Below are 141161 nucleotides of genomic sequence, written 5' to 3' on the forward strand. Positions count from 1 at the left end.
TCCTCCCCGCAGAGCTGTATGATCAGTGCCTCCACCTCCTCCCCGCAGAGCTGTATGATCAGAGCCACCACCTTCTCCTCGCAGAGCTGTATGATCAGTGCCATCACCTCCTCCCCGCAGAGCTGTATGATCAGTGCCACCGCCTCCTCCCCGCAGAGCTGTATGATCAGCGCCTCCACCTCCTCCCCGCAGAGCTGTATGATCAGAGCCACCACCTCCTCCCCGCAGAGCTGTATGATCAGTGCCTCCACCTCCTCCCCGCAGAGCTGTATGATCAGTGCCACCACCTCCTCCCCGCAGAGCTGTATGATCAGTGCCACCACCTCCTCCCCGCAGAGCTGTATGATCAGAGCCACCACCTTCTCCCCCGCAGAGCTGTATGATCAGAGCCACCACCCTCTCCCCCGCAGTGCTGTATGATCAGTGCCACCACCTCCTCCCCGCAGAGGTGTATGATCAGTGCCATCACCTCCTCCCCGCAGAGCTGTATGATCAGTGCCACCACCTCCTCCCCGCAGAGCTGTATGATCAGAGCCACCACCTTCTCCCCGCAGAGCTGTATGATCAGTGCCACCACCTTCTCCCCGCAGAGCTGTATGATCAGAGCCACCACCTCCTCCCCGCAGAGCTGTATGATCAGAGCCACCACCTTCTCCCCCGCAGAGCTGTATGATCAGAGCCACCACCCTCTCCCCCGCAGTGCTGTATGATCAGTGCCACCACCTTCTCCCCGCAGAGCTGTATGATCAGTGCCTCCACCTCCTCCCCGCAGAGCTGTATGATCAGAGCCACCGCCTCCTCCCCGCAGAGCTGTATGATCAGTGCCACCACCTTCTCCCCTGCAGTGCTGTATGATCAGTGCCACCACCTTCTCCCCGCAGAGCTGTATGATCAGTGCCACCACCTCCTCCCTGCAGAGCTGTATGATCAGTGCCACCACCTCCTCCCCGCAGAGCTGTATGATCAGTGCCACCACCTTCTCCCCGCAGAGCTGTATGATCAGAGCCTCCACCTCCTCCCCGCAGAGCTGTATGATCAGTGCCTCCACCTCCTCCCCGCAGAGCTGTATGACCAGTGCCTCCACCTCCTCCCAGCAGACCTGTATGATCAGTGCCTCCACCTCCTCCCCGCAGAGCTGTATGATCAGAGCCACCACCTCCTCCCTGCAGAGCTGTATGATCAGTGCCACCACCTCCTCCCCTCAGAGATGTATGATCAGTGCCACCACCTCCTCCCCGCAGAGCTGTATGATCAGTGCCACTACCTTCTCCCCGCAGAACTGTATGATCAGTGCCACCGCCTCCTCCCCGCAGAGCTGTATGATCAGTGCCACCACCTCCTCCCCTCAGAGATGTATGATCAGTGCCACCACCTCCTCCCCTCAGAGATGTATGATCAGTGCCACCACCTCCTCCCCGCAGAACTGTATGATCAGTGCCACCACCTCCTCCCCGCAGAGCTGTATGATCAGTGCCACCACCTCCTCCCAGCAGAGCTGTATGATCAGAGCCACCGCCTCCTCCCCGCAGAGCTGTATGATCAGTGCCACCACCTCCTCCCCGCAGAGCTGTATGATCAGTGCCACCACCTCCTCCCCGCAGAGCTGTATGATCAGAGCCACCACCTCCTCCCCGCAGAGCTGTATGATCAGTGCCACCACCTACTCCCCGCAGAGCTGTATGATCAGTGCCTCCACCTCCTCCCCGCAGAGCTGTATGATCAGTGCCTCCACCTCCTCCCCGCAGAGCTGTATGATCAGTGCCTCCACCTCCTCCCCGCAGACCTGTATGATCAGTGCCTCCACCTCCTCCCCGCAGAGCTGTATGATCAGAGCCACCGCCTCCTCCCCGCAGAGCTGTATGATCAGTGCCTCCACCTCCTCCCCGCAGAGCTGTATGATCAGTGCCTCCACCTCCTCCCCGCAGAGCTGTATGATCAGCGCCTCCACCTCCTCCCCGCAGAGCTGTATGATCAGAGCCACCACCTCCTCCCCGCAGAGCTGTATGATCAGTGCCTCCACCTCCTCCCCGCAGAGCTGTATGATCAGTGCCACCACCTTCTCCCCGCAGAGCTGTATGATCAGAGCCACCACCTCCTCCCCGCAAAGCTGTATGATCAGTGCCTCCACCTCCTCCCCGCAGAGCTGTATGATCAGAGCCACCACCTCCTCCCCGCAGAGCTGTATGATCAGTGCCTCCACCTCCTCCCCGCAGAGCTGTATGATCAGTGCCTCCACCTCCTCCCCGCAGAGCTGTATGATCAGTGCCAGCTCCTCCTCCCCGCAGAGCTGTATGATCAGTGCCACCACCTCCTCCCCGCAGAGCTGTATGATCAGTGCCACCACCTTCTCTCCGCAGAGCTGTATGATCAGTGCCACCACCTCCTCCCCGCAGAGCTGTATGATCAGTGCCTCCATCTCCTCCCCGCAGAGCTGTATGATCAGTGCCACCACCTTCTCCCCGCAGAGCTGTATGATCAGTGCCACCACCTCCTCCCCGCAGAGCTGTATGATCAGTGCCTCCACCTCCTCCCCGCAGAGCTGTATGATCAGTGCCTCCACCTCCTCCCCGCAGAGCTGTATGATCAGAGCCACCACCTCCTCCTCGCAGAGCTGTATGATCAGTGCCATCACCTCCTCCCCGCAAAGCTGTATGATCAGAGCCACTACCTCCTCCCCGCAGAGCTGTATGATCAGTGCCATCACCTCCTCCCCGCAGAGCTGTATGATCAGTGCCTCCACCTCCTCCCCGCAGAGCTGTATGATCAGAGCCACCACCTTCTCCCCGCAGAGCTGTATGATCAGTGCCACCACCTTCTCCCCGCAGAGCTGTATGATCAGAGCCACCACCTCCTCCCCGCAGAGCTGTATGATCAGAGCCACCACCTTCTCCCCGCAGAGCTGTATGATCAGAGCCACCACCTCCTCCCCGCAGAGCTGTATGATCAGAGCCACCACCTTCTCCCCCGCAGAGCTGTATGATCAGAGCCACCACCCTCTCCCCCGCAGTGCTGTATGATCAGTGCCACCACCTCCTCCCCGCAGAGCTGTATGATCAGTGCCATCACCTCCTCCCCGCAGAGCTGTATGATCAGTGCCACCACCTCCTCCCCGCAGAGCTGTATGATCAGAGCCACCACCTTCTCCCCGCAGAGCTGTATGATCAGTGCCACCACCTTCTCCCCGCAGAGCTGTATGATCAGAGCCACCACCTCCTCCCCGCAGAGCTGTATGATCAGAGCCACCACCTTCTCCCCCGCAGAGCTGTATGATCAGAGCCACCACCCTCTCCCCCGCAGTGCTGTATGATCAGTGCCACCACCTCCTCCCCGCAGAGCTGTATGATCAGAGCCACCACCTCCTCCCCGCAGAGCTGTATGATCAGTGCCACCACCTTCTCCTCCGCAGTGCTGTATGATCAGTGCCACCACCTCCCCGCAGAGCTGTATGATCAGTGCCACCACCTCCCCGCAGAGCTGTATGATCAGTGCCACCACCTCCTCCCCGCAGAGCTGTATGATCAGTGCCTCCACCTCCTCCCCGCAGAGCTTTATGATCAGAGCCACCGCCTCCTCCCCGCAGAGCTGTATGATCAGTGCCACCACCTTCTCCCCTGCAGAGCTGTATGATCAGAGCCACCACCCTCTCCCCCGCAGTGCTGTATGATCAGTGCCACCACCTCCTCCCCGCAGAGCTGTATGATCAGTGCCACCACCTCCTCCCTGCAGAGCTGTATGATCAGTGCCACCACCTCCTCCCCGCAGAGCTGTATGATCAGTGCCACCACCTCCTCCCTGCAGAGCTGTATGATCAGTGCCACCACCTCCTCCCTGCAGAGCTGTATGATCAGAGCCACCACCTCCTCCCTGCAGAGCTGTATGATCAGTGCCACCACCTCCTCCCTGCAGAGCTGTATGATCAGTGCCACCACCTCCTCCCTGCAGAGCTGTATGATCAGTGCCACCACCTCCTCCCCGCAGAGCTGTATGATCAGTGCCTCCACCTCCTCCCCGCAGAGCTTTATGATCAGAGCCACCGCCTCCTCCCCGCAGAGCTGTATGATCAGTGCCACCACCTTCTCCCCTGCAGAGCTGTATGATCAGAGCCACCACCCTCTCCCCCGCAGTGCTGTATGATCAGTGCCACCACCTCCTCCCCGCAGAGCTGTATGATCAGAGCCACCACCTCCTCCCCGCAGAGCTGTATGATCAGTGCCACCACCTTCTCCCCCGCAGTGCTGTATGATCAGTGCCACCACCTTCTCCCCTGCAGAGCTGTATGATCAGTGCCACCACCTCCTCCCCGCAGAGCTGTATGATCAGTGCCTCCACCTCCTCCCCGCAGAGCTGTATGATCAGAGCCACCACCTCCTCCTCGCAGAGCTGTATGATCAGTGCCATCACCTCCTCCCCGCAGAGCTGTATGATCAGTGCCACCGCCTCCTCCCCGCAGAGCTGTATGATCAGCGCCTCCACCTCCTCCCCGCAGAGCTGTATGATCAGAGCCACCACCTCCTCCCCGCAGAGCTGTATGATCAGTGCCTCCACCTCCTCCCCGCAGAGCTGTATGATCAGTGCCACCACCTCCTCCCCGCAGAGCTGTATGATCAGTGCCACCACCTCCTCCCCGCAGAGCTGTATGATCAGAGCCACCACCTTCTCCCCCGCAGAGCTGTATGATCAGAGCCACCACCCTCTCCCCCGCAGTGCTGTATGATCAGTGCCACCACCTCCTCCCCGCAGAGGTGTATGATCAGTGCCATCACCTCCTCCCCGCAGAGCTGTATGATCAGTGCCACCACCTCCTCCCCGCAGAGCTGTATGATCAGAGCCACCACCTTCTCCCCGCAGAGCTGTATGATCAGTGCCACCACCTTCTCCCCGCAGAGCTGTATGATCAGAGCCACCACCTCCTCCCCGCAGAGCTGTATGATCAGAGCCACCACCTTCTCCCCCGCAGAGCTGTATGATCAGAGCCACCACCCTCTCCCCCGCAGTGCTGTATGATCAGTGCCACCACCTTCTCCCCGCAGAGCTGTATGATCAGTGCCTCCACCTCCTCCCCGCAGAGCTGTATGATCAGAGCCACCGCCTCCTCCCCGCAGAGCTGTATGATCAGTGCCACCACCTTCTCCCCTGCAGTGCTGTATGATCAGTGCCACCACCTTCTCCCCGCAGAGCTGTATGATCAGTGCCACCACCTCCTCCCTGCAGAGCTGTATGATCAGTGCCACCACCTCCTCCCCGCAGAGCTGTATGATCAGTGCCACCACCTTCTCCCCGCAGAGCTGTATGATCAGAGCCTCCACCTCCTCCCCGCAGAGCTGTATGATCAGTGCCTCCACCTCCTCCCCGCAGAGCTGTATGACCAGTGCCTCCACCTCCTCCCAGCAGACCTGTATGATCAGTGCCTCCACCTCCTCCCCGCAGAGCTGTATGATCAGAGCCACCACCTCCTCCCTGCAGAGCTGTATGATCAGTGCCACCACCTCCTCCCCTCAGAGATGTATGATCAGTGCCACCACCTCCTCCCCGCAGAGCTGTATGATCAGTGCCACTACCTTCTCCCCGCAGAACTGTATGATCAGTGCCACCGCCTCCTCCCCGCAGAGCTGTATGATCAGTGCCACCACCTCCTCCCCTCAGAGATGTATGATCAGTGCCACCACCTCCTCCCCTCAGAGATGTATGATCAGTGCCACCACCTCCTCCCCGCAGAACTGTATGATCAGTGCCACCACCTCCTCCCCGCAGAGCTGTATGATCAGTGCCACCACCTCCTCCCAGCAGAGCTGTATGATCAGAGCCACCGCCTCCTCCCCGCAGAGCTGTATGATCAGTGCCACCACCTCCTCCCCGCAGAGCTGTATGATCAGTGCCACCACCTCCTCCCCGCAGAGCTGTATGATCAGAGCCACCACCTCCTCCCCGCAGAGCTGTATGATCAGTGCCACCACCTACTCCCCGCAGAGCTGTATGATCAGTGCCTCCACCTCCTCCCCGCAGAGCTGTATGATCAGTGCCTCCACCTCCTCCCCGCAGAGCTGTATGATCAGTGCCTCCACCTCCTCCCCGCAGACCTGTATGATCAGTGCCTCCACCTCCTCCCCGCAGAGCTGTATGATCAGAGCCACCGCCTCCTCCCCGCAGAGCTGTATGATCAGTGCCTCCACCTCCTCCCCGCAGAGCTGTATGATCAGTGCCTCCACCTCCTCCCCGCAGAGCTGTATGATCAGCGCCTCCACCTCCTCCCCGCAGAGCTGTATGATCAGAGCCACCACCTCCTCCCCGCAGAGCTGTATGATCAGTGCCTCCACCTCCTCCCCGCAGAGCTGTATGATCAGTGCCACCACCTTCTCCCCGCAGAGCTGTATGATCAGAGCCACCACCTCCTCCCCGCAAAGCTGTATGATCAGTGCCTCCACCTCCTCCCCGCAGAGCTGTATGATCAGAGCCACCACCTCCTCCCCGCAGAGCTGTATGATCAGTGCCTCCACCTCCTCCCCGCAGAGCTGTATGATCAGTGCCTCCACCTCCTCCCCGCAGAGCTGTATGATCAGTGCCAGCTCCTCCTCCCCGCAGAGCTGTATGATCAGTGCCACCACCTCCTCCCCGCAGAGCTGTATGATCAGTGCCACCACCTTCTCTCCGCAGAGCTGTATGATCAGTGCCACCACCTCCTCCCCGCAGAGCTGTATGATCAGTGCCTCCATCTCCTCCCCGCAGAGCTGTATGATCAGTGCCACCACCTTCTCCCCGCAGAGCTGTATGATCAGTGCCACCACCTCCTCCCCGCAGAGCTGTATGATCAGTGCCTCCACCTCCTCCCCGCAGAGCTGTATGATCAGTGCCTCCACCTCCTCCCCGCAGAGCTGTATGATCAGAGCCACCACCTCCTCCTCGCAGAGCTGTATGATCAGTGCCATCACCTCCTCCCCGCAAAGCTGTATGATCAGAGCCACTACCTCCTCCCCGCAGAGCTGTATGATCAGTGCCATCACCTCCTCCCCGCAGAGCTGTATGATCAGTGCCACCACCTCCTCCCCGCAGAGCTGTATGATCAGAGCCACCACCTTCTCCCCGCAGAGCTGTATGATCAGTGCCACCACCTTCTCCCCGCAGAGCTGTATGATCAGAGCCACCACCTCCTCCCCGCAGAGCTGTATGATCAGAGCCACCACCTTCTCCCCGCAGAGCTGTATGATCAGAGCCACCACCTCCTCCCCGCAGAGCTGTATGATCAGAGCCACCACCTTCTCCCCCGCAGAGCTGTATGATCAGAGCCACCACCCTCTCCCCCGCAGTGCTGTATGATCAGTGCCACCACCTCCTCCCCGCAGAGCTGTATGATCAGTGCCATCACCTCCTCCCCGCAGAGCTGTATGATCAGTGCCACCACCTCCTCCCCGCAGAGCTGTATGATCAGAGCCACCACCTTCTCCCCGCAGAGCTGTATGATCAGTGCCACCACCTTCTCCCCGCAGAGCTGTATGATCAGAGCCACCACCTCCTCCCCGCAGAGCTGTATGATCAGAGCCACCACCTTCTCCCCCGCAGAGCTGTATGATCAGAGCCACCACCCTCTCCCCCGCAGTGCTGTATGATCAGTGCCACCACCTCCTCCCCGCAGAGCTGTATGATCAGAGTCACCACCTCCTCCCCGCAGAGCTGTATGATCAGTGCCACCACCTTCTCCTCCGCAGTGCTGTATGATCAGTGCCACCACCTCCCCGCAGAGCTGTATGATCAGTGCCACCACCTCCCCGCAGAGCTGTATGATCAGTGCCACCACCTCCTCCCCGCAGAGCTGTATGATCAGTGCCTCCACCTCCTCCCCGCAGAGCTTTATGATCAGAGCCACCGCCTCCTCCCCGCAGAGCTGTATGATCAGTGCCACCACCTTCTCCCCTGCAGAGCTGTATGATCAGAGCCACCACCCTCTCCCCCGCAGTGCTGTATGATCAGTGCCACCACCTCCTCCCCGCAGAGCTGTATGATCAGTGCCACCACCTCCTCCCTGCAGAGCTGTATGATCAGTGCCACCACCTCCTCCCCGCAGAGCTGTATGATCAGTGCCACCACCTCCTCCCTGCAGAGCTGTATGATCAGTGCCACCACCTCCTCCCTGCAGAGCTGTATGATCAGAGCCACCACCTCCTCCCTGCAGAGCTGTATGATCAGTGCCACCACCTCCTCCCTGCAGAGCTGTATGATCAGTGCCACCACCTCCTCCCTGCAGAGCTGTATGATCAGTGCCACCACCTCCTCCCTGCAGAGCTGTATGATCAGTGCCACCACCTCCTCCCCACGGAGCTGTATGATTAGTTCTCGGACTTCTAATGTTTTTAATATAACTGATGCTGGGCGCAGTCTCAGGATGGGGGGGGGGGGGGGGGGGGGGGGGTTGGTGTGATCTGATGATATTGCGGGAGCTGCACTGTACAGCGCTATACACGGGGACATTTGAACGCAGATACATCAGCTGCTCCAGCAGCGGCAAATGAGTGATCTGAGGACAGACGCATCACGGAAGAGGCGGGGACTTCAGGGGGCGGGGTTACTGGGCGGGAATAATAACAATGACTGGTCAAACAAATCAACCCTTATTGGCCACTTTATTTAATGAAAGAGCCAGTGGAGCGCAGGGGGCGTGTTTCCCAGAGACCAATGAGGACGCGCCCCGGAGCATAAATACCCTGCTCCCGCCGCTCCTCTTATCACATCTGTGCCCGACACGTCCATACGGAGCCATGGCAAGAACAAAGCAGACCGCTCGTAAATCCACCGGAGGGAAAGCTCCCCGCAAGCAGCTGGCCACTAAAGCCGCCAGGAAGAGCGCTCCCGCCACTGGTGGAGTGAAGAAGCCGCATCGTTACCGGCCGGGAACAGTCGCTCTCCGTGAGATCCGCCGCTATCAGAAATCCACCGAGCTGCTGATCCGTAAGCTTCCCTTCCAGCGCCTGGTGAGGGAGATCGCCCAGGACTTCAAGACCGATCTGCGTTTCCAGAGTTCGGCCGTCATGGCCCTGCAGGAGGCCAGCGAGGCTTATCTGGTGGGGTTGTTCGAGGACACCAACCTGTGCGCCATCCACGCCAAGAGGGTCACCATCATGCCCAAAGACATCCAGCTGGCCCGCCGGATCCGTGGGGAGAGAGCTTAGATCTGCCCCGGCTGCGACCACAACACAAAGGCTCTTTTCAGAGCCACCAAAGTCTCTCCCAAATGAGCCGAGTCCTGAGCAGTCCCTTTTCTGCGCGTATTCTCCGTGTACGAAGCGCAGGCACGGTCGATCAGTTAATAGACGGAGGCTGCTGCTTCCGATATTGCAGGTGATCAGCGATATTGGTTATCGCTCTGCACATTCTCTAATCTCGCCCAGTCCAAAAGTGTCCGACATCTGTAACAAAACCGACGTGTTATAAGGACCGCGTAAAGTGTGTACAGTGCACAACCGGGTTTGCGGTGGTGGATGTGCGGTTCCTATACAGTGCAGACGTAAATGGGGTGGATCTGCAGGAACGCGGTCACTATTGAGTTAATGGAGTAAAAGTAATCGGTGATTGGTCGGTTCCTGAGAACGGTTCTTTATGCTGATGTTTTGTGGTTATTTACCGATCCGCTGGTGGATTTGAAATCCCCGCTCAGTTGCTGCTCGCGCTCCTGAGGATCATAACCGATCACAATCTGCTGTCGCACGCGCTGGGTCCTAGTGCCGCCTCCTCAGTCTTGCGGCTTTAGGTTGTTCTCTTTTATTCGGATCGGAGATCTCTGCGCTTAGTTTCTGCTAATAACCTCATTTGTCCCTCAGATCGGTGATGACGCCTTTATGTGATCTATTCTGCCTGACACTGGTCTGAGCAGATCCCTCCCCCGTGTGCTGCGATGGTCGCATTTGTGGTGGGTGGGTCGTTAAGCAATTCTCGTATATTTGACTTTTCCCATCTTCTCCAGGGCTGGAGCCGCAGGGTGACTGGTTACATGCAGCTCCCTGCTCTGAGGGACCGGTAATGGCCGCCAGTCCGGCACCACGTGTAATGATGAGTGACTGCCGGGGATCACGAGTTTTCTGTAGGTTATTGTCCCTAGAATATATTTTTTATTCTACTAGCTAACATTTGGCAGAAGCTGGAAACTAGCAACATAAATAACAATGAAAAAAAATCTAAATAACCAACAGATCTAGCAGCGGCGCCGAGATGAGAAGAATAGAGAAGCGGGGAAATAAGAGCACAATAAGCGGGAAATTCAAAATTAGCAACTGTTCTGTGCTCAACCAATCAGAGACTAAAGGGAGGGGCTAACTGCAAATTCAGTACCAGAAATCTCGCCCCGGAAACGCGTCATCTGTACAGTTCTCGCTCCGGTCCGCTCACTCTCTATATAAAGGAAGGACTCTGCGCCGATCAGTCATCGTGTTTTGCTGACTACGTGGAAGATGTCTGGTCGCGGCAAAGGAGGAAAAGGTCTCGGGAAGGGCGGCGCCAAGCGGCACAGGAAGGTGCTCCGTGATAACATCCAGGGCATCACTAAGCCTGCCATCCGCCGTCTAGCTCGCAGAGGAGGCGTCAAGCGCATCTCCGGCCTCATCTATGAGGAGACTCGCGGTGTCCTGAAAGTCTTCCTGGAGAACGTGATCCGTGACGCCGTCACCTACACCGAGCACGCCAAGAGGAAGACCGTCACCGCCATGGACGTGGTGTACGCGCTCAAGCGCCAGGGCCGCACTCTCTACGGCTTCGGAGGTTAATTGTGTTCTCTTCTGTCTTCACAACCCAAAGGCTCTTTTCAGAGCCACCCACATCTTCTAAGTGAGAGGCTGCACCTGACTGCTCGGATCTAACTTCTGCTCTCCCCTGGTGATGTCGCTGTAATGCTGGTAGAACACTCATCGATGCCGACTTTACTTTCCGTATACTACGGGGTCGGAAACCTTGAATTGTGGCGGATGGTAATTCTGACACTACTCCGCCGTCCCACTAACGTCCTCTGATGCTGTGTGGGCGGATGGTTCTGTTGCTCTTATCAGAGCCGCCACATTGATAAGAACAAGCTATGATCCCCGCTGTGTGATGCGGCGTCTGCTGTAATATGCGCCTGGAAGATCATCGGATGGAATATCCACAGCTATATACATTTATATTTCAGCACTGGGCACTTAGTGCACTATACCGCAAACCGCAGTATCACAGTATGCAGCACTATATGGGGGTACAAAGAACTTCAGAAAGATACATTACTATATAGAGGTGATTATTTCTACATGGAAGGTTTCCAGCTGTATGTGGGGATTTCTGCATTACAGGGGGCATAGAGCGGTATACAGATGTGCACTGCACTGTTATATGGAGGTATACAGAATTACACGGGGTTCCCAGCACCATCTGGAGATATGACTGCGCTATATGGAGTGTAACATGTCGGCGCTGCACTGTAACTGCATAATGTGGCACAATCATTTGTCAGTAAGTTGCAGTATATGGGGGTACTCTGCACTATACAGATGAATAACAGCACTATATTGGAGTATACTGCAGCACATGAAGGGTAAACAGAGCTACATGAACACATAGAGCACTATATGAGGGTGCACTGCGGTATATGGCGCTTCACAGCACTATTTAGATGTATTCAGCATTATACGTGTTTTACAGCGCTATATGGAGGGTGCTGAAAAGCGAAATATCAGTTGGAGAACCACCAATCAGCTGCAGTGGGCGGAGTCTCTGACGTTCCCGTTGGTCACATGACATCATCACCCAATAGCACGGCGGTCTGACAGCAGCGCTCATCTGCATGGCCGGGCTATAAATTCCTCCGCTCTTGGAGGAGCAGGATCATTATTCTGCTCACTTGTGCTGAGACCGGTGTTATCATGCCTGAACCTGCCAAGTCTGCGCCTGCGCCCAAGAAGGGCTCCAAGAAAGCCGTGACCAAGACTCAGAAGAAGGACGGCAAGAAGCGGAGGAAGAGCAGGAAGGAGAGCTACGCCATCTACGTGTACAAGGTGCTGAAGCAGGTCCACCCCGACACCGGCATCTCCTCCAAGGCCATGGGCATCATGAACTCCTTCGTCAACGACATCTTCGAGCGCATCGCAGGGGAAGCCTCCCGCCTGGCTCACTACAACAAGCGCTCCACCATCACCTCCCGGGAGATCCAGACCGCCGTGCGCCTGCTGCTGCCCGGAGAGCTGGCCAAGCACGCCGTGTCCGAGGGCACCAAGGCCGTCACCAAGTACACCAGCGCCAAGTGATCGGCTCCGTGCTCCGCTCCTCACCCCAAAGGCTCTTCTAAGAGCCACCCACACCCTCCCTATAAGAGCCACCCACACCCTCACTATAAGAGCCACCTGCACCCTCACTATAAGAGCCACCCGCACCCTCACTATAAGAGCCACCCGCACCCTCACTATAAGAGCCACCCGCACCCTCACTATAAGAGCCACCCGCACCCTCACTATAAGAGCCACCCGCACCCTCACTACAAGAGCCACCCGCACCCTCACTACAAGAGCCACCCACACCCTCACTATAAGAGCCACCCACACCCTCACTACAAGAGCCACCCTCCCCGAGGTGTCTGCTCGCTCCGCCCGGGGCTCTGCGTCTGGTGACGAGGGAGATGGTGAGAAAACCTCGGGAATAATCTGAGCATTTCTCAGTGAGTTGCTGTGTATTCAGGGACTTATCTTTAACCCCTTGCTGCACAGATATCTGCATTCTGGGGGAACATTTATGATTCCCTGTTCTCCACATGCTGTGATGTTCCCGTGTGTCTGACCTGGAGACGATCAGATCGTCCCTTTCCCGTCACAATCCGTATTGTGCAGACGATATACTGGTCAGGGACGTATCCTACAAGAGACGGTTCAGGGAAGACCAATTCTGCCCTTCCCAGCAGATCCCACCATGTCTCCCCATTATCGATCAGTCCTACGGCTGCAGGCAGGAGGTCTGTGATGGGAAATGTAGGATCATGTGTAGAAGATTGCGGAGTGTCCCTGCTCAGAACATTACCCTGTGGTGTCAGGATCTCACAGGTCAGGCAGTTACATTATCGGCCGTCACATCCTCCTCACAGGATTCCTGCTCAGTTACTGATCGTCCTTCTGTTCTATCACTTTTCCTCCCCCGCTTCATCCAGCTCTCGGGCAATATATCCACTGTAGAAGCTCCGAGAATGAAGAGGGGAACAACGAATCGTAGGAGAAATATCCCAATATAATCGCAGGATAAGATCCTCTAGCACCAGATGTAATGATGTATAAGGAATGTCATAGATCTCGGAGGAGACTGTTCAGGGTGACAAACGGAGAAGCTAAAAACAAGAGTCAGACCCAAACATCAATCATCCTCAGCAAAAATGAAAATAGTGGGTCCATCAATGATCGGGTGCCACCATTTGCCCGGAAAGCAAAGGGTTAATATAACATGAGATAAAATCACTGCAGTGCAGAGAGCTCCGATCACAAATCTGACTGTAAGATGCCAAGTACTGGTGACTCCCATCACAGCACAAATGTCACTAATGCCGGGAATATAAGGACTGAGCTCCTGCAGCTGCAGAAGAGCCAAGAAAAAAGAGCAAGTGGGATCAGTCCTGGGGTTAATGGAATGTTCTCTGTGAAAACCGAAGATCCTGAGGACGGGGCCGGTGTCAGATCCCCTGTGCGGCAGCCTGTAATATCAGCAGTGGTCACAGCCTGGGCAGTGTCCGTTATATCCTCCTGACATATACTGGGGCGGTGTCACCTCCCATTACTATTTTTGATCTCCCGTCATTCATCTTGGAACTGGTTCCGCTGACGTCGGTGGATGCGGTTTCTTCATATTGATCTATAAAATATAACACGGATTTACAGGGAAATGGGCTGTACAGTAATATTCTCCTGATCAGATCCGTGTGGGGTGAATAGGGCAGCGAATATTCACAGGGAATGTGGCTGTATGAGGCAGCTGGATAGATGGACGCCCTGTGTACCGGGTACGGAGACTCCTGTGTGATGACCACGTCCTGGACTAATGTTTCGGATGGATGGCGCCTATGAAGGTTATTATAACCTCCCCAGAGTAATAATGGCGACCGATCCCCGCCCGTGTTTGGGGGCAGACAGCTGGGAGGACAGGACCCGGTATTATCAGCGATCGCCGCTCCAGCAGAGGGGCCGGTAATAATCCGACGGACGAAGAACAGAGATTGAGCGGGAAATTCAAAACCAGCAACGGATCTGTAATCAGCCAATGAGCGAGAGACATCCGCAGGCGCCGACCAATCCCAGATACAGGAATATCCGCCTCCATTTAACTCCTTAGTGTCCGTGTGTGCTGACCCCCCCACTACACACTCGCTTTATTATTACAGAAGCGGCGACTTCCCCCACCCTAGACCCGGCAGCGTCACATCAGGCTCCGGGCAGAACATAGGAGACTTGTCTCAGTCAGGCTGTGATAGGATCAGCGCGGACACCACAGGGAATCTGCACAGGGTAATAAGCGGGTGAGTGAGGAGCCGCCTCCTGTGCAGATGGAGCGGAGGAGAAGCACTGACAGGGATTAACCCCTCACCCGCCAGACTGTCTTTGCAATTTATGGCTGATAGTAGACACAAATTCAACAGGTGCAAACTACAAATCAACAGAATATTTCTGCATTTCCTTCTGCTCCAAGAAAAATATCTGTTTTCACCCCTTATCTAGTCTGTTCAAAACAAACGTTTTCTATTGGTTGAGAAACTAATTTGAGCAAGGAGCAGTAATAAGCTCCGCCCTCGGCCGCTCATTGGCGGGTCCTCATGACTCTTCCCGATTGGCAGCTTCAGATCCATCCAATGACAGGAGAGGAGGCGGAGCAACAGGACTATATAAGGCCACACAGCACAGTCTCTTCGCCACAAGATTTTAGTCATCTGACGGTATCGCTATCATGTCTGGACGCGGCAAACAAGGAGGAAAGGTCCGAGCTAAGGCCAAGACCCGCTCATCCCGGGCAGGACTGCAGTTCCCAGTCGGTCGTGTGCACAGGCTTCTCCGCAAGGGCAACTACGCTGAGAGAGTCGGCGCCGGCGCTCCGGTCTATCTGGCCGCTGTGCTGGAGTATCTCACCGCTGAGATCCTGGAATTGGCCGGCAATGCTGCCCGGGACAACAAGAAGACCCGCATCATCCCCCGTCACCTGCAGCTGGCGGTGCGCAATGACGAGGAGCTGAACAGGCTGCTGGGTGGGGTGACCATTGCCCAGGGGGGCGTCCTGCCCAACATCCAGGCCGTGCTGCTGCCCAAGAAGACCGAGAGCAGCAAGGCGAGCAAGAGCAAGTGAGCGCTGCCGCCAATCTCTACAAAACCAAAGGCTCTTCTAAGAGCCACCCACACCGTCACCACAAGAGCCGGCGCCGCCTATCTCGGGGGTCCTCGCATGAGGCTGATGGTACATACACCATTGCCGCCATTGTTGGTGCACATATCCACAGAATAATAGGAGATGAATCCCACATGAAGTCTCAGACCCCTCAGGTGGGAGTGTCGTCTGCCAAGCTCGCAGGAAATGTCCCCTCCTTAGTGTCTGATACTCCGCGGTGAGGTCTACATGTAGTTAGCAGGTCCCGGAGTATCGGGACCGGGCGGGTGATTCTCCTCCACATCAGTGACGGCGCCTTCTCTCGGAGGACGATCCCGTGTGCGGCGGCTCTGGAGGACAGGACTCCGCGCTGTTCCGGGTGTGACCGGATTGTGATCTCAGCTATCGGCAGTGACCGGTAATAATCCTCCAGAGATTATGAGCGGAAAACTCAATGGATCATGTGATAAGACAATGAGCGGGCAACCTTGGTGACGCTCAGCCTTTATTGATGTACATAGACGTCTCTCCTTTCCCGTTTAACTCCTTACTTGCCATTTTTGCAGCTGATACCAGAGTATCCACAGATGCGGCACCTTCACCTCAGGCCCCAGAAACGATGTGTCCCCTATACAGCACACAATGTATACACTTTACCCTGTCCTTATAAAACGTCAGTCATGTAATTGATGTCGCACTTTTGGACTTGGTGAGAATAAAGGATGCGCGGAGCGGTAACTGGAATATCGCTGATCACCTACAATATCGGACACAGCAGCCGGCTATTACCTTTCCTGAACGCGCTCCGTATATGGAGAATACGCGCAGAAGAGAGACCGTTCAGGACTCGGCTCATTTGTGGGAGGATTTGGTGGCTCTGAAAAGAGCCTTTGTGTTGTGGTCGCAGCCGGGGCAGATCTAAGCTCTCTCCCCACGGATCCGGCGGGCCAGCTGGATGTCTTTGGGCATGATGGTGACCCTCTTGGCGTGGATGGCGCACAGGTTGGTGTCCTCGAACAACCCCACCAGATAAGCCTCGCTGGCCTCCTGCAGGGCCATGACGGCCGAACTCTGGAAACGCAGATCGGTCTTGAAGTCCTGGGCGATCTCCCTCACCAGGCGCTGGAAGGGAAGCTTACGGATCAGCAGCTCGGTGGATTTCTGATAGCGGCGGATCTCACGGAGAGCGACTGTTCCTGGCCGGTAACGATGCGGCTTCTTCACTCCACCAGTGGCGGGAGCGCTCTTCCTGGCGGCCTTTGTGGCCAGCTGCTTGCGGGGAGCTTTCCCTCCGGTGGATTTACGAGCGGTCTGCTTAGTTCTGGCCATGGCTCCGTATAGAAGAGAACAGAAGTGATGAGAGGAGCGAAGAGCGCGGGATATTTATGCTCCTCTGCTCCTAGTCACGCTCCATGTGGACACGCCCCCTGCATGCCATTGGCTAGTTCATAAAATAACATGAGCCCGCCAAAACCGTGTGATGTCCGCGACCAATCACTATTCAGATGTTCAACTTCCCTCCATTAATGACACTGGACTGTCACTTGCTGCAGCCTCTCTACACCGGAGGCTCCTCACTCGCCCATGTAATATTCTATACAGTTCCCTGTGGTGTCAGCGCTGATTATTACCTGGCCCTCTTCCCTCATATTGGTAGCAGGATGTTCACTAATCGGGTCGTTTCCGCACCGTAGTCAAGGATCACACGTTCAGTATTCGGTCAGTATTTCACATCAATATTTATAAGCCAAAACCAGGAGCGGGTGACGTGTTTCTATTATACTTTCCCTCTGATTGTTCCACTCCTGGTTTTGACTTACAAATTCTGATAGTGTGAACGTGGTGTAACGTCTTCTCTCATGATCATCATCATCCATTGCTGGCTCGGCAGCACCATCTCTCTGGAATCTTCCATACTGGGGCTGCTGGAGGATGAAGCCGGTCATTTCCCCGCACACAGCCGGACCTAAGATCCTCAGGAGGAAGCCGCTTCTTTGTGAGTCAAGTTTTACTAAGGAAATGTAGGATCAAGTTCTATCACAAACCTCCTGCCTGTAGCTGTGGAACTGATCTCTACCTAAGTTATAGGAATAAACTACTGGGGAGATGATCGAGAACATGGTCTACTCGGTAACGTAGATTAATTAGTCTGCCCCGAAAATGTTGATAAATTCCCCTAATCAGAGACTCCTGTATGGAAGGAAGACAAGAGACCATTAATCGCTCATCATCCTGAGACCACGTGTTACATAAGGACACTGCACAAGGAGAAACCTTAACCCTTAGATCCCAGTCAGCCTCTCACCCAGTCAAATCATCTCAATTTGTACTGAGGGGCAATACCCCCAAAAAAACGCGTCTACAAATTGAGTTTCTGGTTTCGCGGTTATCCCAAATCATATTTCAAGGTTCGTTAGTCGATAATGACGTGTAGGATTGTTACTTCCAGTAGGTGGCACTAGTGTACAAGTCATCTTCCTCTGAGTTTGTACATGAAGACAAAGAAGAGCCGGAGAGGACAGCTGACATTAACTGCTAAATCCGGCCAGTGTTAACCCATCAGCGACACCATGTCTCACAACTATGTCACTTCTCACTCCATAAAGGCTGCTCCGGCACCGACCACACACAACGTTTCACCAGCTCCAATACACAACGCGCTCAACCGGGGAAAATCAGCCTTCACTGACGAGATGGTGAAAGTTCAGAGAAAATGTGCGTGACATTGAGTCTGTACCAATCAGTGTCCGAAAAGCGAAGATCTTAGATGTCTAACCTAGATGACAAAAAAAAATAAAGAACCAGAGCGCAGGAATAGGAAGGTGCAGCCTCTCACTGAGATGTGGGTGGCTCTGAAAAGAGCCTTTGGGTTGTGAGGACAGAAGAGAACACAATTAACCTCCGAAGCCGTAGAGAGTGCGGCCCTGGCGCTTGAGCGCGTACACCACGTCCATGGCGGTGACGGTCTTCCTCTTGGCGTGCTCGGTGTAGGTGACGGCGTCACGGATCACGTTCTCCAGGAAGACTTTCAGGACACCGCGAGTCTCCTCATAGATGAGGCCAGAGATGCGCTTGACGCCTCCTCTGCGAGCTAGACGGCGGATGGCAGGCTTGGTGATGCCCTGGATGTTATCACGGAGCACCTTCCTGTGCCGCTTGGCGCCGCCCTTCCCGAGACCTTTTCCTCCTTTGCCGCGACCAGACATTTTCTTCAGTCAATGAGCAAAAACTGATTCCTGAGCCTCAGGGACTGCACCTTTATATGGAGGAAGAATGGACCAGAGAGAGAACTGCAGAGATGACGCGTCCCAGGGCGGGGCTTATGGAATTTACATTAGCCACTCCCTTCTTCTGCTGATTGGCTGAACACAGATCCATTGGAAAGTTTGATTTCCAGCCCATTGTCCAGGTTTTGCAATTCTTTACAGCTCTTAATGTAATTATGTAACGTCTTCAGTGAAGAGAAGTATCCCAAATACAGTCTATAGAAAAAAATCCACGGAAGACAAATGTCTTAAGTCTCCACCTTTCCAGATCACGGTGAAGTGATGCAATAAATTGTTATAATATGGAGAAGAGACTGCAACAAATCAAACACAATCACCAATCCGAGGATCATGGGTTTATGATCAAAGAAATCACTGAGTGCAGTGCGCTTCAATACAAGTTAACCAGATCACTGCAAAAAATGCTGCAGAGCATTGCAATAATCAACCTATGACCCTTACAAGTATGTTGACCCACAACAGTTCTCTCATAACCATCACTATATTTTCAGTGAGTAGACCTAGAGGTCAGGGCTGTGCAACTACAGGGACTTTTAGGCTGAAGTCACATTAGGGTATAGTATCAGATGTGATAATGGAACTGGGCTCCGCTATGCTCCTGAGCAGTGTCATGCTGCTGTGCCTCCATCCTCTGGAAGTGTAGCACAGGTGTGGAGAGGAGAAAGTAGTGTCTCCATTGCCATTATCCATAGTAATCACACTGAACTCGGATGACATCCAAGTGCAGTCCCATGTTCCGCAGGAGCCATAGACTTGTTTGGGTGGGTGTGATCTGATTCTCAGATTCATTCGCAGCATGCTGAAATGGTTCTCTAATGCCGAATCGTAATTAGACAATAATCGCAGATCTGAGCTGCCCTATAGAATAGCACAGATCTGAAAGTAATGTTTTATTGCATAACACTCAGCATTTATATGCCAGTGTGAGCGAGACCCTATTTCACTACTACCATCCATAAACAGAGGTAACATACCGCTGTGATCCGGTACAGCAGGCTCTAGCGGTGTAATAAACCAGACAGTACAGCTGCTGCTCTCATCACACTATATAGCAGGGGTGGCAAACTGCATTCCTCGAGGGCTGCAAACAGGTCATGTTTTCAGGATTTCCTTGCATTGCACAGGTGATAATTTAATCACCTGCAGAGAATGATTCCAGCACCTTGTGCAATGCTAAGGAAATCTTGAAATCACTCATGGTTTGAGGCCCTCGAGGAATGCAGTTTGACACCCCTGCTATACAGTACACAGAACATTACTGGGGAGGTAAAAAAAAAGTTCACTATAGCTGTGGAGAAAGGCGGCTGAGAGCAGTGATACTAAAGGGTTAACACTGATCAGATGTTGTGGTTAATATAATCTGCTGTATGTGGGCGGTGCTATTATTCTATAACTTAACGCTGATTGGCTAACGGATCTGATTCTGTTCTTTGTCTTCATGCAGCTCCAGCTCTGAGGATGATGAGTGATTAAAGGTCTCTTGCCTTCCATCCATACAGAAGACTCTGGGTTTCTCTGATTATTGGAGCACTATCCACTATCTGCACTACAAGGCCCGGTGACTCTGATCACCAGATATTGAGAGGACCCCATTTTCCGCATACTGGGATAGGCCCCGTGTGTTTGACCTAGAGACGGTTACATTACATTTTTTGGCAGATTTTATCACAATCAGTATTTTGGGTGATATACTGGCCAGGGAAATATCCTAAAAGCCACATTTCGGGGCAGACTAATTCATCTACTTTACTGAGAAGATCCCTCCATATTTTCCCGATCACCTTCCCACAAGTTTATTCCTGTAGCCTAGGTAGAGATTAATTCCACAGCTACAGGCAGCAGGATTGTGATAGGAAATGTACGATCATGTTCTCAGTAAACCCTGAGCCATGAATAAGCGGCTTCCTACTGAGGAGCTTATATCTGGCTGTGTGCAAGGAGGTGAGCAGCTTTATCCACTGGGAGTATGAAAGATCGCTGAGAGAGTAGTCCTGCCAAGCCAGCAAGAGATGATGAGAGGAGTAGTAAGATGCGATAACGACCTTGGAGATTAGTGAATAGCCTGCTACCGATATGGGGGAAGAGGCGCAGGTAATAACAGCAGGAGATGGCTGTATAAAAAGCATCAAACACATATGGAGCCGGCAGAGAAGGGTTTAATATAATAAAGGCAACAAAGATCACATTACTCCAGATAAATCACATCCGCTCAGCCCAATATAAACACTCTGCATGCTGGTTTACAGCAGGTTAATCTAATGCAGACAACTCCTTATGGGACAAGATCTTGCAGTGAAGACAGTGTCATTCCACCAGAAGCGTCAGGACATAAAGGGAACCGGTCACCAGGAATAATGCTGTTAACCTGCAGATTAACCCCATATTTGCAGGTTAATAGCGCTACGATGCTGTCCGTCGCCTGTTCGCAACCCAATTCAGCGGGGGAGAAAAGCATCTTTATTCTCTGCACCAGCATTTGGTATTCAGTCATAGGGGCGGTGGTGGCGCTGGTTTAGTCATGCTCTGAGCATACACAGTGGCCACTGTAACCGCGACCATGGCACTGACTGACAGTCGCCCGCAATGCCGGTTGCAGCCGCTGCTCTGTATACTCGGTGACCGAACAAGTGCCAGCCCCACCCCCATGACTGAATGCTGGTGGGAAGAATAAAGATCATTTTCTCCTCGCTGTATTCGGCCGCGTGCAGGCACCGGGCAGCATTATAATGTTGTTAACCGGCAGATATGGGGTTAATCTGCAGGTTAACAGCGTTATTTCTTCTAACAGGTTCTCTTAAGGTATGAAAATATATATGACAAGTCCTCAGATCTCAGAAATCTTCATTGTCACGACCCCTGTCTAACACTGTCCAGGATCTGCTGAGCAATGCTTGTGATGGAGGCGTACACTGCACTCTGGGGAAACTCTCGAATAAAGTCTTTGCCCTCTTCTAGACTTTGGGTCAGAATGGGATCAAGCGGGACACATCCTGGAAGGAGAGATGATGTATTATTAGAAAATGATTTTTGAAAAGTGAGCAACAGTGGGCTGCTTGCTGTAATTTTACTAAAAACCTGGCAACAGATTACCTCTAAGTATATAACCAAAAAAAAAAAAACATCCGCACACTGCTGTGAAAAATTTTATGGCAGATATTGCAAAAAAATGCTGCAAAGAACGATTTAACAAAGTAGAAGAGTTCATAGGTTGAATTCTGTTAACATAAAAATAACAAACAAAATAAAAACCTATATAAATTATTGGGTCTCACAACACTTTACCTTTCTTCTCGGTAAACTTAAGGTACCTTCACACATAACGATATCGTTGCTATTTGTGACATAGCAACGATATCGTTAATGAAATCGTTATGTGTGACAGCGACCAAAGATCAGGCCCCTGCTGGGAGATCGTTGGTCGCTGAACAAAGTCCAGAACTTTATTTCGTCGCTGGACTCCTGCTGACATCGCTGGATCGGCGTGTGTGACACCGATCCAGCGATGTCTTCACTGGTAACCAGGGTAAACATCGGGTAACTAAGCGCAGGGCCGCGCTTAGTAACCCGATGTTTACCCTGGTTACCATCGTTAAAGTAAAAAAAAAAAAAACACTAGATACTTACCTACAGCCGTCTGTCCTCCAGCGCTGTGCTCTGCACTCCTCCTGCACTGGCTGTGAGCCGGAAAGCAGAGCGGTGACGTCACCGCTCTGCTTTCCGGCTCACAGCCAGTACAGGAGGAGAGCGGAGAAGCAGTGCGCAGCGCTGGAGGACAGACGGCTGTAGGTAAGTATCTAGTGTTTGTTTTTTTTTACTTTTAGCATGGTAACCAGGGTAAACATCAGGTTACTAAGCGCGGCCCTGCGCTTAGTTACCCGATGTTTACCCTGGTTACCGGCATCGTTGGTCGCTGGAGAGCGGTCTGTGTGACAGCTCTCCAGCGACCAAACAGCGATCCGGATCGTTGTCGGTATCGCTGCAGCGTCGCTTAATGTGAAGGGGCCTTTACACACAGTTTTTAAAAGGAACTCAGCAGGGAGGTTGTTCCAAACATCTTGGAGAACTAATCACCCATTGTCAGTGGATGAAGCTTGTGCAAATCCTTCTGTCCCTTCATGTAATACCAGACACACTCTGATGTTGAGATCAGGGCTTATTGATTTTGAGATCATCACTTCCAGAACTTCTACCTCTTCTTTCATATCCCAGTTCATACACTTTTGCAAGAACGAGAACAGCAAACAAGATACAAGGTAGTTATACTGCATCAGCAGGGTCTCCCATAAATACATGTAAAAACATGTATTTATCCCAATCCCAATGGATATTTTCCTTAGACAGTTTACACCCTAAGGGGTTAAACTGCGAACTTGAATTATATGCACTCTGATAAACACGAGGTGATACCTAACAGTTTATCGTCATTTTGACTATTAAGTCCCCCCCACCCTTTAAGTATTAAATATGGAGTACGGAATGTATTGTGGTTGCAATGAGCCTGTAATCAGACTTCCAGGTACTCTCTTTTTAGAAAAAAAATTGAAAACATTTTTTTTAGAAAAAATTCAAAATAATTTTTCCAATTTTTCCTGTCTCTCATTAATGTATTAATTTATTAAGTGTGTGAATTGTCTTTTAATCAGAACGTATTTTCGTATTGTAATGTTGTAATAAATGTAGATTTTTAATTCTAGTGAATTTTTTTTTATATTGTATTATGACTATAATACAATACACCCGAAGTCATTAGGGTGCACTACATCGTTTGTGATTGGTGTGCTAGTCCGTATAGGTTTTAGATTTTTTTCATATATATTAAATAAACATTTTTAGAAAGAGAACACATCAGTAGGAATCACATCCATTTATTAATTCATTTTATTGCGGTGGTATAGTAAGGTGAACACAATGATAGTGGAGTGTGGCAGTTAAGTTCAATCTATGGCCAGGATGGGGCTCTCAGCGGGGTGCCTGCAGAAGCGCTTATATACGGAGCAAGTTACGTGGGGTGGTGACCCTGATGAAGGAGTGCGTTACACTCCGAAACGCGTCGGTTAGTTTTTTGTCCCAGTAAGGCTCCGTAGGCCTGCAACGTCACATGCTGCTTGACAGCGCCGGCCATCTTTCCTCAGTGTAACCAGGGACGCCTCGGGCCGGGACGTTCCCTGGCTCTGCACTGCCTAATAGCCATCTGCACTAAATGCGGCCAGCACCGGCTGACGTGCGCCCATCCTATCGCTATCTCCTGTGAGCCACCTTGTCTTCATACTTGCCGCTGATACTGGTGAAGGGCGGCACACCACTTCCGGCACTCACCACAGGCAGCTCTACATGAACCCAGGCCGGCACACATCTGACGCGGTAAGGAATCCACCTGTAGCATTTATAAAACACGCAGATACGATATATTGACTTACTGTGGCCACCACACTTATTTATTATTACAGTATATGCGCACGTTCAGTAGGCAGCGTATTATTTATTATTATGCGAGTACACACGATTTTTATTCAGGCGTACAGTATATACCGCATCAAGCGGGCAAGGGATTCATTCATTTGTTTGTTTGTTTACGTATTAGTCAACAGTTGTACTCCAGGCACTTATAGCGCGGTATTTTACATTAAATCACTTTACTTCTACTTTGGCAGAGCAGGCACAGGCCTGCCTAAATACCTGAAGCACTTGGGCCCTTTTACAGTGTAGCGCCAGTGTGTCCTATTACTGACATGTAAAAACAGACCGAGGTTTCAAGATCTGATGATCAAGATCTTTTGAAGAATCACCAAAGAAACTAACCACAATGAGGACTATAAAAACGCAGTGGATAGCCAAGGTGATTTAGTGCAACAGATGAAAGACATATCATGCTTACTTCCTTTTGCAATCAGATGCCCAGCAGTTCCATCAGCTGAAAACTGGCAGCAACCAGTGGGACCCAAGTCCACCAATCTATTATTAAGAGCAATCTGGCCAGAAGTGGTCTTAATGTATAAATCGCAGCCAAAAATCATATCTTCCACACGGAAACAAGGTAAAGAGAATCAACTATGCAAAAATACAGGAACTGGAGTGCAGAGAAATGGCAGCGGCTGCTCTGGACTAAGGAGTCACAATGTGAAATAAAGAGCATCTGCAGGTAAAAGTGAAGCATGATGGACGGCACTGGTAAGGTTGGGGCTGTAATTCAGCAAATGGAGTTGTGGATTTGGTCAGGAAGAATGGTGTCCTCAGTGCTGAGAAATACAGGCAGAAGACACTCAGGAAGAAACTTATCCATCATGTAATACCATCAGGGAGGCGTCTGGCTCCAAATATATTCTGCAGCAGAACAACGACCAAAAACATTCAACCATTGTCATTAAGACCATGTTCGGTTTTAATAAGAACGAGGAGCTCGAGAACTAATGATAGGACCCCACAGAGTCCGGATCCCAACATCATCCAGTCTGTCTGGGATTAGATAGAGACAGAAATATATGTACAAGCCTCATGCACAGAAGATCTGTGGTTATTTCTCCAAGATGTTTGGAACAACCTTTGTGTGGAGTTCCTTCAAAAATGGTTTGTAAGTACAAGTACCTGGAAGAACTGATGAGCGCAAAGAGCGGTCACCAAATACTGATGGGATTTAGATTTCTCTCTTGTTCATTCATTTTGCATTTTGTTCATTGATAGAAATAAACTACTAACACTTCTATTTGTGAAAGCTTCTTACTGTGCAGCACTTTTTCCATCCCTGCTCAAAAAGTTTGCGCAGCACTGTGTGTATAGTGTATTTTTCCCCCATATATCTCAAGAGCACTTGCATGTTTCCTACATGTCTGCACAAGAGAATGAAATATAAACAAGTCATTTTCAGGTTTTTTAAATTTACCCAGAAATGGCACTCCAGCGTGTCTTGCTAACTCCTCACCGCCTCCTTTGGAAAAAACATTGGTGCACTCCTAGGGTGAGACAGAGACACCTTGTATGAGAACAGTTCCTGCATCAAAGCTCTAATACTTATAACACAATTACAGAATATAAACCAATCGAGAACAACAAAGGAACAATATGATCTAAAGTGTAAATTTATTATAAATCACAAATAATACAAACAACAGTATCATAAATATTAAATAAAAAAAACAAAACATACACATATAAGAAGTACATGCAAAAAAAGTGTTGCCTAAAAAGGGGACTGGCTGCAGATCAAGAAAAAAAAAAAAGGATTGGGGCCACACATCTATAAGAATTTCCTTTTAAAATAACATTTCTTGGCAATCGAGGAGACAACAGGAAAAATCTCTGTGAAATACCATATACTACTAGAGGTGCAGAAAAGGTATAGATCATAGAGCCACAGTGCAGTTATACCCTACAAAGCAGTAACATATCATGTAAATAGAACAACATCAGTAAGACTGAAAATTACCTGCAGTCATAATGCAACCTAGATGTGTGGTCCACCAGCGCACCTCAACGCGCGTTTCACCGCCTCTGCAGTTTCGTCTGCAGGTAATTTTCCTGCTGTCTCCTTGATGGTCATGAGATGTTATTTTAACAAGAAATTCTTATAGATGTATGGCCCAGTCTTTTTTTATTGATTTGCAGCCAGTCCCCTTTTTAGGCACACTTTTTTGCATGATATATATATATTGTTTGTGATTTATAATACATTTACACTTTAGATCATATTGTTCCTTCGTTGTTCACGATTGGCTTATGGTTTATATTGAAGAGATTACTACATGATCATAAGTGAGGTATACTCCTTTGGATTTTCAATTAAAGAATATGGCGGAAATGTCAGAACATCAGTAACTATAAATCCAAAGGAGGAAGAAGAAAAAACAAAACAAAAAAATCAGCAACACTTACGTTATGTGTTAGTTAGTCCTTTATTTTCAATATAAGTTCATTGACAAGTTAATAAGGGCAGGGACAGTGTAAGAAAAAGGACGGCTGTGTATAACGCGAAACGGCCGTCGTCCTTATACTTGCACTGTCCCTGCCCTTATTACCTTGTCCATGAACTTATATTGGAAATAAAGGACTAAGGTTTCTTTGTCACATAACGGAAGTGTTGCTGCTTTTTTTTTTCTTCCTTTGGATTTATCTACATGTTTTATTTCTGGCAAGGACCCTCCATCAAGTGACTTCACTCCCAAAATGTGCCAATGATTCAGAGTGTATCTCTCCATACCAGTAAGTAACTCATTATATTTATCTCAGTGCCATTCATTTTTTCTTCTCTTTGGACATCAGTAACTATGTTTAGAACAGGAGTCCCCAACCCATTTGCCCAATGCAGTGGCACATCAGCCATAGAGAGGGGCGGCCATAACATCAGCCATACAGAGGGGCAGCCACCACATCAGCCATAGAGAGGGGCGGTCACCACTTCAGCCAAAGAGAGGGGCGGTCACCACATCAGCCACACAGAGGGGCGGCCATCACATCAGCCATACAGAGGGGCAGCCACCACATCAGCCACAGAGAGGGGCGGCCATCACATCAGCCATAATAATAATAATAATAATAATAATAATACATTTATATAGCGCCAACATATTCCGCAGCGCTTTACAAATTATAGAGGGGACTTGTACAGACAATAGACATTACAGCATAACAAAAATCACAGTTCAAAATAGATACCAAGAGGAATGAGCATGACCAGCTCTACCCTCGCCTACTGTATCCTCACCCATCCCTTGTAGATTGTGAGCCCTCGCGGGCAGGGTCCTCTCCTCCTGTACCAGTTGTGACTTGTATTGTTTAAGATTATTGTACTTGTTTTCATTATGTATACCCCTCCTCACATGTAAAGCGCCATGGAATAAATGGCGCTATAACAATAAATAATAATAATAATAATAATAATGAGGGCCCTGCTCGCAAGTTTACAAACTATGAGGAAAAGGGGAGACACGAGAGGTGGATGGTAACAATTGCTTTAGTTATTCGGACCGGCCATAGTGTAAGGCTCGGGTGTTCATGTAAAGCTGCATGAACCAGATAACTGCCTCAGTATGTAGCAGTACAGACACAGAGGGCTATTAACTGCATAAAGTGAATGAGAACATGATGCGAGGAACCTGATTGTTTTTTTTTTTTCTTTTTGAATGGGCCACACAGGGATAGTTAGGTTAATGCGTTGATGTGGTAGGCCAATTTAGTTTTTAGGGCACGCTTAAAACTGTGGGGATTGGGGGATTAATCCTTTTAACCTGGGTAATGAATTCCAAAGAATCGGCGCAGCACGTGTAAAGTGTTGGAGACGGGAATGGGAGGTTCTGATTATTGAGGATGCTAACCTGAGGTCATTAGCGGAGCGGAGGGCACGGGTAGGGTGGTAGACTGATACCAGGGAGGAGATGTAGGGTGGTGCTGAGCCATGGAGTGCTTTGTGGATGAGGGTAGTAGTTTTGTACTGGATTCTGGAGTGGATGGGTAACCAGTGTAATGACTGGCACAAGGTAGAGGCATCGGTGTAACGGTTGGTGAGGAATATGATCCTGGCTGCAGCATTCAGGACAGATTGGAGCGGGGAGAGTTTTGTAAGAGGGAGGCCAAGTGGCGGTCACCACATCAGCCACACAGAGGGGCGGTCAGGCACATTTATCTACATATAGTCGCTCTTTAGCTCACCGTACAGTGGGGACAAACGAATCCGCTCATGTTCTCCACTATCCCAACCACCGGAAGCGCCATCTTCCTGCAAAACGTCAGTTCACGTCTCACATCTCCAATAGATACTGCCTGAAATAACATGGATGTCAAGAGAAAACCCAACACAGAGAATATCACATCCATGAGGACTATATGGGGAATCTAGTGCGTTCAATAGGACAAAAATTACTTTGTAAGAGCAGCAACGTTAAGAGATATGCTCTTCTGTGACCCCTCTGAATACTTTATTTTTTTTTTTGGGGGGGGGGTGGGGATTGATTGTGGCAATTAATGTGTGACCCGGCTCTGTCCACTTCTATGGGAGCAGTGGTGTAATGTGCGACCCCATGCGCTATATATCAATGGGAGTAGTAATATAGTGGACGGAGCGGTGTCAGACACTACATATTGTGCATCTAATCCCATCCTGTGTGATACACTAACTTCATTTAGCCTTGTATCTAATCGCCACATGAGATACACTCCTGGTATCTAACCCCAGCTTATGATACAGGGAGACGGTGATGCCGTCCTTCCACTGTACTTGTCAGTATCACTTTGCAGTCACCAACAAAAAGGCTCTGCACCCAGAAGGGGAGGAGACAAGTGACATCACACGTGACCAGACCCCGCCCACATTTAATGCAGTCTTATTGTGAGCTAGCACTACACTAGGTTTTCATGGCAAATTTCAGCAGTTGCTCCCCCTAATGTTTAAAAGTGGAAAAAACAAACCTTTTAATATTTTTTTCATGTTTTTTCATCATGAAAAACAAATTATATTATTTAGAAAAAAAAAAAAACCTTAATACTGTACATTGGCTCAATTGTTGCAAAGACGTGTTTTTTTATGGCACCTTCCCCTTAACCAATAAACAACCTCTATTCAATGTCCCTAATGTGGCGAGTAAAATAAATAATGATAACAATAGTTAAATCCTGCAGCAGCGTCACTTCTCTACTCCGAGCACTGAGTGATCTTAGGAGATTGTTTATATCAGGCGAGCGCTGCAGGCCTCCTGCCACCGCTGATAATATAGGTAACGTGAGCGCTGCAGCCCATCAGCCGCTGCGGACAGTTCATAGGGGCACAGCCTTTCTCTGCATGGCACACTTTTGGGCTTTTTCTGCACTACAGTAGAAAAAGTTGCTAGCTCAGGTCATTAAAAAAACAACAAATAAAAAAAAAGAAAAAAGGAAGAAGACGTACCTGAGGAGTGGTAACCAATATAGCTCCCATTGGGTTGAAAGGCCTCAATGCATCCACAGTGGAGATGTGCTCATCGGAGGTTCCCGGTGGAGTGTCGATAATAAGAAAATCCAAATCCCCCCAGGCCACATCACACACAAATTGTTTTATCAGTGCTAGATGAGGAAGAGACACAATAGACCTTGATATTATTGTGAAATATCGAGGAGATGCAAGAAATGCAGCATATTGTGCAGATTAAGACTGAATTGACATTACATTTCAGAACATCTGAAAACATCCAGCAAATAATTCGACATACCCTTTGATTATACATTACTAAGAGTTATGTCCCAAAATATAATTATTATTCTTTACTTATATAGCGCTATCTTATTCCTCAGTGCTTTACACACATTATCATCGCTCACTTTTTAGATTCCCTATCAGTATGTCTTTGGAGTGTGGGAGGGAAACGAAGAACCCGGAGGAAACCCACGCAAACACGGAGAGAACATACAAACTCTTTGCAGGTGTTGTCCTTGGTGGGGTTTGAACCCAGGACCCCAGCGCTGCACGGCTGTTGTGCCAACCACTGCGCCGCCGTGCTGCCCTATATATAAATAAAAGAATGCGTTCACACTGGACTGAGTACGCTGTTAAACCACTGCCAATCAGCAACATTTTTGCACGTCGGCAGTCATTTAATTTGCTGTTTATACAGGGAGACCTTGCTTCTGATGAGCACAGAGCTGTCAGTAACAGATTGTTCCGTGTACATAGGCTGGTGTAGACAATATGCTGCCAAGAACAATATTTTATGCTACCAATTTCATGTGTCAAACAAGCGGTTTCCTGATTTGCTGGCTGATCAGCAGCCCGTTTACAGTGCCCGATTATCGGGATCATACAAAAATAATCGTGCAGTGGGAATACATCCCTTGTAGATTGTGAGCCCTCGCGGGCAGGGTCCTCTCTCCTCCTGTACCAGTTGTGACTTGTATTGTTCAAGATTATTGTACTTGTTTTATGTATACCTCTCCTCACATGTAAAGCGCCATGGAATAAAATGGCACTATAATAATAAATAATAATAATAATAATAATAATAATATCCTATTCTCAATTTGTGATGTCCTGAAAGTTTTCTAAGAGCATTATAATGTTATATACAGCCCTGGTTATAAAAGGAGTCGCCCCCCCCTCAAGTGTATTTTCAAGCAGATTACACTTCAAAAGTATAAATACTCATCAACGACTCTAAAAAGAGGTTACGGTATTCAACATTTCTGTGAAAAAACACAACGGTTTGTGCAGACGGTGCTGCTTTGTTTTTGTTTTTTTATTTCTACATGGAGATAAAGCAACATATCAATTTTTGAGGCATTTTAGACAGGGGGGGGGGAAACAAAAGTTAAAAAATTTGCTTAGGATATGTACACAGAGAGCACAATTCAGCATTCCCTCCTCCCCCCTCATTTCCTTGTAGATTGTAAGCTTGCGAGCAGGGACCTCACCCCTAATGTCACTGTTTAAATTGTCTTAACTCGTACCAAATATATTGTCTGTACATGTCCCCGCTTAATTGTAAAGTGCTGCGGGATATGTTGGCGTTATATAAATAATTATTATTATATTATTATTGTTCACGTTGGTCTCGATGAATTTGTGTGCTGGAGTAAGACATTCCTCCGTATGAATCTGGAAGGTCTGACGAGCGGTGTGCACATCGTGTGCATCGCCAGAAATCTCACTCCAATCAGGGACTGGAGTAAGACTTTTGGCATATGGAAGTGCCAGTGCTTGTCGTCAATTAGACGATCTGTGGTGTCACACCCTGATGCGCTCCACCCTCCTGCCCCATTTCCGCCAATTTTGGCAGAGCAGGAAGAAACTGACATGAAAATACAAAATATAGGACTACGGGTTGCACTTAAATTTTGCAACTTTTCAAAACTTTTACGCCAAAATTCTGGCATGAAAGCTGTAATAAATCAGGCTCTGAATCTTTTTGTTGAAGTTTTTGGAGTGGAAAATGAAAGTTTTTGAAACATATTTGGAGTTTCTGTTCCAAAAATTCGGTAAGGCTGAGTGTCCACATACCCTGGGAATCAGGGAAGAAAAACTTCCAAAAGAGCATGTAAAAACGGACCAAAAACTACTAGAGGTTCTTGAGGCAGATTGTCTGCAAGAAAAATCCTCATAAAAACTGTGATCATACCCTTACTTAATTCCAGCATGGCTGCTCTGATGGGCTATGCCATTATTGCAATGATGACATCCTGAACAGCATTCACTTGAACGCTGCAGCCAATCACTTGCATGTAGTCACCACAGCTTTATTACAGAAACATTGGAGACCACTGAAGCATCAGACTTGAATCAGTGAGGGTTTTAACAGGTGACAAATATGAGTAACGGGACCGTCTCAAAGTGGCACTTTGGTCGCTACGACGGCACGAATCGTGACGTTCCAGCGATATCCTTACGATCTCGCTGTGTCTGACACGCTCCTGCGATCAGGGACCCCACTGAGAATCGTACGTCGTAGCAGATCGTTTTAAGCTTTCGTCGTCAAGTGTCCCGCTGTGGCGGCATGATCACATGGTGTAATAAAGGTGTGCACGATATTGTATACGATGTGCGCATAGTAACCAACGGCTTCTACATCGCACATACGTCATGAAATTATCGCTCCAGCGTCGTACATTGCAAAGTGTGACAGCAGTCTACGACGCTGGAGCGATATTGTTACGATGCTGGAGCGTCACGGATCGTGCCGTCGTAGCGATCAAAATGCCACTGTGTGACGGTACCCTAAGTCACAAGGATCCTATGTGGGCAGGTCCCTATGTTACTAATTTTGCCGCCGCAAATTCATTGCAGATTACATGTGAATTGTGCGGTGGATTTAACACAAAGTTCTCTCAGTATTACCAGCGGTGAAAATCTGCAACAGAAATGGAAATGCAGAGTCCGTTTCCAGGCAGATAATCTGTGATCACCTACAAATTTTACATGCACAAACATGTAGGTTAAAATCTGTGGCTTTCTGTCCCGGGGGCACCTGTGCCGAGTGTGCAGTCCTATGTCTATGAATGTAAGATCTCCTGCTGCGTATACTAAAGAGGGAACGGATTTATCTACACAGTGAAATCGAGCGTAACAATCTACAATGAGGAAGTATAGGAAGCTCCATACCGTTCTTCTTAGGTCCCCTCCACACCACAGCATCGTCAGGGCGCTCCAGCAGAAAACCAATAGACATGAGTGATACACTCTTCTCCTGGTCCACGTACACCGGGACCCAGCCACTGTCACACTGATGGACGTCCTGACCCTGAGCATTCAGCATGCGGGGTATACTGGGCCCGCACAGATCTACATCCAGTAAGCCAACCTACAAATAAACCCATAGGTCAGCCATGTTATATCACAGTGCAGGGACGTACTCAATGTTGTAATCAGGGTTACCTGGTTAAGGGCCACTCAGAAGCCCTAGCTACACACCTGCCATGCTCAAAAGAGTCAGAAATAATCTGATTGTCCAGATCATCTCTAGCTAAATATATGTTCGCTCCTTCTTTCGTCTCACTTTCGTGAAAATTCTGCCTTGTGCCAGTTTCATTTTTGTCCCCATATTTCAGCCAAGTGTCCTGGTCCAAATGCAGGTTTAATGGGTCAAAGTGACAACATCATAGATTCCTATAGCGGTGTCATTTCAGGTCACTGATCCCACGGTCAGGTCAGGACACTCTGCCACCAATCTGCTTGTGATATATGAGAGATATAAAACAAGCTGGTGTCTGGGCATTACCTGCCTGGCAGCCCCATCAAATCGACTATGGTGGATACTGATAACATAAGGATACACAAGAATGCTCATTGCAACCAGACGAGGCTCAAAGCTACACTGCATCGGGTAAACGCCAAGTGGGAAAACTGCATATGGTGCTATACGACACTCGCCTTCTTCCCAGCTTGCCGCAATGCCAATGCAATCTGAGTGGAGATGGTACTTTTGCCAACACCTCCTTTTCCAGACAAAACCAGGATAATATGCCGCACACCAGCAAGATTACTGCCACCTGTAAGGAGACATATATAGACAAATATATTAGAGCTTCAAGATATTAATTCTGCAAAGGTGGATAATAAAACCTAATTTTATTCAAATAAAAAGAAAATAAAATTGCAGTTACCCCAAGTTAACACTACCAGTATTTGGTCAGTATTTTACATCAGTATTTTTAAGCCAAAACCAGGAGTGGGTGATAAATGCAGAAGTGGTGACGTGTTTCTATTATATTTTTACTCTGATTGTTCTGCTGATTTTTGGCTTATAAATACGGTTATAAAATAATGACCAAATAATGAATGTGTGAACATGGCAAAACACTTAGGGTATGTGCACACGTTGCAGATTTTGCTGCGGATCCGCAACAGATTGGCCGCTGCAGATTCACAGCAGTTTTCCATGAGTTTACAGTACCATGTAAACCTATGGAAAACAAAATCCGCAGTGCACATGCTGCGGGGAAAAAAATGCGCGGAAACGCTGCATTGTTTATTCCCCAGAATTTCAATTATTTGTGCGGATTCCGCAGCAGTTTACACCTGCTCCATAATAGGAATCCGCAGGTGTAAAGCCGCAGTGGAATCCATACAAAAAAAACGTAGTAATTCCGCAGTGTGGTTTACCTGCGGGTTTACCAAAATCGGTCCGGAAAAATCCGCACAACTTTCCGCAATGTGTGCACGTGGCCTTAAAATCCCTTCAATAACACATTGACCGGTCCAGGAATTTTATTTGATTACAACTTACCCTACAGAATTGCTATTTTAGTTACTAGTGATGAGCGAGTGTACTCGGTGCTCGGGTTTTTCAGAGCACGCTCGGGTGATCTCTGAGTATTTGTGACTGCTCGGAGATTTAGTTTTCATCGCCGCAGCTGGAGGATTTGTGGCTACTACCCAGCTTGATTACATGTGGGGATTCCCTAGCAACCAGGCAACCCCCACATGTACTTATGCTGGCTAACAGCCATACATCATCCAGTTGTGGCCATGGAAACTAAATCTCCGAGCAGTCACAAACACTCGGAGATCACCCGAGCGTGCTCTGAAAAACCCGAGCAACGAGTACACTCGCTCATCAGTATTGGTTAGGGCAGAGTCATTTAATTACCGTGCCCTCTTTATTTCTATACAAAAATAAACATAATAATAATAAAAAAGCATTTAGGTATCACTGCACCTATAGAGGTCAGAGCTATCAAAATAGAAAGTTATTTAACCCATAACAAACACTGCCAGGCACCGCCTAATAAAGGATTGACACTGCCCCTTTAAGATAATAATTAGCGAATAATATGGAACAGTAGTAAACCAGCTTAAAGGAACAGATCAGCGACTCATCGTCACCGGTGATTATACAATGTCTGGGCGGAGCGCTCCTTCTGCGGCCGGGAGCGGACACCAGCAGCCGCCTACTACAGGGAGAAGCTTCACAGAACAACAAGAGCAGCTCACCAGGCGCGGGATCCATGCTGCACAATCACTTCCGGGTACAACAAGACGGGCATCATCGTCCTCCAATCAGCAACAAGTACACAATTCAATTATCACACCATTGGCTGATTCCACTAAAGAGTTGAAGAACGAAGGATTCTATTGGCGTAAACTACTTTAACCAATCAAATCTGAGATTATAGTCACGTGTTTTAAATAACTAAACGCTAGAGAGGACGCGGTCTTGTGCTGTAAAAGGGCTTAGAGGAAACATCCAATCAGCATCAAGAACCGGCTCTCTTGTCCCGCCTATTGATCTTGATTGGCAGAGCCAGCAGCTAATAGTGAATGACAGTTGAGTGATTGACGTGTTAGGCTGCCCAATCAGCGATGTTGCTGATCGTCGAAGGGGCCGACGGAGTTCAGGGGTTATTGTTGACGTCTGTGCGGCTGTGGCTCCGGGCAGTAAGGCAGGTAGGTGTGAGGGTGAGCGAGGGAGGCGCTGCTCTGTGGTTACTAAGAATCCTGGGCTCAGGGGGAGTCCCGGGGGGTGATAGGAAGGGGGGAGGAGGTGATAGGAAGGGGGGAGGGGGTGCAGGTAGAGAGCAGAGGGGGGAGGCCATTTGGTCACAGCTGTCTGAGCATAGGTGGGACGGGTTGTCATAGGGATCTGGGGGTCAAGGAGTGTTGTCATAGGGATCTGGGGGTCAATGAGTGTTGTCATAGGGATCTGGGGGTCAAGGAGTGTTGTCATAGGGATCTGGGGGTCAAGGAGTGTTGTCATAGGGATCTGGGGGTCAAGGAGTGTTGTCATAGGGATCTGGGGGTCAAGGAGTGTTGTCATAGGGATCTGGGGGTCAAGGAGTGTTGTCATAGGGATCTGGGGGTCAAGGAGTGTTGTCATAGGGATCTGGGGGTCAAGGAGTGTTGTCATAGGGATCTGGGGGTCAAGGAGTGTTGTCATAGGGATCTGGGGGTCAAGGAGTGTTGTCATAGGGATCTGGGGGTCAAGGAGTGTTGTCATGGGGATCTGGGGGTCAAGGAGTGTTGTCATAGGGATCTGGGGGTCAAGGAGTGTTGTCATAGGGATCTGGGGGTCAATGAGTGTTGTCATAGGGATATGAGTTCTCCATCTGTGGCACAGGAGCTGGTTCACTGCAGATCTGACAGTCTTACACTGGGGGGCCGCCTACATTACACTGATTCTCCGAAGGGGGCTGTAGCCCTAAAAAACCACGTTCACAGCCTCCTTTTTTATTTTCTCCTTATCTTCTATGGTGGAAAACAAGGATGCTATTGGATGCTGCCCGAGCTCTCAGACCCTGTGTTCCTCCCTGAGATGAGGGGCGCCGATGATGCTGCCGCCGCTTATCTGGGGGATAAAGAATGGATCATAGCTTCTTTGGGGAATTCTCACAGCAGCTGCCATCTCTGTGCCCCCCGTATATCGGGAGAGGGACAGCGCCCCTGAACTAGGTTAATCGCCCTCCGTCTACACATGTTGCTTCCTATTGTAGGTTATGGGAGCCGTGAAATGCTTGGATGCAACCATAGCACCCATCACCTTCAATGGAAGGAGCCAAATGTATACACAATCTGCTGAGTGGGGGAAAACTGAGACCCCCATTCTCCAGATAGGGGAGGGATCTGCATATATTATACTTATGATACCCATCAATGTCTCATAAGCAAATTTGCTATTGGCAGTGAGTCAGTGGGATCAGAAAAAGGTGGTGCACCCCTCATCTAAATATTGGGGAGCAAAAATGTCAGTTTGTTCCAGTGGGTGAATATCTGCAAGGTTCTGTTTGGCCACTAGATGGCGCTGTGTTTCTCTGACTGGCACAGTGTCTAGGGAGACACAGCTGTTTTCCCTTGTCTCTTTATGACCAATGGGGGGGTCTGGTCTCTGGGACCCCAGACAATCCCAGGACTGAATGGGACGCAGCTCTTTTAATGCTCATCTCTGATCATTGATGCACCTGCCATTTGTTGTCCAGCCCTAAGCAAGAGAATGGGGCTGCTGTACAGCCGGATGGCCAGATGAGCCTTAACCTTTCCCCGATATGTCCAACATCTGCATGCCACGATCAGAGTTGTTATAATCACTGGCTCAGTGGTTAGCGTTGTCGCTTTGCAGCACTGGAGTCTTGGATTCTAAATCCACCAAGAACAACATCTGCAAGACATTTGCATGTTCTTGGTGCTAGTAAAAAAGTGCTAGTGCTAGTAAAAAAACAAAAGGGCAAAAAGAGAAAAAAATCTGGCCATAACTGGAATGGATTAAAGTGGAGCAGCTTTACAGCAAAGCTGGAAACCTCTCATCCTCAGGATTGTTGGGGGTCTCATAACTCAGACATGAGCCCATCATAAAGTGATATCATGTCTTGGTGATATACCATCATTTTATCAAATGGGAAAACTCGTTAATATTCTGTCAGTTGCACGTTAGCCACAGAATACAGTGGTGGATTGGAATGAAAGAGAATTATGCAAAACTATCAATCAGAATGTAATTGTTTAATATTTACATATACAATGTGTTGTGTTTTTTTTTTTCTTTCAGTCATCAATGCGTAATATGGCTCGTCGACCACGCAGCAGCCGTGCCTGGCACTTTGTATTAAGTGGGGTACGCAGAGACCAGGACACACGAGCACCCGCTCTGCCAGCAGGAGATGAAGCCTGGGGCTATGATTCTGACGGACAAGTAATCCACTCACCTGTATTTCTATTTTCTCCATATTATACCATTGGCTTCATCTGAAACGGTTTTATGCAAAATTCTTACTGCTGCCTTTTTATCTGACGAAGGGGATTCCGCCAAAAAGTGTTATTTTTAGACAATAAGTATTTTCTACATGACCTTAGTGCAGATTCTTCGTTTAACCCTCCCGATTTTACTATTTGTGTAAACTTCCTTGCCATCATTAAACTCTTTACTTCTTATCAGCAAATTAAAAACATGATGTATAAAAAGACAATCACCAAAAATGATCCGCTCACCTAGGACTGGTTTGCGGATCCGATAGTTAGAATTCAGAGGGATGAGGAGTTAGAATTTTACACAAATCTACATTCAGCAAAATTTCAGATTTTTGTTATTCTCTACTGTGCGGATTTAGGAAGATGACAGACGTTGGTCGCCATTTTTCTGTACGGAGAAAGGCTATCAAAATGTCAAAGTAAAAAAAAAAAAAAAAAAATCCTTATCCTCGCCTCACCATCCGATCCTCACCACGACTTCAGATTTCCATTGGCATGCACAGAACGCTCCCGGGTCTAGTAATAATAATAAATAATAATCTTTATTTTTATATAGCGCTAACATATTCCGCAGCGCTTTACAGTTTTGCACACATTATCATCACTGTCCCCGATGGGGCTCACAATCTAGAATCCCTATCAGTATGTCTTTGGAATGTGGGAGGAAACCGGAGAACCCGGAGGAAACCCACGCAAACACGGAGAGAACATACAAACTCTTTGCAGATGTTGTCCTGGGTGGGATTAGAACCCAGGACCCCAGCGCTGCAAGGCTGCTGTGCTAACCACTGCGCCACCGTGCTGCCCGAATAAACCCAGAAGCCTCGCCCTAGTGAGCGAGACCCGCACAGCCAACTGGGGGCGGAGGGGCTGCTGAGATGAGCGGCACAGTGACCATTTCTTTTTTTACATATTATGTTTATTATTCTCTAGGGTCTGGAGAGATGTAATGAGGGACGTTACAATCATGGAGAATAACGTCTCCGCACGTTGAATTTCCTGGGGGAAAACCGCACAAACAAGCACATTTGAATTTTGCCGATTAACTCATCTTTAGGAACAAAGTTTCAATCCAGCAGTCCGGGTGTTAAATAAATGAAATGACATGATTAAAAAAAAATGATGGAAAAAATGGGGGGGGGGGGGGGAGAAAAAGTAAAATTACAGACGTAACTGACATATTTCAAACCACATGTTTTTCTTTTTTCATCGTTTCTTAATGAGTTCAAATTATGTCACCTGTTTATATAATTTAACTATCTTCTCTCCTTCCCCATTTTTTTCTTTTTTGACATTTTTAAATAATGTGTTTAAAAAAATTTTTGTTTTGTTTTTTCTTTGTTTTTTTTAACCGCTGGAATTGCTGGATTGAAACTTTCTTAGATCTAAAAATTACAAACATTCTTGTCTACATCCAGCTCCTGCAAATGTGCACCGTCCTAATACAGTTTATCTACCATAGTTGTATCCAGTGGAGGCAATATTCGGCTCACCTTTTTAGGACTTTGCTATTGATGACCTGTCCTTGGAATAGGACTGTCAGCTCTGCAGGGGTCGGACTCTTTGCTTTCCCAACAATCGGCGTATTTAAGCGAGTGCTACATTTTTCATTTGCCAAGCTTGTACGGAGAGGCCGTGCCGGGTATGGCAGCTCAGGACCAATCACTTGAATTAGGACCGAGATGCAGAACCAGGCCACTGCGAAGGAGGAGCAGTTCTCGCCAACTTCTGATCTTTGGGAGAGCCAAGAGTCACAGACCCCTTTCGATTTGATGGTGATGGCCTAGCCATTGCTGTGGGATAGCTACAGTAGATGCCAAGGACAGGTTACTCCTGCCCCCACTAATGCTAATTCTGCCCCCACTAATGCTAATTCCCTAGCAAAAAAGAAGCCAAGGATACAGGTTTAACCTGCTTCCAATGAGCACTGCCTGGGGGGCGCATAGTGGAGGTTAAAAAAAAACAAACAAAAAAGTCAAGACCTGATAGGGAAAACCATAGTGACCACCCCCTGGACAATGAGCTGACTGGGCAGTAAGGAGACCAGCAGGCTAATAAGTATTATCATCTACCACCCTCCCACTGCACTCCTGGAAACCCCCTCAGTACACCAGTAGCACCAGTCTCCAGTCCTATTGGTTTCCTATAATCGTTTAGCACTCTTCGCCCTCTGGATCTAAATATGAATGTTTCCATTCACTGACAGCAAGCAGAGATCATGGGGGAAAAAATGGTAAGGAATCAAAACTGTGTGTTAGAAAGATTCGGAACTTTTCATTGATTTGTGTTATTTCCATTACATTCACAGCACAGTAACAGCGACTCTGAGATCGAGCTCCTGCACTTGCCTCCCTCCATACCCAGCGCTGTGCCAGTGACGGGTGAATCCTACTGTAGCTGCGACAGCCAGAATGATGCCTACTGTTCCAGCCTGCACACGTTCCACCAGATAAAGAGCTGCCAGTGCGGAGAGGAAGACGACTGTAAGACATGGGAAAGTCCACAGTTCGGGGATGAAACCTACTGACCAGCTCTCACTTTTCTTCTCTCCTTTCTGTTGCAGATTTTGACTGGGTGTGGGACGACTGCAGTAAATCCACAGCGACAGTACTGGGCTGCGACAACCGAAAAGTCAGCTTCCACATGGAGTATAGCTGCGGCACGGCTGCCATCCGAGGCAACAGGGTGCTCAGTGAAGGTCAGCACTTCTGGGAGATTAAGATGACCTCACCTGTATATGGCACAGACATGGTATGTACGCCATTCAAGAGTTACTAACGTGTGTTACCCCATCAGAAATGCACTATACATAGGGCATGCTGGTAATCGGCCCCTATATAGTAAAGGCAGTGTCGTAAATGTACGATGTTTAGCCCATTTCTGCCCTCGGATGGAATAGTATGATGGATGGCAGATCCCCTGCTTTGATGTGGGCTCCAGCAGTGAGCCCGCATCAAAGCAGGGACATGTCAGCTGTTTTGAACAGCTTACATATGCCGGAATGGCGGCAGATGGTATTGCGATCTACCCGCCACTATTAACTAGTTAAATGCTGCTGTCAAACGCTGACAGCAGCATTTAACAAGCACTTCCGGCTACCCGGCCTGAAATGTGCGCACCGGTGACCCCCGTCACGTGTTCGGGGGTCATTGGTGCATTGGCATAACCACTAGAGGTCTCCTTGAGACCTCTATGGTTGTTGATGCCAGATTGCTGTGAGCGCCACTCTGTGATCCGCGCTCATAACAATGCTGTAATTTTACTACATAGGAGTGATCTGAGCATCGCTGCTATGTAGCAGAGCCGATCAGGTTATGCTAGCTTGTAGCCTCCCATGGAGGCTATTGAAGCATGGCATAGGTAACAAAAAATCTGAAAAAAATAATAATAAAAGACATATATGTTCAAATCACCCCCCTTTTCGCCCTATTCAAAATAAAACAATTAAAAAATAAAAATAAAACCTACACATATTTGGCATCTCCGCATTCAGAATCACCCGATCTATCAACAAAAAAAGGATTAACCAGATTGCTAAATTGCATAGCGTGAAAAAAATTCCAAATGCCAAAATTACGGGGTTTTTTTTGGTCGCCGCAACATTGCATTAAAATGCAATAACGGGCGATCAAAAGAACGTATCTGCACCAAAATGGTATAATTAAAAACGTCAGCTCGGCACGCAAAAAAGTAAACCCTCATCCAACCCCAGAACACGAAAAATGGAGACGCTACGGGTCTCGGAAAATTGTGCAATTTTTATTTATTTTTTATGTTTTTTTTGTTTCACCACTTATATAAAAAAAAACCTAGACATGTTTGCTGTCTATGAGCTCGTAATGACCTGGAGAATCATAAGGGCAGGTCAGTTTTAGCATTTAATGAACCTACCAAAAAAAGCCAAACAAAAAACAAGTGTGGGACTGCACTTTTTTGCAATTTCACTGTACATGGAATTTTTTTTCCCGTTCTCTAGTACACGACATGCTAGAACCAATGATATCTTTCAAAAGTACAACTTGTCCCGCAAAGAATAAGCCCTCACATGGCCATATTGACGGAAAAATAAAAAAAAAGTTATGGCTCTGAACGAAAACCCCAAACCAAAAAAGCTCCCGGGGTTAAAAAGCATACAATTGCTCACTTCTCCAGCCGTTGGTCAGTCCTCTTCCTTCTGCCATCACACGCCACATCTCTGCCCTCTTCACTATGGACTTTGTTACATTCAGGCCTCAGAGATCACTGTGTATTGTAAGGTTGTGACCTGCTCCTCAACTTTGATGTGCAGTGACCTCCTAGGCCTGGAGAAAAATCCTGGCTTGTAGCAAAGAGGCTGGTGATGCAGTGGGCAACAGCAGAAAGGAGTGAACCAGATGGTGTACAGTGAGGTGGCTGGAGAGATGAATATTGGTATTAAAAAAAAAAAAAATAAAAAAAAAACTACTCACCTCTCCAGCCGCCTCACTGCCTGCCGTCCGGTCCTCTTCTTTTCGTCGTCGTGTCCTGCATCACTATAGGCCAGGACAGACCTCAGCAGAGAGTGAGGCTAAGTGCACACGCTGCGGATTCCATTGCGGAACGTTCCGCAGCGGATTTGCTAAATCCGCAGTGAAAAACCGCTGCGGTTTATACTGCCGATTTACCACGGTTTCTTTTGTGGTTTCCTCTGCGGGTTTTCACCTGCAGATTTCTATAGGAGCAGAGGCAAACCCGCAGCGGAATCCGCAGAAAGAATTGACATGCTGCGTAAAATAAACCGCCGCGTTTACGCACGTTTTTTTCCGCAGCATGTGCACTGCGGATTTCATTTCCCATTGCTTTACATGGTACTGTAAATGCATGGGAAACTGCTGCAGATCCGCAGCAAATCCGCAGTGTGTGCACATACCCTAAAGGACTGAATGGCAGCAGGGGGCTGGAGCTCACCGATAAGGTGAGTATTCTTTCTGCTGGCCTTGTTCCAATTTCTATACAAATTTGGGTTACAAACAAACTTGCAGAACATATCTAGCACATAACTGCCTCTACTAATTCTTTTGTTCTGTATTTGAATTGGGTTTTGTAAAACTCTATTGACTTGCAATGTACAGTGCAGCGAGTTTCTGTCATGCAAATTTTCAAGCGATTATATCATTTGTGAACTTATTCAGGTCAATTAAAAAGTATATTAAAATACTAAGTCTAAAGGCTCCTATACAGATTAGGTCACTGGTGATTTTTTTTTTTTTAACTACATAAAACATATTATTCATAAATTTTCTGTATTGCTAATTGTTTAAACATCTTAACATGAAACTTTATTGTGCTTGTCCACCATGATAATGTTTGAATTACAGTTGTACAGTACATCCGTGCCCACTGTTGGACACATGCACTCAGAAGCTATGTGCCAGACACTGGCCACAATAAAGGCAAATGCAATGGCATCCACCCATATAGGTATCTATTGCAAAGAAAAAAAAAAAACACAAAACCCACCCAGTGTGCAACACAGTATACTTCTCTATGTGATGGCCTTCTGTATAGGAAAGCACAGACTTGCTATTGTATTTGCCTGTACAGTAAAAAACAGTATACAAACACCAGCTAGACTGAGGCCAGAAAACACACTTTTGACCTTGTGGTGAATAAGGATTTATAGGAACATAGCAGTATACGTCACAGCTCCCGGTATAGACCAAGCACACGGCACAATGTGCGTTTTACCTTCGTATTAGCAGAAAGCGAAGAGTTGGGAAACGCTCATTCTAGTCTAAACATATGTGGCGTTTCCTTTGGAAACATATACAGTTTTCTAGCTGTAGGTATACCCACAGATGTCCCAGAGAGTAAAACAGACGGTTTTTCATTTGTTAGATGGTTGGGATTGGAACGTCAGACGTTAATCTGGACAAGTACCGGCACTCGTTCTGTAGTCTGCTCGGAAAGGATGCCGAGAGTTGGGGTCTCTCATACACAGGTAAGTGGGGTTATGCGATTAGATTAATGGCTTCTGTTGTATCCAGGCTCGGACTGGCCCATAGGGTAATGGGATTTCCCCGGTGGGCCTCTGTGCAGATTTGGGTCCCCAACCCCACCGTATGGGCAGTACTTGGCATAATTCACTCTGTACAGGAAAAAAAAGCAACTTCTCCTTATTCATTAACCAAACTATCCAGTCTATTATATAGAGATATAGGTAAATGTATAAACGAGCTAAGTGTAATATTTGTATGCAGGTGAAAAGTGCTCCCCCCAAAGTCAATGATACTGGTGGGCGCTTGGCAGCCCAGTCCAACACTGGTTGTATAATAATAATTTTTATATAGTGCCAACATATTTCGCATCACTTTACATTAATGTGGTATGTAGTAATCTGCCAGTGGAGCGTCATTAACAGTACTCCTTCACTGTATGTATCAGTAGGACATATATATATATATATATATATATATATATATATATATATATATATATATTTTACTCTGAGTCATGTTGATCCTTTAGTCTGGTGGCCTTGAATCCCTTGTGTGTGACTTTGTGTGAGGGTACCGTTACACTAAGCGACGCTGCAGCAATATAAACAATGATGTTGATCGCTGCAGCGTCGCTGTTTGGTCGCTGGAGAGCTGTCACACAGACAGCTCTACAGCGACCAACGATCCCGAAGTCCCCGGGTAACCAGGGTAAACATCGGGTTACTAAGCGCAGGGCCGCGCTTAGTAACCCGATGTTTACCCTGGTTACCGTTGTAAATGTGAAAAAAAAAAAACACACTACATACTTACATTCCCGGTGTCTGGTCATGTCCCTCGCCGTCAGCTTCCCGCACTGACTGAGCGCCGGCCGGAAAGTACAGCGGTGACGTCACCGCTGTGCTGTACTTTACAGCCGGCCGGAGCTCAGTCAGTGCGGGAAGCTGACGGCGGGGGACATGACCAGACACCGGGAATGTAAGTATGTAGTGTGTTTTTTTTTTTTCACATTTACAACGGTAACCAGGGTAAACATCGGGTTACTAAGTACGGCCCTGCGCTTAGTAACCCAATATTTACCCTGGTTACCAGTGAAGACATCGCTGGATCGGTGTCACACACGCCGATCCAGCGATGTCAGCGGGAGATCCAGCGACAAAATAAAGTGCTGGACTTTCCCCAGCGACCAACGATCTCCCAGCAGGGGCCAGATCGTTGGTCGCTGTCACACATAACGATTTTGTTAACGATATCGTTGCTACGTCACAAAAAGCAACGATATCGTTAACGATATCGTTATGTGTGACGGTAGTCTTATACTACTAATCTATAGTGATCTATCTTCTTCGTCTTCTAGGTTTGCTTCATCACAAGGGTGACAAAAGCAGCTTCTCCACGCGCTTTGGCCAAGGGTCAATTATTGGAGTGCACCTGGATACCTGGCATGGAGTGCTGACGTTCTACAAGAACAGGAAGTGTATTGGTAGGAGATTTAGCAGAATGGGGTGGTCACACATTCCTCGGCAGAACAGAGTGGGGGTTGTCTTACATGTTCCTCTTACTTTCCAGGTGTTGCAGCCACTCAGTTGCGGAACAAGAAGTTATTCCCCATGGTCTGTTCTACAGCTGCAAAGAGCAGCATGAAAGTCATCCGCTCGTGCTCCTGCCGCACCTCTCTCCAATACCTGTGTTGTGCCCGATTGCGCCAGCTGCTTCCTGACTGTGTGGACTCTCTGGAGGCTTTACCTCTCCCTCCTGGTCTCAAACAAGTTCTGAGTAACAAGCTGGGCTGGGTCTTACAGATGGGAATCAGCCCCTCCAGACAGCGCAAAAGTGACACTGTAGCCACCGCCTCCTGCGGGAGCGACTCGGATAGCAGCTGCCCACTGGGCCCGGAAGACTGTCAACGGAAACGGTGCCGCAGGGTTTAGCGGTAAGAGGTGCCGCCATGGTGCCCGCAGTCTGCCGTATCATCCCACTGTGAACTTTTGCAAGGACGGAATATAAAAATGCAAAGACCTCCCAAGCTGATTATAGATCTTAAAGGGACACATGGAAACTGGAGCGGTGCTCTGATCTCGTCATTTGGTGACCTTGAAATATCAGAATGATGGTGCTAGAATAAGACAGCTGAAGACTAGTTTTCGGTTTGCTATGGCTGTCTCTCTGCCTTAGGTGGGGCACAATTTGTAACATCTGACATGCCATTTAATTGGCGTTTGTCCAGAATCAAAGATGGGGGAGAAAAAAATGCTCTCCCGACACAGGAACAGCACCACTCTTTACCTGTGTCTTTTATTGCAGCGTATAACTAATAAAGTGAATGCTGCAATACCAGAGTGGCGCTGACCCCCTTATTCTAATCGTGGACACCTCCTGTACTCGTATCCTTAAAAATGAAGCGGTCTGTTTTCTACCATCACTTTAATAGGATCTGTAAAACAACTGGGGTTTTTGCTACTAAAAACTGAACAATGAGACCCAGTGATCGTTGAATGGCTACTGCTTGGACCTGAGTGACTCTTAGAAACTAGCATTTAACAGTTCTGTAGGCATTTCAATGACGTGTAATACTTAGGGCGAAGTAAAAGTTACCTGGGGCCTGCAGAACCCCCCTCAAGGCTCAAACTGTTGGTTGATATCACGGTGACATTAATGGGTTTCTGTATGAACAATATCCATCCAGGATCTGTAGAGACCACATCCATATACTGTTATCAGGGTAACTGTACATTGTACTGTTTGTCCTCCTACCAACGTCATATTTACAGCTGTTTTTATTTTATTTTTTCCCTGCTCCATTAGGACACTATGCGTTGGATGGGTTTGGGTTGTGGTGTAGTCTGCTTAATGTTACTGCTAGGATCTCATGTAGACTTCTTGTTTTAACACCTATATGTCAATGAAATACAGCTTGGATTACTTTATTTTTAACCTAGCCGTTATTTTTTGTATGCCTTGTGATATAGTCTGCACCGCGACCGCAGCCTTTCCCAAAGAAAAATGTTCTACCTTCCCACGACTCGATCCAATCTCGTACAGTCGAGGTGACCGCTGGCAGACAAACCTTCCTCCAGGCCCACCTTCATTGACATGCATGCTTGGCTCGCCTGAAGGGCCATGCGCACCCAATGGGGAAAAGGTAATAAGCTTGTGCCAGACCCTTCTGCTCATCTCCCGTGTGGACAAAGGATCAGGCATGTGGAAACCTTAACTGCCTCATTATTTTCATGTCTTTACATCTGTCACTAATAAATTAAATACCCCCATATATTCAAATTGTACCCAATGTCACAGAGTTCAGAACTCAAAAACTTTAGTCCCTGCACAAGATTATTAATATTATTTTTTAATATATTATGACATTTACACTTTTCCAACTAATAATCTTAATTACAAAATATCCCATTGTGTAGTGTATAGTGCCCTATGATCATAGACCAGTCACATGACTAGTTTCAAATTAAAACTGCTTGTTCGTCAGGTGAAATGATTTTTAAGCTTGTTTATTGTCCAGTACACACACAGGTCTGGATAGGAACAGATTACCCACAAATGGCAGTGGCGGTAGAAATATATCTCCTATTTCATATACTCCAAAATAGGAGAAATTATATAAAAGTCTACAACTTCTAGACCACGAACATATCCTATGTATAATCTGATACTACAGTCATGGTTATACTTGATGGTCTATGATTGTAGTTCTACGGAGGAGCTGTAAACACTAAACGGTAGCAGTTTAGTATATTTTGTATTTATTTTATTTATAGATTAACTGTTTAGTTAATCTAACTATGCAATTTTTTTTTATACATTTATATCAAAACTGCTACCATTCAGTGTGAACAGCTCCCATGTAGAACTGCAATCATAGACTAACCATAACTGTAGTATCAGACTACACAGGGTGGGCCATTTATATGGATACACCTGGGTGGGCCATTTATAAAGTTGCATCCAAAATGGCCGCCATGGTCACCACTAGTGTTGAGCATTCCGATACCGCAAGTATCGGGTATCGGCCGATACTTGCGGTATCGGAATTCCGATACCGAGATCCGATACTTTTGTGGTATCGGGTATCGGTATCGGATACATAGAGATGTGTAAAATAAAGAATTAAAATAAAAAATATTGATATATTTACCTCTCCGGCGGCCCCTGGACTCAGCGCGGGTAACCGGCAGGCTTCGTTGTTCAAAATCAGCGCTTTTAGGACCTGAGAATCACGTCCCGGCTTCTGATTGGTCGCGGGCCGCCCATGTGACCGCCACGCGACCAATCACAAGCCGCGACGTCACCGCAAGCTATTAACGCGCTCATTTTTAAAAATGAGCGCGTTAATGGCTTTCAAAGACGTAGCGGCTTGTGATTGGTCGCGTAGCGGTCACATGGGCGGCCCGCGACCAATCAGAAGCCGGGACGTGATTCTCAGGTCCTAAAAGCGCTGATTTTGAACAACGAAGCCTGCCGGTTACCCGCGCTGAGTTCAGGGGCCGCCGGAGAGGTAAATATATCAATATTTTTTATTTTAATTCTTTATTTTACACATCCCTATGGATCCCAGGGCCTGAAGGAGAGTTTCCTCTCCTTCAGACCCTGGGAACCATGAGAATACCTTCCGATACTTGGTGTCCCATTGACTTGTATTGGTATCGGATATCGGTATCGGAGATATCCGATATTTTTCGGGTATCGGCCGATACTATCCGATACCGATACTTTCAAGTATCGGACGGTATCACTCAACACTAGTCACCACCCATCTTGAAAAGTTTTCCCTCTCCCATATACTAATGTGCCACAAATATGAAGTTGATATCATCAACCATTCCCATTTTATTTAGGTATATCCATATAAGTGGCCCACCAAGGTGTATCCATATAAATGCCCCACCCTGTACTTATATATAACATAATGAGAACAGGAACTGTATACTCAAAATGTAATGGTTTCATTTTTTTTTTTTTTTATTATACATTGAGTAAAAAAAAATATATATATATTGCAGAAGTGTACAAACCCTTCAAGAAATAATGAAGAGACAAGTATTAATATGCCATAAGGGCGAGTTCCCTGCCACCGCAGCACCACAAGGTGTCCTCTCAGCCGTACTGTTATATTCTTATGCACTGCACCAGCCGACACAGGGTCATTTCATTATTACAGACATTTAAATCCACCATAGAAAAAAGATTTCATACTTCTTACTGGTCAGGTCTGTTAGGAACTAATTCCAGCACTTGCTACGGCCCCAGGTGCTATGAATTCAGATCCAACACTAGTTCCGGATTAGTCGCAGTCATGAAAAGCCAAATCCGTCGTGATAAATCTGGACCGATTCGTCTTCCCCTCCTCCCAGCTGGTTCATCACCTTGTGTGTTGCTGGAATCATCATCTGGGTCATCGCCCTCTTCTGTGTCGCCCGCCCTACGTGGTACCCGTAGATCAGACAGAAGAGAGAGTTTTTCCCTTTCAGTATTGCACCCAGCGTAAGCCTGGAGAGGGCGAAGATAAAAAAGCGACTATGGAAACCAATACATAATGGAGTATATATTGTAGAGAGCTACTACTGTGCATGCTACAACTAACCTGCATGAGAAGCTGCGGGGAAGGATAAGCCTCGGTTATGGCTGCAGCCATTGCCGGACTAACTCTGTTTAACTGTTGAATTTGCCTACTCCAAACCAGAGGTAAACCTGTGAGTGATCCTCGAGGACCCCAACCTCGCCAGCTGCCCACCGAGGTGCAGAATGAGTACGACTGAGCTTCACAATGTTTCCTACGGACAAATAAAATATGTGACATAAACAAAACCTACAAAGAGCGGGGTCAACACTATTGTAATTAGCATTTTTGTGGGTCAGTATATTAACAACATTACCACATTTGCATAGCTCTTGACTATTTTACTAGCTTAAAATAACATAGTAACATAGTTAGTAAGGCCGAAAAAAGACATTTGTCCATCCAGTTCAGCCTATATTCCATCATAATAAATCCCCAGATCTACGTCCTTCTACAGAACCTAATTGTATGATACAATATTGTTCTGCTCCAGGAAGACATCCAGGCCTCTCTTGAACCCCTCGACTGAGTTTGCCATCACCACCTCCTCAGGCAAGCAATTCCAGATTCTCACTGCCCTAACAGTAAAGAATCCTCTTCTATGTTGGTGGAAAAACCTTCTCTCCTCCAGACGCAAAGAATGCCCCCTTGTGCCCGTCACCTTCCTTGGTATAAACAGATCCTCAGCGAGATATTTGTATTGTCCCCTTATATACTTATACATGGTTATTAGATCGCCCCTCAGTCGTCTTTTTTCTAGACTAAATAATCCTAATTTCGCTAATCTATCTGGGTATTGTAGTTCTCCCATCCCCTTTATTAATTTTGTTGCCCTCCTTTGTACTCTCTCTAGTTCCATTATATCCTTCCTGAGCACCGGTGCCCAAAACTGGACACAGTACTCCATGTGCGGTCTAACTAGGGATTTGTACAGAGGCAGTATAATGCTCTCATCATGTGTATCCAGACCTCTTTTAATGCACCCCATGATCCTGTTTGCCTTGGCAGCTGCTGCCTGGCACTGGCTGCTCCAGGTAAGTTTATCATTAACTAGGATCCCCAAGTCCTTCTCCCTGTCAGATTTACCCAGTGGTTTCCCATTCAGTGTGTAATGGTGACATTGATTCCTTCTTCCCATGTGTATAACCTTACATTTATCATTGTTAAATCTCATCTGCCACCTTTCAGCCCAAGTTTCCAACTTATCCAGATCCATCTGTAGCAGAATACTATCTTCTCTTGTATTAACTGCTTTACATAGTTTTGTATCATCTGCAAATATCGATATTTTACTGTGTAAACCTTCTACCAGATCATTAATGAATATGTTGAAGAGAACAGGTCCCAATACTGACCCCTGCGGTACCCCACTGGTCACAGCGACCCAGTTAGAGACTATACCATTTATAACCACCCTCTGCTTTCTATCACTAAGCCAGTTACTAACCCATTTACACACATTTTCCCCCAGACCAAGCATTCTCATTTTGTGTACCAACCTCTTGTGCGGCACGGTATCAAACGCTTTGGAAAAATCGAGATATACCACGTCCAATGACTCACCGTGGTCCAGTCTATAGCTTACCTCTTCATAAAAACTGATTAGATTGGTTTGACAGGAGCGATTTCTCATAAACCCATGCTGATATGGAGTTAAACAGTTATTCTCATTGAGATAATCCAGAATAACATCCCTCAGAAACCCTTCAAATATTTTACCAACAATAGAGGTTAGACTTACTGGCCTATAATTTCCAGGTTCACTTTTAGAGCCCTTTTTGAATATTGGCACCACATTTGCTATGTGCCAATCCTGCGGAACAGACCCTGTCGCTATAGAGTCCCTAAAAATAAGAAATAATGGTTTATCTATTACATTACTTAGTTCTCTTAGTACTCGTGGGTGTATGCCATCCGGACCCGGAGATTTATCTATTTTAATCTTATTTAGCCGGTTTCGCACCTCTTCTTGGGTTAGATTGGTGACCCTTAATATAGGGTTTTCATTGTTTCTTGGGATTTCACCTAGCATTTCATTTTCCACCGTGAATACCGTGGAGAAGAAGGTGTTTAATATGTTAGCTTTTTCCTCGTCATCTACAACCATTCTTTCCTCACTATTTTTTAAGGGGCCTACATTTTCAGTTTTTATTCTTTTACTATTGATATAGTTGAAGAACAGTTTGGGATTAGTTTTACTCTCCTTAGCAATGTGCTTCTCGGTTTCCTTTTTGGCAGCTTTAATTAGTTTTTTAGATAAAGTATTTTTCTCCCTATAGTTTTTTAGAGCTTCAATGGTGCCATCCTGCTTTAGTAGTGCAAATGCTTTCTTTTTACTGTTAATTGCCTGTCTTACTTCTTTGTTTAGCCACATTGGGTTTTTCCTATTTCTAGTCCTTTTATTCCCACAAGGTATAAACCGCTTACAGTGCCTATTTAGGATGTTCTTAAACATTTCCCATTTATTATCTGTATTCTTATTTCTGAGGATATTGTCCCAGTCTACCAGATTAAGGGCATCTCTAAGCTGGTCAAACTTTGCCTTCCTAAAGTTCAATGTTTTTGTGACTCCCTGACAAGTCCCCCTAGTGAAAGACAGGTGAAACTGTACAATATTGTGGTCGCTATTTCCTAGATGCCCGACCACCTGCAGATTTGTTATTCTGTCAGGTCTATTAGATAGTATTAGGTCTAAAAGTGCTGCTCCTCTGGTTGGATTCTGCACCAATTGTGAAAGATAATTTTTCTTGGTTATTAGCAGAAACCTGTTGCCTTTATGGGTTTCACAGGTTTCTGTTTCCCAGTTAATATCCGGGTAGTTAAAGTCCCCCATAACCAGGGACTGTTAACCTTGTGAAAAAATATTTTGTTTATATCACCCTTGCCCAAGGCATGCACTTTAATTTTTCTGTTGAATTGTGAGTTTTCGGCATTATGAACTGCAGTTCTTATTACTATATTCAGAAATAAATGTTAAAGTACCAAATTTATATCCACAGGATTTTTTTTTCTAATTAGTGGTCAAAAGAAATGCAATAATAAAATATGTGTTTCTACTTACATGTGGCAATTTCAAAGAAGAAATATAATACATTTGCACGTTCAGCAATAAAGACACCCCTAATTAACCCTTTAACTCCTTTGCCACTTTCCGTTTTTGTTTTTTGCTCCCCTTCTTCCCAGAGCCGTAACTTTCTTATTTTTCAGTCCAAATGGCCATGCGAGGGCTTGTTTTTTTGCGGGGCAAGTTGTACTTTTGAACGACACCATTGGTTTTAACATATTGTGTACTCGAAAACGGGGGGAAAAATTCAAGTGTGGTGAAAGTGCAAAAAAAAAAGTGCAATCCCATCAGTTGTTTTTAGGGTTTTCCATTACCATGTTCACTAAATGCTAAAACTCACCGGCAATTATAATTCTCCGGGTCATTACGAGTTGATAGACACCAAACATGTCTAGGTTTTTTCTTATTTAAGTGGTGAAACAAAAATCCAATCTTTAGTTAAAAAAAAAAAAAAAGTGCTATTTTCCAAGACCCTTAGCGTCTAAATTTTTCGTGATCTCGAGTCAGGCGAGATCTTATTTTTTTGTCCACTGAGCTGACATTTTTATTCATACCATTTTGGTGCAGATACGTTCTTTTGATCGCCCGTTGTTGCATTCTATTTCAATGTAGCGGAACCAGAAAAATGTGATTCTGACGTTTTGAATTTTATTCTCATTACGCCGTTTAGCGATCAGGTTCATTATTTTTTTATATTGATTGGGCGATTGCAATACCAAATGTGAATATTTGATATTTTATTCAGTCGCCATGACAGCACAACGAGAGAGGGGATCCGCCCTTCAGGGACAGGAAACCTCAGACATAAAAGGGCGGCACCTCACTCACCCGCCAGTTGGTTTCCTGTCCCTGACAGTGGAACCTCTTCAGACAGGCCCAGAGAAGAGGGTTGAAGATAGAAGCTATCCCACTCCTGACAGGCCGATGCAGGTAGCGGGGGTCCCCTACCTCGGCCTGATCAGGGGGATGGAAGCACCACACGGCAGGGGGACTGTCTGTGTAGGTGACAGCAGGAGGAAGCAGCCCTAAGCGGGGGGCTTGACTTCTGTGGTGCCGCTGTTCACCTGGTACGTGAGGCCCAATGGTGCGCATCTGCCGGAGCTCCTGGGGTCGGTCCGCCGCTGCTGCTGGGGTCTGCGGTGGCTAGGTGAGCGCTGCCGTCCTTGTTTGGCGCGTCTGCTCTCAGCGCCGCGGCCGTGTCCGGAAGGGGCGTGTCCTGATGACGCGGGTGCGGCGCGGGGCGATGACGCGGCCGCGCATGCGCGGTAGCGTCTTATCCTGGCTAATGGCGGCGCCCGGCGTCGCAGGGGGGGATTTTGGCCTCAGGGTGTCTGGCGCTCTACGGGCGCTAGCGGGGGCAGTACCAATTAGCGGTGCACCGAGGGATGTCCCTGCTGACCCCCCATCCGGGGGTGGTACCCAGGGGGATAGATTTAAACGCTGCACTGAGGCCTCAACATTGTTCCTGTCCACCATCTTGGAATGGAGTCTCTGGAAGGAACACCGCAGCTGGGCGGTGAGCAGCAGCAGTTACCTGAACAACCTTTGAGCAGCTCCCAGCGGCGTTCTAGTGGCAGTAGTCGCGCTGGTAGAGCCAAAGAAACTCAGAAGTCAACTAAGTCCTCTGGCCGTAAGGAATCTCCGGCTAAGAAGGACCCCCCGATCACGGTACCATTCACTGCAGGGATGGGTAAGTGAGCTTCGTGAAAGTACATTTCTGATAGCTGTCCCTCCTTGTATTCCCTCTCTCCTTATTAGGGGAGGAAATCTGTGTCCAAATCCAAACATAGAGAGTGTGCCATCTGTACGGAACCTCTTCCGGATGGACATAAAAAGAAATTGTGCAGCATCTGCATTCAACAATTAATTGAGGACGAGACCCCTGGCCTTACGTCTACTCTTAGGGATCTGGTTAGACAGGAGGTCAGAGATTCCATAAGGTCTCAGAAGACAGTTTCAAAAAAGAGGAAGGAGATATTATCCCCAGCCTCGGATGTGGATTCAGACACGGGTGGTGTGAGTTCGGATTCTCATCCGTCATCATCATCAGAGGACGTGGAATCTAGTCGAACCTGTCTATCACTGGACAGGGTTAACCGCTTAGTCAAAGCTGTCAATAGCACTATGGGCATTGAGGAGACCCAGGCGGAATGTTCCATCCAGGATATAATGTTTAAAGGCATAGATCGCAAATCCAGAAGAGTATTTCCCGTAGTTGATAAAGTTAAGTCTCTGATTACGAGAGAATGGAAAAAACCCGAAAGGAAGGGGTCTCTCCCACCAGCGTTCAAAAGAAGATATCCCTTTGAGGAAGAAGCTTCTTCCTCCTGGGACAAGGTCCCGAAACTGGATGCGGCGGTGGCTAAAGCATGTAAAAAGACGTCTCTTCCGTTTGAGGATCTGGGGAGCCTAAAAGACCCGCTTGATAGGAAAGCTGAGGTATTCCTTAAAGGAGCTTGGGAAACATCAGCGGGTTCCCTGAGACCAGCGATTGCGGCCACCTGCACTGCCCGGTCGTTGATGGTATGGCTGGGTAATCTAGAAGACCAGCTCAAGGATAAGGTTCCTAGGAGCGAGATCCTATCATCTATGTCTATGATTCAGGATGCAGCAGCCTTCCTTGCGGATGCGTCAGCCGATTCTGTTAGGCTAGCGGCAAGGTCATCAGCACTGTCCAATGCGGCCCGTAGGGCTCTTTGGATAAAATGCTGGCCAGGAGACTTGCAGGCCAGATCAAAACTATGTGGCATCCCCTGTGAGGGGGTTCATTTGTTTGGCCCAGTGCTGGATGAGCTTCTAGAAAAAGCAGGTGACAGTAAGAAGCGATTCCCTCTCCTAACAAGACCCTTCTATAGACGGGACTATAATAGAGGAGGGCCATATCGCCGAAGATCGGACAGGGATTCAAATAGAGAATCGACCAGATACAACTCTTACAGGAGAAGAGGTAGAGGTTACATGTTTAACTCTTCTAGAGACTCTAAAAAGCATCAATGACTGGCGGCCCAGGTGGGCGGTAGGCTTTTGGCCTTCTACCCAGCCTGGGTAAAAATCACCAATAGTCCATGGATACTCAGTATCATTAAAGAGGGGCTAAAGTTCCAATTCCACCATACCCCCCTGGAAAAATTCAAATTAACTCCTATCCGTTCTTCTCCCGCAGAACAGTTGGCGTTGGAGTCAGAGGTTCGAGATCTCCAAAAAAAAGGGGGTTCTCGTTAAAGTACCTACGGAGGAACAAGGTACGGGGTTTTACTCCCCTTTATTCCTGGTAAAGAAGCCAGATGGATCTTATCGTACCATCATCAATCTGAAGGGCCTGAATGTATTCCTGCTGGTCCCATCCTTTAAAATGGAATCTGTGAAGTCGGCAATAAAGCTTCTTTTTCACAATTGCTTCATGGTTGTCTTAGATCTGAAAGACGCCTATTATCATGTCCCGATACATGCAACTCATCAGCGCTTTCTCAGGGTGGCGATTTCTCTTGCCGGCACAGTGGAGCACTTTCAATATCGGGCACTCCCCTTTGGTGTTGCAGTCGCACCTCGGGTGTTCACTAAGATTATGGTGGAGGTTATGGCACACCTTCATGAGCAAAATATACTAATAATTCCCTATCTGGATGATTTATTGATCGTTGGGCGCTCAGAGGTACACTGTAAAGAACAGTTGGGGAAAGTGATGGCGGCGTTACACAACTTAGGATGGATTATCAATCTCAAAAAGTCGCGTCTTCAGCCCTCAACATCACAGCAGTTCTTGGGTCTTACTGTGGATTCAGCTCAGCAGGAATGTCGCCTGCCAGACTCAAAAGTTGATACTATTCACCGGCTGGCCTCCAGGGCAATTAGTAATCCCGTAGTTTCCCTAAGAAGTGCTATGTCACTCTTAGGTTCACTTACTTCTTGTTTTCCGGCGGTGATGTGGGCACAGTTTCACTCCAGGGCTCTGCAATGGGATGTTCTGCATAATTTTCGGCGTCTGGGCGCTAACCTTGACAAAAAATTTTCCCTATCTGTAGAGGCCACGGGTTCACTAAGGTGGTGGACACACATCCCTAATCTGCGTAAAGGGGTACCTTGGACATATCATATATCACGGGTAATAACAACGGATGCTAGCCCCACGGGGTGGGGAGCACACTGGGAGGACAATTGCATTCAGGGTCTGTGGTCCCATTCTGAGCGAGACACGTCCTCCAATCTGAAGGAATTGATGGCGGTGGAATGCGCCTTAGATAGGTTCCTTATACCTCTGCAGGGTAGACATGTTAGGATACTCTCTGACAACCAGGTGACCGTTGCTTATGTGAACCACCAAGGAGGTACACGGTCTAGGTCATTAATGAACGTTACAAATCATATCTTTCAGATGGCCGAAAATCACCTGCTCTCCCTTACGGCCCTTCATATAAAGGGAAATCTAAATACCATGGCCGATTACTTAAGCCGCAACGAGCTCAGACAAGGGGACTGGTCTCTAAAACCGGCTGTCTTCAATCAGATCGTGCGGTTGTGGGGATGTCCAGAGATAGATCTGTTTGCCAGTCGAGGAAACAAGAAACTCCATCAATTCTGTTCCCTAGACCCAAGGGACAACCCGTACGCAGTCGACGCTCTTCTGATCCCCTGGAATTTCAATCTCGCCTACGCTTTCCCTCCTCTGAATCTCATTCCTATAGTTCTGAGGAAAATTCGCGAAGACGGAGCCCGAGTGGTTTTAATAGCCCCATTCTGGCCCAGAAGGTCTTGGTTCCCATGGTTGAGAAGCATGTCCATTTCCCAACCATGGATCCTCCCAGAAATACCGGACCTCCTTTCCCAGGGTCCAGTCTTCCATCCACGAGTAACCAACTTGCACCTGACAGCGTGGAACTTGAGAGGTCACTTCTGAAAGGAAAGGGATTCTCCCAGAATCTTGTAAATACTCTACTTAAAAGTAGGAAAGCCTCCACGACTAGCATTTATGTTAGGGTATGGAGGAAGTTCCTATCAAGTTCAGGAGCACAAATCGATCAAAAACCTGATATTGCTCAGATCCTAGAATTTTTACAGAAGGGCCTAGAGTTAGGCTTAGCCACCAGCACCCTTAGAGTTCAGGTTTCAGCTCTAGGGGCACTATATAATTCCAACATAGCCAGTAATCACTGGATAACAAGGTTTTTCAAAGCGGTCACCAGATCCAGGCCGGTTGTTAAACAGAGAATAGTTCCATGGGACCTAAATCTTCTGCTCTCAGCTCTAACACAAGCTCCGTTCGAGCCTATTGACTCTGTCCCGATCAAGATCCTGTCGGTCAAAACAGCCCTCTTAGTTGCTCTTACATCGGCAAGAAGGGTTAGTGATCTTCAGGCATTATCCAGGCAACGTCCATATATGCAATTTTTGGAAGATAGAGTGGTGATGAGGCCTGACCCTCTTTATCTTCCAAAGGTTGCCTCAAAATTTCATAGATCCCAGGAGGTGATCCTACCTTCATTTTGTCCTAATCCCTCTAACAATAAGGAGCAGAGATTTCATTGTTTGGACGTACGTAGGTGCCTTCTTAAATACATTTCAGTAACAGACACCTGGAAAAAAGACCACGCATTATTTTTATCCTACCAGGGGGTTAGGAAGGGACTTAGAGTATCAAAAAATACCCTAGCCAGATGGATTAGGGAGGCGATATCTCTTGCTTATACCGCAGGTGGCGTGGAGATTCCAGAAGGTATAAAGGCTCACTCCACTCGTGCGGTAGCCACATCCTGGGCTGAGAGAGCAGAAGTATCGATTGAGGACATCTGTAAGGCGGCCACATGGTCTTCTCCATCCACCTTTCTTAGACACTATAGATTAGATCTAGGTGGCTCCTCCGACCTCACGTTTGGGAGAAGGGTGCTGGAAGCTATTATCCCTCCCTAGTCACCTTTTCACTTCTCTGAAAGTCTCTCGTTGTGCTGTCATGGCGACTGAATAAATACGTACGCTACTCACCTGGTAGCAGTGTTTTTTCAGGAGCCATGACAGCACCCTTATATTCCCTACCCTCTTTGTTTATGGGTTCAACACTTCCTTTAGAAAATTCCTAAGTTTATTCACTGGGTGAATTGTACCATATATTAATATTGTTTATGTGCTACTAACCTAGAAGGTCCTTTCATACTCTGTAAACCAACTGGCGGGGGAGTGAGGTGCCGCCCTTTTATGTCTGAGGTTTCCTGTCCCTGAAGGGCGGATCCCCTCTCTCGTTGTGCTGTCATGGCTCCTGAAAAAACACTACCACCAGGTGAGTAGCGTACGTATTTTCTATTTTATTTTGAATGGGGCGAAATGGGGTTTGATTTTAACTTTTATATATATATGTTTAAGATTTTTAAATACTTTTTTTTTTTTTTAGTTTTGCATGCTTCAATAGTCTCCATGGGAGACTAGAAGCTGCAGTTGTCTAATCCAGAGGTCCCCAACTCCAGTCCTCAAGGCCCACCAACATGTCATGTTTTCAGGATTTCCTTAGTCTTGCCCAGGTAATAATTGCATCACCTGTGCAATGCAAAGGAAATCCTGAAAAAATGACCTGTTGGTGGGCCTTGAGGACTGGAGTTGGGGACCTCTGGTCTAATCGGCTCTGCTACACACAGGCAATGAATATTGATTGCCTGTGTGTATCAGAAATGCTCACATGTGATGAGCGCCAACCACTGGGAGGCGCTCATAGCAATCCGGCTATGACAACCATAGAGGTCTGATGGAGACCTCTGGTTGGCATGCCAACCCATTGGTGACCCGCGATCACATGACAGGGTCACTGATGGGCAGGATTTCAGTAAACCCCAGTTAAATGCCGCTGTCAGAGATTTACAGCAACATTTAACTGGTCAACAACAGCGGGTGGATCATGATTCCACGTGCGGCTGTTAGAGGCACATGTCAGCTGTTAAAAACAGCTGACATGTGGCGGGAAAAATGTGGGCTCAGCGCAGGACTCCCATCGAAGGAAGGGATTCCGACGTGGGCGTACTATTACTCCCAACGTCGGAAAGGGGTTAAAAATAACAAATACAGTTATAATTACCTTACGCCTATTTCATAGAAGCCATGGTCTCCTGTAAAAAAGGCTGTCAAGTTTGGGGCAGGAGACCTGGGACCAGTCCATGCAACACACAAATGTATCAATCGGGCATATGGTAAGTTCAGGTGGTGGCAGATTCTTTATGGCAATAATATAAGGAACATTTTCTGCACAGAATAATGGCCATGCATAGTAAGATTCTGCACCACAAATCCACACTAAATGTACATATTGCGCCTCCTGACAGCTGCTGGCCTGGACACTTCAAAAAGCACCACAAAAAAATATATTAGATAGATAGATAATGTTGGGGTACTCACCGAAATGGGCGCTGAGCCACGCTCTTCGTCACGGCACATACATGCTGCCCGAGCTGCTTCCAAGTGTCTAGGTTTAACACCTCCATGTTGTAATACAGCTGTAGAAACACAAGGGCCTGACCTCCCAGAGCGCAACAAGGAGAAGACAAATGTATTACACAATTAACCTTCATTTATATTGAGAATCAGCGCTGAACTGCCTGTTCCTCAAGCACTGAACGCAGAGAGCTGAGCGGTCCCTGACGCCATGATTTCACTTCTGCCGTATTTCTAGAGAACCTGTGGTCCTTAAATAAGCATATTATTAGCCCTGAACCTAATACCCTCATGAAATAAAACGGTCAGTGTTGCCAATAACAACCAATCTGATCTCAGCTTTCGTTTTTTAAACTGCTCTGGAAAGAAGAAAGCTGCACTGCGATTGGTTGCTCGGGGAAAGGGCTAGTTTTTACTATTTTGATAAATGAGGCCTAAGGTCTCTTACTCATCCTGTGTCATTATAACCTCAAAGATGGGGTTGGCTAAATATATTATTAATTAATATTACATATGGTGAAATATAGAAAACAACCAATTAGCTCACCTCATCTATTTGTCTCCAGGTTACCCAACCATCTTCCTCATCGGGCTTTGATTTCACCTCCAGCGAATGCCTCTCCATTTTGTGAGACAGCCTTTGACATCTACGAGTGTGAATAAACATCTAATGGAAGAGTCTGGACACTCACTGTACGCGGTTTTATTAAGAGACCTGCCCCCAAAATTCTCAACGTCACAATGTTAAAAAGGTGAAAACCTTTAGGATATATTTCTTCTTGGCTGCAATACGACAATTTAAGGCTTTGTTCACATTTGCGTTGTGCGGTGCTGCGTCGGCGACGCAACGCATGCAAAACGCAGCTTTTTGTGACGCATGCGTTCATTTTTTCATGATTTTTGGCGCAGAAAAAACTGCATCATGCAGCGTTTTCTGTTGCGCCAAAAAGATGCATGCGTCACAAAACGCAAGACAACGCATGTCCATGCGCCCCCCATGTTAAATAGAAGGGCGCATGGCGCATGCGTCACCGCGGCTGCGCCTGACGCAGCCCCACAAAACGCTAATGTGAACGTAGCCATAAAGGGGTTTTCCTGTACTTTGAAATTGATGGTAAAGAAAAGATACGGCCATAATGGCCCCATTAGACTGATTTAATGGATATCTGTAATGAAAAGAATCCGTAGCCTGGTTCTTGTTTAATTCACCTTAGAAATGTTGGTGCAATTATTATTATTATCATTATTATTTATTATTATAGCGCCATTTATTCCATGGCGCTTTACATGTGAGGAGGGGTATACATAATAACCTCTTTGTGCATCAGGGACTATGAAGAATATTTTTCTTTGCTGTGGCCCCTCTGCATTTGTATGTTCCTCATTTTTTAAATTTTGCGCTAGTGCTGCAATTGGCACCGGTGGCGCTTGCGCACATTCTTGTCCCTGTGGTCTCCAGCAAAATGGTGCCGCTGACAGCACATGCACAGATTGAGATCTCAGGTTGTCATTGAGCCAAGATTTCAATCTGCACATAGACAGCCACCAGTGCCATTTTGCTGACCTGAGCATGTGCTGCCTCCGGGGCCATTTTGTTGGAGCCTGCCAAAGGCTGACCTGAGCATGTGCTGCCTCCGGGGCCATTTTGTTAGAGAACACCGGGACATTAATGTGCACAAATGCCGCCCATGGCAAGAGAGACGCTAGCACAAACTTTAAAGAAGGAGCCCAATACATATGTTGAGGTGCTACATCACAGTCGAAGACCCTAGCCATAGTCCTGCCCCGATGCACAAAGTGGCTATTGCACCAAAACTTCTAATGTGAATAAAACAAGTACCAGAATACCATTTTTTTCAGTACAGGTATCCATTAAATCAGTATATCAGGGGCATCATGGCCACACCTATACACAGGTTATATTGCAATGACTGATTCTCTTTATAAGGCTACCGTCACACTAGCAGTATTTGGTCAGTATTTTACATCAGTATTTCTCAGCCAAAACCAGGAGTGGGTGATAAATGCTGAAGTGGTGCAGATGTTTCTAGGATACTTTTCCTCTAATTGTTCCACTCCTGCTTTTGGCTGAGAAATACTGATGTAAAATACTGACCGAATACTGCTAGTGTGACGGCAGCCTAACAGTGAACAGACCCTGGAGTGTCCACCCTCAAATACTGCAGCTCAGCTCTTATTGAAGTGAATGGGAGCCGAGCTGTAGTACCCGAGGAAGCCCCTGACGATGCACACAGGTGTGCCGTTCTGCTTTGTACAGCATTTGCATCTAGCCACAGCAGTACCTGCTAACACAGCTGGTGAGCGAGGGTGCCAGGAGTCAGACCCCCATTGCCCTCATATTGACGACCTAACCTATGGATCTGTCAATTGCTAAAGTCCCGCAAAACCCCTTTAAATTAATTACAAAGGACCTATGAAAATAATAGCACTTGCCTACGATAGTCTCGGAGTCCCAAAATGACCAATGTGATTTTCTTATCAGGGTACTTCTTGGCAAATCCAAACACAGAACCTGGGGTCTCTTCATTACTGGAGGTTTCTGGAGCCTGCGGTGTACAGCACGATAATTTAAATATACAGATAAGCCAAGTGGGTGTGGTTCTTAAGGAAATGCCCGCACTAAACAGTTAATGATCACGCCCACTGCGTAAAAAGATGTAAATTACACACAGAGGGGGAAAAAGGCCACAACTCTGATACGGAGAGGGACAGGAACAAAAGAAAAACAAAGTCAGATTCAGGAGATCAGCGGCATTTACTCCAGGTTAAAAAAAAAAACTACAACATTTATGCCAAGTAATAAATGTATGTATGTATGTATGTATGTATGTATATATATATACTAGATTGTGGCCCGATTCTAACGCATCGGGTATTCTAGAATATGCATGTCCCCGTAGTATATGGACAATGATGATTCCAGAATTTGCGGCAGACTGTGCCCGTCGCTGATTGTTTGAGGCAACCTTTATGACATCATCGTCGCCATGGCAACCATTATGACATCTACGTCAATACTGTGCCCGTCGCTGAATCAGAAACGTGAGATGTCTACGTCCTTTATGACATCATCGTCGCTGTGCCCGTCGCTGATTGGTCGAGGCCTGGCGGCCTCGACCAATCAGAGACGCGGGATTTCTACGTCGATGCTGTGCTGGTCTCTGATTGGTTGAGGCCTGGTGGCCTCGACCAATCAGAGAGCCGGGATTTCCAGGACAGACAGACAGACAGACAGACAGACGGAAAAACCCTTAGACAATTATATATATACTAGATTGTGGCCCGATTCTAACGCATCGGGTTTTCTAGAATCTGCATGTCCCCGTAGTATATGGACAATGATGATTCCAGAATTCGCGGCAGACTGTGCCCGTCGCTGATTGGTCGAGGCAACCTTTATGACATCATCGTCGCCATGGCAACCATTATGACATCTACGTCGATACTGTGCCCGTCGCTGAATCAGAAACGTGAGATGTCTATGTCCTTTATGACATCATCGTCGCTGTGCCCGTTGCTGATTGGTCGAGGCCTGACGGCCTCGACCAATCAGACGCGGGATTTCTACGTCCTTTATGACATCATCGTCGCCTCGACCAATCAGAGAGCCGGGATTTCCAGGACAGACAGACAGAAAGACAGACAGACAGACGGAAAAACCCTTAGACAATTATAGATATATATATATATATATATATATATATATATATATATATATATATATATATATATATATATATATATATATATATATATATATATACACACATTCCCCTCTTTTCTAGCACTACTCTTGGAATATCTCCAGATAACCCCTTTGATTTTTGCATAATTAAGTGATTTGAAACTTTAATATAATTTATATTCATGAATAATTATCGTGTTTTTTTCTAGTAAATGAATGGTACACATGTATGTACAGTTGAAATCAAACTATATAAAATGACACTACATGTGTTCCTCAATATCTGACATAGAGAGAGAGACAGAGAGAGAGAGGAAGAGAGCATCTGAGTGAATTAGTGTTACGGAACTGCAACACGAGACTAGGGTAGAAGGGGGAAAACTGACCCTGCATTATGAATAGGCTGATACCCTACATGTCTTGTGAATAGACCCACCAACGATCCTAGGCTAATCTTAAGCGAAGACCTATAGATAGGGGGAAGGGGGTCCCTAAAAGATATAATGACTGGGTACAAAAAATGGGTCACCTCCTAGTAGAAAACAAAGAGAAGGCTGCAGATACCAACTGAAAACAGAAACTAAGAGTAGCAGAACCAAAGGTCCCAGTACTGCACTAATTAAACACACAGAAGACTAAGCAAAGGACCAAGCCAGAACTCAAGCAGATTAGCACTGTTGTCCAGCAAGGGCTGGGAGGCAGGTGCTGGTTAATAAACAGTTATACAAACACCTGACCCAAGACAAACCCAGCACCAGAGTAAAAAGACCAGCTGCCAGAACACCGTAAGAAAATGGCGGATATTCACAAACTAAACAGATACTAACAATTAGAGACACACTTGTGGATGTATTTTAATGCACACCTGAAACACACTGCTTCTTTGTGTAGCATCATGGGAAAGTCTCAAGAAATCAGCCAAGATATCAAGAAGAGAATGGTGGACTTGCACAAGTCTGGCTCATCCTTGGGTACAATTACAAGATACCTGAAGGTGCCTCATTAATTTCTACAAACAATTATACAAAAGTACAAACAAGATGGGAATGTCCAGCCATCATACCGCTCAGGAAGGAGATGGGTTCTGTGTCCCAGAAATTAACGTGCTTTGGTCAGACATGTGCATATAAACAAGGACAAAAGCAAAAGACCTTGTGAAGATGATGGTTGAAGCTGGTAAGATTGTGTCAATAGCCACAGTGAAATAAGTACTGTATCAACATGGGCTGAAAGGCCACTCTGCCAGGAAGAACCCATTACTCCAAAGAAACATAAAAAAAGCCAGATTAATGTTTGCAAATGAACACAGGAACAAAAACCATCATTACTGGAGACATGTCCTGTGGTCTGATGAAACTAAAATTGAACTTTCTGGGCATAATGACCATCGTTACGTTTGGAGGAAAAAGGGAGAAGCTTGGAAGCCTAAGAACGCCATCCCAACTATGAAACACAGTGGTAGCAGCATCATGTTGTGGGGTTATTTTGCTGTAGGAGGGACTGGTGGACGTCACAAAATAGATGGCATCATGAGAAAAGAAGATTATGTAGAAATACTGAAGCAACATCTCAAGACATCAGCCAGGAAGTTAAAGCTTGGGTGGAAATGTGTTTTCCAAAGGGCAATGACCAGAAGCACACTGCCAAAATGTTAACAAAGTGGCTTAAGGATAACAAAGTCAATGTTTTGGATTTGGAGTTGCCATCACAAAGCCCTGATCTCAATCCTATTGAAAATGTATGGGCAAAGTTGAAAAGGAGGGTGCGAGCAAAGGCAACCTACAAACCTCGATCAGTTACACCAGCTTTGTCAGGAGGAATAGGCCCAAATTCTGACCAACTATTGTGAGAAGCTTGTGGAAGGACATCCAACACATTTCGCCCAAGTCATTCAGTTAAGAACAATGATACCAAATACTAGTGAAATTGATGAAAACGTGTGACTTTGCAGTAAGTAAAAAAAATGCCTTAAAACATTCTCTCATTATTCTGGAATTTGGCAAATATTAATAATTATGGTAATCCTAATTGACCTAAAACAGGAAAGGTTTATTCTGATTTAATGTCAGATATTGAGAAAAACATGTAGGCGTGCCATTTTATATAGTGGATGGAAACTTCTGGTTTCAACTGTAAATAAGAAACTTTGTAATATATCTTATTGAGAAATTGGCTTATTTCTCCTCCTGGACTGATCTTTCAATCTCAAAATTCTCAATTTACGGGTACAATGTGTCTTCCGTGAATACAGATCTCCCATCACTAAGATAGGAGGAGACAGTTGGTGCTCCTAAACTTCTATGGAGAATTTGCAGCAGAATGTCTGGTTGTCTCTAGCTACTCTCTACATAGAATTTTAAAAGCAACAACTATCATCTCTTAAATCAGTAATGGGAAATAAGTCTATATTGACTACAGATTTTACTCATAAATTGAGAATGAACGATCACTCCAGGAGGAGAAAGAAGCAGTTTACTCTGAGAAGATATATTACACAGTTGCTTATTTTAATGTGTGCTATGGATTTATGAAATAAAAATGAAAACAGTGATTACTCTTTTAGAACATATTTCAACTTACAGTCATTTTCAAGATCACTGTTTGCTGTTAATGAATCGCATAGAGGCCTTCTACTTTCCATAGCTTGTATACAGTCTAAAATATTTAGCCTGAACCCAGTGCTGATACATTTCACCTGTGCTGATACATTGTAGCATACCACCAGCACATAAGACATGTGTGTGCTGCTGATTATATATGCAGAATACAGATGATTGTTTAGACTTCATATAATTGTAACAACAATTGAACTCCAGCAACGCGGTTACAAGATAGATCTGCAGAATTATACCATTCACCAACAGCAAACCGAGATCTTGAAAATAGTAGTGGATCATGGACTGCTTATAACCCACTTCTCGCTCATCCCCTTTACCTGATTGCAGCCACGAACACTTAAGAGAAAGTCTTTAGGCTCCACAAGTATCAACATTTCACGTTCTTCTCCTCTGCAAAGCTCCAGACCCTCCTGCAAAATAACACAAGAGGCAGAAAATGAGAGCAGCCCCAATATGAGAGCAAAAGAGGGGAGAAGCCAGCGCTGCCTAAGGTTAAGACGCGATACATAAAGTGCAAATGCACATATTGATTTCTAACTGTATTTTCAAAATGAGACATTTAGCAAACAATTGATCAATTCTTTGAGCCACCCCGCCACTTCACGGCATTCTCATAATGGGGCAGTCCTACACTACGTTTTTTATATTCGCTGTGCCATAAAGGCCTCCTAAATGAACTAAAAACAAGACCACATTAAATGCAAGCTGTACCTGGAGCATTACTGAGTCACCCCCATGGTGCCAGAGGAGGCAAGCGAGGATAAAAGTTGACCAGGTCCAGACAGACATTTCAGATTCAAACTCCACACTGCCCATCCAGAGCCACAGATGAAGAGTGAGACAGGCTGAGACACAGGTGCATAATTAAACAAAGCGCAGGGCAGGGCTGCTGTGTGTGTGTACAGCAGCCTATCAATCACAGAAACACAGAAAGAATGGCACATGTAACCCGGCGCGTCGCACGGCAACAGTGGTGGTCAGCCACTTACCAATATCAGAGCAAAAGAGGGGAGAAGCCAGCGCTTTTTCTGTGGTGCTGGATGGGCAGTGTGGAGGTTGGATCTGAAATGTCTGTCTGGACCTGGTCAACCTTTATCCTCGCTTGTCTGCTTGTCTCCTCTGGCACCATGGGAGTCATTCAGTAATGCTCCAGGTACAGCTTCCATTTAATGTGGTCTTGCTTTTAGTTCATTTAGGAGGCCTTTATGGCAAAGCGAATATAAAAAACGTAGTGTAGGACTGCCCCAATATGAGACTGCCGTGAAGAGGCGGGGTGGCTCAAAGAATTGATCAATTGTTTGCTAAATGACTCATTTTGAAAATACAGTTAGAAATCAATATGTGCATTTGCACTTTTATGTATTGCGTCTTAACCTTAGGCTGCGCTGGCTTCTCCCCTTTTTTGCTCAGCCCCAATATGGACCCAAACCACAAGTGAAAAAATAATGCTGTAAAAAAAAAAGCGGAAACACTGCACAAAAATTAGGACTTGTATTGGTTGCTTGTTCACATTCCCATCTTTCTTTGGAGCTAGTTTTCAAAAATCTATAGTTTCACAGGGCTGACTCCAGGAATTTCAGGGCCTCATACTGGCAACATTTTCAGGCTTGCTTGAAAGCTCCTCAAAGGTTCCACCACAGGCTCTACCTCCAAGACTCAAACCTTCCACAGTCCCACCGACCACTCTTGGAAAAACGTGCTTTCTGCATCACGTCCTCACATATCACACATTAACAGTTTCCATCAAACATCACATACATAGTCATCAGCTTTTGGCCAAAATATTTTTTCAGCTGCTTCCACGACAAGGTAGACTCTGTTGGCCTGGCCCTACTCTATTCTAGCCTATTAAAATATTTGGTAAAACACCCAATATTCATTTTAGGCATATTTACTTTTTTTTTTCTTTAAGGGAATGCATCAGATTAATTTTTTTTTAATGACCATTAATGCCGAATACATGGGACAAATACCATCACACCATGATAAGATCACATATTACCATCACATAGTGACTGTATTTGTCTCCTGTATGTGGTATTATTCAGTCACTATGTGGTGGTAACATATGATCCGGCCATAGTATGACTGGATTTGTCCTTTGTACGTGGTATTATTCAGTCATACCATGGTCGGACCACATATTATCACTACACAATGATTAAATAATATGACATACACAGGACAAATAAAATCACACCATGACTAGATCACATATTAACACCATAGTGACCGAATACCACCTCATACATGGGAAAAATACCGTGACGCCTTGACCAGACCACACATCACCACCATATAGTGATCATACAATCATACAATACTGATCATTAATAAAAAAAATAAAAATAAAAACACAATACTAATATTACCATAAGTGCCATTGTACACAGGAACTCTGTACATTGTATACAATGTATAGTGTTAGTGTACAGGTGACGCATTGACTCACTGATGACGTCTCAAGTTTAAGTCCTTCATCTTCACTGTTCTTCTTCATCCAGCACAGAAAACTATCACTTCTTCCAGCCTAGACTCATCTCTGCAGAAATTAACACACATATCCAGATCACCGCTTCCAGAGCTCTTTCCCTGCTTTTTACCCAACTTCTACAATGCGCCAGATGAAGAAAAAAAAGTGACAGTGTCACCATGCACGGTAACCAGACCCTCTATTGAAATCAGTATCCTCAAAAATATAAAATAGATTACAGCAGTAATAATATCCCCCTGCAGTAATGTCTCACATTTTATAATTCACCCCATAGCCATCCATAAAGTGCAATGCATCCCCATAGTCATCCATAGAGTATGATGCACACCCCCTAATTATCCATAGAGTATAATGCACCCCACAGTTATCCAAAGTATAATGTATCCTCATAGTTAGCCATAGAGTATAATGCCTCCCCATAGTTAGCCATAGAGTATAATGCATCCCCATAGTTAGCCATAGAGTATAATGCATCCTCATTGTTAGCCATGGAGTATAATGCATCCCCATTGTTAGCCATAGAGTATAATGCATCCCCATAGTTAACCATAGAGTATAATGCATCCTCATTGTTAGCCATAGAGTATAATGCATCCCCATAGTTAACCATAGAGTATAATGCATCCTCATTGTTAGCCATAGAGTATAATGCATCCTCATTGTTAGCCATAGAGTATAATGCATCCCCATAGTTTCCCAGAGTATAATGCATCCCATATTTTGCCATAGAGTATAATGCATCCCCATAGTTTGCCATAGAGTATAATGCATCCTCCTATCTAGCCATAGAGTAGAATACATCCTCCTACTTAGCCATAGAGAATAATGCATCCTCATAGTTAGCCATACAGAATAATGCTCAGCCACTATATATGGCCACTGTATACTCACCAATTTAAATAAATAGCCTTCACTCCAGTCCCCCACTGTGCAGTTTCCTTTTCTGAAGCGGCAGCCCCGGTCATGTGGACGCCAACGTCAGCTGCTGGCCTGTGATTATCAGGTACCTTGTATTGCTATCCGTGCACGGGCCAGGGGCCTGATGGGTCATCATCTGTACACCACGGTCGTTACGCCACTGTCTGAAGCCTGATGAGCAGAAGCAAAAGAGAAGGGGCCTGGACCCAGTCTGGACCCCCTCCTCTAAGCTTCTGCTCACTGGACACCATACACCAGTACTGATAATAATGCACTCATAGCGGACATGAAGTGTCCATATATTCATTTTCATAAATGTGCAAATGCTATAAAACTCATCTTACTACACATGTCCAGTCTCCGGGCATCTCTCTCCGCCAAGTGACACTATAGGGAATAGAGTGCGGCTCTATGGCGTAATTATAGCTGGCTGTGCTTAAGGATTCCAGAAGATCTTCACATCCAACATCCTGGAGGAGACCTGTAGGAAATGCAGTAAGATACCATAGATTTAAACAGGATCCATCCCATAGAGACATATTGGGTTCAAAATTTCTCTGCAGAATTGTCTGCAGATAACACTATGCAGAAAAAAAGCATACGTTATCCTTGTTGGAATGGAGAAACATGCCATAAGATGGCTCCCTGGTGGCCTTAAGCCCTACACTAGGGTCAACCTGAAAAAGCAGAGCCCAATTATAAAGAATGGTGAAGGGACAGTATGTCTGTATAGCTGTGGGGGAACTGTAAGTCCTAGCATAGCTGAACTGCAGGTGTAAAGCTACACATTTCCTGGCTTTATACGACACTCCTCTAATCATACATACTGCAATCCTATACTGTCACTATCCCAAGGTTTCTTCTGAAATGTTTCATAAAGCCATCCATACAAAGTCCAATGAAAATAAAAACTGGCCACTTTTAATCAATATTTTGGATCTTATTTGTATCATAATTTGGTACATGCCCCCATTTCTAACATCAGTGTGGCATCCGTTTTCTTGTATAAAAAAAAAAAAAAAAAAAAAATGAAGGCACTCAAATTACACATCGGTGGCATTGGTCACTGGTGTGTAGTTTTTTTTTTTTTCCCCCCACCGACGCACTGATATAAACAGACAATTTAAGTTCATAACTCGGATGAAAACAGACACTTTTTTTTGTTGTTGCAGACACACAGTTTGCCAGAAAGTGAACATAAAGACATGCGAACAGTCCCATAGACTAATGGTTATGTATATTCAGTGACATAAATGAATAGAACACGTGTGAAAGATGGAGGTCTGAATGTGGTGTCACATACTCACTAGAGATGAGCACATAGATTTGCAGAACCCTAGTTCAGCGGACACGTTAGTAGTCCTTGGCTGACAGGAGCCATGCGGGAAAAGCTTCTTACCTGCTGGTTTCCCACCGCCTCTTCTGATTAGTAGGCCCAGTACGACATCATGCTTATGTCAAGCGGCAACTATGACTTTGTGCTGGGCCTACAAATCCAAAGAGGATCCGGGAACATTAGCAGGCAGATGGAGGGTTCCTGTTCTGCAGCCACACACTTCAGAAAATTCCTTCCAGTCTCCGTACAGAAATCAGAGTAGCTCCCTGAATCAAAAAGCATCATAGAATCCAGTGTCCATAACATGTAATGTGATATTTATCCAGAAAGGCATCCAGGCCCTTCTTGAATTTCAGTAGTGAATCTATAATTACAACATCATATGGGAGAGAGTTCCATAGTTTCACTACTCTTACAGTAAAGGGTCCATAGTCTCACTGTTCTTACAGCAAAGACTCCTTAGTCTCACTGCTCTTACAGTAAATAATCCATTGTGTCAATGAACTTACAGTAAAATAATCCATAGTCTCACTGCTCTTACAGTAAATAATCCATAGTGTCACTGCTCTTACAGTAAAGAATTCACAGTCTCACTGCTCTTACAGCAAAGAATTCACAGTCTCACTGCTCTTACAGCAAATAATTGTTCTATGTGATTATGAATAAACCTTCTTTTCGCTAGACATAGAGGATGCCCCCTTATCAGGGTTACAGGTCTAAGTGTGTATTATAGGTCATTAGAAAGATCTCTGTACTGCCCCCTCATTATGTTTGTACATTGTAATAGATCACCCTTAAGCCTTCATCTTTCCAAACTGAATAACCCCAAGTTTAATATCCTGTCGTGGTCGATTATCACATTTCTAATGCTTATGCAACATTCTTATTTTATCAGCATCATATCTCTGCCTCTAGTGTGGAGGGAGAACTCTTTTTCTTGAGTTTGGTGGTGGTGAAACCCCTAATTGTCTCAGTTTTTTTTTTTTTTAAACCCATTGAACTCCATAAAAAGATATATCAAAACAACCATTAAAGACATCAACTAGAACTAATTCTGCTAGTTTCTATGGGCCACTTCCATTTTATGTCTACACTATTCTCATCCATTGGATCGTTATGTCACAAAACGTCCTACCGGCATCCAGCTGGACCATCATGTATTCCCCACACTGATCTGGTCTCAGGAGCTTCAGCGCCAGCGCAGATTCTTTTCGCTTCATCTTCTCCTCCTTCTCCTGGTTCCGGATCTTCTCTTTCTCCTGCCTTTTGGCTTCTTTTTCCTTCCTCTGCTCGTCCGCCCGTAACCTATGAGCTTCCAATTCATCAGGATTTTTTCTCCTCCTGGTTCTTTTAGTTGGACTGGGAGTTGTGGAACCAGATAGAGGCACAGGTAATGTAGATATAGGGACCTCAGTGGAAAGTTGAACTTTAGTCTTCAGATCAAGATCCATCTGTTTATTCTGAGATATCTTAGAGGCTTCAAGTTCTTCATGAAGACTTTCCTTTCTTGGCAATTCCGCAGTCTTGTTATCCGTCTCAACATTAGTAGACTCTTCCTCAGTCTCGGAGTCGGATATCTCCCAGGTTTTAGCCCTTTTTAGTATTCTGATTGGCGACCTTGAAATAAATCCTTTGTTGTGTTCAGTTTCCATCATGAAATGCCGTTGTGAGACATTAGATTTACTATTTGTCCATGAATTGTATCATCTTCCTTAAATTAGGAGGTCTGCTGTCACAGATCAAGGATGGCTAGAAGATAGGAAGACTATCAGAATAAGAAAAACAGGATATACAAGGACAACACAGAGAACATACATACATACAAAAAAAATATATAAATATATATATATATATATATATATATATATATATATATATATATATATATATATATATATATATATATATATATATATATATATATATATATATATATATATTATATAAGAGGCGGAATATTTTTAGTATTACTCTTTAGTGCCAACATATTCAGATGTCCATATTCAGTCTGGAGCTGTTCACATTTTTGTGTTTATTAGGGCCCAATTCATTATTTTATTTGTAAATTTGTTGCCTGTTTTTCATTTACATAGTAACATAGTAACATAGTTAGTAAGGCCGAAAAAAGACATTTGTCCATCCAGTTCAGCCTATATTCCATCATAATAAATCCCCAGATCTACGTCCTTCTACAGAACCTAATAATTGTATGATACAATATTGTTCTGCTCCAGGAAGACATCCAGGCCTCTCTTGAACCCCTCGACTGAGTTCGCCATCACCACCTCCTCAGGCAAGCAATTCCAGATTCTCACTGCCCTAACAGTAAAGAATCCTCTTCTATGTTGGTGGAAAAACCTTCTCTCCTCCAGACGCAAAGAATGCCCCCTTGTGCCCGTCACCTTCCTTGGTATAAACAGATCCTCAGCGAGATATTTGTATTGTCCCCTTATATACTTATACATGGTTATTAGATCGCCCCTCAGTCGTCTTTTTTCTAGACTAAATAATCCTAATTTCGCTAATCTATCTGGGTATTGTAGTTCTCCCATCCCCTTTATTAATTTTGTTGCCCTCCTTTGTACTCTCTCTAGTTCCATTATATCCTTCCTGAGCACCGGTGCCCAAAACTGGACACAGTACTCCATGTGCGGTCTAACTAGGGATTTGTACAGAGGCAGTATAATGCTCTCATCATGTGTATCCAGACCTCTTTTAATGCACCCCATGATCCTGTTTGCCTTGGCAGCTGCTGCCTGGCACTGGCTGCTCCAGGTAAGTTTATCATTAACTAGGATCCCCAAGTCCTTCTCCCTGTCAGATTTACCCAGTGGTTTCCCGTTCAGTGTGTAATGGTGATATTGATTCCCTCTTCCCATGTGTATAACCTTACATTTATCATTGTTAAACCTCATCTGCCACCTTTCAGCCCAAGTTTCCAACTTATCCAGATCCATCTGTAGCAGAATACTATCTTCTCTTGTATTAACTGCTTTACATAGTTTTGTATCATCTGCAAATATCGATATTTTACTGTGTAAACCTTCTACCAGATCATTAATGAATATGTTGAAGAGAACAGGTCCCAATACTGACCCCTGCAGTACCCCACTGGTCACAGCGACCCAGTTAGAGACTATACCATTTATAACCACCCTCTGCTTTCTATCACTAAGCCAGTTACTAACCCATTTACACACATTTTCCCCCAGACCAAGCATTCTCATTTTGTGTACCAACCTCTTGTGCGGCACGGTATCAAACGCTTTGGAAAAATCGAGATATACCACGTCCAATGACTCACCGTGGTCCAGTCTATAGCTTACCTCTTCATAAAAACTGATTAGATTGGTTTGACAGGAGCGATTTCTCATAAACCCATGCTGATATGGAGTTAAACAGTTATTCTCATTGAGATAATCCAGAATAACATCCCTCAGAAACCCTTCAAATATTTTACCAACAATAGAGGTTAGACTTACTGGCCTATAATTTCCAGGTTCACTTTTAGAGCCCTTTTTGAATATTGGCACCACATTTGCTATGCGCCAGTCCTGCGGAACAGACCCTGTCGCTATAGAGTCACTAAAAATAAGAAATAATGGTTTATCTATTACATTACTTAGTTCTCTTAGTACTCGTGGGTGTATGCCATCCGGACCCGGAGATTTATCTATTTTAATCTTATTTAGCCGGTTTCGCACCTCTTCTTGGGTTAGATTGGTGACCCTTAATATAGGGTTTTCATTGTTTCTTGGGATTTCACCTAGCATTTCATTTTCCACCGTGAATACCGTGGAGAAGAAGGTGTTTAATATGTTAGCTTTTTCCTCGTCATCTACAACCATTCTTTCCTCACTATTTTTTAAGGGGCCTACATTTTCAGTTTTTATTCTTTTACTATTGATATAGTTGAAGAACAGTTTGGGATTAGTTTTACTCTCCTTAGCAATGTGCTTCTCTGTTTCCTTTTTGGCAGCTTTAATTAGTTTTTTAGATAAAGTATTTTTCTCCCTATAGTTTTTTAGAGCTTCAATGGTGCCATCCTGCTTTAGTAGTGCAAATGCTTTCTTTTTACTGTTAATTGCCTGTCTTACTTCTTTGTTTAGCCACATTGGGTTTTTCCTATTTCTAGTCCTTTTATTCCCACAAGGTATAAACCGCTTACACTGCCTATTTAGGATGTTCTTAAACATTTCCCATTTATTATCTGTATTCTCATTTCTGAGGATATTGTCCCAGTCTACCAGATTAAGGGCATCTCTAAGCTGTTCAAACTTTGCCTTCCTAAAGTTCAATGTTTTTGTGACTCCCTGACAAGTCCCCCTAGTGAAAGACAGGTGAAACTGCACAATATTGTGGTCGCTATTTCCTAAATGCCCAACCACCTGCAGATTTGTTATTCTGTCAGGTCTATTAGATAGTATTAGGTCTAAAAGTGCTGCTCCTCTGGTTGGATTCTGCACCAATTGTGAAAGATAATTTTTCTTGGTTATTAGCAGAAACCTGTTGCCTTTATGGGTTTCACAGGTTTCTGTTTCCCAGTTAATATCCGGGTAGTTAAAGTCCCCCATAACCAGGACCTCATTATGGGTTGCAGCTTCATCTATCTGCTTTAGAAGTAGACTTTCCATGCTTTCTGTTATATTTGGGGGTTTGTAACAGACCCCAATGAGAATTTTGTTACCATTTTTCCCTCCATGAATTTCAACCCATATGGACTCGACATCCTCATTCCCTTCGCTAATATCCTCCCTTAAAGTGGACTTTAGACAAGACTTTACATAGAGACAAACCCCTCCTCCTCTCCGATTTTTACGATCCTTTCTAAACAGACTGTAACCCTGTAACTTAACTGCCCAGTCATAGCTTTCATCTAACCATGTCTCGGTTATTCCCACTATGTCAAAGTTACCTGTAGATATTTCTGCTTCTAGTTCTTCCATCTTGTTTGTCAGGCTTCTGGCGTTTGCGAGCATGCAGTTTAGAGGATTTTGTTTTGTTCCAATCTCCTCACTGTGGATTGTTTTAGAAATGTTCTTACCTCCCTTTGGATTATGATCATCCTCCTTTTAATTTGTGCCTGCTTTTTTTTTTTTTTATTAGTGTTTATAATTGTGGGCAGGGTTTGGGATTTCCAGATGTTTTCAACAGATCTATCGAATATTTTTGCACAGATGTTTTTAAGGCATCTCACACTACCAAATCAAATCTCTTGCTTTGCACTTAGGAGGAGCAAACGCCCCGAAACACGTGTCTGCAAACAGAGTATCTGGTTTGGCTTTTATCCTAAGTTATGTGGTCAATATTGACTTGTGGGATTGCTACATTCAATAGGAGGCGGTAGTGTCTAAATTATCTCTCTGAGGAGATTTTGCATATTTAAAGAGACTATCCACTGCTTTTACACCGACTCACTATTATTATGATAGGGCATCAATGTCGGATTGGCCGGGGTCCGCTAAGCTGTAATTGGTGGTGGCTGCCGACTGGACGTACTTACTTGCGGAGCTTGGCTGTCTACTTGTATGGTCCAGGGCTTGTTACTGCACATCCACCTCCTACTGAATTAAATAGGAGGCAGAGGTGTACAACCCCGGGGCTGCCACTACGAGTAGACAGCCAGACTCCATATTTAGGTACTACCAGCTGGCACCGACATTTAGCAGAACACGCCATTGTTTGGGCTAAACAGGCTAAGGACAGAAATAAACAGCATTGTTTACTTTGCGCAAAACTCTCATTATGTGCATCATTTTGAAGATTGTGGTGCAAACAACAAAAAAATAAGACAGAAAAAAAAAATAAATAAAGACATTTAAAATAAACAGCAAAAAGTTAATCAGGCCCCAGAAAAAATAATTGTCAACTAAATGTGGCCTTCAACCAGTTTCACATGCCCGATCCACGGTCGGTCCAGACAGCGAGGACGTGTAAAGCCATCCCTAAGGTGGTGAAGGCCATCCCTAAGGTGGTGAAGGCCATCCCTAAGGTGGTGAAGGCCATCCCTAAGGTGGTGAAGGCCATCTCTAAGGTGGTGAAGGCCATCCCTAAGGTGGGGAGGGTCATCCCTAAGGTGGGGAGGGTCATCCCTAAGGTGGGGAGGGTCATCCCTAAGGTGGGGAGGGTCATCCCTAAGGTGGGGAGGGTCATCCCTAAGGTGGGGAGGGTCATCCCTAAGGTGGGGAGGGTCATCCCTAAGGTGGTGAGGGTCATCCCTAAGGTGGTGAAGGCCATCCCTAAGGTGGTGAAGGCCATCCCTAGGGTGGTGAAGGCCATCCCTAAGGTGGTGAAGATCATCCCTAAGAGCTGACAAGTATGGCAGATGGTCTCTAATAAAGGAATAAGTTGTGATGACCATGTTATCAGCGGCCATGTTATTGGTGTCATCCTTTTATGATCATTTGAAGAAGACTGTCCATAATTAGGAAAATATAGTGTGTTTTGTTTTAATACTGAAACAGTGCCACCATTAACCACAGGTTGTGTCTGGTATTGCATCTCCTGAGTGTCCATTCCCATGGGATAGAGCTGTAATATCACACAGTGGACAGGTGTTTGGCCGTTTCCAGAAGAAAACGTTTCTAAATGTGCACAACCTCTCTAAACTGCACAACTATATCTCAGCAGTTACTTACATGACATCTGCAATTAAGCACCAGCCAGATTCTGCACTTTCTTCTTGGATATCCCCCCATGTGCAAGGCAGGGTGTAGATTAGTCCCTCTGCCAAAACATGGCTCCGTCAAAACGTCTCCTTCATAAAGACAACTTCATTCTCATTTCCTAAACACAGGGTCACATGACCAGCAGGAAACGTCACATGGGAGGGCTGTCAGCGTCCATTCTTCTTTCGGGCAGCCCGTTTTTAACCTATTACGACAATTAACATCATTGTTATTCTTTTATATTCCGGATACAACTCAGAATGAACACAATGCAGACACCAATGACGGATTCTAAATGCATCTGCCCAGTGCTAATGCAGTTTAACTTGTTGTAAATAAAGTTAATTGAAAAAAAAAAAATCTTCTTTGCCGGAATGCGCGTCGCTCGGATCACGTGACTGTGTTGACAGCGCTCTGACGTCATCAGACCGCGACATTTGCTGGAGATTCTGGGGTCACCCTCACGTGTTTGCGTTTCTGCAGTGCGGGAACATGGCCAAGAAAAAGCAGTTAGGGCGCATTGCCGAGATGGCCCGAAAGATCCGGGCTTACAGGGAGCTGAAGAACCGGCCGCGGGACAACCAGCGCTATGCTTTGGATTATGAGGTTATTGCGTCTTCTGCAGTGCGGAATAAAAGTCGCATGCGATTTGTTTACCCTCCTAATAGAAGTATTGTGTCGCATTGTATGCAGCTGCTGATTGCACTAGTGTTGCTGCTTTACTGTGACACCTTATTCCATTCATTACAGTGAGATGTATGAGTTATTACAGTACCACAATCCCATAGATTAGGTCTCTAGTCCAAGGTTCTGATTCTCACCATTTCTGTTTTCAGACCATGACCAGACCCTTCAGTGGGAAACGCCTGCCAGTTCTCGCATGGGAAGATGTAAAGAACGAGAAGAGACTTTTCACTCTGCTCTCTGGGCTGCGGGCATTTGGAGTGGGGCGAATGGTGACGAGGAAGTCGTGGCTGGAGGAATGTAATGAGCCCTGTTACTGGATCATAACTAAGGTCAAAGTGGATTACACAGCCGAGGTGAGGACGGTGGGATTCATTGGGGTATTCCAGGGCCTGACATTTATTTTCTATCCATGGGATTGATGTTAGATCTCCAGGAGACAGACCACCGGAGCCCCTCATCTGCTAGACTCTGTTTTCCATAAAGTTGTGTGTAGCAGATGTGGGCAAGACTGAACTCTCTTTGGTGTCTCTCGTAGTGATGATTTGGGCATCTGGAATTTCTATATTTAAGGCTGAAATATCGCTTCAAAAGGCATTTCAGAGCAAAGGAGTTATTACTCATCCACAGGATAGGTGATACTATTTAGATTAGTGGGGTCTGAGTCCCCCATCCCCACTCCATTCATTGTTTCTGGGACTGCCAAAGCCCTGTAATACATTTTCCCCAGCAGTCTCATAGGGAATAAACAGTGCAGTGGTCGAGCATATGCAGCTCCACTCCATTGTAACTGGGATCCAGGGCCGGCGTCAGCACCCGGCGTACCAGGGCAAGTACCGGGGCCCTGAACAAATGGGGGGGCCCACTCATGGCCGGGATACCAAGGGGCCCGGGCCGCTCCCCCAGCAGCTTCGGCACTATTTGAGCTCAGCCGTCACTTAAATAAACATGGCCGCGCACAGTGCACTCTGCAGTGATGTCTCTGCTAGTAATGACGCGGACGGGCAGACACACAAGCAAAGTTAAAGGCACAGTGTCTGCCTGACCGCATCATTAGCACTGTGAGTGGCCATGTCTGTTTAACAGGTGTGGAACAGTGCACAAAGAGCTTGGCCACACCACAGCTAAAATTAAAGGCTTTGTCCAGGATCAGAAACACGTGGCTGCTTCCTAAAACAGCATCCCTTGAATTTGTTCAATCCTTGAAACCACTATGCAGAAATGGTCGGCACACCAGACGCTGGTCTGCTCCTGCGTTAGCGTGCACAGCAGTGTTTGTACTCCTAGATTTTCTGTTGTGCCTGTAGTTAACTGAGCACTTCTGACCTGTGATTTTAGCAATCAGTGGGAACCACAAGACCTGCACCCCCACCAAACTACAGTTTGAGAGAAATTCTAAAAAAATCTACTGAAAATGTAGTTATACCTTACTGTGTGATAACTGACCTTATAAAGACAGAGATGTCAAGGTGACTTTATATATGGGCACATGAAAATCTCATTTTCTTCTTATAGAATATGGACTTTGGTCAGGCTTGGGGTTACTTAACATTTAGAGGTAAGTGTTTACATAATACATCTCTCCACCCCAGTAATGATGCACAATAAACTTTTTCTTAATTCTGCTAATACCCAAAAACATATTAAGTGTAGAAACTAGTTACTAACGGATGTGCTTGAATAAGGTATTATCGGAACATGCGTGTGTGCTAACAGTGTGTATTTGGCGTGCTCATTTTCAAGGTAATCCCTGCATGTGTTGCAGCTGTCGAACAGCCACGAGACATTCAGCTGCAGGGACTCAAACATATTTTTCGGGCACGCCGGAGACACTCAGCCCCTGAGCATGCTCAGATAACACTTTATTCGAGTATGTTTGCTCATCACTAGTAGAAACGCTTCTTTGATTATTGGGTATAAATATAGCTGTGTGACTGTTCTGATCATATTCCCCCTGGCACTTTCTTCCCTGTTATTTCTTCTAACCAGGTAAACAAGAGTCTGAGGAGACCGAGATAAGCAAAGTTATGTATCACGACTGGCGTGTTGTACCTCGGCATGAAGAGGATGACTTTAAAAACTTTACCCCTATGCCCGAGCCGGAATCCTTGACCCATGTGCTGTACCCACCTCTCTTGAGAGCCATAATGTTGGCCGGAATGCAGAAAGAGGGAAAACAAATAACTGAACCTCTACTGGATCTCCAGAGAAGACGCATCTTCTCTAGAGAGAAGTTTGAAGAGGAACGAAAGGCCAGACTGGGGACACCGGTGTGATAATGACATTTTTGTCTTCAGAATCCAGCCTGTGTATAATGAACACTTATTGTAAAAGCAAAAAAGAGAAAAAGGATCACATCCGCACAGCTGCAGCCAAACTAACCACCTAGCATAGCAATCAAATAATGCTGAGAGTCCCACACGGCAGCTCCAGTGGTGCAGTATCCAAGAAAAACAAAACAAACAATGTCCAAATGTATAAGAAGAGAGGAACGCACTCACCAGGCAGATAAAATCCAATCCTTTATTGCAGCATGGACAAACTTAGCAGGGAGGGGAGTGGAGGATGACGGACGACGGGACCCGTAGAAGCGCTCGTAAGCGTGAAACGGCCGTCGTCCGTCATCCTCCACTCCCCTCCAAGCTGCAATAAAGGATTGGATTTTATCTGCCCGGTGAGTGCGTTCCTCTCTTCTTATACGTTTGAACACTTATTGTGCCTAGGGTATGGTGTTGTGCCACAGGTCTGGCATCATATTTCTGGATCACGTGGAAATCCATAGACTGTGATCTATGTAGTCCTGTAAGTGTGTAGGGGGCGTTGTACCTGTTTACTTGTATAAATGGATGTGCACTTTTTGGAGCTACTGGAATTGTGTTTGTCTTAAGTGGCACCAGGCACTAATTGGTTATCAAGGGTTAATGCACAGGTCAGTCATATTTACTGATCTGTATTAAACTCCACTTTTATTCTTATTCTGAGATGCCAGGTTGCATAATTTATGAACTGCTTATTTCCAATTCATTGTTTTGCAATATGTTGTCTAAAGTTCATAAATGGGTAAAATTGCAAACTGCTTGTAAAAACAACTTTGAAATTTACTCCTTATTAAAAATCTTTTCCATTCTCCAGCGTGAATGGACTTTTATAGCATAAATATTGATTGGATTTCCGGCCAGCGCTGCAGTCCCAGCGTGGCCAATTACAAAGGCGAAATATATGTGGTAAGAGCTGGCTCTGTGCTTTACAAACTGTTTTTCATCTGACTGGATCCGATCAGCCTTCTTTCCTCTGCCTCATTCCTATGCTGCAGAGGTAAAGCTGCCTCTGCAGCCAAGGAGAGCGCACAGTTTGGACCAGCGGTGCAGACAAGACATTAGTCTTCACCATCAATCTTCAAGAGGACAACCGCCCTGAAAAGAAGGCAGCCGAGAACTGTGTACGTCGGCATCATCATACAACCCTTCTAAAGGCATATTTTTATCTTATAAAGGTCTAAGGAGTACCGTTTCTGTTTGTAGAAACCTCCAGCTCAGAAAGGGAGACTTATAGGTGAGGCAAATCTTCCTGGGAGGGAAAATGTATACAAATGTTCACTCCTCCAAGTGGAAGAAAGCTGACTGCCTTGTATTACCTATTGGGATGCCCAGCCATTAACAAGCATTGTCCGATAACTTAGGACAGGGAGTAGCAACATTTAGTGTTTGTATAATGGCCTACATGTGAATATATGCTCTAAATGGTCAGTGCTCCCTATTTAAACTGGGTTCACACTTTGTTGTTTTGAGATCCGTGTGAATGGATCGGCAATAGGTCTCCTGATCCATACTCAACAGTCTCCTAGACATACATGAGATCTACTACAGGCCCAAAAATTACAGTGGATGATAAACGGACATGAATACTGCCTTATAAATTTAGTAGTGATGAGCAAATATACTCGTTATTCGAGATTTATCGAGCATGCTCGGAGGTCCTCCGAGTATTTTTAGTGCTCGGAGACTGTTTTTCTTGTCACAGCTGAATGATTTACATCTGTTAGCCAGCATAAGTACATGTGGGGGTTGCCTGGTTGCTAGGGAACCCCCACATGTAGTCAAGCTGGCTAACATGTAAATCATTCCACTGCGGCAAGAAAAACTAAATCTCTGTGCACTAAAAAATAAATCTCGAATAACGAGTATATTTGCTCATCACTAAAATTTAGTAATACATTTTGAGACAAAAGTTTTCTCACTTCCCTCCGAGATTTATATGGTAAGCCATTAATCTACTATATAATTGTCTAAGGGTCACTTCCGTCCGTCTGTCTGTCTTTCTGTCTGTCTTTCACGGATATTCATTGGTCATGGCCTCTGACTGTCCCGGAAATCCAAGTCGCTGATTGGTCGCGGCAAAACAGCCACGACCAATCAGCGACTGGCACAGTCCGGAAGAAAATGGCCGCTCCTTACTCCCCGCAGTCAGTGCCTGGCGCCCGCATACTCCCCTCCACTCACCGCTCACACAGGGTTAATGCTGGCAGTAACGGACCGTGTTATGCCGCGGGTAACGTACTCCGTTACCGCCACTATTAACCCTGTGTGTCCCCAACCTTTTACTATTGATGCTACCTATGCAGGATCAATAGTAAAAAAAAATGTAATGTTAAAAATAATTACAAAAAAACAAAGAACCTGCTATACTCACCCTCCGTTGTCCGCTGAGCCGCTCGCGCCGGCCGCCATCTTCCGTTCCCGGCGATGCATTGCGAAATTACTGAGAAGACTTAGCGGTCTCGCAAGACCGCTAAGTCATCTGGGTAATTTCGCAATGCATCCTGGGAACAGAAGATGGCGGCAGCCGCGCGCCTATCGCCGGAGCTCCGCTGCAACCCAGGAGGTGAGTATATAACTATTTTTTATTTAAATTATTTTTTTTAACAGGGATATGGTGCCCACACTGCTGTATACTATGTGGGCTGTGTTACTTACCGTGTGTCTCTGCTGTATACTACATAGGCAGTGTTATATACTATGTGGGCAGTGTTATATACTACATGGCTGGGCAATATACAGTCATGGCCAAAAGTATTGACACCCCTGCAATTCTGTCAGATAATACTCATTTTCTTCCTGTAAATGATTGCAAACACAAATTACATGGTATTATTATCTTCATTTAATTTGTCTGAAATGAAAAAAAAACACAAAAGAGAATGAAGCAAAAAGCAAAACATTTATCATTTCACACAAAACTCCAAAAATGTGACAGACAAAAGTATTGGCACCCTCAGCCTAATACTTGGTTGCACAACCTTTAGCCAAAATAACTTCTGATAACCATCAATGAGTTTCTTACAATGCTCTGCTGGAATTTTAGACCATTCTTCTTTGCCAAACTGCTCCAGGTCCCTGATATTTGAAGGGTGCCTTCTCCAAACTGCCATTTTTAGATCTCTCCACAGGTGTTCTATGGGATTCAGGTCTGGACTCATTGCTGGCCACCTTAGAAGTCTCCAGTGCTTTCTCTCAAACCATTTTCTAGTGCTTTTTGAAGTGTGTTTTGGGTCATTGTCCTGCTGGTAGACCCATGACCTCTGAGGGAGACCCAGCTTTCTCACACTGGGCCCTACATTATGCTGCAAAATTTGTTGGTAGTCTTCAGACTTCATAATGCCATGCACATGGTCAAGCAGTCCAGTGCCAGAGGCAGCAAAGCAACCCCAAAACATCAGGGAACCTCCGCCATGTTTGACTGTAGGGACCTTGTTCTTTTCTTTGAATGCATCTTTTTTTTTTTCCTGTAAACTCTATGTTGGTGTTTTTGCCCAAAAAGCTCTACTTTTGTCTCATCTGACCAGAGAACATTCTTCCAAAACGTTTTAGGCTTTTTTTAGGTAAGTTTTGGCAAACTCCAGCCTGGCTTTTTTATGTCTTGGGGTAAGAAGTGGGGTCTTCCTGGGTCTCCTACCATACAATCCCTTTTCATTCAGACGCCGACGGATAGTACGGGTTGACACTGTTGCACCCTCGGACTGCAGGGCAGCTTGAACTTGTTTGGATGTTAGTCGAGGTTCTTTATCCAACATCCGCACAATCTTGCGTTGAAATCTCTTGTCAATTTTTCTTTTCCGTCCACATCTAGGGAGGTTAGCCACAGTGCCATGGGCTTTACACTTCTTGATGACACTGCGCACGGTAGACACAGGAACATTCAGGTCTTTGGAGATGGACTTGTAGCCTTGAGATTGCTCATGCTTCCTCACAATTTGGTTTCTCAAGTCCTCAGACAGTTCTTTGGTCTTCTTTCTTTTCTCCATGCTCAATGTGGTACACACAAGGACACAGGACAGAGGTTGAATCAACTTTAATCCATGTTAACTGGCTGCAAGTGTGATTTAGTTATTGCCAACACCTGTTAGATGCCACAGGTAAGTTACAGGTGCTGTTAATTACACAAATTAGAGAAGCGTCACATGGTTTTTCGAACAGTGCCAATACTTTTGTACACCCTTTTTTTATGTTTATTGTGGAATTATATCCAACTTGGCTTTAGGACAATTCTTTTTTTTTTTTTTTTTTTCATTTAAGACAAATTAAATGAAGATAATAATACCAAATAATTTGTGTTTGAAATCATTTTCAGGAAGAAACTGAGTATTATCTGACAGAATTGCAGGGGTGTCAATACGTTTGGCCATGACTGTACTATGTGACTGGGCAATATACTACGTGTCTCTGCTGTATACTACGTGGCTGGGCAATATACTACGTGACATATACTATGTGGCTGGGCAATATACTACGTGACATATACTATGTGACTGGGCAATATACTACGTAGCTGGGCAATATACTACGTGACTGGGCAATATACTACGTGGACATGCATATTCTAGAATACCCGATGCGTTAGAATCGGGCCACCATCTAGTGATGTTATAAAAGAGAATCTGCCGAAATCCAAATTTTTATTCAGTCTCCCATGACAGCACCATGAGAGAGGGGATCCGCCCTTCGGGGACAGGAAACCTACAGACATAAAAGGGTGTCACCTCTCTCCCTCATCAGTCGGTTGCCTGTCCCTGACGGGAACTCCTTCAGACGTACCTCGTGAAGACAGATGACGTGCCCAGTCCTTGCAGGCCGGTCCTGGTAGCAGGGGTCCCTTGCCTTGGCCTGTCCAGTGCGCTGGAAGCGCCACACACCAGGGGTACTGCTTATGTAGGCTGACAGCAGAGGGAAGCAGCCTTCAGGAGGGGTGCTGCCTTCATGGTGGCCCATCGCCGCAGGTACTATTAAGTATTAGCTGTCTCCTGTAGTGTGCGATCCGGAGGCGGTAGACAGCGCAGACCCCGGGGCTGTGGCGGGGGCACTCGTCTGGACCAATGGGAGGTCCACAATTCAGCTAAGGGTGCGGTTTTGGGGGGGGGGGGGGTGCCCAATAGCAGCAGCAGCATGCCTTGTAGTACCGGGCAAACCACCCGTATTTTCCTGCTGGCCCCGTCCGGGGGCTGTACCTTTGGGGTATTCAGCTATTTAGGAGACCTACAGTGGCTAACAAGTGCTTCGAGACCCATTCTTCAATATGGAGTCACCAGAGCAAGAAGTGCAGCAGCACTCGCCAGAGCAGCAGCATCAGCTCTCAGAGAAGCCCCACGGGAAAGTCTCCCAGCGATGGTCTAGTGGCAGTAGTGTTGGAGATAAAGCCTGACTGAACAAGTCCTCAGGCCATAGAGATATATCACCGGCTGGAAATGATCCCCCAAAGATGATGGTACTTCTCATTACACGTCTTGGGTAATTGATCTACAAGAAAGTTCACTTGGTTATGTACTGTTTTTTTCCTTATGTTCCCTCTCTCCTTATCTGTCAGGGGAGAAAGTGTTCAGCCAATGCTAAGCACAGAGAGTGTGCTAAGTGCGGAGTTCCACTTCCGGATGGCCATGAAAGGAAACTATGCAGGCTTTGTATACAACATTTAGTAGCAGAGGAGACGCCAGACTTTACTTCCAGCCTGAGGGACATGGTCAGACAAGAAGTCAGGAGTTCAGTTAAATCCTTATCCCAGGAGTTAGAATTCAAGGGAAAAGAGCCCAGATCCCCCATTTCAATTTCGGAGACTAACTCGGGAGAGCTAAGGTCAGACTTATCCTCGTCATCTTTAGTAGTCGGATCAAGTTGTTCCTGTTTCTGCTTGATCAGGTAAATCGACTTGTAAAAGTAGAAAAGAGTACCATTGAGGAACCCTGGTCAGAATGCTCCATGCATGACATGATGTTTAAGGGGCTAGACCGGAAAGCTCGTAGATCCTTTTCCCGTAGTTGATAAAATAAGCTCTCTGATTACACGTGAATGGAAAAAGCCCAAGAGGAAGGGTTGTCTACCACCAGCCTTTAAAAAAAGGTACCCATTCAAGGAGGCAGCATCATCCTCTTGTGATAAAGCCCCAAAGCTGGACACGGCGGTCGCCAAGCCGTGTAAAAGAAGCCTCTCTACCATTTAAGGAATTATGGAGTTTGAAAGACCCGCAAGATAGAAAGCCTGACGTGTTTCTAAAGGGTACTTGGGAAACGTCGGCAGGGTCCCTTAGGCCAGCAATTGCAGCCACTTGCACAGCACGGTCACTAATGGTATGGCTAGACTGCCTGGAGGAGCAGCTTAGGGACAAAGTCTCTAGAGATGAGATCCTATCCTCCCTTCCTATGATCCAGGGAGCGGCGGCATTTCTTTAGGATGCGTCGGCAGACTCTGTAAATTTAGCTGCCAGATCATCTGCGCTTTCCAACGTGGCCTGCCCGAGCCTTGTGGCTGAAATGCTGGCCAGGAGACATGCAAGCCAGATCAAAACTATGCGGCATTCCATGTGAAGGGGTACATTTATTTTGCTTAGTACTCGAACTGTTAGAGAAAGCGGCCGATAGTAAAAAAAATGATTCCCTTATCTGGGAATACCCTCATACAGGCGGGACTAAAATAGAGGGTGGTTCAACTGTACAAGGTCGACCAGGGAGAATACCAGATACTACAATAACAAGAAGAAAGGTGGAAGATATATGTTCAATTCCTTTCGTAACCACAGAAAACCACAATGACTGCCGGACTAGGTGGGAGGCAGGCTTTCAGCCTTCTACCCTGCCTGGTTAAGTATTTCAAACAGCTCATGGATTCTCACTGTTATCAAAATGGGGCAAAAATATGAATTTCAGAGGACACCTCAGGATAAATTTTTCCTAACTCCCATCCGTTATGCAGGCTGAAAGGTGGCAGATGAGGTTTAACAATGATAAATGTACGGTTATGCACATAGGAAGAAGGAATCAATATCACCATTACACGCTGAACGGGAAACCACTGGGTAAATCTGACAGGGAGAAGGACTTGGGGATCCTAGTTAATGATAAACTTACCTGGAGCAGCCAGTGCCAGGCAGCAGCTGCCAAGGCAAACAGGATCATGGGGTGCATTAAAAGAGGTCTGGATACACATGATGAGAGCATTATACTGCCTCTGTACAAATCCCTAGTTAGACCGCACATGGCGTACTGTGTCCAGTTTTGGGCACCGGTGCTCAGGAAGGATATAATGGAACTAGAGAGAGTACAAAGGAGGGCAACAAGATTAATAAAGGGAATGGGAGAACTACAATACCCAGATAGATTAGCGAAATTAGGATTATTTAGTCTAGCAAAAAGACGACTGAGGGGCGATCTAATAACCATGTATAAGTATATAAGGGGACAATACAAATATCTCGCTGAGGATCTGTTTATACCAAGGAAGGTGGCGGGCACAAGGGGGCATTCTTTGCGTCTGGAAGAGAGAAGGTTTTTCCACCAACATAGAAGAGGATTCTTTACTGTTAGGGCAGTGAGAATCTGGAATTGCTTGCCTGAAGAGGTGGTGATGGCGAACTCAGTCGTGGGGTTCAAGAGAGGCCTGATTGTCTTCCTGGAGCAGAACAATATTATATCATACAATTATTAGGTTCTGTAGAAGGACGTAGATCTGGGGATTTATTATGATGGCATATAGGCTGAACTGGATGGACAAATGTCTTTTTTCGGCCTTACTAACTATGTTACTATGTTACATAGTTATTAATGTTGAAGGAAGACTTTAAGGCTGGTTTCACATTTGCGTTTTTTGCCGCTGCGTTTAAACGCATGCGTTTTATTTTTCCTATATTTAACATTAAAAACGCATGCATTTTTTTTGTACGCGTTTGGCTGCGTTTGACGACACATGCGTTGTTTCTATGCTTGTGTTTTTTTTTTTCGGAAATGCAACATGTAGTAATTTCTAGAGGAGTTTTTTTGCCGCAAAAAAACATATTGCTGTCTATGTAAACACATGCGTTTTTAAGCACATGCGTTTGGTTGCGTTTTTAAACGCATGCGTTTCAATAGAAAAAAAACAAGTCTACACACTGATAAGCCACCCCCCACCATCAAGGTGATAAAGGGATCAAAACCCTAACCCTAGCCCTAACCCTACCCCTAAGGATCCAAACCCTAACCCTACCCCTAACCATAACCCTAGGGATCCAAACCCTAGCCATAACCATAACCCTAGGGATCCAAACCCTAACCCTAGCCCTAACCCTTGCCCTAACCCTACCTCTAACCCTAGGGATCCAAACCCTAACCCTAGCCCTAACCCTACCCCTAAGGCTAGGGATCCAAACCCTAACCCTACCCCTAACCCTAGGGATCCAAACCCTAACCCTAGCCCTAACCCTTGCCCTAACCCTACCTCTAACCCTAGGGATCCAAACCCTAACCCTAGCCCTAACCCTACCCCTAAGGCTAGTTTCACATTTGCGTTTAAAAACACAGCGTTTAAAACGCATCTGCGGGTGGTGAAAAAACGCATGTAAACGCATACAAACGCTGCGGTTTCGTATGCGGTAAAAAAATTATGCGTTTTTATGCGTTTACATGCGTTTTTTCCTGCGTTTGCGTTTTTGATACGCATGATGAGAAATTTCACAAGAGAAAAATCAAGATCCAGACACCGCCAATGGGACTACAGAGGGCGTGTGACATGACTCTGTGGACCAAAATATGGAAAAATTGTAGCTCTCAAAATGTGGTAACGCAAAAAATATTTTTTGGAATAAAAAGCGTCTTTAGTGTGTGACATCTGACAATCATAAAAATCAACTAGAAAACCCACTATAAATTGAAATGGCTATGGTTAGGATTAGGGTTAGGCTGGTTTCACATTTGTGTTTTTTGCCGCAGTGTTTGTACCACATATAAACGCATGCGTCGTGTTTTTCTATATTTAACATTAAAAACGCATGTGTTTTTTTGTTCTCGTTTTGCCGCGTTTGACGACGCATGCGTCTTTTTGTCGCTTGCGGCTTGGCGCGGAAATGCAACATGTAGTAATTTCTAGAGGTGTCGCCAGGAAACACATGCGTTCGATTGTGCACGGTTTGCGTAAAAAAAAAGCATTGCTGTCTATGTAAACACATGCATTTTTAAGCACATGCGTTTGGTTGTGTTTTTGAACGCATGCGTTTCAATAGAGAAAAACAAGTCTAGACACTGCTAAGCCACCCCCCCACCATCAAGGTGATAAAGGGATCCAAACCTTAACCCTAACCCACCATCAAGGTGATAAAGTGATCCAAGCCCTAACTCTAAACCTAACATTAACCCTAGCCATAAGCCACCATCAAGGTGATAAAGGGATCCAAAACCTAACCCTAGTCCTAGCTCTAACCCTAAGCCACCATCAAGGTGATAAAGGGATCCAAACCCTAACCCTAGCCCTAACCATAACCCTAGCCCTAACCCTATCCCTAACCCTAAGTCACCATGAAGGTGATAAAGGGATCCAAACCTTAACCCTAACCCACCATCAAGGTGATAAAGTGATCCAAACCCTAACTCTAAACCTAACACTAACCCTAGCCATAAGCCACCATCAAGGTGATAAAGGGATCCAAAACCTAACCCTAGTCCTAGCTCTAACCCTAAGCCACCATCAAGGTGATAAAGGGATCCAAACCCTAACCCTAACCCTAGCCCTAACCATAACCCTAGCCCTAACCCTAACCCTATCCCTAACCCTAAGTCACCATGAAGGTGATAAAGGGATCCAAACTCTAACCCTAACCCTAGCCCTAACCCTAATGGGGAAATGGAAATAAATACATTTTTTTAATGTTTACATTATTCCCTAACTAAAAGGAGTTGATGAAGGGGGTTTGATTTCTATTTATAAGGGGTTTTCTAGTGGATTTTTATGATTGGCAGCTGTCACACACTGAAAGACGCTTTTTATTCCAAAAAATATTTTTGGCATTACCACATTTTGAGAGCTACAATTTTTACATATTTTGGTCCACAGAGTCATGTGAGGTCTTGTTTTTTGCGGGAGGAGTTGACATTTTTATCGGTAACATTTTCAGGCACGTGACATTTTTGATTGCTTTTTATTCCGATTTTTGTGAAGCAGAATGAACAAAAGCCAGCTTGTGAAATTTCTCATCATGCGTACCAAAAGCCCAAACGCAGGAAAAAACGCATGTAAACGCGTACAAACACGGCGTTTTTTTAACCGCATGCGGCAACGCATGCTTAAAAAACGCAGCGTTTGTACGCATTTACATGCGTTTTTTTCACCACTTGCAGAAGCGTTTTAAACGCTGCAGATTTAAACGCAAATGTGAAACCAGCCGGTGGTGTGTTTCAATGTCTGACAGCCACCGAGGTGCGTTTTGATATCCAATAGCCGTGGCAGTGCATTTCGAGGTTCGACAGCTACAGCAGTGCGTTTTGAGTTCCGACGGCCACTGTGGCGCATTTCGAGGTCTACGAGACGCAGAGATGCGTAATCGAGGTCAGACAGCCACGGCGGTGCATTTTGAGGTCCAACAGACGTGCAGGTCCATTTTGAGGTCTGACAGCCGCAGTGACACGTTTTGAGGTCTGACAGCCAAGACACTGTTTTTTGAGTCCCGACAGCCGCGGCAGAGCACTTCGAGATCTGACAGCAGAGACAGTGCGTTTCAAGGTACAACAGCCGCAGCAGCACATAAGTACAGCAGCCGTGGTTGCACTTTTTGATGTCCGACAGACGCAGAGGTGCGTTTCGCTGATGCACATTTCAAAGTCCGATAGCAACAGAGGTGTGTTTCAAAATACAACAGCCACAGCGGCGCATTTCAAGGTCCGAAAGCCGCGGAGGTACATTTTGAGGTCCAACAGCCTCAGTGTCGTGTTTCATGGTCCAACAGCCGAAGAGTTACATTTTGAGGTCTGACAGCTGCAGTGTCCTGTTTCAAGGTCAAAAACCACAGCAGTGCATTTCAATATACAACAGCCGCAGGGATGCGCTTCAAGGTCCGACAGCCACATAGGTGCATTTCTAGGCTCGACAGCCGCGCCAACACGTTTCCAGGTCCGACAGCCGTGGCGGTATGTTTCAATGTCCTACAGCAATGGAGGTGCATTTCTAGGTTCGATAGCAGCGGCGACACATTACAAGGTCCGACAGCCGCAGCAGCAGGCGGTGGATTTCAATGTCCGACATCCGCAATGGTGCATTTCTAGGTCTCTAGCTAGGCAGCTGTGGTTGTGCTTTTTGAGATTCGACAGCTGTGGTGGCGTTTTTCGACTTCCGACAGCCACAGGGAAGCGTTTTGAGTTCTGACAGCCACAGGGAAGCGTTTTGAGGTCCGGCAGCCAAGACAACGCGGTTTGAGGTCCGACAGCTGCGGCGGTGCGTTTAGAGGTCCGACAGCTGCCGCGGTGCTTATTGAGGTCCGACAGTCGTGCAGGACCATTTTGAGGTCAGGCAGCTGCGATGGCGCGTTTCGACATCCGACACCCACGAAGGTCTGTTTTGAGGTCAGACAGCCACGGAGGTGTGTTTCGAGGTCCGACAGCCGCAGCGTGTTTTGAGGTCCGACAGCTGTGGCAGCCGCAATCGCATATGTGAATTTTGATTTCTGACAGCTGCGATGGTGCGTTTCAAGGTCCGACAGCAGCGGGTGCACATTTTGAAGTACGACAGCGGCGGTTGCGCTTTTCGGGGTCCAACAGCCACAGAGGTGCATTTCGATGTCTGACAGCCGCAGTGATGCATTTTGAGGTCCGACAGTCGCCACAACGCATTTTAAGGTCAGACAGCTGCCGTGGTGCGTTTTGAGGTCAGACAGCCGCAGATATGCGTTTTAACCAACAGCCGCGGCGGCGCGCTTCAAGATCTAGCAGTACAGTGAGTTTCAATGTACAACAGCCGCAGCAGCGCTTTTTGAAGTACGACAGCTGTGGTTGCACATTTCAAGGTCCGACAACCGCGGAGGTGGGTTTTGATCTCCAACATCCGCTGCTGCATGTTTTGAAGTCCGACAGCCACGGAGGTGCTCTTCGAGGTCCGACAGCTGTGACGGTGCATTTCGAGGTCTGAAAGCCATGGAGGTGCATTTCGATGTCCGACAGCCGTTTGGATGCGTTTTGAGGTCCGACAGCCACAGCGGCGTGGTTTGAGGTCCAACAGCCACAGAGGTAAGTTTCCAGGTCCGACAGCAATGGCGGCGTGGTTTGAGGTCCGACAGCCACAGAAGTGCGATTCGAGGTCCGACAGCCACGGAGGTGCGTTTCGATGTCCGACAGCGGCAGGGATGCAATTGGAGGTCCAACAACTGCAGCAGCGCTTTTTGATGTCTGACAGCCGAGGCGGTGCGATTCGACGTCCGACAGTTGTGGTGGTGTTTTCAAGATCCAACAACCTTGCTACGTTACGAGGTTCAACTGCCGTGTAGGTGCATTTCGATGTCTGACAGCCGTGGTGGTGCGATTCGAAGTTCGATAGCCGTGCCAGTGCGTTTTGTGGTCCGACAGCAGCAGAGATGCGTTTCAAAGTCCGACAGCCTCGGAGGTGCGTTACGATGTCCGACAGCCGCATAGGTGCATTTTGATGTCCGACAGTCGCATAGTGAATTTCGATTTCTGACAGCTGCAAAGGCGCATTTCAAGGTCCCACAGCAGCGGGTGCACGTTTCGAGGTACGACAGCGGCGGCTGCGCGTTTCGGGGTCCAGCAGCCACATAGGTGCATTTCGATGTACGACAGCTGCATGGATGCGTTTTGAGGTCCGACAGTCGCGGTGGTGCGTATTGAGGTCAGACAGCCGCGGCGGTGCGTATTGAGGTCAGACAGCCGCGGCGGTGCGTATTGAGGTCAGACAGCCGCGGCGGTGCATATTGAGGTCAGACAGCCACAGAGACGCATTTTACCCTAATTAATGACAGCGGATACGTCTTTTAACTGACCTGAGATATAAGAGAATAGCCTCCACATACAGGTGACAATCCAGCAGCTGTCGGCTGGTACACTATAGCTGACAACTTGCTGTATCAGCCATGATCACAGTTTGCACCATCCAAATCTGTTTAACCCCTTAGATGCTTCTGTCAATAGTTACTATTTCATTATAAATGGTTAACAAAGTATGAGGGCTTCCTCTTTATCCCAATTGGTGCCCTCAGATCATGATTTTGTGGTCCTGATGTTTGCCATAGCTATTCACGACCAAATAGTGACCTTAGAGCCTGACAGCTATAGTAATCTAGAGACATTTAGGTGGTAAAAATGCACATTTTCATTTGTGTCATGCCACTTTGCATTAATTCCTGAAAAGCACCTGAAGAGTTAATAAACTGCTTACCGGCTGCGCTTTTCGAAGTAGGACTGTGGCTGCTGCACATTTGAGGTCCGATAGACATGGAAGTGCATTTCAATGTTTGACAGCCTCGGAGGCGTGTTTCGAGGTCCTGTCATGTAGATATATCTCCAGTTTGTGCAGTGTATGGGGGGGGGGGGGGGACACAGATGGGGGCTTCGCTCCCTGCAGTTCTTGTCCCGTAAATAAAGATCCAGTGTGTGCAGAGTATGGGGGTCACAGGTGTTGGTTCTGTTCCCTACAGCTCCTGTCCTGTATATGTATATACACCGCGTATACATTGTGTGCAGTGTATGGGGGACACAGCGCTGCCGGGGCCTGGGGTGAAGGTGCCGCATCTGTGGATACTCTGGAAAAGAAAAGATGCTGGAAAACGGCACGTAAGGAGTTAAACGGGAGAGGAAATACATCCATGTACATCACTGAAGGCTGAGCGTTACCAAGGTTTCTGCTCATTGTCTGATCACAGAATCCGTTGGTGGGGGGAGGGGGAATTTTAATTTCCCGCTCATAATCTCTGGAGGATTATTACCGGTCACTGCCGATAGCGGAGATCACAATCCGGTCACACCCGGAACAGCGCGGAGTCCTGTCCTCCAGAGCCGCCGCACACGGGATCGTCCTCCGAGAGAAGGCGCCGTCACTGATGTGGAGGAGAATCACCCGCCCGGTCCCGATACTCCGGGACCTGCTAACTACATGTAGACCTCAGCGCGGAGTATCAGACACTGAGGAGGGGACATTTCCTGCGAGCTTGGCAGACGACACTCCCACCTGAGGGGTCTGAGACTTCATGTGGGATTCATCTCCTATTATTCTGTGGATATGTGCACCAACAATGGCGGCAATGGTGTATGTACCATCAGCCTCATGTGAGGACCCCGAGATAGGCGGCGCCGGCTCTTGTGGTGACGGTGTGGGTGGCTCTTAGAAGAGCCTTTGGTTTTGTAGAGATTGGCGGCAGCGCTCACTTGCTCTTGCTCGCCTTGCTGCTCTCGGTCTTCTTGGGCAGCAGCACGGCCTGGATGTTGGGCAGGACGCCCCCCTGGGCAATGGTCACCCCACCCAGCAGCCTGTTCAGCTCCTCGTCATTGCGCACCGCCAGCTGCAGGTGACGGGGGATGATGCGGGTCTTCTTGTTGTCCCGGGCAGCATTGCCGGCCAATTCCAGGATCTCAGCGGTCAGATACTCCAGCACAGCGGCCAGATAGACCGGAGCGCCGGCGCCGACTCTCTCAGCGTAGTTGCCCTTGCGGAGAAGCCTGTGCACACGGCCGACTGGGAACTGCAGTCCTGCCCGGGATGAGCGGGTCTTGGCCTTAGCTCGGACCTTTCCTCCTTGTTTGCCGCGTCCAGACATGATGGCGATAACGTCAGATAACAACTGAAGACAGAAAATCGTGTGGAGAAGAGACTGTGCTGTGTGGCCTTATATAGTCTGCTGCTCCGCCCTCCTCTCCTGTCATTGGATGACTCTGAAGCTGGCCAATGGGGAAGAGTCTTGAGGAACCGCCAATGAGCTGCCGAGGGCGGAGCTTATTATTGCTCCTTGCTCAAATTAGTTTCTCACCCAATAGAAAACGTTCGCTTTGGACAGAATAGATAAGGGGTGAAAACAGATATTTGTCTTGGAGCAGAAGGAAATGCAGAAATATTCTGTTGATTTGTAGTTTGCACTTGTTGAATTTGTGTCTACTATCAGCCATAAATTGCACTGACAGTCTGGTGGGTGAGGGGTTAATCCCTGTCAGTGCTTCTCCTCCGCTCCATCTGCACAGGAGGCGGCTCCTCACTCACCCGCTTATTACCCTGTGCAGATTCCCTGTGGTGTCCGCGCTGATCCTATCACAGCCTGACTGAGACAAGTCTCCTATGTTCTGCCCGGAGCCTGATGTGACGCTGCCGGGTCCCGGGTGGGGGAAGTCGCCGCTTCTGTATTGTATGATACAATATTGTTCTGCTCCAGGAAGACATCCAGGCCTCTCTTGAACCCCTCGACTGAGTTCGCCATCACCACCTCCTCAGGCAAGCAATTCCAGATTCTCACCGCCCTAACAGTAAAGAATCCTCTTCTATGTTGGTGGAAAAACCTTCTCTCCTCCAGACGCAAAGAATGCCCCCTTGTGCCCGTGGCCTTGGTATAAACCTTGGTATAAACAGATCCTCAGCGAGATATTTCTATTGTCCCCTTATATACTTATACATGGTTATTAGATCGCCCCTCAGTCGTCTTTTTCTAGACTAAATAATCCTAATTTCGCTAATCTATCTGGGTATTGTAGTTCTCAATAGAATTGTAGTTCTCAATACCCAGATAGTGGTAATGTTCTGAGCAGGGACACTCCGCAATCTTCTACACATGATCGTACATTTCCCATCACAGAGGGATCTGCTGGGAAGGGCAGAATTGGTCTTCCCTGAAATGTCTCTTGTAGGATACGTCCCTGACCAGTATATCGTCTCCACAGTACTGATTGTGACGGGAAAGGGACGATCTGATCGTCTCCAGGTCAGGCACACGGGCACATCACAGCATGTGGAGAACACGAATCAGTCTCTATATCCATGAGTGGAAACAGGAGCGAATACTGCACCGCTAACCTGGAAATCTGCAGACTCCTGTGTGGGATGTAAGAGAGCAATGATCGCTCAACACAAGCAGATTTCCCGATATCGGTCCTGGGAGCACGTGTCATATGAAGACAAAGGACGGAAAAAAGCGGGATCTTTAAACTTTTTACCATTGGAAACATTAGCTCCTCCCTCTGCTGATTGGCTGAACACAGGACGGTTAGGGGGGTTTGAATTTCCCGCCGCTTCTAAATGTAATGACGTCATTTACACTGTAAAAAGAATTCAATTAGGCTCTAGATCAACTCCACCGACCACCACAAATGGCTCCTGTTAACGGAGAAAGGAGAGTAATGAACGAGACCCCAGAATGCCGAGATCTGTGCAGCAAGGGGTTAAATAAGTCCCTGAATACACATCAACTCACTGAGCAATGCCCAGATTATTCCTGAGGTTTTCTCACCATCTCCCTCGTCATCAGACGCAGAGCCCCGGGCGGTGCGATCAGACACCTCGGGGAGACGGGAGAGGACACCGGAGCAGTGTGGGTGGCTCTTATAGTGAGGGTGTAGGTGGCTCTTATAGGGAGGGTGTGGGTGGCTCTTATAGGGAGGGTGTGGGTGGCTCTTAGAAGAGCCTTTGGGGTGAGGAGCGGAGCACGGAGCCGATCACTTGGCGCTGGTGTACTTGGTGACGGCCTTGGTGCCCTCGGACACGGCGTGCTTGGCCAGCTCTCCGGGCAGCAGCAGGCGCACGGCGGTCTGGATCTCCCGGGAGGTGATGGTGGAGCGCTTGTTGTAGTGAGCCAGGCGGGAGGCTTCCCCTGCGATGCGCTCGAAGATGTCGTTGACGAAGGAGTTCATGATGCCCATGGCCTTGGAGGAGATGCCGGTGTCGGGGTGGACCTGCTTCAGCACCTTGTACACGTAGATGGCGTAGCTCTCCTTCCTGCTCTTCCTCCGCTTCTTGCCGTCCTTCTTCTGAGTCTTGGTCACGGCTTTCTTGGAGCCCTTCTTGGGCGCAGGCGCAGACTTGGCGGGTTCAGGCATGATAACAACAAACCGGTCTCAGTACAAGTGAGCAGAATAATGATCCTGCTCCTCCAAGAGCGGAGGAATTTATAGCCCGGCCATGCAGATGAGCACTGCTGTCAGACCGCCGTGCTATTGGGTGATGATGTCATGTGACCAACGGGAACGTCAGACGCTCCGCCCACTGCAGCTGATTGGTGGTTCTCCAACTGATATTTCGCTTTTCAGCACCCTCCATATAGCGCTGTAAAACACGTATAATGCTGAATACATCTAAATAGTGCTGTGAAGCGCCATATACCGCAGTGCACCCTCATATAGTGCTCTATGTGTTAATGTAGCTCTGTTTACCCTTCATGTGCTGCAGTATACTCCAATATAGTGCTGCTATTCATCTGTATAGTGCAGAGTGCCCCCATATACTGCAACTTACTGACAAATGACTGTGCCACTTCCAGAGCTCGGCCGTCATGGCCCTGCAGGAGGCCAGCGAGGCTTATCTGCTGGGGAGTCTGGGGATGTACTAGATTTTCTCGGCACCACCATCCGCATGTGGGGTGCTGCTGTAATCCCGTTCATTATCCTCATTTTTCCTCTGCACATTCCCACATCCAGCCAAGTGATCGCGGGGTCCAGTATACTCATCAGCATTGCCAATACTTCGATATGTAGCAAAGAAGGAGTGGTGTAAAAATTTGGGGGGCATTTTGAGGGCAACCCAAACGTTGTGCCCCACCAAAAAATGCCCCGGTTGACCCAAAACATTCTGAAAAAAATTACCACACACTCTTATAGTGTTCCTCTACACACCCTGAGAATTTGTGGTCGACAGACCCAAACCGGGCTTAGCAGTGACCTTGCGCACCACAGACTTCAATGGGCAGGGTCACTTTGGGGAGTCTCTGCTCAGCCCAGTTTGTGGCTATCATCAACCCCAAATGTTCAGGGTGTGTAGCTCTAGTGGACCAGTGCTGTAAAAATTTAGGGGGCATTTTGAGATGACCCAAAACATATGCCCCTCCCCACCCCCAAACTTCTGAACAAATTACCCGACACTCTTGAATTGTTCCTCTACACACCCTGAACATTTGGGGTCGATGGGCACAAACTAGGCTGAGCAGTGACCCTGCGCGCGATAGGCTTCCATGGGCAGGGCAGCTTTGGGGGGTAACTGCTCAGCACAGATTGGGGCTATCGACTTCAAATTTTCATAGTGTGTAGAGGAATAATTCATGAGTGTGGGCTATTTTTTTCTGAATACCTTGCTCTATATACTGTACACACTGCTCTAGATATTGTACACTGCTCTATATACTGTACACACTGCTCTATATATTGTATACTGCTCTATATACTGTACACTGATTTACATACTGTACCCTCTCCTGTATATACTGTACACACTGCTACTGTACACTCTGGTCTATATACTGTGTACTCTGCTGTATATACTGTACACACTGCTCTATATACTGTACGCTCTGGTCTATAATACTGTACACTGCTGTATATACTGTTCACACTGCTCTATATACTGTACACTGCTCTAAATACTGTACACACTGCTCTATATACTGTATATACTGTATATATTGCTGTATATATACTGTATATACTGTATATATACTGTATATATTGCTGTATATACTGTACAATCTGTTGCACAGTCTGTATACACTGCTGTATATACTGTATACTCTGCTCTATATACTGTACACACGGCACTATGCTATACACTGCTCTATATACTGTACACTCTGGTCTATAAACTGGACACTGCTGTATATACTGTACTCTGCTTTATATACTGTACACACTGTTGTATATACTGTAGACTCTCCTCTATTATCTGTGACACTTATTACACTGCTGATCTGGGCTGTGCAGATGTGATGTTGTGCACTATATATACTATATACAGCTGTGTTCTCTGTGTAGACGCTGGATTTTGTGTCTCCGCTTTTCTCCCAATATTCCCCTTTTGCACAACAGTGGGGGTCACATACATGCATGAATATTTCAGTTTTCTCCCGAGATGTTCATGTGTTTGGTTGGGGAGTCGCGCTGTGCAGCTGTCGCCTCATCATCAGAGCTCTTCCCTCCATTACAGGCCGCAGCGGTCACAGCTTCACACTGGGTAAGACACGATATCAGGCAGGTGATTGCAATCAGCCCCCGATATGGATCATCTACTGATGTGGAACACGTGTCCCCCCAATACTCTGCACATACGGGGTAGAGTGATATCACAGGTCAGGGAGGTGGCAGTCAGCGGAGGCCGTCGCCTGTGTTACCCTTCTGGGTTCTCAGCAGCTCCAGCTGGTCCCCACATCGTACAATCAGCTTCCTGTGCGATAGACACTGGAGTAAAGATCCCTGTGATGGTGACAAGAGCCGGGAATAGGAGGAACGAGCTCCCGCAGCAGATTTATCTACCCGGACACACAGTGATGTGCAGATCGGGAGGACGGCGGCGATGATCCCGGGATTTCCTCTCCGCAATTTCTAGGCGTTTCCACTAGTGACGGCTACAAACGGTCGGTGGAGATGATGGAGAAGGAGAAGCGACGGAGGAATCGCGCTCTGCTGTCCGGTGTTAGCCGGTAAAGGGTTTTTATCCCGGGCAGGGAAGCACAAGGGGAGAGCGGAGCTTCACTACCTGCCAGCCCTTATGCCGAAGTGATCAGATTCTATTCTGTGTAATCCGCTCATGTAACCAATATTGGCGGAGGCTGCGGGGAGTTATAGATTTCATGTCTTATAAAAGCAGCTCAGCGGGTTATCGATTGTGCAGAGGTGTCAGTATGTGCATGTATATATGTGTATGTACATACCCCATACACCCTTGTATCATTTACCAAATAGTACCGTAACAATGAACAGCATCAGCGGTTCCAGCTCCATAATGCAAACAGGGGGCAGCACAATAAGATGGGGGCAAACACCAGTATATGTCAGGACTCGGGAGACTTAATGTTAGTCAGATAGGAGCTCTGCACTTCCGCAGCCATTTAATCTCATTCAATGAGCCACCACCTCCTCCCCGCAGAGCTGTATGATCAGTGCCACCACCTTCTCCCAACAGAGCTGTATGATCAGTGCCACCACCTCCTCCTCGCAGAGCTGTATGATCAGTGCCACCACCTCCTCCCCGCAGAGCTGTATGATCAGAGCAACCACCTTCTCCCCACAGAGCTGTATGATCAGTGCCATCACCCACTCCCCGCAGAGCTGTATGATCAGTGCCACCACCTCCTCGCAGAGCTGTATGATCAGTGCCACCACCTCCTCCCCACGGAACTGTATGATCAGTGCCACCGCCTCCTCCCCGCAGAGCTGTATGATCAGTGCCACCACCTCCTCCTCGCAGAGCTGTATGATCAGTGCCACCACCTCCTCCCCGCAGAGCTGTATGATCAGAGCAACCACCTTCTCCCCACAGAGCTGTATGATCAGTGCCATCACCCACTCCCCGCAGAGCTGTATGATCAGTGCCACCACCTCCTCGCAGAGCTGTATGATCAGTGCCACCACCTCCTCCCCACGGAACTGTATGATCAGTGCCACCGCCTCCTCCCCGCAGAGCTGTATGATCAGTGCCACCACCTCCTCCTCCCTGCAGAGCTGTATGATCAGTGCCACCACCTCCTCCTCCCTGCAGAGCTGTATGATCAGTGCCACCACCTCCTCCTCCCCGCAGAGCTGTATGATCAGTGCCACTACCTCCTCCCCGCAGAGCTGTATGATCAGAGCAACCACTTCCTCCCCAGCAGAGCTATATGATCAGTGCCACCACCTTCTCCCCACAGAGCTGTATGATCAGTGCCACCACCTTCTCCCCTTCATTGTCTGTTCTAGTTATATGGAGATAATGGTCCTTGTATGCAATGTCCAGTAATGATTCCCGAGAGCAGCAGACGCTCCCTGAGGACCCATCTATGCCCAGCAGAGGACACTCATAGCCAGAGACCGGTACCGGGAGTTCCCTCTCCTCACGCTGCAGAACAGCAGAGCGGGCTGGGGACTAGTGACCGGTGTCACCCGCACTCAGAGCAGCCTGCAGCTGAAGGAGGAATCCCCCCTAACAAGGAATGTGCCAGTGACACCCTGACAGCGGAGAAAGGACAGGCAGAACACGCAGCAGCCGGGACTCTCCTCGCTGCGAGCTCCGGTACACAGAGGGGGGCAGGAAGTTCCGGGCTCAGGAGACGGGGACATCACCTGCCATGGGGTGTAAGGGGATGATCTGTAGCGCTGCATCTAATTATTGGGGGAAGCTCATTATCACTTACCAGACGCATTCAGGTGACATTAATGAGCCGCAGGCAGCGAGGCCGCCGAGTACTGTCCTCAATGGGGAGCAGCATTATAACAATGAGAATAACTTGCCCCCACTGTGATTTTCTTGTTATACGAATTGACGGTTTACTTTATTTTAATAACACTTGTATTGCAAATGACAGAGATCATAAAACTTAGATATAACCTGTTTCTTCATATGAAGATTTACATTCACAGAACATTTATTATCTTCCCGTAGAAGATAATGACAACAGCTTAGATGGATAAAACCATAAGCAATGGAGAAAGAACACAGAGAAAGAATTCCAAAACCTGTCATTCCTCAGTTGCTGGAGCTGTAGAATGATGGGCTGCACAGATTTTAGAGGATCATCTCTTCATTGTAATAGCTGAATCATTGGAATAGTGATATCCAGCAGGAGACATATGTCAGGACTAATAGTAACAATGCAACAATGAGGCAGACTGAGGTGTGCACTGACTTGCAGAGAAGCAGCAGTAGTCTGAAGAAGCTGACAATTAAGAACAGCTGTGTACAACCATCTCCTATCTGTAAGCCGCTAGGAAATTAATTGTTAAACACTTATCTGCTTTTGGAGGCAAAAAAAGACGCTAAATGCTCCTGAGTAACCTCATATCTTGTATTTTACTAACATGTTTTTCTTTTCCCTTATTTAGGCTATTCAATTTTAGTTACCATATTACATTTCTCCTGTAACTCTGACCTGCTTGGACTGTTGTCTTTTCCTACACTTTTATCATATTTGATCCTTTTTCTTACCCTATTAAAATTTATATTTACCGTCCCTCTTTTATTTATGTCTGATATAAAACTGTTTGTGTGTATTGATTATACTTTAAAAAACAAAAAAAACTACAAATCGCTCTGAGTTCAGTGGCTTTTTATTCCAGCTCTTGCTCCATGGATCGTCCGATACTTTGTGGTCTCGTATTAATTGAAGTTTATGATTCTCACTTTGTTTCTCCAAAGAAAACATTTATTTATTAAATGACTCCACGGTGATTTGGAAGGTGATTACAGGAGATTGCTGTTGGTGGACTTTATATCACATCACAAGAAGCTGCGGAAACTACAACAAGCGGGAAATTCAAAATTCCTACCCGCCCTGTGTGCAGCCAATCTGCAGAGGAAGGGGAGGGGCTAACGTTAACCGTTTAGGAACGTGGAGTTCCCGCTGAGTGGCTGATGAATTTTCCGTTTTTTGTCTTTCTGTAGTTTCAGGACGATCAGATGTCCGAAAAGTGTTTGTGTGGAGCGATCAATGGTCACTTGTGTCCCATACAGGAGTTTATATATTTCCAGGATCAAGGGAGAAGTATCCGCTTTCTATAATAGAAGGTGCAGAACTTTGCGACTATAGTGACTCCATCAGACCAGCAATATTCAGTGCAGGGAATATACAGAAACGAGGTCATGCAGATTAGAAACAATCTTAAAATTGGGGTGGGGAGTCTAAAATGCTGATTAATGTTATCTAGGGAAACCTACTATAGAACTGTAAACTCCTGCAGTGAGAAGAATAACAGGAAATATCGCAGAGTAGATGGGCGCCCTGTATGGTCACATATGAGCATTCTTGCCGCATCCAGTCCCATCACACATCAATATCTTTGCGGATTATTCTAGTATTGGTCCTGATCAGGGCGCACAGGGAAGGGGGGATGAGATTATTACATTTCCGCATATATGTATTTACTCCCCCACACACTGCAGACTGAGCCGCGAGTGACCCAGAGACCAGATGTTACCGAGCACAAGTGATCCCTCCGGGCATAATTATATGTGAGGAATGAGCTCGTCTTGAGGGAGGATTTGGTGGCTCTGAAAAGAGCCTTTGTGTTGTGGTCGGTGCCGGGGCAGATCTAAGCTCTCTCCCCACGGATCCGGCGGGCTTGGGAAAACCAGGTTTGTCTTTCTAGGTCAAAATATTGGAAAAGACTCTGGTCCCAGATCACACACTGCGGGCACATCCCAGAATCTGGATAATGCGGCTTCATTCCTTCGACCGGGAACCCACAGCATTAGTGGCTCAGTAAAGGTTCTAAACGATATATTAACTTTAAAACCACCAGGAACAAGAGCGCAGGAATAGGAAGGTGCAGCCTCTCACTGAGATGTGGGTGGCTCTGAAAAGAGCCTTTGGGTTGTGAGGACAGAAGAGAACACAATTAACCTCCGAAGCCGTAGAGAGTGCGGCCCTGGCGCTTGAGCGCGTACACCACGTCCATGGCGGTGACGGTCTTCCTCTTGGCGTGCTCGGTGTAGGTGACGGCGTCACGGATCACGTTCTCCAGGAAGACTTTCAGGACACCGCGAGTCTCCTCATAGATGAGGCCAGAGATGCGCTTGACGCCTCCTCTGCGAGCTAGACGGCGGATGGCAGGCTTGGTGATGCCCTGGATGTTATCACGGAGCACCTTCCTGTGCCGCTTGGCGCCGCCCTTCCCGAGACCTTTTCCTCCTTTGCCGCGACCAGACATCTTCCACGTAGTCAGCCAAACACGATGACTGATCAGCGCAGAGTCCTTCCTTTATATAGAGAGTGAGCGGACCGGAGCGAGAACTGTACAGATGACGCGTTTCCGGGGCGAGATTTCTGGTACTGAATTTGCAGTTAGCCCCTCCCTTTAGTCTCTGATTGGTTGAGCACAGAACAGTTGCTAATTTTGAATTTCCCGCTTATTGTGCTCTTATTTCCCCGCTTCTCTATTCTTCTCATCTCGGCGCCGCTGCTAGATCTGTTGGTTATTTCGATTTTTTTTCATTGTTATTTATGTTGCTAGTTTCCAGCTTCTGCCAAATGTTAGCTAGTAGAATAAAAAATATATTCTAGGGACAATAATCTACAGAAAACTCGTGATCCCCGGCAGTCACTCATCATTACACGTGGTGCCGGACTGGCGGCCATTACCGGTCCCTCAGAGCAGGGAGCTGCATGTAACCAGTCACCCTGCGGCTCCAGCCCTGGAGAAGATGGGAAAAGTCAAATATACGAGAATTGCTTAACGACCCACCCACCACAAATGCGACCATCGCAGCACACGGGGGAGGGATCTGCTCAGACCAGTGTCAGGCAGAATAGATCACATAAAGGCGTCATCACCGATCTGAGGGACAAATGAGGTTATTAACAGAAACTAAGCGCAGAGATCTCCGATCCGAACAAAAGAGAACAACCTAAAGCCGCAAGACTGAGGAGGCGGCACTAGGACCCAGCGCGTGCGACAGCAGATTGTGATCGGTTATGATCCTCAGGAGCGCGAGCAGCAAATGAGCGGGAATTTCAAATCCACCAGCGGATCGGTAAATGACCACAAAACATCAGCATAAAGAACCGTTCTCAGGAACCGACCAATCACCGATTACTTTTACTCCATTAACTCAATAGTGACCGCGTTCCTGCAGATCCACCCCATTTACGTCTGCACTGTATAGGAACCGCACATCCACCACCGCAAACCCGGTTGTGCACTGTACACACTTTACGCGGTCCTTATAACACGTCGGTTTTGTTATAGATGTCGGACACTTTTGGACTGGGCGAGAATAGAGAATGTGCAGAGCGATAACCAATATCGCTGATCACCTGCAATATCGGAAGCAGCAGCCTCCGTCCATTAACTGATCGACCGTGCCTGCGCTTCGTACACGGAGAATACGCGCAGAAAAGGGACTGCTCAGGAATCGGCTCATTTGGGAGAGACTTTGGTGGCTCTGAAAAGAGCCTTTGTGTTGTGGTCGCAGCCGGGGCAGATCTAAGCTCTCTCCCCACGGATCCGGCGGGCCAGCTGGATGTCTTTGGGCATGATGGTGACCCTCTTGGCGTGGATGGCGCACAGGTTGGTGTCCTCGAACAACCCCACCAGATAAGCCTCGCTGGCCTCCTGCAGGGCCATGACGGCCGAACTCTGGAAACGCAGATCGGTCTTGAAGTCCTGGGCGATCTCCCTCACCAGGCGCTGGAAGGGAAGCTTACGGATCAGCAGCTCGGTGGATTTCTGATAGCGGCGGATCTCACGGAGAGCAACTGTTCCCGGCCGGTAACGATGCGGCTTCTTCACTCCACCAGTGGCGGGAGCGCTCTTCCTGGCGGCCTTTGTGGCCAGCTGCTTGCGGGGAGCTTTCCCTCCGGTGGATTAACGAGCGGTCTGCTTTGTTCTTGCCATGGCTCCGTATAGACGTGTCGGGCACAGATGTGATAAGAGGAGCGGCGGGAGCAGGGTATTTATGCTCCGGGGCGCGTCCTCATTGGTCTCTGGGAAACACGCCCCCTGCGCTCCACTGGCTCTTTCATGAAATAAAGTGGCCAATAAGGGTTGATTTGTTTGACCAGTCATTGTTATTATTCCCGCCCACTAATCCCGCCCCTGAAGTCCCCGCCTCTTCCGTGATGCGTCTGTCCTCAGATCACTCATTTGCCGCTTGCTGGAGCAGCTGATGTATTTGCGTTCAAATGTCCCCGTGTATAGCGCTGTACAGTGCAGCTCCCGCAATATCGACAGATCACACAAACCCCCCATCCTGAGACTGCGCCCAGCATCAGTTATATTACAAACATTAGAAGTCCGAGAACTAATCATACAGCTCTGCGGGGAGGAGGCGGTGGCACTGATCATACAGCTCTGCGGGGAGGAGGTAGTGGCTCTGATCATACAGCTCTGCGGGGAGAATGTGATGGCTCTGATCATACAGCTCTGCTGGGGAGGAGGTGGTGGCTCTGATCATACAGCTCTGTGGGGAGAAGGTGGTTGCTCTGATCATACAGCTCTGCGGGGAGGAGGTAGTGGCACTGATAATACAGCTCTGCGGGGAGGAGGTAGTGGCACTGATCATACAGCTCTGTGGGGAGAAGGTGGTTGCTCTGATCATACAGCTCTGCGAGGAGGAGGTGATGGCACTGATCATACAGCTCTGCGGGGAGGAGGTGGTGGCTCTGATCATACAGCTCTGCGGGGAGGAGGCGGTGGCACTGATCATACAGCTCTGTGGGGAGGAGGTGGTGGCTCTGATCATACAGCTCTGCGGGGAGGAGGTGGTGGCTCTGATCATACAGCTCTGTGGGGAGAAGGTGGTGGCACTGATCAAACAGCTCTGCTGGGGAGGAGGTGGCTCTGATCATACAGCTCTGTGGGGAGAGGTGGTGGCACTGATCATACAGCTCTGCTGGGGAGGAGGTGGTTGCTCTGATCATACAGCTCTGCGGGGAGGAGGTAGTGGCACTGATCATACAGCTCTGCGGGGAGGAGGTAGTGGCTCTGATCATACAGCTCTGCGGGGAGAATGTGATGGCTCTGATCATACAGCTCTGCTGGGGAGGAGGTGGTGGCTCTGATCATACAGCTCTGTGGGGAGAAGGTGGTTGCTCTGATCATACAGCTCTGCGGGGAGGAGGTGGTGGCACTGATCATACAGCTCTGTGGGGAGAAGGTGGTTGCTCTGATCATACAGCTCTGCGGGGAGGAGGTGGTGGCACTGATCATACAGCTCTGCGGGGAGGAGGTGGTGGCACTGATCATACAGCTCTGCGAGGAGGAGGTAGTGGCACTGATCATACAGCTCTGCGGGGAGGAGGTGGTGGCACTGATCATACAGCTCTGCGAGGAGGAGGTGGTGGCACTGATCATACAGCTCTGCGGGGAGTGGGTGATGGCACTGATCATACAGCTCTGCTGGGAGAAGGTGGTGGCACTGATCAAACAGCTCTGCTGGGGAGGAGGTGGCTCTGATCATACAGCTCTGTGGGGAGAGGTGGTGGCACTGATCATACAGCTCTGCTGGGGAGGAGGTGGTTGCTCTGATCATACAGCTCTGCGGGGAGGAGGTAGTGGCACTGATCATACAGCTCTGCGGGGAGGAGGTAGTGGCTCTGATCATACAGCTCTGCGGGGAGAATGTGATGGCTCTGATCATACAGCTCTGCTGGGGAGGAGGTGGTGGCTCTGATCATACAGCTCTGTGGGGAGAAGGTGGTTGCTCTGATCATACAGCTCTGCGGGGAGGAGGTAGTGGCACTGATAATACAGCTCTGCGGGGAGGAGGTAGTGGCACTGATCATACAGCTCTGTGGGGAGAAGGTGGTTGCTCTGATCATACAGCTCTGCGAGGAGGAGGTGATGGCACTGATCATACAGCTCTGCGGGGAGGAGGTGGTGGCACTGATCATACAGCTCTGTGGGGAGAAGGTGGTTGCTCTGATCATACAGCTCTGCGGGGAGGAGGTGGTGGCACTGATCATACAGCTCTGCGGGGAGGAGGTGGTGGCACTGATCATACAGCTCTGCGAGGAGGAGGTAGTGGCACTGATCATACAGCTCTGCGGGGAGGAGGTGGTGGCACTGATCATACAGCTCTGCGAGGAGGTGGTGGCACTGATCATACAGCTCTGCGGGGAGTGGGTGATGGCACTGATCATACAGCTCTGCTGGGAGGAGGTGTTGGCACTGATCATACAGCTCTGCGGGGAGGAGGTGGTGGCTCTTATAAGAGCCTTTGTGGTATCAGAACAGGGGCTGCAGCTTATTTCTTAGCCGCGGGCTTCTTGGCTTTCGCAGCCTTCTTAGCCGGACTCTTGGCGGGTTTGGCCGCCTTCTTAGCCGGACTCTTCGTCACCTTCTTGGGCTTGGGAGCGGCTTTCGGCTTTTTGGGGCTCTTGGCCGCTTTCTTGGCAGCTGCGGGCTTCTTGGCCTTTTTCGGGCTCTTCTTGGCCGCGGTCGGAGCCTTCTTGGGCTTCTTCGGAGATTTGGCGGCTTTCTTGGCAGCAGCGGGTTTCTTAGGTTTGGCCGCAGCTGCTGGCTTCTTCTTGGCCACTTTGTCCTTCGTCTCCTGCTTCTTGTTCAGCTTGAAGGACCCGGAGGCGCCGCTGCCTTTCACCTGGAGGAGGGCGCCCTTGGTGACCAGAGACTTGACGGCCAGCTTCAGGCGGCTGTTGTTCTTCTCTACATCGTATCCTCCGGCAGACAGAGCCTTCTTCAGGGCGGCCAGAGACACCCCGCTGCGCTCCTTGGAGGCGGACACGGCTTTCACGATCAGCTCGGAGACGCTGGGGCCGGAGGGTTTATTGCTCTTCTTGGCAGCAGATTTCTTCGGCTGCTTCTTGGATTTGGCGGCCGGTTCTGCGGGAGGGGGAGCGGCGGCTGGCGCGGTCTCTGCCATCATGTGCTGCGGAAAAACAAGATGAAAATATTTCCTGGTAGGAAGGAAAACACTGAGGCCGGAGCTGGAGGCGCCTGTTATATGTACAGGCTTACTGCGCACTGATTGGCTGCTGAGCTGCACCGTTCTGAGCTTCTATTGGCTGACACTGGACATAAACCCCGCCTCCTCCCAGCTGAGTCCGGGTGAAGCACCGCTCTCTCCTTGTGCTTCCCTGCCCGGGATAAAAGCCCTTTACCGGCTAACACCGGACAGCAGAGCGCGCTTCCTCCATCGCCTCTCCTTCTCCAACATCTCCACCGGCCATTTGTAGCCGTCACTAGCAGAGATGCCGGGAAAGAGCGGAGAACAAATCCCGGGATTATCGCCGCCGTCCTCCCGATCTGCACCTCACTGTGTATCCGGGGAGATAAATCTGCTGCGGGAGCTCGTTCCTCCTATTCCCGGCTCTTGTCACCATCACAGGGATCTTTACTCCAATGTCTATCGTACAGGGAGCTGATTGTACGATGTGGGGACGAGCTGGAGCTGCTGAGAACCCAGAAGGGTAACACAGGCGACGGCCTCCGCTGACTGCCCCCTCCCTGACCTGTGATATCACTGTACCCCGTATGTGCAGAGGATTGGGGGGACACGTGTTCCACACCAGTAGATGATCCACATCGGTGGCTGAGTGCAATCACCTGCCTGATATCTTGTCTTAGTGGTGGGAAAGAGCTCTGATGAGGCGACAGCTGCACAGTGCGACTCCCCAACCAAACACATGAACATCTCAGGGGAGAAAACTGAAATATTAACGGATGTATATGACCCCCACTATTATGCAAAAGGGGAATATTGGGAGAAGAGCGGAGACACAAAATCCAGCGTCTACACAGAGAACACAGCTGTATATAGTATATATAGTGCACAGCATCACATCTGCACAGCCCAGATCAGCAGTGTAATAAGTGCCACTGATAATAGAGGAGAGGGTACAGTATATACAGCAGAGTGTACAGTATATAGAGCAGTGTATAGTATATACAGCAGTGTACAGTATATAGAGCAGTGTATAGTATAGTGCGGTGTGTACAGTATATAGAGCGGTGTGTGCAGTATATACAGCAGAGTACACTGTATGTAGACCAGAGTGTACAGTATATACAGCAGAGTACACAGTATATAGACCAGAGTGTACAGTATACAGAGCAGTGTGTGCAGTATATGCAGCAGAGTACACAGTATATAGAGCAGTGTACAGTATATACAGCAGTGTACAGTATTTACAGCAATGTACAGTAAATAGACCAGAGTGTACAGTATATAGAGCAGTGTACAGTAGTGCGGTGTGTGCAGTATATAGAGCAGAGTATACAGTATATACAGCAGAGTACAGTATATAGAGCAGAGTGCACAGTATAAAGAGCTGTGTGTACAGTATATACAGGAGAGGGTACAGTACATAGAGCAGTGTGTACAGTATATAGAGCACTGTACACAGTATATACAGCAGTGTGTACAGTATGTAGAGGAGAGTGTAGAGTATGTACAGCAGTGTGTACAGTATATAGATCATTGTGTGCATTATATAGAGCAAAGCGTTCAGTATATAGAGCAGTGTGCAGTATAGTGCGGTGTATATAGAGCAGTGTATACAGTATACTATTATTATTTTTTTATATAGCACCATTGATTCCATGGTGCTGTACATGAGCGGTGACCTCCCAAAGTGTAGAGGAACAATTCAAGAGTGTGGGGTACTTATTTCAGAATTCGGGGGGGGGGGGGGGGGGGGGGTTAACGGCCCGGGGGGGGGCATTTTTTTGAGGGGCATTACTTGTGGGCAAGGTCAATTTGGGGGGTCACAGCTCAACCCGGTTTTGGGCTATCAACCCCAAATTTTCAGGGTGTGTAGAGTACCCCTAGCGAACCAATAGTGTAAAAAATTGAGGGTGGCACTTTGAGGGCACCCCAAAACTAATGCCCCCCCCCCCCCCAAAAAAAAAAAAAAAAAAAAAAATGCCCCCCTCCCATTAACCTAAAAATTCTGAAAAAAAAAATAGCCCAACTAATGAATTGTTCCTCTACACACTATGAAAATTTGACGTCGATAGCCCCAATCTGGGCTGAGCAGTTACCCCCCAAAGCTGCCCTGCCCATTGAAGCTTATCGCGCGCAGGGTCACTGCCCAGCCTGGTTTGTGCCTACCGACCCCACATTTTCAGGGTGTGTAGAGGAACAATTCAAGAGTGTCGGGTAATTTGTTCAGAAGTTTGGGGGTCGGGAAGGGGGGCATATTTTTGGGGTGATCTCAAAATGCCCCCCACATTTTTGCAGCACTGGTCCACTAGAGCTATGGGTACGCTACACACCCTGAAAATGTGTGGTTGATAGCCACAAACAGGGCTGAGCAGAGACTCCCCAAAGTGACCCTGCCCATTGAAGTCTATGGTGCGCAAGGTCACTGCTCAGCCCGATTTGGGTCTGTCGACCACAAATTCTCAGGGTGTGTAGAGGAACACTTTAAGAGTGTGTGGTAATTTTTTTCAGAATGTTTTGGGTCAACCGGGGCATTTTTTGGTGGGGCACAACGTTTGGGTTGCCCTCAAAAGCCCCCCAAAGTTTTACACCACACCTCCTTTGCTACATATCGAAGTATTGGCAATGCTGATGAGTATACTGGACCCCGCGATCACTTGGCTGGATGTGGGAATGTGCAGAGGAAAAATGAGGATAATGAACGGGATTACAGCAGCACCCCACATGCGGATGGTGGTGCCGAGAAAATCTAGTACATCAGCCTCATTCTGGAGAGGTGCTGACATGAAGGATTGATCAGCTCTCCGTGAGAGAGAGCGAGAAAGAAAGAGAGAGAGAAAGCCTGATGTGACGCTACCGGGTCTCGGGTGGGGGAAGTCGCCGGTTCTGTAAAGCGAGTGTGTAGTGGGGGTCAGCACACACACGGCGACTAAGGAGTTAAATGGAGGCGGATATTCCTGTATCTGGGATTGGTCGGCGCCTGCGGATGTCTCTCGCTCATTGGCTGATTACAGATCCGTTGATGGTTTTGAATTTCCCGCTCAATATCTGTTCTTTGTCCGTCGGATTATTACCGGCCCCTCTGCTGGAGCGGCGATCGCCGATAATACCGGGTCCTGTCCTCCCAGCTGTCTGCCCCCAAACACGGGGATCGGTTTGCTTATCGGTTGCCATTAATATTCTGGGGAGGTTATAATAGTCTTCAGAGGCGCCTTCCATCCGAAACATTAGTGTCCAGGACGTGGTCATCACATAGGAGTCTCCGTACCCGGTACACAGGGCGTCCGTCTATCCAGCTGCCTCAGACAGCCACATTCCCTGTGAATATTCGCTGCCCCCTGTTCAGTATAACATCAAGTAGCAGAATCAACACATTCATCTCACGGCAGGACTGTAGTAACCGCATCACTCCGGGGTTTGTACTGTGTGCATAGAGGGGCCTCCGGGAGGCAGTGTGCGGATATATCCCCCATAAATCTGTGAGGTTTGAGATCAATAAGAAGAAACCGCATCACCCGAAGTTTGCGGTGCCGGCTCTAGTATGGAAAGACGGGGAGGAAAATAAGAGGGGAGAGTATAGAAGACACGTCCCAGGCTGTGACCGATACTACAGGCAGCCGCACGGGGGATATTGTGCCCTGCAGAGACGCTGCGCCCGATACTAATCAGCGCCCAATAAAAGCAGGATCTTAGGACAACATCTTAACAGATTTAGAAAACGCCGGGAGTTGCTCCGTTATTAGAGCTGTAGAGGGATCTGCTTGGGAAAACCAGGTTAGTCTTTCTAGGTCAAAATATTGGAAAAGACCCTAGTCCCAGATCACACACTGCGGGCACATCCCAGAATCTGGATAATGCGGCTTCATTCCTTCGACCGGGAACCCACAGCATTAGTGGCTCAGTAAAGGTTCTAAACGATATATTAACTTTATAACCACCAGGAACCAGAGCGCAGGAATAGGAAGGTGCAGCCTCTCACTGAGATGTGGGTGGCTCTGAAAAGAGCCTTTGGGTTGTGAAGACAGAAGAGAACACAATTAACCTCCGAAGCCGTAGAGAGTGCGGCCCTGGCGCTTGAGCGCGTACACCACGTCCATGGCGGTGACGGTCTTCCTCTTGGCGTGCTCGGTGTAGGTGACGGCGTCACGGATCACGTTCTCCAGGAAGACTTTCAGGACACCGCGAGTCTCCTCATAGATGAGGCCAGAGATGCGCTTGACGCCTCCTCTGCGAGCTAGACGGCGGATGGCAGGCTTGGTGATGCCCTGGATGTTATCACGGAGCACCTTCCTGTGCCGCTTGGCGCCGCCCTTCCCGAGACCTTTTCCTCCTTTGCCGCGACCAGACATCTTCTGCAGTCAGTGAGCAAAAACTGATTCCTGGACAGCACGGACTGCTCCTTTATATGGAGGAAGAATGGACCAGAGAGAGAACTGCAGAGATGACGCACTTCCGGGACGGGTCTTCCAGAATCTACATTTGCCCCTCCCTTCCTCTGCTGATTGGCTGACCACAGAACTGTTGGGACGTTTGAGTTTCCCGCTCATTGGTCATATTCTGCAATTATCTTCCCAGCTTGTATTTTATGCAATTTCTTTCCCTTGTGACTAAAGATATCCCACATATTTTCATCACCGTTCCAGATCATCGTGGTTCATACCATCCACAATGTATGATGCCCCCACTTATCCCGCACACAGTATGCTGCCCCCAAAGTTATCCTCCACATAGTATGATGCCCCCTACACAGCAAGATAACCACACAGTAGGATGCCCCCACAGTTACTGTTTAAGGGTATGATATCCCCAGTTACTCCGAAAACAGTATGATGCCCTAAGTTACCCCCCCCCCCCCCCCCCCCAACACACACACAGGAAATATGATGCACCCACAGTTACACCCTATACAATGTGATACCCCCAGAGCGACCCATCCTCAGTGTAATGTAATGATTAACAATTGTTCATGTTATGGTGAAAGTCTTCCATTAATGGAGATTTGGAAGGGTGAAAGAAGCAAGAGAAATTAGAAGAGATATTTCATCAGATCAACATCTGGTGATTAAATGTTCATTTTTGCCATTACCTCATGTACAAATCACAAACCAGAGAGACACATTTTTATGCAGTTTTTTATATATCATGTTATGCTTTAGTAATGCAAAATCACATGACTGGGCCTTTAATTGTAAAGTACAAATTATTAGGGGTTTTTTTGCTTCTTTTTCATTGTTTGTCTTAATGTGAAAACTGTACTGGCAGCAAAAGGGTTAAAAAACCAGTGTAACAGAAAAATGATCCCTACTACATTGCCCTCTATAGTGCCAGAGGCATTTACTCTCTTACAACCAGGACTTACTTCTTAGGCGTTAGGGCAGTGAACCCATTAAATGCTGCAGGTCAGTTACTGAGTAGCTGTATGATGGCTCCTGGGTCCCAGTAGGGCACTGTATGAAATACCAGGTCGGATCCACTGCCAATTACAGCACAAAGCCATTTTTGGCAGTGAAATCTGATTAAGAAAAGTCCCTTCAACATCCACACCAGTAGCAATATGCATCGTGCATCCCCCCATAAAGTGGTTTTGACGTCCTGCAGCAGTGACAGGGGAGTCTAGCGAAGATAATCGCTGTTTTTCGGCAAGGAACATTCCATGTTATCCAAATCAATTTTCTTTATGACCCCAGTGGCCCATTCTGGTGGGCGCTCCTGCCGGCCCCAACAACGTCCCCGCCTGCCATTTGCGTTTCTTTTATCGTGTGCTCCAGCCAGTCTCTTCCATGCTGTTCGGAGGGATCAGTGTCCCCATTGCAGTTTGGGCTACACAGCGAGAAGGATTTCACAAGCCTTTAATGCCACTGGCCGGTCACAGTCACACAGACAAGTCAATAAGGCCGGAAAAAGCCCGACTCTTTCACATGTAACCAGAGCGTCGGAGATGGAACCTGAGCTTCTGCTAGATGGCAGCCCTATAGTGTAAGGGCACGTTAGGGACGGCCCCATCTCCAATATTTGTGACATATACACATATAGGAATCCTTAGCCAAACAGTAAACACCTTTACCAAAGTCACGGTTTGTTTAGAAGTCCGACAGCCGAGCAGGTGCGTTTGGAGGTCTGGCAGCAGGGCAGCGCATTTCGAGATCCAACAGCTGTGGAGGTGCGTTTCAAGATCCGACAGCCAACGAAGAGTATTTCGATGTCCGACAGCCGGGTAGATGTGCTTCGAGGTCCAGCAGCCGCGGCGGAGTGATTCGAGGTCCTGTCACGTAGATATATATCCAGTTAGTGCAGTGTACGGGGGAACACAGGTGTTGGTTCTGCCCCGTATATATATATTTACAGTGTATACATTGTTTGCGGTGTATAGGGAACACAGCGCTACCGGGGCCTGGGGTGAAGGTGCCGCATCTTTGGATACTCTGATGAGAGATCAGCTGGAACACGGAAAATAAGAAGTTAAATGGAGGAGACACGTCTGTGTACCTGATGTACGTAGATGTCTCTCCTCCATTTAACGTCCTATTTTCAAGGCTGAGCTTTCCCAAGGCTGCCCGCTCATTGTCTTATCACATGATCCTTTGGGGGATTTGAGTTTCCCGCTCATAATCTCTGGAGGATTATTACCGGTCACTGCCGATAGCGGAGATCACAATCCGGTCACACCCGGAACAGCGCGGAGTCCTGTCCTCCAGAGCCGCCGCACACGGGATCGTCCTCCGAGAGAAGGCGCCGTCACTGATGTGGAGGAGAATCACCCGCCCGGTCCCCTTACTGCGGGACCTGCTAACTACATGTAGACCTCAGCGCGGAGTATCAGACACTAATGAGGGGACATTTCCTGCGAGCTTGGCAGACGACACTCCCACCTGAGGGGTCTGAGACTTCATGTGGGATTGACCCATTCATCTCCTATTATTCTGTGGATATGTGCACCAACAATGGCGGCAAAGGTGTATGTACCATCAGCCTCATGTGAGGACCCCGAGATAGGCGGCGCCGGCTCTTGTGGTGACGGTGTGGGTGGCTCTTAGAAGAGCCTTTGGTTTTGTAGAGATTGGCGGCAGCGCTCACTTGCTCTTGCTCGCCTTGCTGCTCTCGGTCTTCTTGGGCAGCAGCACGGCCTGGATGTTGGGCAGGACGCCCCCCTGGGCAATGGTCACACCACCCAGCAGCCTGTTCAGCTCCTCGTCATTGCGCACCGCCAGCTGCAGGTGACGGGGGATGATGCGGGTCTTCTTGTTGTCCCGGGCAGCATTGCCGGCCAATTCCAGGATCTCAGCGGTCAGATACTCCAGCACAGCGGCCAGATAGACCGGAGCGCCGGCGCCGACTCTCTCAGCGTAGTTGCCCTTGCGGAGAAGCCTGTGCACACGGCCGACTGGGAACTGCAGTCCTGCCCGGGATGAGCGGGTCTTGGCCTTAGCTCGGACCTTTCCTCCTTGTTTGCCGCGTCCAGACATGATAGCGATAACGTCAGATAACAAATAAAGACCGAAAATCGTGTGGAGAAGAGACTGTGCTGTGTGGCCTTATATAGTCTGCTGCTCCGCCCTCCTCTCCTGTCATTGGATGACTCTGAAGCTGGCCAATGGGGAAGAGTCTTGAGGAACCGCCAATGAGCTGCCGAGGGCGGAGCTTATTATTGCTCCTTGCTCAAATTAGTTTCTCACCCAATAGAAAACGTTCGCTTTGGACCGAATAGATAAGGGGTGAAAACAGATATTTGTCTTGGAGCAGAAGGAAGTGCAGAAATATTCTGTTGATTTGTAGTTTGCACTTGTTGAATTTGTGTCTACTATCAGCCATAAATTGCACTGACAGTCTGGTGGGTGAGGGGTTAATCCCTGTCAGTGCTTCTCCTCCGCTCCATCTGCACAGGAGGCGGCTCCTCACTCACCCGCTTATTACCCTGTGCAGATTCCCTGTGGTGTCCGCGCTGATCCTATCACAGCCTGACTGAGACAAGTCTCCTATGTTCTGCCCGGAGCCTGATGTGACGCTGCCGGGTCCCGGGTGGGGGAAGTCGCCGCTTCTGTATTGTATGATACAATATTGTTCTGCTCCAGGAAGACATCCAGGCCTCTCTTGAACCCCTCGACTGAGTTCGCCATCACCACCTCCTCAGGCAAGCAATTCCAGATTCTCACCGCCCTAACAGTAAAGAATCCTCTTCTATGTTGGTGGAAAAACCTTCTCTCCTCCAGACGCAAAGAATGCCCCCTTGTGCCCGTGGCCTTGGTATAAACAGATCCTCAGCGAGATATTTCTATTGTCCCCTTATATACTTATACATGGTTATTAGATCGCCCCTCAGTCGTCTTTTTCTAGACTAAATAATCCTAATTTCGCTAATCTATCTGGGTATTGTAGTTCTCAACAGAACAGTTGCTAATTTTTAATTTCCCGCTTATTGTGCTCTTATTTCCCCGCTTCTCTATTCTTCTCATCTCGGCGCCGCTGCTAGATCTGTTGGTTATTTCGATTTTTTTTCATTGTTATTTATGTTGCTAGTTTCCAGCTTCTGCCAAATGTTAGCTAGTAGAATAAAAAATATATTCTAGGGACAATAATCTACAGAAAACTCGTGATCCCCGGCAGTCACTCATCATTACACGTGGTGCCGGACTGGCGGCCATTACCGGTCCCTCAGAGCAGGGAGCTGCATGTAACCAGTCACCCTGCGGCTCCAGCCCTGGAGAAGATGGGAAAAGTCAAATATACGAGAATTGCTTAACGACCCACCCACCACAAATGCGACCATCGCAGCACACGGGGGAGGGATCTGCTCAGACCAGTGTCAGGCAGAATAGATCACATAAAGGCGTCATCACCGATCTGAGGGACAAATGAGGTTATTAACAGAAACTAAGCGCAGAGATCTCCGATCCGAACAAAAGAGAACAACCTAAAGCCGCAAGACTGAGGAGGCGGCACTAGGACCCAGCGCGTGCGACAGCAGATTGTGATCGGTTATGATCCTCAGGAGCGCGAGCAGCAAATGAGCGGGAATTTCAAATCCACCAGCGGATCGGTAAATGACCACAAAACATCAGCATAAAGAACCGTTCTCAGGAACCGACCAATCACCGATTACTTTTACTCCATTAACTCAATAGTGACCGCGTTCCTGCAGATCCACCCCATTTACGTCTGCACTGTATAGGAACCGCACATCCACCACCGCAAACCCGGTTGTGCACTGTACACACTTTACGCGGTCCTTATAACACGTCGGTTTTGTTATAGATGTCGGACACTTTTGGACTGGGCGAGAATAGAGAATGTGCAGAGCGATAACCAATATCGCTGATCACCTGCAATATCGGAAGCAGCAGCCTCCGTCCATTAACTGATCGACCGTGCCTGCGCTTCGTACACGGAGAATACGCGCAGAAAAGGGACTGCTCAGGAATCGGCTCATTTGGGAGAGACTTTGGTGGCTCTGAAAAGAGCCTTTGTGTTGTGGTCGCAGCCGGGGCAGATCTAAGCTCTCTCCCCACGGATCCGGCGGGCCAGCTGGATGTCTTTGGGCATGATGGTGACCCTCTTGGCGTGGATGGCGCACAGGTTGGTGTCCTCGAACAACCCCACCAGATAAGCCTCGCTGGCCTCCTGCAGGGCCATGACGGCCGAACTCTGGAAACGCAGATCGGTCTTGAAGTCCTGGGCGATCTCCCTCACCAGGCGCTGGAAGGGAAGCTTACGGATCAGCAGCTCGGTGGATTTCTGATAGCGGCGGATCTCACGGAGAGCAACTGTTCCCGGCCGGTAACGATGCGGCTTCTTCACTCCACCAGTGGCGGGAGCGCTCTTCCTGGCGGCCTTTGTGGCCAGCTGCTTGCGGGGAGCTTTCCCTCCGGTGGATTTACGAGCGGTCTGCTTTGTTCTTGCCATGGCTCCGTATAGACGTGTCGGGCACAGATGTGATAAGAGGAGCGGCGGGAGCAGGGTATTTATGCTCCGGGGCGCGTCCTCATTGGTCTCTGGGAAACACGCCCCCTGCGCTCCACTGGCTCTTTCATGAAATAAAGTGGCCAATAAGGGTTGATTTGTTTGACCAGTCATTGTTATTATTCCCGCCCACTAATCCCGCCCCTGAAGTCCCCGCCTCTTCCGTGATGCGTCTGTCCTCAGATCACTCATTTGCCGCTTGCTGGAGCAGCTGATGTATTTGCGTTCAAATGTCCCCGTGTATAGCGCTGTACAGTGCAGCTCCCGCAATATCGACAGATCACACAAACCCCCCATCCTGAGACTGCGCCCAGCATCAGTTATATTACAAACATTAGAAGTCCGAGAACTAATCATACAGCTCTGCGGGGAGGAGGCGGTGGCACTGATCATACAGCTCTGCGGGGAGGAGGTAGTGGCTCTGATCATACAGCTCTGCGGGGAGAATGTGATGGCTCTGATCATACAGCTCTGCTGGGGAGGAGGTGGTGGCTCTGATCATACAGCTCTGTGGGGAGAAGGTGGTTGCTCTGATCATACAGCTCTGCGGGGAGGAGGTAGTGGCACTGATAATACAGCTCTGCGGGGAGGAGGTAGTGGCACTGATCATACAGCTCTGTGGGGAGAAGGTGGTTGCTCTGATCATACAGCTCTGCGAGGAGGAGGTGATGGCACTGATCATACAGCTCTGCGGGGAGGAGGTGGTGGCACTGATCATACAGCTCTGTGGGGAGAAGGTGGTTGCTCTGATCATACAGCTCTGCGGGGAGGAGGTGGTGGCACTGATCATACAGCTCTGCGGGGAGGAGGTGGTGGCACTGATCATACAGCTCTGCGAGGAGGAGGTAGTGGCACTGATCATACAGCTCTGCGGGGAGGAGGTGGTGGCACTGATCATACAGCTCTGCGAGGAGGAGGTGGTGGCACTGATCATACAGCTCTGCGGGGAGTGGGTGATGGCACTGATCATACAGCTCTGCTGGGAGAAGGTGGTGGCACTGATCAAACAGCTCTGCTGGGGAGGAGGTGGCTCTGATCATACAGCTCTGTGGGGAGAGGTGGTGGCACTGATCATACAGCTCTGCTGGGGAGGAGGTGGTTGCTCTGATCATACAGCTCTGCGGGGAGGAGGTAGTGGCACTGATCATACAGCTCTGCGGGGAGGAGGTAGTGGCTCTGATCATACAGCTCTGCGGGGAGAATGTGATGGCTCTGATCATACAGCTCTGCTGGGGAGGAGGTGGTGGCTCTGATCATACAGCTCTGTGGGGAGAAGGTGGTTGCTCTGATCATACAGCTCTGCGGGGAGGAGGTAGTGGCACTGATAATACAGCTCTGCGGGGAGGAGGTAGTGGCACTGATCATACAGCTCTGTGGGGAGAAGGTGGTTGCTCTGATCATACAGCTCTGCGAGGAGGAGGTGATGGCACTGATCATACAGCTCTGCGGGGAGGAGGTGGTGGCACTGATCATACAGCTCTGTGGGGAGAAGGTGGTTGCTCTGATCATACAGCTCTGCGGGGAGGAGGTGGTGGCACTGATCATACAGCTCTGCGGGGAGGAGGTGGTGGCACTGATCATACAGCTCTGCGAGGAGGAGGTAGTGGCACTGATCATACAGCTCTGCGGGGAGGAGGTGGTGGCACTGATCATACAGCTCTGCGAGGAGGAGGTGGTGGCACTGATCATACAGCTCTGCGGGGAGTGGGTGATGGCACTGATCATACAGCTCTGCTGGGAGGAGGTGTTGGCACTGATCATACAGCTCTGCGGGGAGGAGGTGGTGGCTCTTATAAGAGCCTTTGTGGTATCAGAACAGGGGCTGCAGCTTATTTCTTAGCCGCGGGCTTCTTGGCTTTCGCAGCCTTCTTAGCCGGACTCTTGGCGGGTTTGGCCGCCTTCTTAGCCGGACTCTTCGTCACCTTCTTGGGCTTGGGAGCGGCTTTCGGCTTTTTGGGGCTCTTGGCCGCTTTCTTGGCAGCTGCGGGCTTCTTGGCCTTTTTCGGGCTCTTCTTGGCCGCGGTCGGAGCCTTCTTGGGCTTCTTCGGAGATTTGGCGGCTTTCTTGGCAGCAGCGGGTTTCTTAGGTTTGGCCGCAGCTGCTGGCTTCTTCTTGGCCACTTTGTCCTTCGTCTCCTGCTTCTTGTTCAGCTTGAAGGACCCGGAGGCGCCGCTGCCCTTCACCTGGAGGAGGGCGCCCTTGGTGACCAGAGACTTGACGGCCAGCTTCAGGCGGCTGTTGTTCTTCTCTACATCGTATCCTCCGGCAGACAGAGCCTTCTTCAGGGCGGCCAGAGACACCCCGCTGCGCTCCTTGGAGGCGGACACGGCTTTCACGATCAGCTCGGAGACGCTGGGGCCGGAGGGTTTATTGCTCTTCTTGGCAGCAGATTTCTTCGGCTGCTTCTTGGATTTGGCGGCCGGTTCTGCGGGAGGGGGAGCGGCGGCTGGCGCGGTCTCTGCCATCATGTGCTGCGGAAAAACAAGATGAAAATATTTCCTGATAGGAAGGAAAACACTGAGGCCGGAGCTGGAGGCGCCTGTTATATGTACAGGCTTACTGCGCACTGATTGGCTGCTGAGCTGCACCGTTCTGAGCTTCTATTGGCTGACACTGGACATAAACCCCGCCTCCTCCCAGCTGAGTCCGGGTGAAGCACCGCTCTCTCCTTGTGCTTCCCTGCCCGGGATAAAAGCCCTTTACCGGCTAACACCGGACAGCAGAGCGCGCTTCCTCCATCGCCTCTCCTTCTCCAACATCTCCACCGGCCATTTGTAGCCGTCACTAGCAGAGATGCCGGGAAAGAGCGGAGAACAAATCCCGGGATCATCGCCGCCGTCCTCCCGATCTGCACCTCACTGTGTATCCGGGGAGATAAATCTGCTGCGGGAGCTCGTTCCTCCTATTCCCGGCTCTTGTCACCATCACAGGGATCTTTACTCCAATGTCTATCGTACAGGGAGCTGATTGTACGATGTGGGGACGAGCTGGAGCTGCTGAGAACCCAGAAGGGTAACACAGGCGACGGCCTCCGCTGACTGCCACCTCCCTGACCTGTGGTGTCACTGTACCCCGTATGTGCAGAGGATTGGGGGGACACGTGTTCCACACCAGTAGATGATCCACATCGGTGGCTGAGTGCAATCACCTGCCTGATATCTTGTCTTAGTGGTGGGAAAGAGCTCTGATGAGGCGACAGCTGCACAGTGCGACTCCCCAACCAAACACATGAACATCTCAGGGGAGAAAACTGAAATATTAACGGATGTATATGACCCCCACTATTATGCAAAAGGGGAATATTGGGAGAAGAGCGGAGACACAAAATCCAGCGTCTACACAGAGAACACAGCTGTATATAGTATATATAGTGCACAGCATCACATCTGCACAGCCCAGATCAGCAGTGTAATAAGTGCCACTGATAATAGAGGAGAGGGTACAGTATATACAGCAGAGTGTACAGTATATACAGCAGTGTATAGTATATACAGCAGTGTACAGTATATAGAGCAGTGTATAGTATAGTGCGGTGTGTACAGTATATAGAGCGGTGTGTGCAGTATATACAGCAGAGTACACTGTATGTAGACCAGAGTGTACAGTATATACAGCAGAGTACACAGTATATAGACCAGAGTGTACAGTATACAGAGCAGTGTGTGCAGTATATGCAGCAGAGTACACAGTATATAGAGCAGTGTACAGTATATACAGCAGTGTACAGTATTTACAGCAATGTACAGTAAATAGACCAGAGTGTACAGTATATAGAGCAGTGTACAGTAGTGCGGTGTGTGCAGTATATAGAGCAGAGTATACAGTATATACAGCAGAGTACAGTATATAGAGCAGAGTGCACAGTATAAAGAGCTGTGTGTACAGTATATACAGGAGAGGGTACAGTACATAGAGCAGTGTGTACAGTATATAGAGCACTGTACACAGTATATACAGCAGTGTGTACAGTATGTAGAGGAGAGTGTAGAGTATGTACAGCAGTGTGTACAGTATATAGATCATTGTGTGCATTATATAGAGCAAAGCGTTCAGTATATAGAGCAGTGTGCAGTATAGTGCGGTGTATATAGAGCAGTGTATACAGTATACTATTATTATTTTTTTATATAGCACCATTGATTCCATGGTGCTGTACATGAGCGGTGACCTCCCAAAGTGTAGAGGAACAATTCAAGAGTGTGGGGTACTTATTTCAGAATTCGGGGGGGGGGGGGGGGGGGGGGGGTTAACGGCCCGGGGGGGGGGGCATTTTTTTGAGGGGCATTACTTGTGGGCAAGGTCAATTTGGGGGGTCACAGCTCAACCCGGTTTTGGGCTATCAACCCCAAATTTTCAGGGTGTGTAGAGTACCCCTAGCGAACCAATAGTGTAAAAAATTGAGGGTGGCACTTTGAGGGCACCCCAAAACTAATGCCCCCCCCCCCCCCCCCCCCCAAAAAAAAAAAAAAAAAAAATGCCCCCCTCCCATTAACCTAAAAATTCTGAAAAAAAAAATAGCCCAACTAATGAATTGTTCCTCTACACACTATGAAAATTTGACGTCGATAGCCCCAATCTGGGCTGAGCAGTTACCCCCCAAAGCTGCCCTGCCCATTGAAGCTTATCGCGCGCAGGGTCACTGCCCAGCCTGGTTTGTGCCTACCGACCCCACATTTTCAGGGTGTGTAGAGGAACAATTCAAGAGTGTCGGGTAATTTGTTCAGAAGTTTGGGGGTCGGGAAGGGGGGCATATTTTTGGGGTGATCTCAAAATGCCCCCCACATTTTTGCAGCACTGGTCCACTAGAGCTATGGGTACGCTACACACCCTGAAAATGTGTGGTTGATAGCCACAAACAGGGCTGAGCAGAGACTCCCCAAAGTGACCCTGCCCATTGAAGTCTATGGTGCGCAAGGTCACTGCTCAGCCCGATTTGGGTCTGTCGACCACAAATTCTCAGGGTGTGTAGAGGAACACTTTAAGAGTGTGTGGTAATTTTTTTCAGAATGTTTTGGGTCAACCGGGGCATTTTTTGGTGGGGCACAACGTTTGGGTTGCCCTCAAAAGCCCCCCAAAGTTTTACACCACACCTCCTTTGCTACATATCGAAGTATTGGCAATGCTGATGAGTATACTGGACCCCGCGATCACTTGGCTGGATGTGGGAATGTGCAGAGGAAAAATGAGGATAATGAACGGGATTACAGCAGCACCCCACATGCGGATGGTGGTGCCGAGAAAATCTAGTACATCAGCCTCATTCTGGAGAGGTGCTGACATGAAGGATTGATCAGCTCTCCGTGAGAGAGAGCGAGAAAGAAAGAGAGAGAGAAAGCCTGATGTGACGCTACCGGGTCTCGGGTGGGGGAAGTCGCCGGTTCTGTAAAGCGAGTGTGTAGTGGGGGTCAGCACACACACGGCGACTAAGGAGTTAAATGGAGGCGGATATTCCTGTATCTGGGATTGGTCGGCGCCTGCGGATGTCTCTCGCTCATTGGCTGATTACAGATCCGTTGATGGTTTTGAATTTCCCGCTCAATATCTGTTCTTTGTCCGTCGGATTATTACCGGCCCCTCTGCTGGAGCGGCGATCGCCGATAATACCGGGTCCTGTCCTCCCAGCTGTCTGCCCCCAAACACGGGGATCGGTTTGCTTATCGGTTGCCATTAATATTCTGGGGAGGTTATAATAGTCTTCAGAGGCGCCTTCCATCCGAAACATTAGTGTCCAGGACGTGGTCATCACATAGGAGTCTCCGTACCCGGTACACAGGGCGTCCGTCTATCCAGCTGCCTCAGACAGCCACATTCCCTGTGAATATTCGCTGCCCCCTGTTCAGTATAACATCAAGTAGCAGAATCAACACATTCATCTCACGGCAGGACTGTAGTAACCGCATCACTCCGGGGTTTGTACTGTGTGCATAGAGGGGCCTCCGGGAGGCAGTGTGCGGATATATCCCCCATAAATCTGTGAGGTTTGAGATCAATAAGAAGAAACCGCATCACCCGAAGTTTGCGGTGCCGGCTCTAGTATGGAAAGACGGGGAGGAAAATAAGAGGGGAGAGTATAGAAGACACGTCCCAGGCTGTGACCGATACTACAGGCAGCCGCACGGGGGATATTGTGCCCTGCAGAGACGCTGCGCCCGATACTAATCAGCGCCCAATAAAAGCAGGATCTTAGGACAACATCTTAACAGATTTAGAAAACGCCGGGAGTTGCTCCGTTATTAGAGCTGTAGAGGGATCTGCTTGGGAAAACCAGGTTAGTCTTTCTAGGTCAAAATATTGGAAAAGACCCTAGTCCCAGATCACACACTGCGGGCACATCCCAGAATCTGGATAATGCGGCTTCATTCCTTCGACCGGGAACCCACAGCATTAGTGGCTCAGTAAAGGTTCTAAACGATATATTAACTTTATAACCACCAGGAACCAGAGCGCAGGAATAGGAAGGTGCAGCCTCTCACTGAGATGTGGGTGGCTCTGAAAAGAGCCTTTGGGTTGTGAAGACAGAAGAGAACACAATTAACCTCCGAAGCCGTAGAGAGTGCGGCCCTGGCGCTTGAGCGCGTACACCACGTCCATGGCGGTGACGGTCTTCCTCTTGGCGTGCTCGGTGTAGGTGACGGCGTCACGGATCACGTTCTCCAGGAAGACTTTCAGGACACCGCGAGTCTCCTCATAGATGAGGCCAGAGATGCGCTTGACGCCTCCTCTGCGAGCTAGACGGCGGATGGCAGGCTTGGTGATGCCCTGGATGTTATCACGGAGCACCTTCCTGTGCCGCTTGGCGCCGCCCTTCCCGAGACCTTTTCCTCCTTTGCCGCGACCAGACATCTTCTGCAGTCAGTGAGCAAAAACTGATTCCTGGACAGCACGGACTGCTCCTTTATATGGAGGAAGAATGGACCAGAGAGAGAACTGCAGAGATGACGCACTTCCGGGACGGGTCTTCCAGAATCTACATTTGCCCCTCCCTTCCTCTGCTGATTGGCTGACCACAGAACTGTTGGGACGTTTGAGTTTCCCGCTCATTGGTCATATTCTGCAATTATCTTCCCAGCTTGTATTTTATGCAATTTCTTTCCCTTGTGACTAAAGATATCCCACATATTTTCATCACCGTTCCAGATCATCGTGGTTCATACCATCCACAATGTATGATGCCCCCACTTATCCCGCACACAGTATGCTGCCCCCAAAGTTATCCTCCACATAGTATGATGCCCCCTACACAGCAAGATAACCACACAGTAGGATGCCCCCACAGTTACTGTTTAAGGGTATGATATCCCCAGTTACTCCGAAAACAGTATGATGCCCTAAGTTACCCCCCCCCCCCCCCCCCCCAACACACACACAGGAAATATGATGCACCCACAGTTACACCCTATACAATGTGATACCCCCAGAGCGACCCATCCTCAGTGTAATGTAATGATTAACAATTGTTCATGTTATGGTGAAAGTCTTCCATTAATGGAGATTTGGAAGGGTGAAAGAAGCAAGAGAAATTAGAAGAGATATTTCATCAGATCAACATCTGGTGATTAAATGTTCATTTTTGCCATTACCTCATGTACAAATCACAAACCAGAGAGACACATTTTTATGCAGTTTTTTATATATCATGTTATGCTTTAGTAATGCAAAATCACATGACTGGGCCTTTAATTGTAAAGTACAAATTATTAGGGGTTTTTTTGCTTCTTTTTCATTGTTTGTCTTAATGTGAAAACTGTACTGGCAGCAAAAGGGTTAAAAAACCAGTGTAACAGAAAAATGATCCCTACTACATTGCCCTCTATAGTGCCAGAGGCATTTACTCTCTTACAACCAGGACTTACTTCTTAGGCGTTAGGGCAGTGAACCCATTAAATGCTGCAGGTCAGTTACTGAGTAGCTGTATGATGGCTCCTGGGTCCCAGTAGGGCACTGTATGAAATACCAGGTCGGATCCACTGCCAATTACAGCACAAAGCCATTTTTGGCAGTGAAATCTGATTAAGAAAAGTCCCTTCAACATCCACACCAGTAGCAATATGCATCGTGCATCCCCCCATAAAGTGGTTTTGACGTCCTGCAGCAGTGACAGGGGAGTCTAGCGAAGATAATCGCTGTTTTTCGGCAAGGAACATTCCATGTTATCCAAATCAATTTTCTTTATGACCCCAGTGGCCCATTCTGGTGGGCGCTCCTGCCGGCCCCAACAACGTCCCCGCCTGCCATTTGCGTTTCTTTTATCGTGTGCTCCAGCCAGTCTCTTCCATGCTGTTCGGAGGGATCAGTGTCCCCATTGCAGTTTGGGCTACACAGCGAGAAGGATTTCACAAGCCTTTAATGCCACTGGCCGGTCACAGTCACACAGACAAGTCAATAAGGCCGGAAAAAGCCCGACTCTTTCACATGTAACCAGAGCGTCGGAGATGGAACCTGAGCTTCTGCTAGATGGCAGCCCTATAGTGTAAGGGCACGTTAGGGACGGCCCCATCTCCAATATTTGTGACATATACACATATAGGAATCCTTAGCCAAACAGTAAACACCTTTACCAAAGTCACGGTTTGTTTAGAAGTCCGACAGCCGAGCAGGTGCGTTTGGAGGTCTGGCAGCAGGGCAGCGCATTTCGAGATCCAACAGCTGTGGAGGTGCGTTTCAAGATCCGACAGCCAACGAAGAGTATTTCGATGTCCGACAGCCGGGTAGATGTGCTTCGAGGTCCAGCAGCCGCGGCGGAGTGATTCGAGGTCCTGTCACGTAGATATATATCCAGTTAGTGCAGTGTACGGGGGAACACAGGTGTTGGTTCTGCCCCGTATATATATATATTTACAGTGTATACATTGTTTGCGGTGTATAGGGAACACAGCGCTACCGGGGCCTGGGGTGAAGGTGCCGCATCTTTGGATACTCTGATGAGAGATCAGCTGGAACACGGAAAATAAGAAGTTAAATGGAGGAGACACGTCTGTGTACCTGATGTACGTAGATGTCTCTCCTCCATTTAACGTCCTATTTTCAAGGCTGAGCTTTCCCAAGGCTGCCCGCTCATTGTCTTATCACATGATCCTTTGGGGGATTTGAGTTTCCCGCTCATAATCTCTGGAGGATTATTACCGGTCACTGCCGATAGCGGAGATCACAATCCGGTCACACCCGGAACAGCGCGGAGTCCTGTCCTCCAGAGCCGCCGCACACGGGATCGTCCTCCGAGAGAAGGCGCCGTCACTGATGTGGAGGAGAATCACCCGCCCGGTCCCCTTACTGCGGGACCTGCTAACTACATGTAGACCTCAGCGCGGAGTATCAGACACTAATGAGGGGACATTTCCTGCGAGCTTGGCAGACGACACTCCCACCTGAGGGGTCTGAGACTTCATGTGGGATTGACCCATTCATCTCCTATTATTCTGTGGATATGTGCACCAACAATGGCGGCAATGGTGTATGTACCATCAGCCTCATGTGAGGACCCCGAGATAGGCGGCGCCGGCTCTTGTGGTGACGGTGTGGGTGGCTCTTAGAAGAGCCTTTGGTTTTGTAGAGATTGGCGGCAGCGCTCACTTGCTCTTGCTCGCCTTGCTGCTCTCGGTCTTCTTGGGCAGCAGCACGGCCTGGATGTTGGGCAGGACGCCCCCCTGGGCAATAGTCACACCACCCAGCAGCCTGTTCAGCTCCTCGTCATTGCGCACCGCCAGCTGCAGGTGACGGGGGATGATGCGGGTCTTCTTGTTGTCCCGGGCAGCATTGCCGGCCAATTCCAGGATCTCAGCGGTCAGATACTCCAGCACAGCGGCCAGATAGACCGGAGCGCCGGCGCCGACTCTCTCAGCGTAGTTGCCCTTGCGGAGAAGCCTGTGCACACGGCCGACTGGGAACTGCAGTCCTGCCCGGGATGAGCGGGTCTTGGCCTTAGCTCGGACCTTTCCTCCTTGTTTGCCGCGTCCAGACATGATAGCGATAACGTCAGATAACAAATAAAGACCGAAAATCGTGTGGAGAAGAGACTGTGCTGTGTGGCCTTATATAGTCTGCTGCTCCGCCCTCCTCTCCTGTCATTGGATGACTCTGAAGCTGGCCAATGGGGAAGAGTCTTGAGGAACCGCCAATGAGCTGCCGAGGGCGGAGCTTATTATTGCTCCTTGCTCAAATTAGTTTCTCACCCAATAGAAAACGTTCGCTTTGGACCGAATAGATAAGGGGTGAAAACAGATATTTGTCTTGGAGCAGAAGGAAGTGCAGAAATATTCTGTTGATTTGTAGTTTGCACTTGTTGAATTTGTGTCTACTATCAGCCATAAATTGCACTGACAGTCTGGTGGGTGAGGGGTTAATCCCTGTCAGTGCTTCTCCTCCGCTCCATCTGCACAGGAGGCGGCTCCTCACTCACCCGCTTATTACCCTGTGCAGATTCCCTGTGGTGTCCGCGCTGATCCTATCACAGCCTGACTGAGACAAGTCTCCTATGTTCTGCCCGGAGCCTGATGTGACGCTGCCGGTCCCGGGTGGGGGAAGTCGCCGCTTCTGTATTGTATGATACAATATTGTTCTGCTCCAGGAAGACATCCAGGCCTCTCTTGAACCCCTCGACTGAGTTCGCCATCACCACCTCCTCAGGCAAGCAATTCCAGATTCTCACCGCCCTAACAGTAAAGAATCCTCTTCTATGTTGGTGGAAAAACCTTCTCTCCTCCAGACGCAAAGAATGCCCCCTTGTGCCCGTGGCCTTGGTATAAACCTTGGTATAAACAGATCCTCAGCGAGATATTTCTATTGTCCCCTTATATACTTATACATGGTTATTAGATCGCCCCTCAGTCGTCTTTTTCTAGACTAAATAATCCTAATTTCGCTAATCTATCTGGGTATTGTAGTTCTCAATAGAATTGTAGTTCTCAATACCCAGATAGTGGTAATGTTCTGAGCAGGGACACTCCGCAATCTTCTACACATGATCGTACATTTCCCATCACAGAGGGATCTGCTGGGAAGGGCAGAATTGGTCTTCCCTGAAATGTCTCTTGTAGGATACGTCCCTGACCAGTATATCGTCTGCACAGTACTGATTGTGACGGGAAAGGGACGATCTGATCGTCTCCAGGTCAGGCACACGGGCACATCACAGCATGTGGAGAACACGAATCAGTCTCTATATCTATGAGTGGAAACAGGAGCGAATACTGCACCGCTAACCTGGAAATCTGCAGACTCCTGTGTGGGATGTAAGAGAGCAATGATCGCTCAACACAAGCAGATTTCCCGATATCGGTCCTGGGAGCACGTGTCATATGAAGACAAAGGACGGAAAAAAGCGGGAACTTTAAACTTTTTACCATTGGAAACATTAGCTCCTCCCTCTGCTGATTGGCTGAACACAGGACGGTTAGGGGGGTTTGAATTTCCCGCCGCTTCTAAATGTAATGACGTCATTTACACTGTAAAAAGAATTCAATTAGGCTCTAGATCAACTCCACCGACCACCACAAATGGCTCCTGTTAACGGAGAAAGGAGAGTAATGAACGAGACCCCAGAATGCCGAGATCTGTGCAGCAAGGGGTTAAATAAGTCCCTGAATACACATCAACTCACTGAGCAATGCCCAGATTATTCCTGAGGTTTTCTCACTATCTCCCTCGTCATCAGACGCAGAGCCCCGGGCGGTGCGAGCAGACACCTCGGGGAGACGGGAGAGGACACCGGAGCAGTGTGGGTGGCTCTTATAGTGAGGGTGTAGGTGGCTCTTATAGGGAGGGTGTGGGTGGCTCTTAGAAGAGCCTTTGGGGTGAGGAGCGGAGCACGGAGCCGATCACTTGGCGCTGGTGTACTTGGTGACGGCCTTGGTGCCCTCGGACACGGCGTGCTTGGCCAGCTCTCCGGGCAGCAGCAGGCGCACGGCGGTCTGGATCTCCCGGGAGGTGATGGTGGAGCGCTTGTTGTAGTGAGCCAGGCGGGAGGCTTCCCCTGCGATGCGCTCGAAGATGTCGTTGACGAAGGAGTTCATGATGCCCATGGCCTTGGAGGAGATGCCGGTGTCGGGGTGGACCTGCTTCAGCACCTTGTACACGTAGATGGCGTAGCTCTCCTTCCTGCTCTTCCTCCGCTTCTTGCCGTCCTTCTTCTGAGTCTTGGTCACGGCTTTCTTGGAGCCCTTCTTGGGCGCAGGCGCAGACTTGGCAGGTTCAGGCATGATAACACCGGTCTCAGCACAAGTGAGCAGAATAATGATCCTGCTCCTCCAAGAGCGGAGGAATTTATAGCCCGGCCATGCAGATGAGCGCTGCTGTCAGACCGCCGTGCTATTGGGTGATGAAGTCATGTGACCAACGGGAACGTCAGACGCTCCGCCCACTGCAGCTGATTGGTGGTTCTCCAACTGATATTTCGCTTTTCAGCACCCTCCATATAGCGCTGTAAAACACGTATAATGCTGAATACATCTAAATAGTGCTGTGAAGCGCCATATACCGCAGTGCACCCTCATATAGTGCTCTATGTGTTAATGTAGCTCTGTTTACCCTTCATGTGCTGCAGTATACTCCAATATAGTGCTGCTATTCATCTGTATAGTGCAGAGTGCCCCCATATACTGCAACTTACTGACAAATGACTGTGCCACTTCCAGAGCTCGGCCGTCATGGCCCTGCAGGAGGCCAGCGAGGCTTATCTGCTGGGGAGTCTGGGGATGTACTAGATTTTCTCGGCACCACCATCCGCATGTGGGGTGCTGCTGTAATCCCGTTCATTATCCTCATTTTTCCTCTGCACATTCCCACATCCAGCCAAGTGATCGCGGGGTCCAGTATACTCATCAGCATTGCCAATACTTCGATATGTAGCAAAGAAGGAGTGGTGTAAAAATTTGGGGGGCATTTTGAGGGCAACCCAAACGTTGTGCCCCACCAAAAAATGTCCCGGTTGACCCAAAACATTCTGAAAAAAATTACCACACACTCTTATAGTGTTCCTCTACACACCCTGAGAATTTGTGGTCGACAGACCCAAACCGGGCTTAGCAGTGACCTTGCGCACCACAGACTTCAATGGGCAGGGTCACTTTGGGGAGTCTCTGCTCAGCCCAGTTTGTGGCTATCATCAACCCCAAATGTTCAGGGTGTGTAGCTCTAGTGGACCAGTGCTGTAAAAATTTAGGGGGCATTTTGAGATGACCCAAAACATATGCCCCTCCCCACCCCCAAACTTCTGAACAAATTACCCGACACTCTTGAATTGTTCCTCTACACACCCTGAACATTTGGGGTCGATGGGCACAAACTAGGCTGAGCAGTGACCCTGCGCGCGATAGGCTTCCATGGGCAGGGCAGCTTTGGGGGGTAACTGCTCAGCACAGATTGGGGCTATCGACTTCAAATTTTCATAGTGTGTAGAGGAATAATTCATGAGTGTGGGCTATTTTTTTTCTGAATACCTTGCTCTATATACTGTACACACTGCTCTAGATATTGTACACTGCTCTATATACTGTACACACTGCTCTATATATTGTATACTGCTCTATATACTGTACACTGATTTACATACTGTACCCTCTCCTGTATATACTGTACACACTGCTACTGTACACTCTGGTCTATATACTGTGTACTCTGCTGTATATACTGTACACACTGCTCTATATACTGTACGCTCTGGTCTATAATACTGTACACTGCTGTATATACTGTTCACACTGCTCTATATACTGTACACTGCTCTAAATACTGTACACACTGCTCTATATACTGTATATACTGTATATATACTGTATATATTGCTGTATATATACTGTATATATACTGTATATATTGCTGTATATACTGTACAATCTGTTGCACAGTCTGTATACACTGCTGTATATACTGTATACTCTGCTCTATATACTGTACACACGGCACTATGCTATACACTGCTCTATATACTGTACACTCTGGTCTATAAACTGGACACTGCTGTATATACTGTACTCTGCTTTATATACTGTACACACTGTTGTATATACTGTAGACTCTCCTCTATTATCTGTGACACTTATTACACTGCTGATCTGGGCTGTGCAGATGTGATGTTGTGCACTATATATACTATATACAGCTGTGTTCTCTGTGTAGACGCTGGATTTTGTGTCTCCGCTTTTCTCCCAATATTCCCCTTTTGCACAACAGTGGGGGTCACATACATGCATGAATATTTCAGTTTTCTCCCGAGATGTTCATGTGTTTGGTTGGGGAGTCGCGCTGTGCAGCTGTCGCCTCATCATCAGAGCTCTTCCCTCCATTACAGGCCGCAGCGGTCACAGCTTCACACTGGGTAAGACACGATATCAGGCAGGTGATTGCAATCAGCCCCCGATATGGATCATCTACTGATGTGGAACACGTGTCCCCCCAATACTCTGCACATACGGGGTAGAGTGATATCACAGGTCAGGGAGGTGGCAGTCAGCGGAGGCCGTCGCCTGTGTTACCCTTCTGGGTTCTCAGCAGCTCCAGCTGGTCCCCACATCGTACAATCAGCTTCCTGTGCGATAGACACTGGAGTAAAGATCCCTGTGATGGTGACAAGAGCCGGGAATAGGAGGAACGAGCTCCCGCAGCAGATTTATCTACCCGGACACACAGTGATGTGCAGATCGGGAGGACGGCGGCGATGATCCCGGGATTTCCTCTCCGCAATTTCTAGGCGTTTCCACTAGTGACGGCTACAAACGGTCGGTGGAGATGATGGAGAAGGAGAAGCGACGGAGGAATCGCGCTCTGCTGTCCGGTGTTAGCCGGTAAAGGGTTTTTATCCCGGGCAGGGAAGCACAAGGGGAGAGCGGAGCTTCACTACCTGCCAGCCCTTATGCCGAAGTGATCAGATTCTATTCTGTGTAATCCGCTCATGTAACCAATATTGGCGGAGGCTGCGGGGAGTTATAGATTTCATGTCTTATAAAAGCAGCTCAGCGGGTTATCGATTGTGCAGAGGTGTCAGTATGTGCATGTATATATGTGTATGTACATACCCCATACACCCTTGTATCATTTACCAAATAGTACCGTAACAATGAACAGCATCAGCGGTTCCAGCTCCATAATGCAAACAGGGGGCAGCACAATAAGATGGGGGCAAACACCAGTATATGTCAGGACTCGGGAGACTTAATGTTAGTCAGATAGGAGCTCTGCACTTCCGCAGCCATTTAATCTCATTCAATGAGCCACCACCTCCTCCCCGCAGAGCTGTATGATCAGTGCCACCACCTTCTCCCAACAGAGCTGTATGATCAGTGCCACCACCTCCTCCTCGCAGAGCTGTATGATCAGTGCCACCACCTCCTCCCCGCAGAGCTGTATGATCAGAGCAACCACCTTCTCCCCACAGAGCTGTATGATCAGTGCCATCACCCACTCCCCGCAGAGCTGTATGATCAGTGCCACCACCTCCTCGCAGAGCTGTATGATCAGTGCCACCACCTCCTCCCCACGGAACTGTATGATCAGTGCCACCGCCTCCTCCCCGCAGAGCTGTATGATCAGTGCCACCACCTCCTCCTCGCAGAGCTGTATGATCAGTGCCACCACCTCCTCCCCGCAGAGCTGTATGATCAGAGCAACCACCTTCTCCCCACAGAGCTGTATGATCAGTGCCATCACCCACTCCCCGCAGAGCTGTATGATCAGTGCCACCACCTCCTCGCAGAGCTGTATGATCAGTGCCACCACCTCCTCCCCACGGAACTGTATGATCAGTGCCACCGCCTCCTCCCCGCAGAGCTGTATGATCAGTGCCACCACCTCCTCCTCCCTGCAGAGCTGTATGATCAGTGCCACCACCTCCTCCTCCCTGCAGAGCTGTATGATCAGTGCCACCACCTCCTCCTCCCCGCAGAGCTGTATGATCAGTGCCACTACCTCCTCCCCGCAGAGCTGTATGATCAGAGCAACCACTTCCTCCCCAGCAGAGCTATATGATCAGTGCCACCACCTTCTCCCCACAGAGCTGTATGATCAGTGCCACCACCTTCTCCCCTTCATTGTCTGTTCTAGTTATATGGAGATAATGGTCCTTGTATGCAATGTCCAGTAATGATTCCCGAGAGCAGCAGACGCTCCCTGAGGACCCATCTATGCCCAGCAGAGGACACTCATAGCCAGAGACCGGTACCGGGAGTTCCCTCTCCTCACGCTGCAGAACAGCAGAGCGGGCTGGGGACTAGTGACCGGTGTCACCCGCACTCAGAGCAGCCTGCAGCTGAAGGAGGAATCCCCCCTAACAAGGAATGTGCCAGTGACACCCTGACAGCGGAGAAAGGACAGGCAGAACACGCAGCAGCCGGGACTCTCCTCGCTGCGAGCTCCGGTACACAGAGGGGGGCAGGAAGTTCCGGGCTCAGGAGACGGGGACATCACCTGCCATGGGGTGTAAGGGGATGATCTGTAGCGCTGCATCTAATTATTGGGGGAAGCTCATTATCACTTACCAGACGCATTCAGGTGACATTAATGAGCCGCAGGCAGCGAGGCCGCCGAGTACTGTCCTCAATGGGGAGCAGCATTATAACAATGAGAATAACTTGCCCCCACTGTGATTTTCTTGTTATACGAATTGACGGTTTACTTTATTTTAATAACACTTGTATTGCAAATGACAGAGATCATAAAACTTAGATATAACCTGTTTCTTCATATGAAGATTTACATTCACAGAACATTTATTATCTTCCCGTAGAAGATAATGACAACAGCTTAGATGGATAAAACCATAAGCAATGGAGAAAGAACACAGAGAAAGAATTCCAAAACCTGTCATTCCTCAGTTGCTGGAGCTGTAGAATGATGGGCTGCACAGATTTTAGAGGATCATCTCTTCATTGTAATAGCTGAATCATTGGAATAGTGATATCCAGCAGGAGACATATGTCAGGACTAATAGTAACAATGCAACAATGAGGCAGACTGAGGTGTGCACTGACTTGCAGAGAAGCAGCAGTAGTCTGAAGAAGCTGACAATTAAGAACAGCTGTGTACAACCATCTCCTATCTGTAAGCCGCTAGGAAATTAATTGTTAAACACTTATCTGCTTTTGGAGGCAAAAAAAGACGCTAAATGCTCCTGAGTAACCTCATATCTTGTATTTTACTAACATGTTTTTCTTTTCCCTTATTTAGGCTATTCAATTTTAGTTACCATATTACATTTCTCCTGTAACTCTGACCTGCTTGGACTGTTGTCTTTTCCTACACTTTTATCATATTTGATCCTTTTTCTTACCCTATTAAAATTTATATTTACCGTCCCTCTTTTATTTATGTCTGATATAAAACTGTTTGTGTGTATTGATTATACTTTAAAAAACAAAAAAAACTACAAATCGCTCTGAGTTCAGTGGCTTTTTATTCCAGCTCTTGCTCCATGGATCGTCCGATACTTTGTGGTCTCGTATTAATTGAAGTTTATGATTCTCACTTTGTTTCTCCAAAGAAAACATTTATTTATTAAATGACTCCACGGTGATTTGGAAGGTGATTACAGGAGATTGCTGTTGGTGGACTTTATATCACATCACAAGAAGCTGCGGAAACTACAACAAGCGGGAAATTCAAAATTCCTACCCGCCCTGTGTGCAGCCAATCTGCAGAGGAAGGGGAGGGGCTAACGTTAACCGTTTAGGAACGTGGAGTTCCCGCTGAGTGGCTGATGAATTTTCCGTTTTTTGTCTTTCTGTAGTTTCAGGACGATCAGATGTCCGAAAAGTGTTTGTGTGGAGCGATCAATGGTCACTTGTGTCCCATACAGGAGTTTATATATTTCCAGGATCAAGGGAGAAGTATCCGCTTTCTATAATAGAAGGTGCAGAACTTTGCGACTATAGTGACTCCATCAGACCAGCAATATTCAGTGCAGGGAATATACAGAAACGAGGTCATGCAGATTAGAAACAATCTTAAAATTGGGGTGGGGAGTCTAAAATGCTGATTAATGTTATCTAGGGAAACCTACTATAGAACTGTAAACTCCTGCAGTGAGAAGAATAACAGGAAATATCGCAGAGTAGATGGGCGCCCTGTATGGTCACATATGAGCATTCTTGCCGCATCCAGTCCCATCACACATCAATATCTTTGCGGATTATTCTAGTATTGGTCCTGATCAGGGCGCACAGGGAAGGGGGGATGAGATTATTACATTTCCGCATATATGTATTTACTCCCCCACACACTGCAGACTGAGCCGCGAGTGACCCAGAGACCAGATGTTACCGAGCACAAGTGATCCCTCCGGGCATAATTATATGTGAGGAATGAGCTCGTCTTGAGGGAGGATTTGGTGGCTCTGAAAAGAGCCTTTGTGTTGTGGTCGGTGCCGGGGCAGATCTAAGCTCTCTCCCCACGGATCCGGCGGGCTTGGGAAAACCAGGTTTGTCTTTCTAGGTCAAAATATTGGAAAAGACTCTGGTCCCAGATCACACACTGCGGGCACATCCCAGAATCTGGATAATGCGGCTTCATTCCTTCGACCGGGAACCCACAGCATTAGTGGCTCAGTAAAGGTTCTAAACGATATATTAACTTTAAAACCACCAGGAACAAGAGCGCAGGAATAGGAAGGTGCAGCCTCTCACTGAGATGTGGGTGGCTCTGAAAAGAGCCTTTGGGTTGTGAGGACAGAAGAGAACACAATTAACCTCCGAAGCCGTAGAGAGTGCGGCCCTGGCGCTTGAGCGCGTACACCACGTCCATGGCGGTGACGGTCTTCCTCTTGGCGTGCTCGGTGTAGGTGACGGCGTCACGGATCACGTTCTCCAGGAAGACTTTCAGGACACCGCGAGTCTCCTCATAGATGAGGCCAGAGATGCGCTTGACGCCTCCTCTGCGAGCTAGACGGCGGATGGCAGGCTTGGTGATGCCCTGGATGTTATCACGGAGCACCTTCCTGTGCCGCTTGGCGCCGCCCTTCCCGAGACCTTTTCCTCCTTTGCCGCGACCAGACATCTTCCACGTAGTCAGCCAAACACGATGACTGATCAGCGCAGAGTCCTTCCTTTATATAGAGAGTGAGCGGACCGGAGCGAGAACTGTACAGATGACGCGTTTCCGGGGCGAGATTTCTGGTACTGAATTTGCAGTTAGCCCCTCCCTTTAGTCTCTGATTGGTTGAGCACAGAACAGTTGCTAATTTTGAATTTCCCGCTTATTGTGCTCTTATTTCCCCGCTTCTCTATTCTTCTCATCTCGGCGCCGCTGCTAGATCTGTTGGTTATTTCGATTTTTTTTCATTGTTATTTATGTTGCTAGTTTCCAGCTTCTGCCAAATGTTAGCTAGTAGAATAAAAAATATATTCTAGGGACAATAATCTACAGAAAACTCGTGATCCCCGGCAGTCACTCATCATTACACGTGGTGCCGGACTGGCGGCCATTACCGGTCCCTCAGAGCAGGGAGCTGCATGTAACCAGTCACCCTGCGGCTCCAGCCCTGGAGAAGATGGGAAAAGTCAAATATACGAGAATTGCTTAACGACCCACCCACCACAAATGCGACCATCGCAGCACACGGGGGAGGGATCTGCTCAGACCAGTGTCAGGCAGAATAGATCACATAAAGGCGTCATCACCGATCTGAGGGACAAATGAGGTTATTAACAGAAACTAAGCGCAGAGATCTCCGATCCGAACAAAAGAGAACAACCTAAAGCCGCAAGACTGAGGAGGCGGCACTAGGACCCAGCGCGTGCGACAGCAGATTGTGATCGGTTATGATCCTCAGGAGCGCGAGCAGCAAATGAGCGGGAATTTCAAATCCACCAGCGGATCGGTAAATGACCACAAAACATCAGCATAAAGAACCGTTCTCAGGAACCGACCAATCACCGATTACTTTTACTCCATTAACTCAATAGTGACCGCGTTCCTGCAGATCCACCCCATTTACGTCTGCACTGTATAGGAACCGCACATCCACCACCGCAAACCCGGTTGTGCACTGTACACACTTTACGCGGTCCTTATAACACGTCGGTTTTGTTATAGATGTCGGACACTTTTGGACTGGGCGAGAATAGAGAATGTGCAGAGCGATAACCAATATCGCTGATCACCTGCAATATCGGAAGCAGCAGCCTCCGTCCATTAACTGATCGACCGTGCCTGCGCTTCGTACACGGAGAATACGCGCAGAAAAGGGACTGCTCAGGAATCGGCTCATTTGGGAGAGACTTTGGTGGCTCTGAAAAGAGCCTTTGTGTTGTGGTCGCAGCCGGGGCAGATCTAAGCTCTCTCCCCACGGATCCGGCGGGCCAGCTGGATGTCTTTGGGCATGATGGTGACCCTCTTGGCGTGGATGGCGCACAGGTTGGTGTCCTCGAACAACCCCACCAGATAAGCCTCGCTGGCCTCCTGCAGGGCCATGACGGCCGAACTCTGGAAACGCAGATCGGTCTTGAAGTCCTGGGCGATCTCCCTCACCAGGCGCTGGAAGGGAAGCTTACGGATCAGCAGCTCGGTGGATTTCTGATAGCGGCGGATCTCACGGAGAGCAACTGTTCCCGGCCGGTAACGATGCGGCTTCTTCACTCCACCAGTGGCGGGAGCGCTCTTCCTGGCGGCCTTTGTGGCCAGCTGCTTGCGGGGAGCTTTCCCTCCGGTGGATTTACGAGCGGTCTGCTTTGTTCTTGCCATGGCTCCGTATAGACGTGTCGGGCACAGATGTGATAAGAGGAGCGGCGGGAGCAGGGTATTTATGCTCCGGGGCGCGTCCTCATTGGTCTCTGGGAAACACGCCCCCTGCGCTCCACTGGCTCTTTCATGAAATACAGTGGCCAATAAGGGTTGATTTGTTTGACCAGTCATTGTTATTATTCCCGCCCACTAATCCCGCCCCTGAAGTCCCCGCCTCTTCCGTGATGCGTCTGTCCTCAGATCACTCATTTGCCGCTTGCTGGAGCAGCTGATGTATTTGCGTTCAAATGTCCCCGTGTATAGCGCTGTACAGTGCAGCTCCCGCAATATCGACAGATCACACAAACCCCCCATCCTGAGACTGCGCCCAGCATCAGTTATATTACAAACATTAGAAGTCCGAGAACTAATCATACAGCTCTGCGGGGAGGAGGCGGTGGCACTGATCATACAGCTCTGTGGGGAGGAGGTGGTGGCTCTGATCATACAGCTCTGCGGGGAGGAGGTGGTGGCTCTGATCATACAGCTCTGTGGGGAGAAGGTGGTGGCACTGATCAAACAGCTCTGCTGGGGAGGAGGTGGCTCTGATCATACAGCTCTGTGGGGAGAGGTGGTGGCACTGATCATACAGCTCTGCTGGGGAGGAGGTGGTTGCTCTGATCATACAGCTCTGCGGGGAGGAGGTAGTGGCACTGATCATACAGCTCTGCGGGGAGGAGGTAGTGGCTCTGATCATACAGCTCTGCGGGGAGAATGTGATGGCTCTGATCATACAGCTCTGCTGGGGAGGAGGTGGTGGCTCTGATCATACAGCTCTGTGGGGAGAAGGTGGTTGCTCTGATCATACAGCTCTGCGGGGAGGAGGTGGTGGCACTGATCATACAGCTCTGTGGGGAGAAGGTGGTTGCTCTGATCATACAGCTCTGCGGGGAGGAGGTGGTGGCACTGATCATACAGCTCTGCGGGGAGGAGGTGGTGGCACTGATCATACAGCTCTGCGAGGAGGAGGTAGTGGCACTGATCATACAGCTCTGCGGGGAGGAGGTGGTGGCACTGATCATACAGCTCTGCGAGGAGGAGGTGGTGGCACTGATCATACAGCTCTGCGGGGAGTGGGTGATGGCACTGATCATACAGCTCTGCTGGGAGAAGGTGGTGGCACTGATCAAACAGCTCTGCTGGGGAGGAGGTGGCTCTGATCATACAGCTCTGTGGGGAGAGGTGGTGGCACTGATCATACAGCTCTGCTGGGGAGGAGGTGGTTGCTCTGATCATACAGCTCTGCGGGGAGGAGGTAGTGGCACTGATCATACAGCTCTGCGGGGAGGAGGTAGTGGCTCTGATCATACAGCTCTGCGGGGAGAATGTGATGGCTCTGATCATACAGCTCTGCTGGGGAGGAGGTGGTGGCTCTGATCATACAGCTCTGTGGGGAGAAGGTGGTTGCTCTGATCATACAGCTCTGCGGGGAGGAGGTAGTGGCACTGATAATACAGCTCTGCGGGGAGGAGGTAGTGGCACTGATCATACAGCTCTGTGGGGAGAAGGTGGTTGCTCTGATCATACAGCTCTGCGAGGAGGAGGTGATGGCACTGAT

The 141161-nt window shown here is 47.9% G+C and overlaps 16 protein-coding genes and 1 pseudogene across 19 annotated transcripts; 4 read left to right on the forward strand and 13 right to left on the reverse strand.

The window, feature by feature from the left end:
• Nucleotides 1-8740: 8740 nt before the first annotated feature.
• Nucleotides 8741-9158, forward strand: LOC138645990 (histone H3). Its single transcript, XM_069735467.1, has one exon. The coding sequence runs from the start codon at nucleotides 8748-8750 to the stop codon at nucleotides 9156-9158; it is 411 nt and encodes a 136-aa protein (XP_069591568.1). The 5' UTR covers nucleotides 8741-8747.
• A 5738-nt stretch (nucleotides 9159-14896) lies between these two features.
• LOC138645991 (histone H2A type 1) lies at nucleotides 14897-15312 on the forward strand. Its single transcript, XM_069735468.1, has one exon. The coding sequence runs from the start codon at nucleotides 14920-14922 to the stop codon at nucleotides 15310-15312; it is 393 nt and encodes a 130-aa protein (XP_069591569.1). The 5' UTR covers nucleotides 14897-14919.
• A 936-nt stretch (nucleotides 15313-16248) lies between these two features.
• LOC138646156 (histone H3) lies at nucleotides 16249-16659 on the reverse strand. The gene has a single exon (XM_069735620.1). It carries the CDS (start codon nucleotides 16657-16659, stop codon nucleotides 16249-16251), a length of 411 nt encoding a protein of 136 aa, XP_069591721.1.
• Nucleotides 16660-20753: 4094 nt separating this feature from the next.
• Nucleotides 20754-35056, reverse strand: NUBP2 (NUBP iron-sulfur cluster assembly factor 2, cytosolic). Of its 3 annotated transcripts, XM_069734361.1 has the most exons (8): nucleotides 34999-35056; nucleotides 33436-33554; nucleotides 32668-32866; nucleotides 29488-29642; nucleotides 28257-28367; nucleotides 25495-25564; nucleotides 23934-23991; nucleotides 20754-21607 (listed from the first exon to the last, which is right to left on the reverse strand). In XM_069734361.1, exons 1-7 carry the CDS (start codon nucleotides 35012-35014, stop codon nucleotides 23945-23947), a joined length of 717 nt encoding a protein of 238 aa, XP_069590462.1. In that variant the 5' UTR covers nucleotides 35015-35056; the 3' UTR covers nucleotides 20754-21607; nucleotides 23934-23944. The 3 variants fall into 3 exon arrangements, with proteins under 3 accessions (XP_069590462.1, XP_069590461.1, XP_069590464.1); XM_069734360.1 differs by lacking the exon at nucleotides 23934-23991; XM_069734363.1 differs by lacking the exons at nucleotides 23934-23991; nucleotides 34999-35056 and adding an exon at nucleotides 34903-34979.
• A 264-nt stretch (nucleotides 35057-35320) lies between these two features.
• SPSB3 (splA/ryanodine receptor domain and SOCS box containing 3) lies at nucleotides 35321-46631 on the forward strand. The gene is made up of 7 exons (XM_069734359.1): nucleotides 35321-35451; nucleotides 37544-37687; nucleotides 40052-40226; nucleotides 40307-40494; nucleotides 43600-43702; nucleotides 45055-45180; nucleotides 45267-46631. Exons 1-7 carry the CDS (start codon nucleotides 35368-35370, stop codon nucleotides 45626-45628), a joined length of 1182 nt encoding a protein of 393 aa, XP_069590460.1. The 5' UTR covers nucleotides 35321-35367; the 3' UTR covers nucleotides 45629-46631.
• A 2016-nt stretch (nucleotides 46632-48647) lies between these two features.
• On the reverse strand, nucleotides 48648-77694 carry EME2 (essential meiotic structure-specific endonuclease subunit 2). Of its 2 annotated transcripts, XM_069734365.1 has the most exons (10): nucleotides 77523-77694; nucleotides 77451-77473; nucleotides 71948-72561; nucleotides 69821-69957; nucleotides 66382-66474; nucleotides 62195-62307; nucleotides 60288-60387; nucleotides 59705-59820; nucleotides 49294-49483; nucleotides 48648-49199 (listed from the first exon to the last, which is right to left on the reverse strand). In XM_069734365.1, exons 3-10 carry the CDS (start codon nucleotides 72465-72467, stop codon nucleotides 48963-48965), a joined length of 1506 nt encoding a protein of 501 aa, XP_069590466.1. In that variant the 5' UTR covers nucleotides 72468-72561; nucleotides 77451-77473; nucleotides 77523-77694; the 3' UTR covers nucleotides 48648-48962. The 2 variants fall into 2 exon arrangements, with proteins under 2 accessions (XP_069590466.1, XP_069590465.1); XM_069734364.1 differs by having other exon boundaries at nucleotides 77451-77694.
• A 197-nt stretch (nucleotides 77695-77891) lies between these two features.
• On the forward strand, nucleotides 77892-80581 carry MRPS34 (mitochondrial ribosomal protein S34). Its single transcript, XM_069734366.1, has 4 exons — nucleotides 77892-78086; nucleotides 78317-78520; nucleotides 79680-79722; nucleotides 80154-80581. The coding sequence occupies exons 1-4, from the start codon at nucleotides 77973-77975 to the stop codon at nucleotides 80438-80440; spliced, it is 648 nt and encodes a 215-aa protein (XP_069590467.1). The 5' UTR covers nucleotides 77892-77972; the 3' UTR covers nucleotides 80441-80581.
• Nucleotides 80582-94814: 14233 nt separating this feature from the next.
• Nucleotides 94815-95248, reverse strand: LOC138645992 (histone H2A type 1). The gene has a single exon (XM_069735469.1). It carries the CDS (start codon nucleotides 95205-95207, stop codon nucleotides 94815-94817), a length of 393 nt encoding a protein of 130 aa, XP_069591570.1. The 5' UTR covers nucleotides 95208-95248.
• A 1838-nt stretch (nucleotides 95249-97086) lies between these two features.
• On the reverse strand, nucleotides 97087-97467 carry LOC138645993 (histone H2B 1.1). Its single transcript, XM_069735470.1, has one exon. It carries the CDS (start codon nucleotides 97465-97467, stop codon nucleotides 97087-97089), a length of 381 nt encoding a protein of 126 aa, XP_069591571.1.
• An 8012-nt stretch (nucleotides 97468-105479) lies between these two features.
• On the reverse strand, nucleotides 105480-105967 carry LOC138645994 (histone H3-like; annotated as a pseudogene).
• Nucleotides 105968-108270: 2303 nt separating this feature from the next.
• LOC138645995 (histone H1C-like) lies at nucleotides 108271-108925 on the reverse strand. The gene has a single exon (XM_069735472.1). It carries the CDS (start codon nucleotides 108923-108925, stop codon nucleotides 108290-108292), a length of 636 nt encoding a protein of 211 aa, XP_069591573.1. The 3' UTR covers nucleotides 108271-108289.
• A 7091-nt stretch (nucleotides 108926-116016) lies between these two features.
• LOC138645996 (histone H2A type 1) lies at nucleotides 116017-116448 on the reverse strand. Its single transcript, XM_069735473.1, has one exon. It carries the CDS (start codon nucleotides 116407-116409, stop codon nucleotides 116017-116019), a length of 393 nt encoding a protein of 130 aa, XP_069591574.1. The 5' UTR covers nucleotides 116410-116448.
• A 1984-nt stretch (nucleotides 116449-118432) lies between these two features.
• On the reverse strand, nucleotides 118433-118871 carry LOC138645997 (histone H3). Its single transcript, XM_069735474.1, has one exon. The coding sequence runs from the start codon at nucleotides 118841-118843 to the stop codon at nucleotides 118433-118435; it is 411 nt and encodes a 136-aa protein (XP_069591575.1). The 5' UTR covers nucleotides 118844-118871.
• Nucleotides 118872-120710: 1839 nt separating this feature from the next.
• On the reverse strand, nucleotides 120711-121368 carry LOC138646000 (histone H1C-like). The gene has a single exon (XM_069735475.1). The coding sequence runs from the start codon at nucleotides 121366-121368 to the stop codon at nucleotides 120730-120732; it is 639 nt and encodes a 212-aa protein (XP_069591576.1). The 3' UTR covers nucleotides 120711-120729.
• Nucleotides 121369-128466: 7098 nt separating this feature from the next.
• Nucleotides 128467-128859, reverse strand: LOC138646157 (histone H2A type 1). Its single transcript, XM_069735621.1, has one exon. It carries the CDS (start codon nucleotides 128857-128859, stop codon nucleotides 128467-128469), a length of 393 nt encoding a protein of 130 aa, XP_069591722.1.
• Nucleotides 128860-130713: 1854 nt separating this feature from the next.
• On the reverse strand, nucleotides 130714-131123 carry LOC138646001 (histone H2B 1.1). The gene has a single exon (XM_069735476.1). The coding sequence runs from the start codon at nucleotides 131092-131094 to the stop codon at nucleotides 130714-130716; it is 381 nt and encodes a 126-aa protein (XP_069591577.1). The 5' UTR covers nucleotides 131095-131123.
• Nucleotides 131124-139153: 8030 nt separating this feature from the next.
• On the reverse strand, nucleotides 139154-139592 carry LOC138646002 (histone H3). Its single transcript, XM_069735477.1, has one exon. The coding sequence runs from the start codon at nucleotides 139562-139564 to the stop codon at nucleotides 139154-139156; it is 411 nt and encodes a 136-aa protein (XP_069591578.1). The 5' UTR covers nucleotides 139565-139592.
• Nucleotides 139593-141161: the final 1569 nt, after the last annotated feature.

The sequence above is a fragment of the Ranitomeya imitator genome, chromosome 7 (assembly GCF_032444005.1).
Source record: "Ranitomeya imitator isolate aRanImi1 chromosome 7, aRanImi1.pri, whole genome shotgun sequence".
NCBI lineage: Eukaryota > Metazoa > Chordata > Amphibia > Anura > Dendrobatidae > Ranitomeya > Ranitomeya imitator.

What these genes read in the sequence shown, in the direction of transcription:
- LOC138645990 (XM_069735467.1), top strand. Translation starts at nt 8,748, where the DNA reads ATGGCAAGAACAAAGCAGACCGCTCGTAAATCCACCGGAGGGAAAGCT.
- LOC138645991 (XM_069735468.1), top strand. Translation starts at nt 14,920, where the DNA reads ATGTCTGGACGCGGCAAACAAGGAGGAAAGGTCCGAGCTAAGGCCAAG.
- LOC138646156 (XM_069735620.1), bottom strand. Translation starts at nt 16,659, where the DNA reads ATGGCCAGAACTAAGCAGACCGCTCGTAAATCCACCGGAGGGAAAGCT.
- NUBP2 (XM_069734360.1), bottom strand. An exon ending in TGCGGCAAGCTGGGAAGAAG is followed by an intron (nt 32,867 to 33,435) that starts GCGAGTGTCGTA and finishes GTTTATTTGTAG; the next exon opens with GTTGGCTTACTGGATGTAGA. An exon ending in CGCTGGAGTGCCATTTCTGG is followed by an intron (nt 21,608 to 25,494) that starts GTAAATTTAAAA and finishes CTCTCCTTCCAG; the next exon opens with GATGTGTCCCGCTTGATCCC.
- SPSB3 (XM_069734359.1), top strand. Translation starts at nt 35,368, where the DNA reads ATGTTGCTGATCGTCGAAGGGGCCGACGGAGTTCAGGGGTTATTGTTG. An exon ending in GGCTCCGGGCAGTAAGGCAG is followed by an intron (nt 35,452 to 37,543) that starts GTAGGTGTGAGG and finishes TTTTTCTTTCAG; the next exon opens with TCATCAATGCGTAATATGGC. An exon ending in CTGTATATGGCACAGACATG is followed by an intron (nt 40,495 to 43,599) that starts GTATGTACGCCA and finishes TTCATTTGTTAG; the next exon opens with ATGGTTGGGATTGGAACGTC.
- EME2 (XM_069734365.1), bottom strand. Translation starts at nt 72,467, where the DNA reads ATGATGGAAACTGAACACAACAAAGGATTTATTTCAAGGTCGCCAATC. An exon ending in GGACTCCGAGACTATCGTAG is followed by an intron (nt 60,388 to 62,194) that starts GCAAGTGCTATT and finishes TCACACTCGTAG; the next exon opens with ATGTCAAAGGCTGTCTCACA. An exon ending in GTGGCTCAGCGCCCATTTCG is followed by an intron (nt 49,484 to 59,704) that starts GTGAGTACCCCA and finishes ATTTGTCCGTAG; the next exon opens with GAAACATTGTGAAGCTCAGT.
- MRPS34 (XM_069734366.1), top strand. Translation starts at nt 77,973, where the DNA reads ATGGCCAAGAAAAAGCAGTTAGGGCGCATTGCCGAGATGGCCCGAAAG. An exon ending in GCTATGCTTTGGATTATGAG is followed by an intron (nt 78,087 to 78,316) that starts GTTATTGCGTCT and finishes TTCTGTTTTCAG; the next exon opens with ACCATGACCAGACCCTTCAG. An exon ending in AAGTGGATTACACAGCCGAG is followed by an intron (nt 78,521 to 79,679) that starts GTGAGGACGGTG and finishes TTCTTCTTATAG; the next exon opens with AATATGGACTTTGGTCAGGC.
- LOC138645992 (XM_069735469.1), bottom strand. Translation starts at nt 95,207, where the DNA reads ATGTCTGGACGCGGCAAACAAGGAGGAAAGGTCCGAGCTAAGGCCAAG.
- LOC138645993 (XM_069735470.1), bottom strand. Translation starts at nt 97,467, where the DNA reads ATGCCTGAACCCGCCAAGTCTGCGCCTGCGCCCAAGAAGGGCTCCAAG.
- LOC138645995 (XM_069735472.1), bottom strand. Translation starts at nt 108,925, where the DNA reads ATGGCAGAGACCGCGCCAGCCGCCGCTCCCCCTCCCGCAGAACCGGCC.
- LOC138645996 (XM_069735473.1), bottom strand. Translation starts at nt 116,409, where the DNA reads ATGTCTGGACGCGGCAAACAAGGAGGAAAGGTCCGAGCTAAGGCCAAG.
- LOC138645997 (XM_069735474.1), bottom strand. Translation starts at nt 118,843, where the DNA reads ATGGCAAGAACAAAGCAGACCGCTCGTAAATCCACCGGAGGGAAAGCT.
- LOC138646000 (XM_069735475.1), bottom strand. Translation starts at nt 121,368, where the DNA reads ATGATGGCAGAGACCGCGCCAGCCGCCGCTCCCCCTCCCGCAGAACCG.
- LOC138646157 (XM_069735621.1), bottom strand. Translation starts at nt 128,859, where the DNA reads ATGTCTGGACGCGGCAAACAAGGAGGAAAGGTCCGAGCTAAGGCCAAG.
- LOC138646001 (XM_069735476.1), bottom strand. Translation starts at nt 131,094, where the DNA reads ATGCCTGAACCTGCCAAGTCTGCGCCTGCGCCCAAGAAGGGCTCCAAG.
- LOC138646002 (XM_069735477.1), bottom strand. Translation starts at nt 139,564, where the DNA reads ATGGCAAGAACAAAGCAGACCGCTCGTAAATCCACCGGAGGGAAAGCT.